This window comes from Homo sapiens, chromosome 18 (assembly GCF_000001405.40).
Source record: "Homo sapiens chromosome 18, GRCh38.p14 Primary Assembly".
In the NCBI taxonomy this organism is placed as follows: domain Eukaryota; kingdom Metazoa; phylum Chordata; class Mammalia; order Primates; family Hominidae; genus Homo; species Homo sapiens.
In genome coordinates this window covers 22156036-22295670 of record NC_000018.10, presented here as the reverse complement: position 1 = coordinate 22295670, position 139635 = coordinate 22156036, and the positions used below count along the sequence as shown (strand labels likewise).

General features: G+C 44.1%; 1 protein-coding gene, 3 long non-coding RNA genes, 1 other non-coding gene and 1 pseudogene across 7 annotated transcripts, besides 8 other annotated features; 3 read left to right on the top strand and 3 right to left on the bottom strand.

The window, feature by feature from the left end:
* The first annotated feature begins 27867 nt into the window (after positions 1-27867).
* On the top strand, positions 27868-52739 carry LOC105372018 (uncharacterized). Of its 2 annotated transcripts, none has more exons than XR_001753369.2 (3): positions 27868-28208; positions 51487-51701; positions 52639-52739. It is a non-coding gene; the product is annotated as an uncharacterized LOC105372018 (long non-coding RNA). The 2 variants fall into 2 exon arrangements; XR_001753368.2 differs by having other exon boundaries at positions 52437-52739.
* LOC124904367 (small nucleolar RNA U13) lies at positions 34994-35095 on the bottom strand. The gene has a single exon (XR_007066485.1). It is a non-coding gene; the product is annotated as a small nucleolar RNA U13 (small nucleolar RNA).
* A 6577-nt stretch (positions 52740-59316) lies between the features above and the next one.
* LOC105372017 (uncharacterized) lies at positions 59317-79772 on the bottom strand. Its single transcript, XR_935279.3, has 3 exons — positions 79640-79772; positions 78802-78992; positions 59317-59672 (listed from the first exon to the last, which is right to left on the bottom strand). It is a non-coding gene; the product is annotated as an uncharacterized LOC105372017 (long non-coding RNA).
* Positions 76785-77392: an enhancer, noted in NCBI's record as "NANOG hESC enhancer chr18:19798242-19798849 (GRCh37/hg19 assembly coordinates)". NCBI's record gives its function as "activates a minimal SCP1, AML or CMV promoter by ChIP-STARR-seq in naive H9 embryonic stem cells {active_cell/tissue: H9 hESC(naive)}" and the evidence as "EXISTENCE:reporter gene assay evidence [ECO:0000049][PMID:30033119]".
* Positions 79188-79837: an enhancer, noted in NCBI's record as "NANOG hESC enhancer chr18:19795797-19796446 (GRCh37/hg19 assembly coordinates)". NCBI's record gives its function as "activates a minimal SCP1, AML or CMV promoter by ChIP-STARR-seq in naive H9 embryonic stem cells {active_cell/tissue: H9 hESC(naive)}" and the evidence as "EXISTENCE:reporter gene assay evidence [ECO:0000049][PMID:30033119]".
* Positions 93143-126082, bottom strand: GATA6 (GATA binding protein 6). 2 transcript variants are annotated; one of them, NM_005257.6, is made up of 7 exons: positions 125989-126082; positions 123392-124563; positions 118550-118716; positions 114093-114218; positions 112827-112914; positions 112628-112731; positions 93143-95015 (listed from the first exon to the last, which is right to left on the bottom strand). In NM_005257.6, the coding sequence occupies exons 2-7, from the start codon at positions 124524-124526 to the stop codon at positions 94848-94850; spliced, it is 1788 nt and encodes a 595-aa protein (NP_005248.2). In that variant the 5' UTR covers positions 124527-124563; positions 125989-126082; the 3' UTR covers positions 93143-94847. The 2 variants fall into 2 exon arrangements, with proteins under 2 accessions (NP_005248.2, XP_047293439.1); XM_047437483.1 differs by lacking the exon at positions 125989-126082 and adding an exon at positions 125314-125454.
* Positions 101101-101649: an enhancer, noted in NCBI's record as "VISTA enhancer hs502". NCBI's record gives its function as "enhancer in: heart[8/11]" and the evidence as "EXISTENCE:transgenic organism evidence [ECO:0001131][PMID:17130149]".
* On the top strand, positions 115453-115559 carry RNU6-702P (RNA, U6 small nuclear 702, pseudogene; annotated as a pseudogene).
* Positions 116744-117369: an enhancer, noted in NCBI's record as "OCT4-NANOG-H3K27ac-H3K4me1 hESC enhancer chr18:19758263-19758888 (GRCh37/hg19 assembly coordinates)". NCBI's record gives its function as "activates a minimal SCP1, AML or CMV promoter by ChIP-STARR-seq in naive H9 embryonic stem cells {active_cell/tissue: H9 hESC(naive)}" and the evidence as "EXISTENCE:reporter gene assay evidence [ECO:0000049][PMID:30033119]".
* Positions 122942-123826: an enhancer, noted in NCBI's record as "H3K27ac-H3K4me1 hESC enhancer chr18:19751806-19752690 (GRCh37/hg19 assembly coordinates)". NCBI's record gives its function as "activates a minimal SCP1, AML or CMV promoter by ChIP-STARR-seq in naive H9 embryonic stem cells {active_cell/tissue: H9 hESC(naive)}" and the evidence as "EXISTENCE:reporter gene assay evidence [ECO:0000049][PMID:30033119]".
* Positions 123827-124712: an enhancer, noted in NCBI's record as "H3K27ac-H3K4me1 hESC enhancer chr18:19750920-19751805 (GRCh37/hg19 assembly coordinates)". NCBI's record gives its function as "activates a minimal SCP1, AML or CMV promoter by ChIP-STARR-seq in primed H9 embryonic stem cells {active_cell/tissue: H9 hESC(primed)}" and the evidence as "EXISTENCE:reporter gene assay evidence [ECO:0000049][PMID:30033119]".
* GATA6-AS1 (GATA6 antisense RNA 1 (head to head)) lies at positions 126703-128773 on the top strand. Its single transcript, NR_102763.1, has 2 exons — positions 126703-127004; positions 127288-128773. It is a non-coding gene; the product is annotated as a GATA6 antisense RNA 1 (head to head) (long non-coding RNA).
* Positions 127934-128437: an enhancer, noted in NCBI's record as "H3K4me1 hESC enhancer chr18:19747195-19747698 (GRCh37/hg19 assembly coordinates)". NCBI's record gives its function as "activates a minimal SCP1, AML or CMV promoter by ChIP-STARR-seq in naive and primed H9 embryonic stem cells {active_cell/tissue: H9 hESC(naive and primed)}" and the evidence as "EXISTENCE:reporter gene assay evidence [ECO:0000049][PMID:30033119]".
* Positions 130057-130635: an enhancer, noted in NCBI's record as "H3K4me1 hESC enhancer chr18:19744997-19745575 (GRCh37/hg19 assembly coordinates)". NCBI's record gives its function as "activates a minimal SCP1, AML or CMV promoter by ChIP-STARR-seq in primed H9 embryonic stem cells {active_cell/tissue: H9 hESC(primed)}" and the evidence as "EXISTENCE:reporter gene assay evidence [ECO:0000049][PMID:30033119]".

Here is a 139635-nt window from a genome sequence, read left to right as displayed (position 1 = left end):
GCCACAGAAGAAAGTGGGGAAAGTATAGCGTATTTTCAAAAGAAAAAGTATTCCAGGAGGGAATACCGATTGGTTCAAATGCTGCTGAGAGGTCAAGTAAGCTAAGAATGTAAAAGTGTCCATTGGATTCAGTACTGGAAAGTATTTAGAATTTGAAAGTCACTAGTGAGTTTATTAAAAGCAGTTCCTTAGAAGAGGAAGTTCAACCACAGTAAGGTGAAGAATGAATGGGAGGTGATGCAGAGGCAGCATATGCAGAGAGTTCTTTCATGGGGAATGGAAAACTAGAGTATTCTGGAGAGACACGGTGCGTTAGGGGAGGTTGATGTTTATTTTTAAGATGCAAGACACAGAGAGTATTTGGATGATAAAGCCAAGAGGTTAAGAATGCAGAGAGAGAGAGACTAAGAGGCAGAGCAAGGCTCTTGAAAAGGTTCCTGAAAGGTCTGGGATCCAGAACATACTTTCTAATGGCCATTGCCACACTCTCCTGTTAGCTCTAGCAGATCTCCCTTAATGGATTACGACTTTTCTCAAAGCAGGGATCCACCCCCCACCCTCAGTTCTTTTCTGAGCCCACGTATGGCATAACAAAAACAAGTGTTTGAAATATTAATACTTCTTCAATAAATTAATATGTACACAATGCAAATGAATGAATAAATGAATGAATAAAATTTATCTGATAAAATCTGCCCTGTAAAGAGAAGTAAAGATATCTATGTATTTAATTACTTCTAGACCAGAAAATATTTTCTATGGCGTTTGGTGACTGTCCCCAGAATAGAAAATAAGCACAATAAGAGCAAAATTATTATTATTAATATTTTAGAGACAAAGAATGTGCTTTTTTTCCCCAAACTAATCACAACTGATGAATAGCTACTTCCTGTGTAGATCCAAAGGCTTCTTTCATATTCTAGGGCAAAGAGTAATTGCTATATTGTACATCTAAAATCCATTCTCATTTATCAAAAAAAAAAAAAACCTTAGTTTGGAAAGTGCTACATAAATTATTACCGTTATTTCCATAATGTCTCTATATGTTGACATAGTATTATTATGTCATTAATTCTCAATCATTAGGCAAGTAATAGAATCAAATCCGGGGTCATTCAATGAATAATAAGTGGAGTGGAAGACAGCAGGTTTGTCAGCCTAATTTGGGCTCATTTGGACTAATAGTCCACATCAGAACACTGATGACAGAGGTTCAGCTCCAAAGTATTTTGTGTGTCAAGGGGTCAGCTCAGGAATTTTTAATTCCTGAGATTTATTTACAAAGTGCATTAAGAACTGGCTGGAAAGATAGTCCCCTATACAGGAAGAAGGTTACATAGTTCAGGGACATGGCAAAAGGCAAAATTAGAGCATAGCATATACATCTAGAACTGAGAAATTACCCAGTCCTTCCCCTTCATGTTACAGATGAATATAAAACCCAGAGCAATTACATGACTTGCGCAAGGTCACATAACGAGTTTAATGAGACATCCCCACAGGTAGTGGTATCTGGTGATATCCTAGTTCAGTGCTCTACACCATTTTACTTCCCCAGTGAGTTTTTGTTTCTGATGTCTTCTACAGCAAAAAGAATTGTCTTCAAATTCTAAAGTATATTTTAAAATATAAAGAATAAACTGAAACCCAACATAGATAAGGCATTAAGGGAAATCGGGATTTTTGAAGCTCATTTTACTCCAGACACTTCACAGCTGTTAACTCATTTAATCCTTTCAATTCCCTTTCAGGTTTTATTCTCATTTACAGATAAGGAAACAGAGGCTACAGAGACTAAGTAATTTGCTGCAGGTCACACAATTAACAAGTGATGCATCAAGACATGAATTCAAGTCTATAATTCTAGGTACACTTCTCTTTCTACTATATCACACTTCAAATGAGATCACATCTCCCAGCCCATACAGATCATAGCCCAAAGTACTGAAAGACTCTGAGATGTAATTATGCAACCACTGTTGGCAATCTTTGGGGGAGGGGGGAACGTGAAGAACAAAGAGGTGCCAGGAGACTAGAAAACATTTTTTGATTGTGAAATTCAAGAAAGCCTAGATTCTGGGAACTGCAGCCTGGTCAAAGCAAATTCTTGATGTCAACTGTTGGCAAAATTCAAGGATAAATGACTAAATAGATGGTTTGTGAACCACTTAGAAAAGAATGTTATGATCACATGGAACCAACCTGGGTTCACTAAGGCCATGTCATGCCAAACCATCAAACATATTCACTAGAAAATAAAGCTGTCAGTCGGAATGTCATTGTGGTCGATTTGAAAATATGTGATTTAGATAATAGGACAGTTGATATGTTTACAACTGCTTGAAGTTACCAGTAACCTGTCATATTGCCCTGTCTGATATTATTCCATTAAAAAGTTTAAGATGTCTTTTTAAGCATTAAAAATTGTCAAATTTGTAGATAACTCAAAGTTTAAAGAGATGCATTAAGTAATAAAAACCAATAATTATTTTGACAGACTAAAATGATGGCCAAGCCCCCAGTTGTAGATTTAACAGGGAAAAATATAGTTATACATTTAAGTAAAAATAAATAGATGGTACATATCAGATAAATAGACATGTAGGTAGGTAGATTGATTGATAAACTCTTTGATGATAAGATAGAATCACACAAGTTTCAAATGGAGAAAATGTGACTTGACCAAAATTTATAGGAGAAAAGACTGAAGGTTAATTGACCACAAGTTTAGTATAAACCCACAACTGTGCTAGAGGACACAAATGCCCCATAACATAATATGTTAAGAGCTTGAGCTTTAGCACCTGCAAAGCCAGGCCCACCACTTAATAGCTGTGTGATCTTGAGCAATTTGCTTAACTTTTAAACCTCAATATTCTACCCTATAAAATGAATACAGTTAGCCCTCTACATTTATGGGTTCCACATCCATGAATTCAACCAACTGTGGATAAAAATATTTGAAAGAAAATTGCATCTTGTACTGAGCATGTATAGACTTTTTTGTTATTGTTCCCTAAATAAGACAGTGTAAGAATTATTTACATTGTACTAGGTATTATAAGTAATGTAAAAATGATTTAAAGTATACAGGAGGATATGCATGGGTGATATGCAAATATTACATCATTTTATATCAAGGACTTATATCTGTAGATTTTGGTATCTACAGGAGGTTCTGGAACCAATTCCCCATGGATACCATGGGAAGACTGTGTCTACATTGTCACTGGGAATTACTATAATGGAATTTGGATTACAATTCAAGGTTTCTGATTCTTCATCTGGTGCATTTTACATGGAGGACTACCTTCAAATGTTTGAAAAAGATGTATTAGTTTTAGTCTATGGCCATACCACCCTGAACGTGCCCGATCTCATCTGAAAAAGACATTTTAGGAAAAAGGATTAGAATTATTCCACGAGACCCTAGAGGTCCCAACAACATCAGATCAATAAGGGGACATTATCAAGAAGCCAATTTAGCGATCTGGAAAATAGGTTGGTATAAACACAGAAATTTGAAAAATGAATAGAATTTTTTTAAAAATAGCATAAGAGATATATAAGACATGGGGAAAGATCTAAGACGTATTTAATTAGAATCCCTGAAGGACCAAAGTTTCATGTAACTAGAGACTCAAAAGGGGAGATGACACAAGTGAAGCAGAAGCAATATGTAAAAAGATGACATCTTAGTTCAGGGGTGTTCAATCTTTTCGCTTCCCTGGGCCACACTGGAAGAAGAATTATCTTGGGTCACACATAAAACACACTCACACTAACAATAGCTGATGAGCTAAAAAATATATATATACAAAAAAAAACCTCATAATATTTAAAGAAAGTTTATGAATTTGTGGGGTTGGGCCTCATTCAAGGCTGTCCTGGGCAAAATGCAGCCCATGGGCTATGGGTTGGACAAGCTTGTCCTAGATATTTCAAAAGCTCACAAAGCAATCAAAGAAAACTTCAAAATGTTCTAGAATTTAAGTAGAATAAATGCAAAGGAAACCACATCTGGTTATATCAACATAAAACTACTAAGAGCAAAGACAAAATCTTAAAAGCAGCCAGAGAAAACAGACAGGTTTCTTTCAGAGGAGCCACAATAAGCAAAAGACCAAGAGCTTACTTCTCAGTAGAAACAGTGGAAGCCTGAAAAACAAACAAGCAAACGAACAACAAAAAAAAACAACAGCAAAACACAACAAAAAAATGGCATAAAGTTCTGAAAGAAAACAAATGCTAACCTAAAATTCTATACCTAGTGAAAATATCTTTTAAAAATGAAGAAAAACTAAAGATATTTTCAGGCAAGTAAAAACAGATAATTTACTCCCAGCAGGCTCCTATTAAAGGAAATATTAATGAAAATTCTTATATTTGGACAATAATATCAGATAAAAATAGAAATTCAGAAATGGAAAAGGTAAATGTATTACTGTGATGAATTAACTGTATTAAGCAATAACAAAAAAGTTTTATAGTGTTGGAAATGTATATAGGTTAAAATGCACACTGACAATAACAAAAATAGTGAAGAGGAGGAGTTAAATTCTGTTGTCTAAGAGGCATTGTGGAAATGATAAGAGTATATATTATATTAAATACAAATAAGTAGGTATTATAGAAATGGTAAGAGTGCAAGGAATGGTATTGTAATCTCTAAAGTAACAAAAGAATGGCAAAAGGATATATTGCAAACAAACGAGTAAAAGGAAAAATTGAATAATAAAAAGTACATAAAAGAAAATAAAACAAAAGAGAAAAGGAATCATATAAGGTTAAACATAAAGAAATATTAAGAAGATAGATGTAAACCCAATTATTTCAGCAATTACCTTAATATAAACAGAATAAAAGCTTCAATTGAAAGACAAATATCATCAGTCTGTATGATGAACATAACCACAAATCCAAACCAACTATGCAGCTTACAAGATACGTGCCCTAATTTAAGACATGGAGAGATTGAAAGTAAAAGATGGAAAATAATAAACCAAGTAAATGCTAACAAAAACTTTTATAGCTATATTTACATCAAGCAAAGTGAACTTTAAGGCAAGAAACCATACTAAAGATAAAAGGAACATTCATAAAGATAAAAATTTAAGTCTACTGGGAAAATGTAGAAGAAGTACACCCCTAATAACATAGCTTCAAATATTGAAGAACTGAAGGAAGAAATATACAATTATAGGGAGAGATTTTAATAAACCTCCTTTAGCATATGAGAGAAACGAATGGCCAAAAAAAATTAGTAAGGATACAGGAAGTATGAATAACAAATTGAACTTATTTATAAGCAAAGTTGACATTGACAGAATGATCCATCCAACAATGAATAAGCATTCATCCCAAGGGCATATTGAACATTTACAAAATTGACCTTATGCTGTTCAGAAATAAATTATTGAGAAATTTCAAATTATTAAAATCATTCAGAGTATATTTGCTGACCACAGTGAAATGCCTCACAAATGCATTAATGCCAGTATAGAAGGGTTTGTAGGAGTGAGTTTGCTCCCTCCTCCCTTTCCACCTTCCACCCTGTGAGGGCACAGTAAGAAGGACCACACCAAATTCTAGTGCCATGATCTTGGACTTCCCAACCTCCAGAACTGTGAGAGAATAAATTTTTGTTCTTTATAAATCACCGGGTCTCTGGTGTTCTGTTATAGCAGCTGAAAACAGACTAAGACACTTGTACACCCATGTTCATTGCACCATTATTCACAATTGCTAAAAGGTGGAAACAACCCAAATGTTCACAACAGATGAATGGATAAACAAAATGTGGTATATATGTACAATGAAATATTATTCAGCCTTAAAAAAGATGAAGTTCTAATAATGCTACAACATGGATGCACCTTGATGACATTATGCTTAGTGAAATAAACCAGAAAAAAACCCCAAATATTGTATGTCTTCATTTATATGAGATACCTTGTGTAGTCAAATTCTGAGAGAAAGAAATCGCACTACAGGTTACCAGTGGGTAGGGGGAGGGAGGAATAGGCGTTTATTGTTTAATAAGCACAGAATATCTTTTGAAATGATGAAAATGGGCTGGGCACAATGGCTCACGCCTGTAATCCTAACACTTTGGGAGGCTGAGACGGGTGGATCACCTGAGGTCAGGAGTTCAAGACCAGTCTGGCCAACATGGCAAAACCCTGTCTCTACTAAAAATACAAAAATTAGCTGGGTGTGGTGGTGTGCACCTGTAATCCCAGCTACTTGGGAAGCTGAGGCAGAAGAATCACTAGAACCCAGGAGGCAGAGGTTGTAGTGAGCCGAGATCGTGCCACTGCACTCCAGCCTGGGCTACAAAGCGAGACTCCATCTCAAAAAAAAAAAGAAATGATAAAAATGTTCTGGAAATGGATCATGGTGATGGTTGCACAACAATGAGAATGTACTTTATGCCACTAATTTGTACACCTAAAAATGATTACGATGGTAAATTTTTTGTATTAGGTATATTATACCACAACTGAAAAGTTATGCAAAAAATCAATCAAGGTAATTCATATTACAATGAATTATATTCACATGTAATAACAAATTTTTCCTCCAAAAGTTGGGAATAAAATAAGAATGCCCACTATCACTACTTCTAACATTGTTCTGGAATGCCTATAAATTAAAAAATAAATAAATAAAAGTTTTAGTTAATGGAAAAAAGAAATAAAACTATCATTATTTGTAAATCATATGATTGTGTATATGGGTAATCTGAAACACTCCACAATTAGAATTATTAAGTGAAAAGCAAGATCCCTACTTACAAGATCAATAAACTCCTCTATACCATGACAAACAATTAGAAAATGAAAGTTTTCAGATGATAATGATTATAATCTCATTCAAAAAACTGAATACCTAAAATAATTCTAACAACATATGAACAAGACATCTACACAGAAAACTATTAATATAAAACATTATTGGGAGAAGTTAATAAAGACCTAAAATAAACAAAGGGATATACCATGTCCATGGACTCAAAAAAATTAAGATGCCAATTCGTCCCAAATCAATCTATAGATTCAAGGTACTCCCAGTAAAAACTCTCAGCAGGATTATGTGTTCGTTTGTGTGTAAATTGGCAAAATAATTCTAAAATTTTTATGGAAATACAAATGGCCAAGGGCGGTGAAGGCAATCTTGAAAATAAAGAAAAAAGTTGAAAGACTTATACTTCTAGATGTCAAGAAACATGAAACTATAATAATTAAGACAATGCAATTTTGGCACAAAGATAAGCAGAGCAATAGAATAGAACAGAATACAGAATCGAAAACCTGACTCACCTGACAAAGGTGGCACTATAGCCCACTAGGAAAAGAGCAGCAGTTTTCAATAAATGGTGTGCCGTCAATTGGAGACTCACAAGAGAAAAATTAATTTTGACCTTACACCAGACACAAAAATCTACTCCTGATGGTATAGATCTTCATGTACCCTAAAATAATAAAGCTTCTAGAAGAAAAGCACAGGAGAATGACCTTGTAGGGAGAAACAGATTTAAATGGGACACAAAGGTAGAAGTGTATATTCTGGAGTCAAACTGCCAAAGTATGAAATCTAACTCCAAAGTTGGGCAAGTTATTTCACCTTTTCGTGCTTCAGTTCCTTCATCTGTAAAATGAAGATAATAAGCAAAGGACTATTCAAGCATCAAATACAATGAAACATGTAAAGTGCCTAGAACAGTGCCTGACACATGGCAGGCACTTATTACTATTATTATCCTTTCTAAAAATATTGAGACGGCCTCCTTTAAGGGAGAGATACTTGTTTTCTTTTTTCTTTTTTTTTTTTTTTTGGGGGGACACAGTTTCACTCTTTTTGCCCGGGCTGGAGTGCAATGGCACGATCTTGGCTCACTGCAACCACCACCTCCCGGGTTCAAGTGATTCTCCTGCCTCAGCCTCTCAAGCAGCTGTGATTACAGGCGCCTGCCATCATGCCCGGCTTTTTTTGTATTTTTTTAGTAGAGATGGGGTTTCACCACGTCGGCCAGGGTGATCTCGATCTCTCTACCTTGTGATCCGCCCACCTCGGCCTCCCAAAGTGCTGGGATTACAGGCATGAGCCACCGCGCCCGGCCAATACTTGTTTTCATTTTGTGTAGAAACCTTATGTTCTGCACTTTAACATACAATTTTTCTTTTCTTCTTTTTTTATCAGCTGACTTTAAGATTCATGATTTTTTCCCCCTCCCTATTGGAGGCTTTGCAGATGTTCATATCAGAGACACTGCCTCACAATTCACAAGCATTTGTTACACACCTGCCTGCCGTGTGCTGGACTCAGGTTCAGGGGCAGGGAGAGGAAGGTGGAGAAGATGCTTATACGGGGAACAGCTGACAGATTTTTTTCCCATCATCAAAAGCTTCCCATATAGTTGAACAGTACAATATAGGTTTGAGAAACTACTAGAAAATGTGACAGCCAATAAGAAATTGCTACACTGAGGCCCTGTGCAATGGCTCACACCTGTAATCACAACACTTTGGGAAGCCAAGGTGGGAGGATCACTTGAAGCCAGGAGTTTGAGACTAGCCTGATCCCGTCTCTAGAAAAATAAGAAAGAAAGAAAGTGCTACAGTTCACCAAGGAGATCATTAGAAAACATGACGGCATATTATAGGTGCTATTTGCACATATAGATGTACATACAGATATAAGTGTTTAAGAAGCTGGAAGAGGAAGAAATTGAAAGCATAGAAGAAACTGATGAGATTGAGTCATGAGAAGTCATGAGTACTTGCCCTGGAATACAACCTCTAAGAGGTGGCAACCCCTAATGCTGGCATGGTTTACTCTATTTGCTTAAGAAACACCCAGAACTGGAATTGCCTGGGCGGGATTACAGGTTTGGACGGCAGAGCCTTGGCAGAGAGAGGAAAGAGAGGAAGTCAGCCGGGGGACACCCACCCACGGCCCTCTCCCGGCTGACATCAGCACTCTCCCTGGGCACCTCATCAAATGATAACTCTAAGAAGTCCTTTGTATGCTAGGATGGTACTACTGATCCATTTTCAGCAAAGGAAACTGTATGCACCTTCTCCTTCCCACTTTCAATTTCTTATTTAACTAGATTTGGAGCAGAAACCAAACACCGTTTCTCACTACTATCAAAACCCTCCAAAATAAGATGACTAAATCTCAAAGAGATTAAACTCCAAAAACAAGTAAGCATTTTAGGCTGTTTAACCCACGCAAGTAAGCATGAGGATTTGAAGTCCACAGATTCACTAATCTTGTGGACATATCCCCAGATTTGTGCTTAATTTCTCCCACTCTCACTTACTTGATATTCCAAGATCTGTCTGACTTAAGTGGGTGAATTATCAGTTTGTGGACTATCCAATTCCCTATTTCTCCTTCTTTCTTCTACTGGCTTTATTTTTTACTTTTTGCTATTTACCACTTATTCTGGAATCTCCATCTGAGGATAGTGGAAAAAAGAGATTGAAATACAATTAATGAAATGTCAGGGAAGAGGTAGAAACTGGTATCTGAAAGCAGTGGGGTTTTAAACATTGTATTAGCGTTATCATTATTATTTTTGTGTTTTTCCTTTATCCAGTCTCCCTCCTCAATCTTTTAAAATTCTCTTCCTTCCTGTCTTAAATTATAAAGGTAATTTGGGCTCAGATGTTGCTTGGTCCTGGCTGAGAATCTTTGACTGTACAACTTCCAGTTTAGACATGCTTTCTGAGGATTTAGTCATCACAAATAATGTATTTGATTACTGAATTCCAGATGTAATAAAATAGAAGCACATTTGTATCATATTCCTACATTATAAATTCTGTATCTAGCTAAAATTTTTTTTCAAAAGTAGCGTATCATCTTCCACTTTCAAATCCTGCTCTCTTCCTCTTTTATTCTAAAAAAATACCCCAAATTAGTGACACCCCCATCCACTCAGTTGCCTAATCAAGATACCCGGAAGTCATCCTGGACTTCCCCTTCCCCTCACTTCCCACTCCCAGCAGTCACAAGTCCTGCTGAGTTAACCTATAATTCTTTTCTCCTCCAATGAAAATATATATTCAATCAACAGTATCCCATGGCCTCCAGGCTGGAGGTCAAAGTCTCCATGATCAGCCTTTCTTTCTAGGCTATTTGCCCACCATTCCCAGATTTACACATTCCATTCTGGCAAAGTGAATTCCCCATGGTTGCCCAATGACCCTGCTGTTTCTCACTTCCATGCCTTTCTCATGCCAGGAGCCCTCCCCAACCCAGTCACTACTTTTGGCACATAAGTTCTTTCAGGTGCCCATTATCATTCCATTTTCTAGGCTGGCTTGTGACTGTCATTTATGTGTCTGTTTCCTCCCACTCTTCAGGGACTGTGTCTTGCCTCTGCATAACCAGCACCTGGCTTGGCACATAGCAGATGCTCAAGAAATATTCACCAAGTACATGGAATGAATAGTTGCATATGTAATATGTATATCTGAATAGTTCAGAAGTTAGAGATATAAAACACAACAGACAAAAGAGTAAAAACGAGAAACAAATTTGTTTTTAAAACTTTTGCATTGCTTTGGATCCAGAGCACAGAACCAGTCTTTTGTTCTTCCCACAAATCAGTGGCATAGAGCCAATACATCGGATTGCTTTTGCTTCCTGAATAATCAGAGTAAACATCTATTGCATTGCTTATTAAATGCAGGTGCTAAATGCTACAACAGGGATTGTCTCATCTAATCCACAAAATTACCCTATTAGGTAAGAACTATTGTTACATTTGAGGAAACTGAGGCTTAGTAGAATTAATATGTTATCGGTGGAGCTGGGATTTGGAATCTGATATCTGACTCAAAGTTCATGCTCTTAACCATCATAATTTCCATGGGAGTTAGGGTCAGAAGGTAGCCTATTGGTGAAAACATGTAGAGTTGAAATTAGTTTTGGAAATATCTTTTCATCAGGAATCTGTACCTTTTTGGCAGGAAGTTAGAACACATTAAAATTCATAGGCATATACTCATAGTCTGAGTCTTCCAGGCACAAGTCAAAAGCCATTTCAATCTTTTCTAAAATCTTATACATATTTAACTGGGTGTGGTGTCTCATGCCTGTAATCCCAGCACTTTGGGAGGCCGAGGCGGGCAGATCACCTGAGGTTGGGAGTTTGAGACCAGCCTGACTAACATGGTGGAACCCCGTCTCTACTAAAAATACAAAATTAGCCAGGCGTGGTGTCACATGCCTGTAATCCCAGCTACTTGGGAGGCTGAGGCAGGAGAATCTCTTGAACCTGGGAGGTGGAGGTTGCAGTGAGCTGAGATTGTGCCGTTGCACTCCAGCCTGGGCAACAAGAGCGAAACTCAGTCTCAAAAAAAAAAAAAAAAACTTATACATATCTGATGTATCTCCTTAACAATCTTTTTATTATTACTTTATTTATTGTTCTATAACAATAAATGTATTGGGGTACAGGTGGTATTTGGTTACATGAGTAAGTTCTTCAGTGGTGATTTGTGAGATCCTGGTGCACCTATCACCTGAGCAAATCAGTAAGAAAAAAACAAACGATCCTGTCAAAAAGTGGGTTAAGGACATGAATAGACAACTCTCAAAAGAAGATGTACAAATGGCCAACAAACATATGAAAAAATGCTCAACATCACTAATGATTAGGGAAATGCAAATCGAAACCACAATGTGATACCACCTTACTCCTGCAAGAATGGCCATAATCAAAAAATCAAAAAACAGTAGATGTTGGCATGGATGCGGCGATCAGGGGACACTTCTACACTGCTAGTGGGAAGGTAAACTTAGCAACCATTTTAGTACTTAATGCCACAGCTTCACGATTTTTTTTTCTCTCTCAGATCTTTATGACCCCTGTTAGACTGGGCAAACCCATAACTGTGAACCACGTTGGAAATGGACATCTCCTCTCTCAGGAAGCTCAGCATAGCCAGCTCTTACACTGGAATTGAAACTAATCACCGAGCATTACATGAAGATGATGACTCGCATGTAGGAGCCATGCTGTGTGGGGATCAAAACTGTTAGACTCACACTCAGCACAGTGAGATTACACTGAGAGCCTGTGAGAGAGCCCAATTGTGGGGCCAGCAGATTCCTATACCCCCATCCCATCTTCTTGTGGGAACTTGGACTGAGTCATAGGCCTAATTGCCAGGTCCACTTAAATGGCCCCCTCCTCACCCATGTGTGTGCCTATTTGAGTTCATGTAAGTAAATATACAGACAGAATGATACCATTGATCAGGACCCTCTCATTGCCCTGAAGTTCAGGACATCTGATATAGGCAATAATATTCATTTTCATTTTGACATCTCTCTTAGGGAAATGGCCTGACACATAGTCCTTCCTGACCTCTGACCTAAACCCCTTAATCTATGTCATAAAATGGTCTCTATCTGCCTGATTCTTCTCAGTGGTAGAGAACTGAAGCCTCAACCCCAGTGGCTCAAAAGAGGTACTTGCAATTCCTAAAACTTACATGTGCAGTCTGTATCTCTTTCTTTTGCAATAATAAGATTAAATCAGATGCTTGCAAGGTCCCTGAACCATCAATAGGAATATAGATAGACATAGATAGATACTTAGGTAGATAGACAAATAGACAGGCAGATAGACACAGAACTAAAAATCTGAACCAATAAATGCTTTTTAAATTCCTTTGAGAAAGTTTAAGAAAGCCCATTCTTTTCTCATGGGAAATTATGACTCAGGCCTTTTTTTTTTCTGTTTACACTAAGTACGTTATGGCTAAACTCTAATTAACTTTAGGTAAAAGAGGTCAAGAATGAAAGAGCTGAATTAACATAGAGGAATCATTAACTCTCACAGAGCACAAAGAGTACAATGGAATCTACTATATGGTTTTTTTTCTTTTGGTGGACATAGTAGCTTAGCAACACGTATTTACTTCCTGTTATAAGAAAGATGGGTCCTATCAAATGAAGAGTTCCTGCATGATGAATCATACATGAGGCCACAGTTTTTCTTTGTAATTGAATAGCGTTCTAGAAGATCGTCACAAGCTAGAAGATCGTCACAAGTCATTCTCTTACAGGAAAAGTATATGTCAATAACAAGATTGAGTATAGAAACGGAAAGTGCTCCAACAACAAGCTCAAAGACCCAAGCAGAACCATTCCAAAGCTACTCAAGGTGTGGCTGGTGCTGGTTCTCAGTGCCACTGCCACTGGTCCCAGCTCCAGGAGCCTGCCCTGCAGGGGAAGTAGCTGGCTCCCCAGAGACTCATGGCTTTGGGTCAGGCCACAATGCGCCAAGGTGCAATGGGGCTGCGCCTCCTCACTCCACACACTCCCCTGCTGGGCAAGCTGCATTCTTCAGGCTTCATTGTTTTGGGTTTTTTTAATTGTTTTGAGTTGTTTTTGTTGTTTTGAGACAGGGTCTCACTCTGTCTCCCAGGCATGAGTGCAGTGGTGTGATCTCGGCTCACTACAGCCTCAATTTCAGCCTCCCGAGTAGCTGGGACCACATGTGTGAACCACCATGCCCAGCTAATTTTTTGTATTTTTTTGTAGAGACAGTTTTGCCATATTGCTCAGGCTGGTCTCAAAGTCCTGAGCTCAGCAATCTACCTCCCAAAGTGCTGGGATTACAGGCATGAGCCATCATGTCCAGCTCGGCTTTGTTGTTTTAAACTCTTGTATGTGTTATGTCTGTATGTGTTAACTGTGGTTAAATACACATAATATAAAATTTACCATCTTAATCATTTTTAGATATAGAGTTCAGTGACGTTAATTCTATTTAATTGTTGTGCAGCCAATCTCCAGAACCCTTTTTGTCTTGCAAAACTAAAATTCTATACCCCTTAAACATTAATTCCGGAGCTGTTCCTCTCACCCCCTGACAACCATCCTCTACTTTCTATGTCTATGAATTTGACTTCTCTAGGTACCTCATATAAGGAGCATATGGTATTTGTATTCTTGTGACTGGCTTATTTCACTCAGCTTGAGGTTCTCAACTTTCATCCATGTTGTAGCATGTGTCGGAATTTCCTTCCTTTTTCTTGCTGAATAATATTCCATGTGTTATAATTGTTTCGTCTTATCCGTAGAATATTTGTGCAAGGTGAGGGAAGTAAGAGGCTGATTATGTAATTTTCCCACCTCTCCCAACCCCTGTGGGATGTACTTGATACCTGGGATATAACTTTGTTTCTATCGCTAACAAGGCCACAGAAACTCCAGAAGAAAAATCCCTTGTACGAAATGTTGTGAGGACCAGAGGTTAAGCCACAGATTCTAACCTGGGGTCCGTGGATCCTTAATGAGCCCATGGTAGGGCTCTGAGAAGTTTGTGGTCTGCCTGAAACTATATCCAAAACTGTGTGTTTTTGCTTTCTTCTGTGGAAAGAAAGAGTCCTTAGTTTTTATCATATTTTAAGAGAGTTTTTGACCCCCAAATGCTAAACATCATTGGTCTAAACAGTACTTCACTAAGGTTGAACTGAGATATGGGATGAATTGTCATTGTTCCCTTCCATCTCATTACACAGCTCCAGGATGTTGCAGTCCTTAGAAACACCTACCACATAGACGCTGACCCTGTACCTCCAACCCCTAGAGCACCCGCTCTCCAGAGGGTTGTTGAGAGGGTCATGGATGCAGCTGTGCTTGGTCTCATTATTCCTCACAGTCCCTAATAAATTATTTCTGCAATGCCGGAAAAAAATACGACAATCAAAATGTTTTTACCAGATTTAATTTCAAAATACTGCCATAATGAGAGGTAGAAAAGATACACCCAGGTAGAAAAGCATGGTCCCCCATCTTGAGAAACATGCAATCATGGGAGAGAGGCAGGGTTTGGACACCATCAGGAAGCACTACCAGTGAGCAACACAGACACAAGCCAGATGTGTGGCCTAGACCTGAATATTCTAAAGGAACTTTCTTAGGGTCACAGCCTGTTAAAATGACTCTGCCCTGCAGAGAAAATTCCTCTTCATGCTGAGGTCTAGGGAAAGTCTGGTTTCCAATACAAATTGGTATACTTTCACTTCTTTGACAAGGAAAACTATGTAAGTGACCGCATCTTCCTTTAAAACTTGGCCACCAGGAAGCTCAGCATCATATTTCTGGCTCAATAATGGCAACTATGGAAGTCCAAATGATCTCACATTTTTGTTTTATTGTCCAGCCTTCTCCCCTTCTCCCTGCTTGACCTTTAGTTTATGTTTTCTGTGGTCTGGATTGTATTTTTGAATTTACAGTTACCCCTTCGTTGTGTATTTCAGCTGCACGCTGTCACAACTCCTTGTAGCATATTTGTGGTCTGTGATAGAGACGATTAATGGGAGCTGGGGGAGTATGAGGATGTCTACCACGCCAGGAATTTTCTGATCCATCCAGATATACTCTAGATCCTTCCCCATCCTCCTCTGACTCTCCCCACTGGGAAGGGGGCTAGCAGTGACTGTGAGCTTTTACCAAAACCCTACCCGTAGCTCCTACATGCAGCCTCTTCATGTGCAGCTGCAGCTTTTCCTGGATGTTAATAACCGTGCCCTCCCCTGTCCCCTTCAGGGCCAGAGTGGCAGTAGCAACACCCTCCTATCCTTGCTGGCCCCGAGGTGTGTCCCCAGCCCCTCCTGTCTTATTTTAACAGTGTCCACACATGTGTAAGGACTGGCTGTTCTGTCCCAATGTTTCATTTGAGTCTGAGTCAGGGCCATGGCTGACAAGTCTATCAGAATGAGATGTAGTTTTGCCATTTCTCCCCACACAGTATGCTCCAGTCATGCTGCTGTGTGTGTATTTCTTTGAAAGCACCAGTTCCCTCTCGCCTCTGAACCTTTATATGAGCTCCTTCTTCCTCCTAAAACTCCCCTTCCTCCGCTCTCCCTCCTCCCTGCCCTTGTACGCACAGGTTACTCAGTAGATGCAGCCACCCAGACCAGTCCCACTGAATTCTAATTCTTCATTTCTCAGTCTCTCTCCTCTAGTAAACTCCAAGTTCTTCAGAGCAGGGTTGTATCAGATTATTTGTTGTGTTCCCACCACCTGGTATTCAATTTTAAAAACTACTGAATAGATGAAAGAATACAGGAGTGGGTAACAAGCCCATGGCCTTTCCATTGAGCAGTGCTGTGTCCTGAGCCAGCACCAGCCACCATGTTCCTGCCCCAGAACTGCCTCGTCTTTTCCCCCATAGCCTGCTGGACTGGCCACAGTCTAGCATGGGCATGGTGCCAGTGCACATGGGTAGGAGCACAGGTGGGGGTGACCCAAGGGTGTATATTTTAGAGAGACTGAAGGGAGGTGGAAGATGAGGAGGGGAGCAGAGGGCTCTGCACGCACCCTCCCCAGACTGGAGCTTGGCTTCAAGATAACTAGAGCTCATTCAGGCTCAAAGAGCAAGATGACACCCCAAAAGTGAGGCAAGAGATGGTGGGTTTGGAGATTAACATGCACTAAATGGGAGGGAGGTGGTTCCAGGACAGGGCATCTGCTGAGGTTGGTGGCCACTGAGCACTGGGAGACAAGGAGCAAAATGACCATGGCTGTGTCCCACAAAATCAACAGTTCTCGCTCCCCTTGCCATCTCCCCAAAGCCTTCCCCTATGCCCTGTGTAACCATAACAACCTTAACCACCCTGAGATATGAGGTTACAGTAACAATCTGCTTTTGAGTAAACTCAGTGTACTTTAGTGACTAAGAATGTGGTCTCTGCTATCCTAAAGACCTCCATTCACATCTCTGTGTGGCCTTGGCCAGGTGACCCAAACTCTTCCAGATCCAGTGCCCTCATCTTCAAAGTGGGGACAATGACCTAAGGTTGTTTGGAATATTGATTGTTTATACATGTAGAATATGCAGCCCACTTCCTGGCACAGATCACAAATTCTACTATTTTTATTAAGTTTAATTTCTAAGATAACCGCCCCACAAGGGGAAATCAGCTCTGATACCCAGTAAACACAATTACAGAAGTTCAACTGAGTCTGTCCATCATCTTCCATATAAGAAGGGAAAAAATTCTGACAAGAGCTTATAATGCTAAATCCTAAACACCATATGTACTGTTTTACTTTTTTAATAACAAAAGATTCCAGGTAGAATTCTTACCACCACTGGGCCTGGGCTCAGCTATTTTCACACATTATCTTAACTCCTTACAACAACCCTTTAAGTTCAGTATAATTTCTCCCGCTATGAAGATGAGGCGACTGACACCTAGAAGGTTAGGACTTGTTGAGGATAACACAACAAGAAATGCTGGAATGGGGTAGAGGGGTTGGCTCTAAAGTCTAAGCCTGTCCTGCAGGGTCACTGTGTCCTCTCAAAGTGACATTTTCAGTGTTTCCAGCATGATTTAGATGCAGTTCTTTCAAGCACATGAAACTCAATGGCCATGTCTATTAGAAAACCCCTCTATATCTATGAAAAAGTTTGCTGCTTAGTGTAACTGATGAATTTCTAACTGCTAAACAATGGCATCCACCTGCATGTACAGGCTGGTATTCTAAATGCTCCCTTTAAAGTTAAACATCTGCCCTCATAGCCTACCTTTCCTGCACAAGCTGGTGACCCTCAGCATTCAGAGAAGGTCTGCGCCCTCACTGATGTTGCAGCATTGGGCAGTCGGCTTGCCAGGGAAGTCGGGACGCGCGCCCACTCCCTGAAACATCTCTAAAATTCTTGTCTCGATGCGTAATGTTTGGATGGTTTCTGAGCACCGTCACTCGGTCTGCGTTACATCCTCCACACGTCCACAGACACTTTGAGAGTGGTGGAGCTGTGTGAAAAAAATAAGGCCCAGAAACAATTGAGCAGTAATAGTTTCAGTCCTACACAAGTGCTATTTTGGTATCTTGGCCTTGTACCTGACAAATGAAGGAGAATTCTGAGTGGAAACATAGACATCCATTAGTACGAGAAATCGGAGGTGGGGGGCGGCCAATGGGTCTCATGGATCCCAGCTCCTCATGCACTTGACCTTGTTCCCCGACAAGACAGGGTGCCAAGGATCTTTCCACATCCAGACCCAACTGCCTCTTTCATTTAGCTCATCCTTAAAATTACCCACAAGAAAACAAAAGCCAAATTGTGACAGCATGCATTTTAAGGCCTACAAAATACACCCAAGTATTGTGATGTATATACGCTTTTTTTTTTAAGACAGTCTTATTCTGTCGCCATCTCAGCTCACTGCAACCTCCACCTCCCAGATCCAAGCGATTCTCATGTCTCAGCCTCTTGAGTAGCTGGGATTTCAGGTGTGCACCATCACACCCGGCTAATTTTTGTATTTTTAGTAGAGACGGGGTTTTGCCATGTTGGCCAGGCTGGTCTTGAACTCCTAGCCTCAAGTGATCCACCTGCCTCGGCTTCCCAAAGTGCTGGGATTATAGGCATGAGCCACGATGCCTGGCCTGTATGTACACTTCACAGCAAACCAGAGAGCGTGTCAGGGCAGATATTATTATGCCCATTTTAGAGACCAGAACACTGAGGCACAGAAGTTAAGTCAATTAATTAGCCAAGGTCATGGAACTGGTAAAATCAAATCTTAATTTCAGGATCCAGTTGGTCTGATTCCAAGTCCGGTGTTCTTTTAGCTCACTGTTAAAATATAATGTATATTATATATACATTTATATATACATACATATATACATTATATTTTAACAGTGAGATTAAAAAACACTGTTATATTTTTTATCAGAGCCACCAGGACTCAAAGTAAAAATGCACAAATAAAATTTGAGAAAAAGCTGGACGCTAGCCAGGGAAGTCAGAATCTAAGGAGTGTGTAACAACTCACCTGCCAAATCAACAAAAAAAAATAAAGAAGAGAAAAGAAAATGAAAAAAAAAAAAAACAACTGAGGAAAGTACCAGGACAGGGTACTAGAGTTGACTCGCATCCTACTCAAAGACCTCAAAATCCCCAGGTAGCAGCCCTATTAAAGAGCGTTTTCCTCCCAACCGCTGGGCCTGTCCCCCTGCCCAGGGCTGTGGGTGTCACTCCTTTCTGCTCTGGCAGCCACTCTCCTCCACAGGCCTCCTGGTGCCAGGAAACACACAGGCCTGAACACAGGGTCCCCCTGTATTGCCCAGATCCATCAGGAAACAGGAACAGAGCCCAGTGGCTCATCCTTGACACCACAACTGGCCCCTTTCCACTGCTGCCCAGCCCCGCCTCCCCGCCCCACGTCCCTGGGTCATGGGTCACATCCTGCCTGCCCTTGGAGGTTGACCAAGGCTGAAATGCAAAACTTTATATGATATTTGCCGTCGGCTGGCTTCTCACATGACCAGGTACATATCCATTTCCCCAGAGCACAGAAGAGAAACTAAGGCTCAGGGACAAGAATACCGATTGAGCCCAAGGTCACCTGGTGAGATCATGGCAGAGCTGGGATTCCAATGTGACAAACGCTGACCTTTTACTATTTCCACTTATCACATGAGCACACTGAAGCCCAGTGCAGTTTAACGGAGACCTCGAGTCGCTGCAGAGGCGTGGTGCACAGGCCTGGGAAGGGGCCTCCGCTTTCCTGGCATCCGGTCTGGGCCTCCAGCCACAGGCCCATACCAGTCCTCCTAGGCATTCAATCTAGAAGTGGACAGTGGGTCTCACTCCTCTCCAGGCAGTCAAGTGTAGGGGTATTTTCCAGATGAGTATTAAGGGAAAAAAACATAACAGGGAGTTCAGGTTAATGTACAGATCTGTGGACCAAAACACCAAAAGGGAAAGCACAGTAATTCACCGGGGCTTCAAAGGAAAACAAAGGAGGGAAAATTGAAACAAAAGCTATCTCATTGACAATCTGCCATTTCCTTTTTTCCAGTTGTTTTCTTTCCCTCTTGGGAAACTGGCATCAGTCTCTCCCTTCACGAAGTGCATAACATGTAGGGACAACGGCTTGAAAAGTTGGGTCTAGTGAGGCATTAATATGATGTGACTGTGCAGCCGAGAGCCACAGCCTTCTGCAGGTGTCCCAGTGCTCTGTCCTCAGCCCAGCACACGGTGTTCCACCTGCTTTGGAAGCTGTTTATTGACACTTAGTGATTGAGACAAGGCCACAGGTTTGTTTGTTTGTTTGTTTGTTTATTTTGAGACAGAGTCTTGCTCTGTTACCCCAGCTGGAGTGCAGTGGCACAATCTCAGCTCACTGCAACCTCCACTTCCCAGGTTCAAGTGATTCTCCTGCCTCAGCCTCCCGAGTAGCTGGGACTACAGGCACCTGCCACCATGCCTGGCTAATTTTTGTATTTTCAGTAGAAATAGGGTTTCACCACGTTGGCCAGGGTGGTCTCAAACTCCTGACCTCAGGTGATCCGCCCACCTCAGCCTCCCAAAGTGCTGGGATTACAGGCAGGAGCCACCGCATCTGGCCAAGGCCACAGGTATGTGAAATGGGCCTCTTTCCTGAATTTTATTGCCTGGTTTCATTCTGTTTGACTAAAAGGAATTAACTTTCCATAACATTACTTACACTGAGCAAAAACAATATAAAAAATAAAGTTATTTAGCAAAAACAAGGTTAAGAAGAGAGCTGAATGCTTAACATAAAACAAGTCATAAATAAGTAAATAATCCAGGAAGAAGGAATATCCACCTCTGGACCAATCACTCTTTTAAAGTTTGAAAGACGTACCAAGCTTTCCTAAAGTTGCTAAACCAAGCAAGCACTTAAAATGGGGCCCTGTGTTAGGGCAAATGGTTTGACACAGTCACCAAATGAACGCAGATGAGTCTTGTGTTTTCCTTCCAATGGCTGTGGCTCATATGGACATCTCTTCACAGGCAACCCGTTCCATCTGATCCATCACATCCAGTGGTTGCTGTCGTTGGCAGGATTTCTAGGAACAGCCCCCAAGATTCCACACCCTAGTGCCTGAAACTCGGAAATGTGATGAAATATCACAGCATGTGTCCAGGCACGGTGGCTCATGCCTGTAATCACAGTGCTTTGGGAGGCTAAGACAGGAGGATCGCTTGAGGCCAAAAGATCGAGACACATTGCAATGTGTCATGTTATAAGGCACCGTTGACTTTCAAAACGGAAGATCATCCAGGTGAGTCTAGTCTTGTCACATGGGCCCCTAAAGGCTTGGAACTTTCTCCAGCTTGTGGCAGAAGAGGAAGGTGGGAGAAGTCAGAGGGATTGAGGCATGAGAAGGACTTGCTGTGCCATCACTGGCTTGAAGATGAAGGAGACCAGATGAGAAGGAATGCAGGCAGCCCCTGGGAACAGAGAGCTGCAGGGCTGACAGCCGGCAAGGAAACAGGGATCTCAGTCCTACAACCACAAGGCACTGAATTCTGCCAACTTCAGGGAGCCTATAAGCTTATTCCAGCTGGGCGAAGTGGCTCATGCCTGTAATCCCAGCACTTTGGGAGGCTGAAGCAGAAGGATCACTTGAGCCCAGGAGTTGAGACCAGCCTGGGCAACATGGCAAGACCATGTCTCTATTAAAAAGAAGAAGAAGGAGAAGGAGAGGGAGAAGGAGAAGGAGAGGAAGAGGAGGAGGAGGAAGGGGAGGAGGAGGAAGGGAGGGAGGAAAGGGGAAGGGGGGAAGAAGAAGAAGAAGAGGAAGAAGAAAGGAAGAAGAAGAAGAAGGAGGAGGAGGAGGAAGAGGAGGAGGGAGGAGGAGGAGGGAAGAGGAGGAGGGAGGAGGAGGAGGGAGGAGGAGGAGGGAAGAGGAGGAGGGAGGAGGAGGAGGGAAGAGGAGGAGGGAGGAGGAGGGAAGAGGAGGAGGAAGGAGGAGGAGGGAAGAGGAGGAGGGAGGAGGAGGAGGGAAGAGGAGGAGGGAAGAGGGGGAGGAGGGAGGAGGAGGGAGGAGGAAGGAGGAGGATGGAGGAGGAGGAGGGAGGAGGATGGAGGAGGAGGAGGGAGGAGGGGAGGAGGGGGAGGGAGGAGGATGGAGGAGGAGGAGGAGGAGGGGGAGGAGGAGGAGGGAGGAGGAGGGGGAGGAGGAGGAGGAGGAGGAGGAGGAGGAGGGAGGAGGAGGAGGAGAAGGAGAAGAAGATTCCCCAGAGCCTCCAGGTAAGAGCTCAGCCAGCCAACGTCTTGATTTCAGCTTCGTTGAGCCCCTGAGAAGAGGAAGAGGAAGAAGAGGAAGAAGAAGAAGAGGAAGAGGAAGAGGAAGAAGAAGAAGAAGAAGAAGAAGAAGAGGAAGAAGAAAAAGAAGAAAAGGAGGAGGAGGAGGAGGAGGAATCCCCAGAACCTCCAGGTAAGAGCCCAGCCAGCCAACCTCTTGATTTCAGCCTCATGAGCTCCTGAGCAAAGCCCAGCAGAGCCCACTTTGACTCCTGACCCACAGAACCATGAGATCATTAATGGGTATTATTTTAAGCCACCAAGTTAGTGCTCCTTTGTCACAGCAGCAACAGAAAGCCCATACAATTGTCCGAGACGTATTGTGCTATAACACAAAGACAGAAATAGAGAAAAAGAAAAACATCAGAGCAGACTGTGGCGAAGAAAGTGCAAGGAGGGATGAGGTCTCAGGCTGGAACTCTCTGAATTGCCACTTACCACCTCCTCAACTCCTGGTCTGGCCAACTCAGATCATCAGGGAACTAAGATGTAACTAGAGAAGTCTTTTCTGATTCCTGAAAAAGCGTTTTTTTCTTTTTCAAATACTGTAGTGGGTTTTTCTGCTCTGAATCAAAGGGTACTAGATTTTAGTCAGTCTGAAAGGTCTGCCAGCTGTGACATGTGGGTGGCTGGAGCTATGAGACACAGCCACAAGGCACAGGGTCTTAGGAGAATGGAGAATGGAAGATGCCCCCTCCACAGCCTTCTACCTCCAGAACCCTCTCCCCTGGCTCCTGCTCCTCTCAGCCCTCTTAGCTTATGTCAAAACTTATTCCACAAATGTCTCCCTTTCTCTATCTGCTTTCCTCCAGGTCACTATCTTGGCCAGATTCAATTTATATTTTTCTTAGAGGCCATCACAATACCTAGAAAATAAATATTACTTTGGGGGAAAGTTATTCTTGAAGGATTTACTCTCCCTTCTCAAATCCCATCTTTCACTTGATGTTGAATCAATTTGAAGTAAAGCTGAAGTACAGGAGGATTATGGAAGGTTTCAGAGGGCATTGTGAAATGTAAAATTCCATCTTCACTCTTCTATACTTCATCCAAGGGCTCTCACTAGCTGAGGTCAGCCAAGGACTTAAGTCACTCCTCAAGTATATTCAAGCTTTCATTTCAATCCAGCAAACATTTATTGAGGGCCTCCTACATGTGCTAAGCTGGTACTAATGGGATTCACTCACAGCAGGGAATCTTGGCACAAACAGTGAAAGTATAATCACCTAATTGAATTGGGACCTTGGCAAGAATATTACATACAGTGTATCCCCAATATCATTGCCCCAGGCAACTGGGCAGCAAAGCCCCTGTACAGAGGTAGGTACACTGCAGTGGACCCCAGCAAACTGCAGTGCACAAAACCAAGGTGTAAGAGTCTTGGCAACCCATTCTCTCCAACTATCTGCCTTGAGCACTTTATCTAGGCATGAGGCTTTGGGCTGTGAGGGCCCCCACAGTAAAACAAAGAGTCTCTCCTCCAGAAGTTTACAACCCCATGGTGGGCAGAGCTGGCTCACAGAGGTGGCCTTGGAAAATGAAAACCTGCCTGTTTAAAGAGCTAGCCAAATAAAAGAAGGAGCTCTTCATTTAACTAGACTCTTTTAGATACTGATCCAAAAGCAGAAGGAAAGGTTTTGTATTTCCAGCTGTCTCATGTCTCTTCTTCTACCTTTCGTCTCAGGGATACTGTCTCTCAAGACAACCAACTCAATATGGAGACTTACAAATTGTTTTCTTTTGGAGCTCAGCATTCGGTGGTGATGGAAGTACAGTCCTGGCAAAAAAAGAAGTGTCACACCGCGGCCCCCACTGTCTACTGCTCAGACTAACTCCCCACCTGTGATAGTCAGGCCATCACTGATGAGCTTGGAGACTGTTCTTTAATGGTGAATTTTTCCCTAAATCTTCAGAAAAAGAATCTATATGTCCACTGTTTCTGGAGTACCTCTTTCTAGAGTGCCTCTCAATGATTTTGTTGATTTATAAAATGGGGATAATGCTCTATATCTTTCTGTAGAGGCGCTTATAAAGATATTTATATAAAGTACCTAGCATAGTGGCTGATAGACAGTAGGCAGGTTTTGTTGCTGTTCTGATTTGTAATGATTACAATCATTCCCAACTGCTTTCTGAGCATTTGTACCTGGATATCTCAAAGGATTCTCAAACTCAACATCTCTAAAACTAAACTCATGGCCTCTATTCCCAAATCTGTCTGCCTATGCTGTATTCTGCTTTTGTCTAGGATACTACCACCCACCCAATTATCCAAGCTACAATACTGTATGTCTTTCTTCTCCTCCTCTTCCCCCTCATTCCCCTCCTCCCCCACTCCTCCTCCTCCTTCTCCTCCCTCTCCTCCTTCTCCTCCTTTTCCTTCTTCTCACTCAAAAATGATTGGCCATCAGGTCCTAACTATTCTGTCCCCCAAAAATGTTTTCAATCCATTTCACTCTATATTAATCCAAGACTATTATTTTCTACCTGGACCACAACAAAAGCCACATAACTCGCCCCCACTGTAAACCATCATCTTCATTGCCTTCTACAACTTAAACCTGATCATGACACCCTCATCAGTGACTAAAGCCCTACAGTGACTTTCCACTATTGACAAGACATTGACCAACTCCTTGGCACACACAAAATGCCTTTCACAATCCAGCCCCTTCCCTCCCTTTGGCCTCATCTTCTGCCCCTCGCCACCAGTATGCACCTACACTCCAGCCATACCCACCTTCCTGCTCTTCCTCAGATGCACCCTCTTTTTCCTTCCTCCATGCTTCCAGATAGTACTGCGTCTGTTTAGGATGCTTTCCCACACTTTTCACTTGGCAAATTTGCCTCTCAAGAGCTGATTCAAAGCGGGGCATGGTAGCCTGGTACAGTGGCTCACACCTGTAATCCCAGCACTTTGGGAGGCTGAGGTGGGCAGATCCCCTGAGGTCAGGAGTTCAAGACAAGCCTGGACAACATGGTGAAACCCCATCTCTACTAAAAATACAAAAAGTAGCCGGGCATGGTGGCAGGTGCCTGTAATCCCAGCTACTCGAGAGGCTGAGGCAGGAGAATCATTTGAACCCGGAGGCAGAGGCTGCAGTGAGCAGAGATTGTGCCACTGCACTCCAGCCTGGGCAACAGAGCAAGACTCCAACTCAAAAAAAAAAAAATGCTGGCCATGGTGATGCATGTCTATAATCCCAGTACTTTGGGAGGCTGAGGCAAGAGAATCCCTTGAGGCCAGGAGTTGCTGAAAAACACAGCAAATCCCATCTCTACAAAAAAATGTTAAAATTAGCTGGGCATGGCAATGCATGCCTGTAATCCCAACTACTCAGGAAGCTGAGGTGAGAGGGTCACTTAAGCCCAGGAGTTCAAGACTGTAGAGCACTGTGATCACCCCCGTGTTAGCCACTGTACTCCAACCTGGACAACACAGCAAGACCCTGTCTCTTAAAAAATAAATAAATAAAAGAGCAGAGCAGGGGTGAGGTGGCTCACGCCTGTAATCCCAGCACTTTGAGAGGCCAAAGCAGGCGGATCACTTAAGGTCAGGAGTTTGAGACCAGCCTGGGCAACATTGTGAAACCCCATCTCTACTAAAAATACAAAAATTAGCTGGGTGTGGTGGTGGGAGTCTGTAATCCCAGCTACTTGGGAGGCTGAGGCAGGAGAATTGCTTGAACGCGGGAGGTGGAAGTTGCAGTGAGCTGAGAACGTGTCACTGAGTTCCAGCCTGGGTGACAGAGTAAGACTCCGTCTCAAAAAAAAAAGAGCTGATCCAAATATCTCCTCCAATTTGAACTTTTCTGACATATGGATCAAAACTAATCTCTCTTCAATATTCCCACAGCATTTTCTAAAGATTTTAATGAGATCTAATTCACATACAGTAAATTCACCTATTGAAGAGTTCTCAGTGTATTATAGGGTATGTAACTATTACCACAATCTAATTTGAAAATATTTTCATGGCCCCTAAAAAAACCATTTCTCATTAGCAGTAATCACTCTTCCTCTCTCTGCCCCAGCCCCAGGCACCTATTCATCTACTTAATGTCTCTGTGGACTTGCCACATAAAGGGAATTCTGTCAGTATGGACTTGCATAGCTCATATAAAAGGAATCATACAATATGTGGTCTTTCGTGGCTGGCTTCTTTCACTTAGCATGTTTTTAAGATTTATCCATACAATACATGTGTCAGTACTTCATTGATTTTAATTGCTGAGTAATATATTCCATTGTATGGATATAACACATTGTCCATCTGTTCATCCATCAGCTGGTAGACATTTGGGTGGTTTCCATTCTTTTGACTATTATGAATAATGCTGCTATGAACACTGTGTGTAAGTTTTGTGTGTTCTGAAACATTTTGCACACGATTCCATTATAACATTCTCACTTTGTATTACAATTATTTTTACATTCTTCCTTATTGAATTCTAAAATTGTCTAAGACTTTACCACTCTCAAGACCTGCCACTGTCACAAGCAAATCTGATGAATACGTGAATGAATGAATGAATGAATGAATGAACAGAGCAAATAATAAATGGATACTCTTTTGAGCAAGGTAGAGCCAGCAGGGTCATATTTATTTTCTGCAAACAAAAGAAGAGTTTTGGCAATAAGCCAGGAAGGCGTTGGCAACATAGGAAGAGAATAACCCTAAACTCAACTAACTAAATAAATATTAACAGCATCTCCCATGTGCATGTGAATATTGCTATATGGCTTCTCTTGTTCTTTCATAGGCATCATATCATTTGATATGTGAAGTTGGCAGGAAAGGCTGCTATCAAAATTAAGTAAAGTGCCTGGTTGAGCGTCTGCAGCACAGTGGAGAGAACAGAGCACTTCCCAAGGCTGCCCAGAGGAAAGTGGCGGGGCTAGGCTGGCTGTCTCCCCATGCCCACCACTCTTCCTTCCATCATACAGACTCCTGTTTCAATATCAAGACCTACATTAGGCCTGGCATGGTGGCTTATGCCTATAATCCCAGTACTTTGAGATGCCGAGGCGGGTGGATCACCTGAGGTCAGGAGTTTCAGACCAGCCTGGCCAACATGGTGAAACCTCATCTCTACTAAAAGTACAAAATATTAGCCAGGTGTGGTGGCACATGCCTGTAATCCCAGCTACTTGGAAGGCTGGGGCAGGAGAATCACTTGAGCCCAGGAGGCAGAGGTTACAGTGAGCCGAGATTGCGCCATTGCACTCCAGCCTGGGCAACAAGAGAAAAACTTCCTAAAAAAAAAAAAAAACACCACATTATTCTAATCCCATATTTGTAGTTCCCTGAAGGTATGGGACATGGATACCCACAAGAAACTGCTACAGACCATACCTCCTTAGTGCCCACACCAAAAGCCAGCAGTTTGGCAACCAAGGGCAGAACGGCTCTTCCCCAGACACTCAGGGCAAGCCCCATTCTCCTTTTGGATGATTGGACATATCATAAAAACTCCCATGAGCTCACCTCCAGAGTGGCCTGGAGTTCACTCCGTGGAGAATATGTCTCGTTCTCTCTGGAGCTGATTAGAAATGCCGAAGTGCACTAAAGGAAGAGAACACGAGCCTGGCTGCTGCTATTTACAGACCTGATAGGCTGCAGCCCCTGAGTGCCTCCAGCCTCCTGACCTTGTGTACCGAGAGCATGGGATGACGTCGCCTCGCTGGACACCTTCAGTCACCCCAGAAGTTCAGGAGGTTCCTGGTGACAGCTCATGGTGTGTGGACCCTAAAATAACTGAGTGAGAGGTGAATATGCTATTTCTAAAAAGTACAGCCTGTTCTGCTTTGGATGCCAGGGGATTATGTCACTGTATCTGTTCCTATCACAAAGGGATGCTTTTCTGGAGCGCCTACTGCGCTGCATGGATCCTGCATACATCAGGGCCAGGATTACCAACCAGGCGAAAGGTAGGACTTTCGCCTTCATCCCAAGTGAGGGATATTTGCAAGCACATAACCAAGAGAACAGGTATTCCAGTGTAACATGTTTGTGATGTGGGAGGAGGCACTGGAATCCTGAAACTCAAAGGACTCCCAGCCAACCGGGAACAGCCAAGAAAGGAGGTTCACTCCCAGGTAAGGACAGCAGCTACTTTTCCCTCAAGCATGTGATAGGTGCCAGCAGGGAGGGGAAAGTGGCCAAGCTCTTTTGCCATTGTGCCAGGAGTAAGGGCATGGTGTCCATGCTCAGCTTCCCACAAAAGGGGAAGAACACATCTAACTGGAGACCACCAACCACAGGCCTGGAAGGAACTTTGAGACAGCAAAGTGAGGTGATGAAGAGTCAGACTCAAGACTCAGGCTGTCTGGGTTGCCTGCTAATTCTGCCATTTCTTAACAGGATGCCTTGGGCAAGACCCCAAAGCCATTGTTGTCCCTGTACAAGAAGGTTAATATTAATATCTATTGTGTAGAATTTTCTAAGGACTAAACGAAGTAATGTTAACACTTTAAAACTTTTTTTAAATTCCTGGCACATTATAATAGGTGTGTATTTGTAATATCAGTGGAACATTTAGACTGTCACCTTCACTCCAGAAGGATTTTCATCTAGCCATCACACGTCACTGCATTTCTGTGTTAATGCCTGGGGTCTCGACAATCAGAAGTCTCTTCATGCTCCAGCTCTTCTAAGACCAGTGGACTAAAGATGCAGATTTTTTTTTTTTTTGAGATGGAGTCTCACTCTGTCACCCAGGCTGGAGTGCAGTGGCGCAATCTCGGCACACTGCAGCCTCCGCCTCCCAGGTTCAGGTGATTCTCCTGCCTTGGCCTCCTGAGTAGCTGGGATTACAGGCACACACCACCATGCCCGGCTAATTTTTGTATTTTTGATAGAGATGGGGTTTCACCATGTTGTCCAGGCTAGTCTCAAATTCCTGACCTCAAGTGATCCTCCCTCCTTGGCCTCCCAAAGTACTGGGATTACAAGCGTGAGCCAGTGCACCTGGCCTTGAGATGCAGATTTTTAAACGGTCAAAAATGTACAGTAAAGCAAAGGCAGGCCCTTCCCTGCCAATGCAGGTTGGAGCCTTTATGCAGCTCCCGACTCTCTAAAGATGAAAAGGCAAAGAATCCTTGTGACTGGGGGAGCTCCGCTAGAAGGAAGCTTAGGAGGGGAGAAAAGAGCCTTTTTCCTCAATTCCTACATATTTCAAACTAAACAATAGATTTCAGAAGTAATCACAATTATCAGTTTCTGTCTGGAGCAAAAAGAAATTTTCTTTGTGACAATGGAGGGCAGGGACATCCTTGGGTCCTAAGGTCTCCAGGGCCCTACAACCTGTTTCAGGATTTTAGGGGGAGGTTTTTGTTTTTGTTTTTGTTTTTAGTATTCATTACAAAAGAAGCTTAGCTTTATACTCAGGGACATGCTCTAAGCCAAATTTCAACCTTGGGCTGCAGGCTGCACCTGTGAAAACAGACTCTTCCACCTCAACCTGCCAAAGCCTGGAGCATGAGCGGCTGTTGCCATCCCATGGCATGTGGGAGGGAGGGGGTGCGCAGGCCTAGGGGAGCATCTGCCACAGCTGGGGCTGGTGGCAGCCGCAAGGGCACTGAGAAGTGAGCCTCCACCATGGCCGTGCTTCTGGCTACAAATGATGCTAGGTGGCAGGATGTCTTCCTACTCCTCTTTTATTATTTTTTAAACTAATTCTATAGCCACAAGAAGCCCCACCTTCAAATCCTGCATCTGCACCTGCTCTCTAGGATTTGAATGTTATCTCTGCAGGAACATCCCTCCAGTCTCTTCGTTACCATTTTAAGACCTAAAAGAAAAGAAACAGAAATGTGTGTTTTCTCAAGAGGAACATCTCAGCAGCATAAAACCAAACGCATACTCAGGAAATGTCTGTTAGGCTTCAAGGAATAAAAATGAATAAGAATATTTTGATATCATGAAGGAGATGAAAAAATACCTTAGGCAGATAGCAGGTGTAATCAGGCCTTCTTTCCTGATCAATAGGAGCAAAGCAAATATTAAATCAGAGTGGGGGTAGGCAACTCATTCCTTCAATTAACAAACACCTGTGTGGCACCTGCCACGCATCAGGCATGTGCTAAGTGCCAAGGAGCCATCGATGAGCCCCACAGAACTCTGCCATCACAACGCTTCCTTCTCAGGGGAGGCCAATGATAGACATGAAGGATGTAGAATTTTGCACAGTGCCAAGGGCCACAGAGGAGAGTGATGCAGGGAAGTGAATGGGTTACCATTTTAAATAGGCCAGTCAAGGAAGGCCTCAGTGAGGAGGTGATGGGAGCACTCTGCAGGGAGTGAGCTGCAGGCTCTTTTGGCAGTGTTTCAAATAACGTGACAGAAACCACCAGGGCCTGGACACAGGAGCATGACTGCTGGGTTTGGGGAAATACTAGTCGGCCCATGGGTGTCCTGAAGAAGAGACAGTGAGGAGGAAAGTGGTAACAGGGGAGATGAGAGGGGAAGCAGGGCCGAGACCACCTGACGCCTTAAATAACTCACCCTTGCTTCCTGGAATCTGGCGTGAGCTGTGAAAATCCACACGTGGTGCTGGGTGCCGGGCATATAGGGGTGAAAAAACCCGTCGAAGATCAACAAATAATCACATGAATAAATGTGAATAAGTTATACCAATTAATATATTCAGGTATCTGAACAAAAAGTACAGGGCCCCTTGACAGTATATTACAAGGTCACCCAAGCTGGAAGTGGAGGGATGTCTCCCTGAGGTCAAGACATCCAGCTGACGTCTAGCAGGTAAACAGGATGTATCCAGGAGGTCAGGGATGAGGATGCAAAGGAGGAGAGAGGGTTGCAAGCAGAGGAGAAGGCTGTGTGCAGGCTCTGAAGTGTGAGAGGCCAGTGGTTCCAGGAGCTAAAGGAGGGCCAACGTTGTTGGAGAGCAGAGGTTCAGGATGCAGGAGGAAGTAGTACCAAGAAATCTGGAATGGAGGCAGGGCCGGATCCCACGGACCTTGTAAACTGTGTTAAAAGATTTTGCACTTTAGAGCAAGGGATACCAAGAGAATTTTAAGTTAGAGAAGGACATCATTTTTTCATGTGCACTTTTAATGGAAAACAGATTTGTAAGGGCAAATGTAAATCAGACCCCTCACAGGGAAGCTCTTGCAGAAAGTCCGCATGAGAGATCCGGCAGGTGGGTCTGGGGCCGCTGTTAGGATGCATTACCTGAAGTCTACAGCACTCTTATCTCATTCCTAAGTCCCAAGCATAAAATGATGACAGGTAAGATATAAAAATAGAAAGCTAAAAGATACAGCCTATTCTCGCCAGCCGCAGTGGCTCACGCCTGTAATCCCAGCATTTTGGCGGGGCTGAGGGGGGTGGATCACTTAAGGCCAGGAATTCAAGAACAGCCTGGCTAACATGATGAAACCCCGTCTCTACTAAAAATACAAAAATTAGCTGGGTGTGGTGGTTCATGCACCTGTAATCCCAGCTATTCAAAAGGCTGAGGCAGAAGCCAAGCACAGTGGCTCACTACTGTAATCCTAGCATTCTGGGAGGCCGAGGCGAACGGATCACTTGAGGTCAGGAGTTCAAGACCAGCCTGGCCAATATGGTGAAACCCTGCCTCTACTAAAAGTACAAAAATTAGCTGGGCGTGGTGGCACGTGCCTGTGATCCCAGCTACTTGGGAGGCTGTGGCAGGAGAATCGCTTGAACCCAGGAGGCAGAGGTTGCAGTGAGCCGAGATCCTGCACCACTGCCCTCCAGCCTGGGTAACAGAGAAATACTCCATGTCAAGGAAAAAAAAAAAAAAAGAGGCTGAGGTAGGAGAATTGCTTGAACCTGGGAGGTGGAGTTTGCAGTGAGCCGAGATTGTGCCACTGCATTCCAGCCTGGGCAACAGAGCGAGACTCTGTCTCAAAAAACAAACAAACAAACAAACAAAGACATAGCCTATTCTCAAAAACGAATTAAACAACGCTGCAACTGAAAATGGGTCATAAATGCAAAGGAGTGAACAGGGCTGAAGCAACAGGTTCCAGGTCTACAAGACAGGAGGCCAGGCAGGAATCCAACTGCTGTGCTACACAATGTTGAAGACTGGGGCTGGCTAAGGCCACTCTACTACTGAAATGAATAGAGGAGGAAAGGAAAAAAACAAACAAACTGGTGTCTACCACTGCCTGAGGCTAACGTTTTTAGCAAACCACAGGCCCTGGAGGACAAAAGGACACAGATACCAAGAACTGAGCAAAGCTGCCTGGCAGCTCTGTGACTGTATCTGTGATATCACCAAATCTCATCAGTACCAGTGTTCTAAAAGCCATATGAGCCTAGGAACCCAGAGAATTGGTGGAGGAACCCTCAAAACCACTAGAGAGAGGGGCAAGCCAAGGGGAGAAAGACTAATTCAATGAAAGAAAAGTCAACAAAATCAACAATCAGAATCAAATTCATGCCAACTTAAATTTATGTTATAGAACAACATATATGTGATATGTATAGTACATATAGCTCAAATAATGGAATAATTTTCATTTAAAAAGCAGAAGAAATTATGAGGCAAAAATAGGAAACATGAACAAATTAATATAGATAATGAAAAATCTTAGAAATGAAAAATACAGTTATTAGTATAATAACAAATCAATGGGATAAACTCTAGTCTAGACACAACAAAAGAGAGAATACATGAAAAGGTAATAGTCCTAAGGAAGAGAAAGCCTATCCTCTTTAAGACTGTCAAGAGTGGGGAATTACAAAGAGAGAAAGAGTAAGGAATTGTTCAAGACCGGCAAATATGGAAAAAACAGGACAACTAAATGCATCATGCATTTCTGGATGGATTCTGGACCAGAAACAAAAAAGAGACACTGATGGGACAGTTGACCAAAACTGAATGAGATCTGTGGACAGTGCAGTAGTTGATTTCAATGCTGAGTCAGAAATTCATTAGTGAATATGTAGATAGTTGGAAAGTCATTTAGTGAATATATAGAAAAGTTTTGGGGAAACATACTCTGGAATATTTAGGGGTTATGGGGCATTATGTCCACAGCTGATTCTTAAATGGTCAGAAAAAGACTAGGAATAACCATTAGAAATGGGAAGAAAGAGAAAGAGAGAGAGAGAAATAAATGGTAATGGAACATATATAGTGAAATATTAACAGTCAATAGCTGTGAAGGATGTAGAATTCAGTCGGGGAATCTGATTGGGGACATATGTCAGTTCTTTGCACTGTTCTTGTAATTCCTCTGTAAGTTTTAACTTATTTCTAAGTCAACTACTTAAAATATAAATAGGAATTTAATTCTGTTTATTAATATGACCTAGTATCACTTTAAGCAAGAATAACTGATTCTTTTCATTCTTTTCTTCTTTTTGAGATACAGTCATGCTCTGGAATGCAGTGGCATGATCCCGGCTCACTGCAAACTCCGCCTCCCTGGTTCAAGTGATTCTCGTGCCTCAGCCTCCCAAGTAGCTGGGACTACAGGCACGCACCACCACACTCAGCGAATTCTTTTTTATTTTTTATTTTTTTTTATTTTTAGTAGAGATGTGTTTTCACGATGTTGGCCAGGCTGGTCTCAAACTCCTGGCCTCAAGTGATCTGCCCGCCTCAGCCTCCCAAAGTGCTGGGATTACAGGCGTGAGCCACCGTGCCCGGCCATGAATAACTGACTCTTGATACCAGTATTTTTTAGTCAAACAGGAAAACACTTGTCTTACATACAAGCAGCCAACAAACATATAGAAAAATGTTCATCACTAATCATCAGAAGAGATGCAAATCAAAACAACAATGAGATACCATCTCACATCAGCCAGGATAGCTATTTTTAATAAAAAGTCCAGAAATGACAGATGTTGGCAAGGTTGTGGAGAAAAGAGAGAACACTTATACATTGTTGTTAGGGATGTAAATTAGTTCAGCCCCTGTGGAAAACAGTTTGGAGATTTTTTTGAAGAACTAAAAATAGAACTTCCATTCAACTCAGCAATCTCATATCTGAGTATATACCCAGAAGAAAATAAATTGTTCTACCAAATGTTTGTTCATTGCAGCCCTATTCATGATAACAAAGACATGCAATCAATTAGGTGCCCATCAATGACGGATTTTATTTTTTAAATATGGCATAAATACACCATGGAATACTACACAGCCATAAAAAAGAACAAAATCATGTCCTTTGCAGCAACATGGATGCAGCGGGAAGCCATTATCCTGAGCAAATTGACACAGGAACAGAAAACCAAATACTGCATGTTCTCACTTATAAAAGGGAGCTAAACATTGGGTACACATGGACACAAAGATGGGAACAATAGACCCTGGGTACTCCAAAGGGTGGAGGAGAGGGAGTGAGGTTAAAAATCTACCTATTAGATACTATGTTCACTGTTTGGGTGATGAAATCAGTAGAAGCCCAAACCTCAGCATCACACAAAGTACCCATGTAATAAACCTGCACATGCACCCTTAAGTCTAAAATTTAAAAAAATAATCATAAGCTGGGTGCAGTGGCTCACACCTGTAATCCCAGCACTTCAGGAGGCCGAGGCGGGCGGATCACGAGGTCATGAGATTGAGACCATCCTGGCCAACATGATGAAACCCCATCTCTACTAAAATACAAAAAATAAGCCAGGCGTGGTGGTGCACACCTGTAGTCCCAGCTACTCGGGAGGCTGAGGCAGGAGAATCACATGAACGCGAGAGGCAGAGGTTGCGGTGAGCCGAGATTGCAGCATTGCACTCCAGCTTGGGCGATGGAGCAAGACTCTGTCTCAAAAAAATAAAAATAAATCAATAAATAAATAAAAATAAAGAGGCAACACACACAAAGAAAACATTTGTCTTAGTACCTAAAAATTATTTCTTGTTTTTTTCCTTTCTTCTTGTCAGATGGGTAAGTGTCGACGTCATAACAAGGTTTGAAGGTGGCACACCTCACACAACTGTGTGAAAACCCAATCATCACACTTAGAAACCACAGAAGATCATAAAAATTATCACTAAAGTGTAAAAATATAACTTTACTCCTCTTTGTCTTAAAATAACAATAGTTTTAAAACAACGCTCAATTAGGCTTTCATCTCAGGAATGCAAAGAAATAAGATTGTCATGCACGCATGTCAGCAGTGAATTGATTTTGACTATTCACCCCTCGGAGGGCAGAACCTCTTTAGTGAGTCAGGAAAGCTTGATTATGACCTGACTGAAGTTAAGATGTGGGAAGCTGCTTTAGTTTTCTCAGATTTCCTTTTCCGTGTGTCTGTGCCCTCAAATGCCCGGCTTTGCCCCTCTTCCCACTAGAGACATTATCTGTGCTGTTTTTTTTAATGCATAGTATTAGTTGTTTTAAATTAATAATAATAATAAAAGTGAACCTTTATAAAGTGCTTACTATGTGGATGAAGTATTTATATGACCAACTTTTCTTACAGGAACCATAGGGAAAATTAAAAGTAGAGATTTTACATCACAAAAGCAGGATTCTGTTGAAAATGTTTAATGTCCTACGTGTGGTTTATATAGTTAGGTCAGTCAAATTTTGTTGTTGTTTTTCTGTTTGTGATAACAGAGAAAACATGATATCAGATTAAAGGGTGACATGGGGTACTCCAGAGTACATCCTGAGGAAGTGATGGGATGGCAGAGTCTGGGGAATGAGGGCCTGGAGGACCAGTTAAAGGAAACAATGGTGTTTATACTAGAAAGAGAATGCTTCAAGGAAATGCAAGAACTGCTTTCAAATAACCAGCAAGACCGTTTGTGGAAGAAATTTCATTTATCCTGAGTAGATCAAAAGGACAAACCAATAAAGAAAATGTATATGATAGAATATTTTGCATTTTCTTTTTTTTTCTTTTTTTCTCCTCTGTGGGATCCAAATTGGATTTTTAAAAAGGGAACTAGCAAATGATTCAGTCTCTGACATGGAGTGATCCGTGGCCCCACGAGCCATGAACTCCTATCCCCAAACATCCATGAACATCAGTGCTTTGGAGAAGTGATTCCTAAGTAAAGCAAAACCTATACCAGATGATATCTCAAGACAATTTCAAATCTAAGCTGCTATTATGACATCTCCAAAACTACAATCACTTTGACTTGCTATACTTACAATTGAATACTGAAATATCTGGCTTATATATACATTCAGGAATGCATCTATGGTGAGGTCAGTCTGTACATAAGTGATATTTATGAATTTCAAGTACACAATAGACTGAGAGAATGAGAAGTTATTATTGAACAAATGATTCACCATTTGGGAAGGAATGGGCTTTTTAAAAGAAATACGAGAACAATGACGTCTGTAAAATAAATGTGCACTAGGCCACATAATAATTACTTCTTGTGCACCTCTAGCATATGTTAAAATCATCATGTCCATTGCTGACTAACCCCCAGTTTTGTCCTGCCCTGAGGATATGAGAGATCTCATAAAGAAGGTGCTTTAAAGAAAGGCTGCAGCCCAGGCACGAATATCAGCCGCTCTCAGACTCAGGAATAGCAACACATACTGCTTCAGGCCAAAGCACAGAGTCCACCATGACATTCATAACCTCCAGGGGTTAAGCCTGACCCATATGGAGAGAGTGCAAAAAGTCAAAGGTTTCTATGTGCCAAGAAGCATATTTTTCTTCCTTTTGGTGTCAGCAACTGTTTGAACCCCATAGCTTAGCTCATCAGAGTGGATCTTCAGGACAGGGTGGGCGGCAGGGGCGGGGGGTGGGGGAGGGGGTGGTGAAGCTGTGAAGAGCAGTGCAGGAGGTCCCTGGGGGTGATGGCACCATTATGTATCTTGATGAGGGTGGAGGTCACCCGAAGACACATACGTGATAAAATTGCATACAACTACACAGACACACATAGATGCATGTAGAAACATGAAATCTGAGTAGTCTGTAGCCTGCTTAACAGTTTTGTTCCAATGACGGTTTCTTAGTTTTGATACTATACTAAAATTAAGTAAGATGATATTATTGGATGAAGGCTGGGTGAGAGTTAAAGAGGGCTCTGTACCATTTAGGCAACTTCTGGTGAGTCTATAGAGATTATTTCAAAATAAAAAGTACACAACAAAAGAAGAAACAGAAAAAGGAGGAGAGGAAGGATGAGAAGAGGAGGAAAAAGACATAGAGGAGGAGGAGGAGGAGGAAAAGGAGGAAGGGAATGGCCCTTCAGTCACTTGCCTCAAAGCTATGGATGAAGAGGGAAATATACATGAAATGGGAATGAAGGGACACCCCATAAAAATGGATTGTCTATTTTCTAGGGAGTTGCAATTATTCCCTAACTAAACCTCAGACTTCCTTCTCTAGTCTTGACTCCCTCACTCCATTATTTTCTTGGGTGCCAGATACTCTTTTTAAAAACCAGGCCAAGTCCCTCTGGAGCTTACCCACCATTCATAGGGCACCTTGCCTCCCACCGCTCTCCACCACCCTCAAGGACTTGGCCATGGGGATATCCGTGCACACCTGGCTTCTGCATGCTTGCACTCATGCAGCCTACGGTGATGCCACTGCCTGGTATACTCTTTCCCTTCCTCTTCACTTCCTCCTTCCTCCGCTTTCAAGTCATCACTAAGTAAGTCAGAGCTGAGGTACCTATCCTCCCCCATCCCACGGCTGATCTGATTCTTTCTCCTCAGCACTCTGCTTTGTATCTCTCAGGGGATACTCAAAATATTGACACTCCAGCTCTGTCCGGGTACCGTCCAATCAGAACAGCAGCCTAAACCATCAGATCTGGCTGAACCAAACCTTCCGAGTGCATTTCGGGACCCATTTTTTCTACCCCTTAATTTGCCACATTGTTTTGAAATAATGTGTTCGTGAATCACTCTCCCTCCTAGATGGAGAGCTCCCCAAAGCAGAAACCATCCTTCTTCTCTGGGTCCTCGTGCTTAGCAGAGTGCCTGCCACAGGGTTGGGATGCAACAAATCTGTTTGGCTTACCTGACAAACATAGATGGACAGACTTCCTGACCACACTTAGCTTAGAAGCAACAACTTCACATCCAAAACCATGAGTCAGGATAGGCTGCCTTTCCTGAGGTTGTGGAAAGGCATCCAGAGGACTCATTGGCACCAAAGTCAGTGGAGACCAAAGAGAGTGCCGGATAGAGCATGAGAGCCAAATCATAAGGAGGCCATGGAGGCTGCGATGCCAACCCTCATGGTCTGGCCCCTAGGCAGGAGGGTGAGGTGGTCAGCATGGGACGGTGACCAGCCATGCAGACAAGGAGAGGGCTCCTTAGAGACCTAGAGACATGACCAGAGTGTGGCTTTCCTGAACACACACACACACACACACACGTCTCCCATAAAAGAGAAAAATTCACCAAATTTAGAAGTGTGCTGATGCAATCAAGAGTAACAGCAGCAGAAGAGTGGTAGCAATTAAGGTAGAAAGCTGTTTGCATTTCACAACTTGACAAAATTGCCCCTGCTGCTGGCCTGATTCTAATTGTGTGACGGTAATGGAAGAAGATTTAGTTTGGCAAGGTATAAGCCAAGGAGGGGGTGACACAAAGGAGAACTAGGACCAGAAGAGCTGGCCAGCCCCTCACATTCCTGAGTGATGGAGGCACCACAGCTCACTCTTTTGTAGCCTCTTCAAGGTCCAGCAGTTTTGTTTGGGAACTTCTCAATTTGGGTTTCCAGACTTCTGAATGACAGACATTGATGGGGAATTCATCATGATCTCAGCATGATTTTAGAGTCTCCCAGGCTTCCAGTCTCACAGACACTGGTTGCCCAATAGGCCTCTGACTTAGGGGATTCTAGGGGCCCAGCCCTCCTATGACCTTGCAAAGTCTCCATGACGTGGTCCTCAAGGATATGTGACTCAGGGAGGCAATTTATATATATCTACTTTATATATAAATTTCGGGGGAAGAAGGGGACGATCAAGCCAATTGATGCTTTAAGAAGAACCTGGGGGGCCAGGCGTGGTGGCTCATGCCTGTAAGCCAAGCACTTTGGGAGGCCGAGGTGGGCAGATCATGAGGTCAGGAGTTCAAAACCACCCTGGCCAACATGGTGAAACGCTGTCTCTACTAAAAATACAAAAATTAGCTGGGTATGGTGGCGTGTGCCTGTAATCCCAGCTACTCTGGAGGCTGAGGCAGGAGAATTGCTTGAACTGGGACCTGGGAAGCAGAGGTTGCAGTGACCTGAGATGGCGCCACTGCACTCCAGCCTGGGCTACAGAGCAAGACTGCATCTCAAAAAAAAAGAAAAAGAAAAAGAAAAAAGAAGAAGAACCTCGGGGTCTGTACATATATAAAGCCTTTCAGGCCACTAGGCCAAATCAGGCAGATCAATCCATTTCCTTCCAAGATGTCCCGCAAGCTGCCATAGGCATCCATTGACATGTGACTGTTCCATCTGTCCAGTTATTTTATTTTATTTTACTTTATTTTATTTTATTTTATTTTATTTTATTTTATTTTATTTTATTTTATTTTATTTTATTTTATTTTATTTTCGAGACAGAGTCTCACTCTGTCACCCAGGCTGGATTGCAGTGGCGTGATCTTGGCTCACTGCAACCTCCGCCTCCCAGGTTCAAGCGATATTCCTGCCTCAGCCTCCTGAGTAGCTGGGATTACAGGTGCCTGCCACCATGCCGGGCTAATTTTTGTATTTTTAGTAGAAACGGGGTTTTGCCATGTTGGCCAGGCTGGTCTCAAACTCCCGGCCTCAGGTGATCCACCTGCCTCAGCCTCCTGAAGTGCTGGAGTTACAGGCATGAACCACCATGCCTGGTCCCATCTGTCCAGTTCTATTCTGGAGAGAGGAGGGGTCTCAGCCAGCAGGTATGGGTCTTCACCTCTCCTCCCCTCCACCCTCCCAGCCCTTGAGGAGGCTAACTCTGAGCAGGAGTCTCCACCCGTGTTGTGACAAGTGAACAATGCTCACATTAACTGAACACCTATTTTGTGCCAGATACTTCACAGAGACACTCACATAGTCTATCTGATTTAAAGCAAAGACTAAAATTGTTCACTAGTAAGTCAGAAAGGTAAATAATTCCCGAAGTATCAATTTTAGTTTCAGTTTCATGTTCATACTGTCTCTGTTTATGGTCCGTTACTTTCTAAATTTAGGGAGGCTCCATGTTGAAGCAACTCTGCCAAGTATCATCACCTTCAGCTTGGGATCAGAGGAAGCTGAGATTTCTCATCTCACATGGAGATTCTGAACATCCATCTCATACCAAGTCAAAGAGGCGTTGCCCTCAGATCTCCCCTCGTGAGATGGGGAGTGCCTTAGAACCGTCTGCATTTCAAAATTAGTGAAATCCCAAGGTAGTTGATGGGCAGTGTCTGGAAATTCGTCAGGGAAAATGTTATTTTTGATAAATGCCAACCTCCAAATAAAAGAGAGCTCCTTCTTCCTATTACTACCTCAATGGCCAAAGAAGGAAAGGGAGAGGCAGTCTGGGAAGGGCAGGGAGGAGCCCCCCAGGGTATTTTCCGACCGGGCTTGTGCTGTGACCTGACACAGCAAAGACTAGAGAGTACTGAAAAGAAGTCATTGGCAAAGCCAAGTTTTACAACTTTGTCATCTTTGGGCCCCGTTGGTGCATTCTAGGGCTAAAAATAAAAATAAAATAACCACCCTGGTAAAGACATCAGAAGATGGCTGTGTGAAAGCTCAATGTGCCAGATCATGTCTTACGGCAAGTCAGTGGGGATTTGCTGAAGAAAAGTTTAAGGGGTCAGCCCCAGGAGCAAGAAGCCTCCACCTGGAAAGAGGGAAGAAGGAAAATGTAGAGAAGAGGCCTCTGCCAGGGACGGGGGCTCACACCTGCAACCCCAACACTCTGGGAGGCCGAGGCAGGAGGATTGCTTGAGCCCAGGAGTTTGAAACCAGCCTGGGAAACTTAGCGAGACCCTGTCTCTATTTATTTAAAAAATTTATGGAAAAAAAAAAAGAAGACGCCTCAGGAGAAGGGTTCAGAGCACACCTGAGGTCACTGCCCCATAAGACTCCAGGGGGTCTCTGTATGGGGCTGGTCAGGAGCTCACTGACCCAGAGAACATTTGACCTGGGTCACGTCACCATTCCAGCCCCTTCATTTCACAAATGAGGGCACTGAAGACGTGATGTGGTGTGCCCTAAGGTTCAGAACAGCTGGCAGCTGGCCCCTGGTATATGGGGGCATGCTCCCAAATTTAAAGCATCACTCAGGCCAATTAATCTTCGGAACCCTGGGCAGAGGGCTGCCGTAGTAACTCGCCCCGTAGGAGAGAACAGGGAGGGGCCCGACCCAGGCCAGCCACCGTCAAAGGTGTTCCAAACAACCAGGAAGAGAGTTACTGAGAACAACACTCAGCCGTGACTTTTTATTCCCCGCAGCAAAATGAAAAGAAAACAAAATAAATATCCCAGAGTCTTCGTGACTGGCAGCGTCAAACACAACTGTGTAAAGTGTTTGCAGAGAGCCATTAAAAGAACCATTTGGAAAGTTTTGTATTGTTTTCCTAAAGGCCCACGAGCTGCCCGGAGCCGACTGTGAGCTTGAAAGACTCTGCCTGACACTTTCCACTTCCTGCTCATCCTCCAGTTCCAGGATGTGGATGGGGTGAGAGGATGAGAGACTTCCTGCACCCCCAGAGCCCAGGCCCGGCTGACCCACGCGGGAGGAGGCTCTGTCCAGCGGAGCCAGGAGGAGGAAATCTTGCTTCCTCTTCTAAATCACCCAAGAGGTGGTGCAGAGGGATGTGTAGGAAGTCAGTTCATTGTTGTTGAAGTCACAGTCTGTTTCTTAAACATGGGGATAGCAACTCCGATTACATTCAAGCTGGGAAGAGGAGGGAAGTTGAAGGAAAGGTTTCCTCAGTCACTTGGACAAGCGGCTGCACCACAGGCCCTGCTACTGGCTCAAGAAGGCCACTTGAAGCTCTCAGCCACAAAATCCAGAAACCAGGCACCATGAGAGCATTGCCCTCCCATAACCAAAGGCCAAAACCGCCCCATTTCCATTTACTCATTGCCAGAAATAAGCAGGAAAAAAAGGTCTAGTTTTGAAAGCTGTTCCTCTGTAGCTCAAACAGGACCATTCAACGTGTTTGGGAGGGGGCCGAGGGAAGGAAGGCATTTTGGTGCCATTGTTAGCTGAAGAAAAAACACTCACACTATAAACATGTATAAATGGCCTGGGTAACTTCATTGCCCAAGATCCTGTTGAAAACTTTTACTCATTACTCTTGTTATTGTTATTATCGGAGACATTCCCTCCTACACATCCTTCCTTGCTCCTGGCAGGAGACAAATCTTGATCAAAAGCAAAGAATGTTCAATCTCCCCTTCCAATTAGTAAGGATGGGGCTGCCTGGGATGAAGGGGAAGGCAAGGCTGTCAGAGCCGCTTTCCACCGTTAGTAATGAATGGGAATTTTTATAGGCATTAGCTAAGCAGAATAACTTAATCCAAATAGTGACTTCAGAAGTGAGGATCAAGATTACGGTGTCCTCGCACCTCTGCTTCCTAAGGTGCTGGGATTACAGGTGTGGGCACTGTGCCCTGCCTGAGGATTTTGATTGTGAAAACTGGGAGGAAATGGCATCTAGAGCTGGGCCTTGAGGGATAAACCTTGATATTTGATCTCGGATGTTCATTGTTGGCAAAATAAGGTTGGACCAAGCCCTGATTTAATGGGAAAAAAATGCAGACCCCGTTTTCAATTGCCCTACTTATAGTATGACCTCTTTAAAGTAAATTCCAGAGACCATTCAGTATGTTGGTATATATGGTATCCTCTGTCTGTGTGGGTTTGATAGGAAGCAGGTTTTCAGTATTTATTTGATGAAAAAACATTCCTAAATTTCTCTTCATAGCTTTCTTTTCTTCCTTTATTTTTTTCTTTTTTAAAGAAATGGGGTCTTGCTGTGTTGCCCAGGCTGGCCTCAAACTCCTAGGCGCAAGTGATCCTTGTGCCTTAGCTTCCTGAGTAGCTGGGATTCCTGGAGTACACCACTGTGCCCAGCTTGCTTTTCATAGCTTCCTAAATCATGGGGCTTGTATCTCCTTCTCAGAAGTCACTATCTGGATTAAGTTATTCTGCTTAGCTAACGCTTAGTTTGAGACCAGCCTGGGCAACATGGAAAACCCCCATCTCTACAAAAAATACAAAAACTAGCCAGGTGTGATATCATGCACCTGTAGTCCCAGCTACCTGGGAAATGGAGGTAGGAGGATCTCATGAGCCCAGGGAGGTCAAGGCTGCAGTGAGCCATAATCACACCACTGCACTCCAGCCTGGATGACAGAGTGAGACCCTATCTTAAAAAAAAAAAAAAAATCATCTTTTCTTGGTGATCCCACAACATCTCCCTCATCTATTTCAATACATGTTGCCTTTGGAGTCAGATGAAATTACATTCCAACTCTGCCTCTTATAAGCTCTGAAACTTTAAGCAAGCTTTCTTTTTTTAATTTTTATTTTTAAAGTTTTGGGGTACATGTGCAGGTTTGTTACATAGGTAAATGTGTGCCATGATGGTTTGCTGCACCTAGCAATCCATCACCTAGGTATTGAGTCCAGCATGCATTAGCTATTTTTCCTAATTAAGCAAGCTTCTTAATAATCTATGTAAGGCTCTGTTTTATCAACTGTAAAAGGTCCATAATAATATAACTTACCTAATTCATTTTTCAAACACATATTTATGTGCCATGCACAATTTTAGTTACTGAAGACAAACAATGAACGAAAGAAGCAAAAAGTCCCTACTCTCATGCAGCTTTCATTCTAGAGGAATTATAGTGAGATGAAGCTAGATAAGGCATAAAGAGAGCTCAGCCCGGCACATAATAAGCACTAAATAAATGTTTCCTTGATGGATTATTAAACCAATAAATAAGTGGATAAATGAAAAATGTGAGAATTGTGGACAAGCCTTTCAAGGTGAAAGCACAGCCTTTATCCTGTTGATGCTCTGGAAATATTTATCCACTCTGAGAGTATTTCCTGCAACCTTTTTGTAGGGAGTACAGTAATTCACTTCTAAAGACTGGAAATTAAAGAAAGATTGTATTCTGATATTTAAATTAAAAGTCACACCCAAAGCAAGAAAAGGAAGACTTATTCTTCAGGTTGGTAGACATAAATCTTTCACCCTTGAAGCCCAGGGTTTTGGGGAGAAACACAGCACAGTATTTCTGATCTAGTGTTTTTTGAGATGAGTGCTGGAGCCAAGAAATTAGAAAATCCTCTTCCATCTCACGTGCAAGCGGAGAGAATCTAGGACATTTTGTTGATGTTGTTTTTCTCTAGAGACAGGGTCTCACTCTGTTGCCCAGGCTGGTCCCAAACTCCTGAGCTCAAGTGATCCTTGGCCTCCCAAAGTGCTGGGATTACAGTGTCGAGCCCCCGCACCCTGCCAAGGGCGTTTTGATATCTGCAGTGGTCCTTCTACTTCATCCTGGCCTCTCCCACTGGGGCCCGTTTCCATCTCCAGGATCATCCCTCATCAGTGGGTCTCTCTTTTCATTGACGAAGTGGCCAGGGTGTGGAGAGTCGCCTTCCTTTTAACCAACTCCTTTTCTGGTGCCAACTCCCATTTGGAGGAGAGGCACAAGGAACTATTTGTGCAGGGAGTGGCTCGGCCTTCCCTTTCAGCTCCTGCAGCCACCCCCTCTTCCTCTGATCTTTACCACCTAATTCCCAGCAGCTGGCTTTGTTGCCGCAACAAGTGGTAACTCTTTCTTAATGTAGCGCAGAGGTGTCTGTAGGCAGCCAAGCATGGGACACTGCTGGCCACAGCTGGCTAAATGTGGTTTTAGAGACTTGTTTGTGCCCCTGTGTGACTAATACTTACCTACCGGCTGGCTGGGATGAGACCTCTCTCCTACTCATCTGGAACTTGGCACACGATCCACTGGCTTCCCAGCCACTGCCAAACTCAGTCACAGGCGAGGCAGAGGGACGGGGTTTGGGTGGAACCGCACAGCAGAGCCCCCAGAGGACAGCTGGACGATTAAGCCAGGGGCTCAGAGACATTCGAATGTGTTCCTCTTTGGAGGTTTTACACCCTCCCTGCTGATTGGGGTAGCTTATGGGTGGTCCAGGTAAAACATGGCAAATAGGAAGATGCTTAACATTCTCATCTAGCTCAGCACGTCTTTGTCTATTTGCGAAAGGATACTATGGTTTTAAAAGATTCAGTTTAAATTGGTCAAGAGCTTAGAATGATGTGCAACACATAACGGGCTCTGAAATTGATCAAATAAGTAAATAAATCAATGAGTGAGAGAATGGGTGGACTAAGACACGATGAAGGAACAGGGAGGCAGACAGTCTCTGTATTCTAGGAATTTACGCAGCTGATACCCTCCAATCCCATAAAACTGCTCATGAACAGACCATATAAATTACAGTATATCTGTGTTAGGGAATACAACACCATGTGGCTGTTTAAAAAGATAAGGCATCTGTATACATATGGATATGAAAAATAGCTGAGGTCTACTTTGTGTAAAAAACAAAAGCTGGAGAGAGAACAGTATGGATAACATGCTATCATTTTTGTAGGTAAATTTTTAAAAATATATGTTTGTAAATGCGTAAACTATCTAGAAGATAACGGCATAAATGGTAATAGTGGCTGTGTCTGAAAGGAACAATTGGTGGCTGGGGGTTCAGAGATAGATGAAGACGTTCTTCTCACTGTGTACCCTTTTATACCCTGTATAAAATTTTAAATTTTGCACCTTATATGTGTATTATCTATTCAAAAAAAATAGTAAATTAATTTTTATTAATAAAAAATAAAATTGAAAGACTAAGGTAGATCTGTATCTTCAGAAATAAACAGATATCAGTCATATATTTAAAATGAAAAAGAAGGCCGGGCACAGTGGCTCACGCCTGTAATCCCAGCACTTTGGGAGGCCAAGGCGGGCAGATCACCTGAGGTCAGGAGTTCAAGACCAGCCTGGCCAACATGGCGAAACCCCATCTCTACTAAAAATACAAAAATTAGCTGGGCATGGTGGCGGGCACCTGTAGTCCCAGCTACTCGGGAGGCTGAGGCAGGAGAATCGCCTGAACCCAGGAGATGGAGGTTCTGATGAGCCAAGATTGTACCACTGCACTCCAGCCTGGGTAACAGAGCAAGACTCCGTCTCAAAAAAAAAATAAAATGAAAAAGATATCACACAAAAGAAGTATGATACCATTTCTGTTTTTTAAAATACTCTGCATGTGTATGTGTGAATGCATGCATGTGTGTGTATGTTAAGATCTTTAAAAAACAGTTGTGAGAAAGGGATAGTGATGAGGCGCTCACTTTTTGTTCTGTATATTTCTGTATTGTATAAAGGCTTTATAATGTGTGTTTAGGAATTAATAATATAAGTAAACAAATTAGCTTTATATGTACTGATCAGTAATGATCTCTTAAGATACAGTGTTAGGTTAAAAAGCGAGGAACAAAACAGTGTATATATTATGCAACCATTTGTGTAGGAAATCGCCCATGAGTGTAGACATTTTCTGAAAGAGTTTATGTCCATCTGGCATCACTGGTTCCCTTGGTGGAGGGAAAAATTAATTTGGAAAATATAGAGCTTCCTTATTAGACTAGACTATGTCAATGAGATTGAAAGCCTACAAGAAATTGGAAAACCACATTTTATTTTTTTCAACACATGTACACAGGATTCTCACTGTAGAACATTGTTTTCATGGGAGACAGTGCTCAGCCGCACCCACAAAGACACCCCCTCAAAAGATCAGACACAGCTCCTCTCCCAATCTCTCTGCAGTCATCATCCTACCAACACCGAGCCCAGAGGCCCCACCCTGCATAAAATAATATTGAGGCTGGATTAAAATCAAACTACCGCACTATTGGCTCAAATTCTTAACGCTCAAGAATTACTTGTCAACTGCCTACTCTGCAACACTGCCAATACCCATCCCCATTTGTCTCTTAAATATGTCAGGATCATAGACATAGAGGCTCATTTTTTAAAAAATCAGATTAGTATAATGTGATGGATTGCTTATTTTTAACTCTACCTCCTTCAAACCACAGAGAGTGGGTAGAGGGTACATTCTGTCAGAAATTCCCTTCCTCTGGACAAAGTCACAATTTTATGTATAAATAAACAATTTGTCTAGATGTTTAATGGGTAGCTCCTAAAATAACTCTAAAATATCCCTAAAACTGGACCGGGTACAGTGGCTCACACCTGCAATCCCAGCACTTTGGGAGGTCGAGATGGGCAGATCACATGAGGCCAGGAGTTCAAGACCAGCCTGAACAACATGGTGAAACCCTGTCTCTGCTAAAAATACAAAAATTAGCTGGGTATTGTGGCACATGTCTGTAATCCCAGCTACTCCGGAGGCTGAGGCATGAGAATCGCTTGAACCCAGAAGGTGGACGTTGCAGTGAGCCGAGATCATCACCACTGTACTACAGCCTGAGTGACAGAGTGAGACTCCGTCTCAAAAAAATAAAATAATAAATCCCCAAAATTAGCCAAAATTTTCAGAAGTCCCAGAAGAATGTCCTGTCTGTTCACTCCCTGCTACCCCAACCCAGGCTCTGGAGGCCCTGGCTGCGGCTCAGCCCCTCCTCTTCACCAACTCCTCCCTCCCCTCCACATCAGCACCACTGACAAATGGGGCGACTCATGGTTCACCCCAAATACCTGGCACTTCTGCCCATACCATCCCGATTGCTGGAAGGTCTTCCCCCCTCAGCTAACAATCTGAAGCCTGCAATGAAGACCAGCCTAAGCCCAGAGACGTTCTTCTTTTCCTAACCACCCCATCCTAGACAGCGCTCTCGTCTTCTGCATGGTAGGTCTTGCTATGATATCAACTACTTCTTTGGCAATTCACGGTGCCCTGTCCTGGGAGAGATGACTCTTCTCTTGTGATTTCCATGACTCTTTCATTTACTGGTATTAACTAGAACGAGAAAGACCCAGGGCTTACAAAGGAAAAAGAGAAGTCTGGGCTGGCAGGACAGGAGGTGGGTTTTGGGCAGAATCATGTCCAGCTTGACAGAAAAGACAGAAATTGAGTTGGAGATCCCAAGGCCTTGACACTGCCTTCCTGTCAAGGGGTAAGAACTGTGGCGATGAGAGGGAGGGGAGAGAGAGGGGGCAGTGTGTGCCACCAGCTTCACCTGCCATGGTTGCCTCCAGCCTTGTCAAAACTCCAGAACCCTGAGCACTGGTGTGGGGTCTAGTGGCAGAAATGTCAGTGCTTCCCCTCCAACCCCCAACTTCAATGTGCTTTCAGTTCCCACAGCCAGCACCCAAGGCTCTGCTCTGGAGGACTTCCAGGGCTGCTGGAGCCCCTTTGTCCAGAGGGCAGAGAGCCGAAGAGCCTGAGAGTTCTTTCCCCAGGGTAGGTCCAGTGACCGACAGGTGCTAGGAGAATTCTGAATCATCCCTAATAGTTCAGGACTCTTCTGCAAAAATCAAGCTGAAGCTGCCCTCTGTGGGGACTGATGGCGGCGGTATCTCTTTCCCTCCTGCTCCTCCTCCTCCCTTACCTGGCTCCTTAATAAGCTACTGGCATGCGAGTCCTTCTCTGAGGGTCCATTTCTTCGGAACTTCATCTAAGATGGTGAAGTGGGGGCTAGAGAAACATCCTTGGCACATCATGAAGGCAAGTGACGTGGGGGGTGTGTGTGTGTGTGTGTGTTTAATTTCCAAAAATACCCAAGTTCCTTGGTGCCTTGGGAGTGGTGGCAACACTAGGAGATGCAAGCTAACAAGGTGGTGATTTGACTTCTAGAATACTCATAGTTCATAGTTCATTGGCTAAACTGAACCATGAGCAACCTAGGTCAAGGGCCAGGCATTAGGCTTGCCCTGTAATCATCATTAACACATTCTGGATGCTCACTATGTGTCAAGCACTGTGACCATTCTCTCTTTTTTCTCTTTCCTTGAAGTAGCCTCCACATTATAGATTAGGAAGCTGAGACTCTGAGAAATGAAGTACTTTGCCCAAGGAGACACAGGAAAAACCAAGCCTGCTTTTCCCACTGTGTGCATGTCCACGTGATTCCAGACTCTGCGTCGCTCCTGGGCCCACCCCAGGACCTTGGAGATCAGGCTCACTCCAAACTCGCTACTGATTTCTCTGAATGGAAGAATCCTCAAAATAACCAGAAAGTTCTAAGCAGATTGCAAAGCAAAATGACCTATTTCACTAAAATCTTAAGTAATCTAGTAGGGGCCAGGAGAGTGTTAAAAACAGTTTTGTTGTAAGATCATCGATTTCCTCCATCCCTGCCCTCCACCTCACCTAAATAGGCACAGTAGGAAATACGTCTGAGGTCTCTATGGTTGACATGACTTAAACTTTAACTTTAGAACTTCCCCATTTTTCCCTAGTTATGTATGAGTTTTACCTTCTTTCCTTCTGCCCTTCACAATAGGCCAGGTGAGAATTTTTATAGAAATGTTCTTTGTACACTTATAAAAATTGAGGGGGAAAAAAGTGAACACTGAGCTTTTCTGGGTGTCAGGAAATGGTATCTATCTTATAAAACCAAACTCAAAACATATTGTGGGTCTTATTAAGAAACAGTACCCACACCTGTAATCCCAGCACTTTGGTGGCCGAGGCAGGCAGATCACTTGAGGTCAGGAGTTCGAGACCAGCCTGGCCAACATGGTGAAACCCCGTCTCTACTAAAAATAAAAAAAAATAGCCGGGCGTGGTGGTACATACCTGTAATCCCAGCTATTCAGGAGGCTGAAGCAGAAGAATCACTTGAACCTGGGAGGCAGAGGTTGCAGTGGGCCAAGATCGCACCACTGTACTCCAGCCTGGGCAGCAGAGTGAGACTCCATCTCAAACAAACAAACAAAAGAAACAGTACCACACAGATGCATATTAACACCCGTAATCCCAGTACTTTGGGAGGCTGAGGCAGGAGGATCGCTTGAGCTCAGGAGTTTGAGGCTGGAGTCAGCCGTGATCATACTACCACCTGGGTGACATAAACAAGGTGATGGAGGAAGGCTCCCCTAACATCAGTGGTGAGACGGTTGAGGTTGACAACATGGACCTCCTCGGTGCACAACACCATTTCTATAGCATCCCTGCCAAGAATGCCCGACCTGAGTCAGAGCATGAGGAAACGTCAGGCAGACCCAGGCACGGGCCATTCTACAAGGTAGGGGAACACAGGGGGAAGACTAAAGAACCACTCCAGATCAGAAGAGACTATAGAGGCTTCACAACTAAATGTAGCATATGAGCCTGAATTGTATCCTGGACCAGAAAGAAAGAAGTGGCATTCTTGGGGTAGTTGGCAAAGCGTAAATGGGGTCTGTGAAATGATAATGGATGGGGGTGTGGTATGTGCACCTGTAGTCCCAGCTATACGGGAGGCTGAGGCAGGAGGATTGCTTGAGCCCAGGCTGCTATGATCGTGCCACTACACTCCAGCCTGGGCGACCAAGCAAGACTCATCTCTAATAAAACATTTTTTAAAAAGAAACAAATGATCATGTAGGAAGGTGGCTTGGATGGTTGTATGATGGTGGTGTTAGAGAGTGTCCCTGTTTGGAGGAAATACACACTAGAATAATTAGGGCTGATGGAGTAGCATGTCAGCAACTTGTTCTCAGATCGTTCAGAAAAAGACTATGTATTAATTATTTATCTATGTATAATATATATAAATAAACGATATATATGGAGAGAGACAGGGCAAGAGAGACAGCCTGCAAATACAAAATATTAACAATTTGGGAATCTGGGTGAAAGGGAGATAAGGTTTTTCTCATTTCTACAAGTTTAAAATTATTTTTAAATAAATTTTTTTTTAAATTTGGGATTTACACAGGACTTGAGATGATCAAGAGAGGAATTGGAATGGGGTTGAAAAGCTAAGGAGACGAGAGATAAAGAAAAGAAAGTGATAAAGCAATTTATGACCTACCTTCTTCCTCTTGTTCCTTTTTAAAATAAATAAATTGATGTTGGGCACAGTGGTTCATGCCTGTAATCTCTGCACTTTGGGAGGCCAAGGCAGGAGGAACACTTGAGCCCAGGAGTTTGAGATCAGCCCAGGCAACATTGTGGAGACCCCATCTCCACAGAAAAAATAAAAATAAAAAATAGCCAGGCGTGGTGGTGCACAACAGTAGTCCCAGCTACTGGGGAGGCTGAGATCGGAGGATCGCTTAAACCTGGGAGGTCGAGGCTGCAGGGAGCCACGATCGCACCACTGCAATCCAGCCTGGGTGGGCAAGGGAGACTCTGTCTCAAACAAGAAATAATAATAATAAAATAAAATAAGTAAATAGAAAAATATCTGCCATAGAATCTTAGCTGGTTCTCTCACATGCCAAATCCTACTCCATGTGTTCATTATTGTGTAGTGGAAAGAGCACGAGCTTTGCTGTCGAAGGGACCTGGATGCAGACACTGCCGCAGCCTTTGCAGCTTCATGCTCTTGGCACATCGTCTACCCTCTGAGCCTCCGTTCTCTTACATGTAAAATGGAGATAAATACACATATCTCACAGATCATTAGAAAGATTGGGAGAGATCCTTACAGACAACACGTGGGTCATCTGGGAGCAGACCAGGTCGGGTAAGTTATTGAAATGGAGTTCTCATTGAGAACTCACTACTGTTTGGGGCTTACATTGTGCATGAGTGAGTTTTTGGATACTGAAAGCTTAACTTTCACTCCTGAGTCTGTCACTTGACAGTTTGGGTTTAAAGCAATCCAAAAAAATGTTGCAGTTAGGGATCAGGATTGTTATATCCAGAGAATGGTATAAAAGGGACCTCAGATACATTTACGATTCTGACACCCAGTGAGACACCCACTGTTTAAACAAATTCGTAACTTGCTGAGTGTTATTTATTTACCCTGTGCTTGGCGGAATGTGCACAGCAAAATTACCTCCATCTACTTCTGAAAAAAAGTAGTCATCAGTCACAGCCTCTCTATTTATTACACTCTGAAATTTATTACATTTCAAATAAAATGTCTGTCTCTGACATTGGCTGGCCTTGTGGTAGGGTTTCAGTATTGACCAATATTGACCTGGTCAGTTTCCTTGATGGTGAGCCCCTCAGCTCCCATCTTTGCAACCCACAGAGATGTAGCCACTGGTGGAATCAGAATTTCCATATGGGAGAGGATAAGGTTAAAAGGGGAGAGCTGGGGAACTTGTCTTAAAGGAGCGTCTTTATAGCAAGCATACTTTTGAGTTAAGTTTAATAAAAATAATGTTCCTTTCAGACTTCACGTTGAATTGAAAAATAGCAATTGTCCAGATTAAAAGATGTTATTAAGATCATCATTTTTCCTGGGTAGCTTTGCAGGGGCCGATGGAGACTACAGAGGATGATGACTCCACCGGTGGGCTCAGCCACTGTCCTCAGCCCAGCACTGGGCATGGAGTGACTCTCATGCCAGCCCATCCCTTTCTTGTCAGCTGAAATTCAGGGACTTCTAGACTCAAATCTCAATCAATGACAAGGCAAAGTCAGACACTGTGCTTTCACTGTGCTATTAGGTGTGATTCCGTCTGTCCTGAGACTCTTAAAATTCTAAACTTCTGCCATCTACAATCAAGAGCAGGAGACAAGGCAAACACATGCGAGAAATAAAGGCAAGTAGAATCCAAATGAGCTATATAACTAATCACAGCCATGCAGTTATGGGTGGAGAGGGCACTCTGGAGTGAGGGCAGGGATGGGGGCCGCTAGGATCCATGGGGGCTCATCTGGCCAAGGGGGCGGTCAGCAGGCCAAGCTCTCACTCTGCTGCTAATTGAAAACAAAGGGAAAGGTAGATGTTATTTCAGATCCTCTTGCCAAGACAGATGATAGAAGTAGTCATGAGGAGCCATCTTAATATTTTTTTCATTGATGGCCCCACCCCAAGGAGCCTAAATGGCCGAGCCACCCCCAGATTCCCAGGTTCGGCCCTTCATTCTTTCCAGGGACTGCTCATGGCCTCTACTTGCCTATCCCTAGGAAGATCTTTCTGCCAAGCTTGGAAGCAGGAAGAGCAGGCTTTTGGAGGTTTTGGCAAATGGATTTGATAGCTACTCTGCATCCACTTTTCTAGTTTGTGGTTGCAGGACCAGGTGCCTGGTGGGAGTCACGATCCCTGGGGAGACACCTCCCAGGAGCCACCCTCAGTCCTCAGAGGGCCTTTGAGTCCAGGGACAGACTTCCTGACAGAACAAACATATCTGAAGCTCAGAATCTTCTCTCTTGTCCACAGAAGCCATCCTGTAGACCTGAAACACTTAACTAACTGATCATTAATCATGAGGAACAGGTTTTGTGGGCAGCACTCCCATGCAAACACCCAACTGCCATTAACTTGCGTGGCAGATGTCGAGAGGTGAGAACGCTGGGTTCTGAATACAAGGAATGTGTGTCTCCCAGGTTGGGGGCCGATGAGGTGAAAAGAGATTTGTGCGATGCAAGCTATCTCTCCCTTTCCTTTCTTCCTCGGATTTTTCTCTATCTTGAGTAAAGTTCAGTTTTCAGAGATCAAACCTGGTTGTAAACACAGCCTTTAAAACCTTTGCACTGCTTTACTGCAGAATTTATGGTCTGTTTACCTTTGAGGTGAGGAGCAGGCAGGAGAGGTAATCCTGAGCCTTTGGTGGACGCCTCAAAAGAAAAAAGGGATACGGGGCACATGAATAAAAATACTTCCTTGTTCCATCCGTGATTTGTGGGTGCAGAATTCTTCCCCAGAGAGGTCATGCCCTAAGGAAATTGGCCCAACCAGCCTTTTGTAACCATTAAAACAAGTAAGTCCTTGAGATCTTCCCCATTCCAGAAACTTCTGGAAACGCACAGATTTGGGGATTTGGAAAATGCACATGAGAACAACAGAGGCAGGTGCCTCAGTGGTGATGTGAGGTGTCGCTAGCACTAATGCCCTCTGGGAATTAAAGGCCAGGCCCCAGCACGGCATAGGAGCTTCCTTAAGGGGAACCAAGCGCAGCCACCAAGGGCCGGGGTGCTGTTTCCAGCCACACTGCATACACCTTCAGCGACAACCTTCCAAACAGGAACCCAGTCACAAACTGTCCTTTGGGTGAGGACTTTTGAAGGTCAGAGGCCAAAGAGAGTGCCTGGCAGGAATAAATCATCCAAGATTTTTTTCAACATAAATTACAGGAGATTTCAATTCCCCACTCACAGTTGCAGAACTAGCTGTCATCTCAGTCACAGAAGCTGTCACATAAATGAATGGGTCAAGGAGAGGAATTAAAAGACCTGTGTTCCTGAGAGCTCATCCCTCCTGCTTATTCGTACCTGCTGGTTATGTTACCATTAGCAAACACCACACTGGGCTTCAAATTTCTTCCCAGTAGTATGGGAACACCAATACTTGTCACTCAAAGGCACAGCTAGGACACAATAGTGCACTTGAAAGGGCCATGACAAGTTAATCCTATAAAATGTAAAATATATGTACTACTAATAATGATTTTGATGACTGCAATAGATATTTTAGAAATAAACTATCAGTCCCTACTCCGATAATGAATGACTCTTACATTATGGGGAGGAAAGGGAAATGCTCTCCTTTTCTTAACTAAGTTAAGGAAACCACCTCAGACAAGCACCCAGGAGGAGCGCTGTGGCTTCTTTCTGGCCTGGTCCTCACAAACGGTGTGGCCTGAGGCTTCTCTCTTCAGGGGAAGTGTCACAGTCATGACTGGGAGCGGATGTTGCCATGTTAGTGAAGGAGAATCCTCAGGTTGGGGTCAGGAAAGTCGGGGTCCATTCCAGGCTCTGTCGCTTAAGGATCTCTACAATTATGGACAAAATATTGATCCCTTTGGGGCTCCAATATTTAGACCTGAGATAAACCACAGTGTTCCTAAGCCTTTGCTAGTTCTAAGTTCCCATGGTTCCCTATCAGGTAATAGGTAAATAAATTCAAAAACAATAAATAGTTGACTTCAGAATAGTTTTGTATTGTAAGCCATGTGTTAAGTAATGAAAGAGATGAAATTGATAGATCTATTGTGAATCAACCTCAGATAAGAATTAACTCAGTTTTTTTCTTTTTTTAGGCCGAGTGCAGAGGCTCATGCCTGTAATCCCAGCACTTTGGAAGGCTGAGGTAGGTGGATCACCTGAGGTCAGGAGTTGGAGACCAGCTTGGCCAACATGGTGAGACCCCTGTATCACTAAAAAAAAAATGGCTGGGTGTGGTGGTGCAGGCTTGTAATCCCAGCTACTTGGGAGGCTGAGGCAGGAGAATTGTTTGAACCTGGGAGGTGAAGTTTGCAGTGAACCAAGATTGTGCCACGGCACTCCAGCCTGGACAAGAGAGTGAGACTCCATCTCAAAAAAAAAAAAAAAAAAGAATTAACTCAGTTTTGCTGAAAAGACTTTTCTTTTTGTTACCCCACAATTCATGTCTACATGAGGCTTGGCTGCCATTCTTACAGGCTACACTTTCAGTGTGCCATTCCAAAAGACAAGATTAAAAATCTTTAATCATTGATTTAGGGAACTTGAGTAATACTGTTTGGCTTTCTGCCAGGCATCTTCAATATTTAAGAGAGAATCAGCCAAGCGCAGTGGCTCACACCTGTAATCCCAGCACTTTGGGAAGCCAAGGAGGGTGGATCACTTGAGGTCAGGAGTTCAAGACCAGCCTGGCCAACATGGTAAAATCCCGTCTTTACAAAAAACAAAAATTAGCTGGGCGTGGTGGCACACTCCCGTGATCCCAGCTACTCGGGAGGCTGAGACAGGAAAATCGCTTGAAACTGGGAGGGGAAGGTTGCAGTGAGCCGAGATTGCACCACTGCACTCCAGTCTGGGCGACAGAGTAAGACTCCATCTCAAAAAAAAATAAAGAGAGAGAGAGAGAGTCACTATTTGGATCACACAAAAGAAAGATGCAAGGACATATGTGCCCTGTTGGTTACTGAGACAGCTCTCATTTCAGAAAAGACAGAGATTTTGTTTCCAGAATAAAGCTGCCCAGGTGCCAAGCAGGAGAAAATAGAGTAGGAAACAATTTGAATTCATGTATGTTCTATCCGCCTTAAGGCTTCTTTGAATCTGCTAATATAAGGTAAAGGAAATTGAATCAAGTTATGTAAAGTGTGGAGGGAATGATCCCTTACAGTTTAGGTTACATCATATAATTCTAAAACACAACGGATGTAATGTGAGTTAAAATCTGTAAACAATAAAGTCATATAATAAGAGATTGTTCATTTTGTTATTTGATCTACAGCACACCAAACTTCTGGATGGTTGAAATTTCTGAGCAAATCTCAGAAGAGATAAATGACTTCTGAAACATTTTAAGTCTATCAAGTTCAGGATGTGTTTCACCATTGCCTGCTTCCTGGTAAGGCACATCCTTCATTCATGAGTGCATTCATTCATTCATGATCTCACGAATGTGCCCAGTGGTGCAATGTGCCTGCAGTGAGGGGCTACTATCCCTCCTGCCACCTTTCTCTCAATACCCTGGTTCAGAATTTGTTGTCATGAACTTTCTCCAAGGCAAGCAGCACAGCAGGTGAATTCTGCTTCCAGCTCACGTTCTCTGATGTGAGGTGGGGGGATAAGTAAAATGAGGGCAAACAAGGTGTTGACTTTGCTCAAGAACAAGAGAAATCAGTCTGTTAAGGTAGTCCAAGAAAGAATGCTAACTATGGAAAACTCTCTCACTTCCTTGCCCCGAAAGACATTCCTGCATATTTCTTTTGGTAAAATAAGCTACTCAGGATGAATTGAGGGGTTTTGTCTGCCTTGGGCACGTCTGTGGTCTCAGCACCTAGAACAGTGCACGGCACGACGGTGTGCAGATGTTCATTGATGTTGACAGTGGACTTAAAGCACAAAAATGGCTCTTTAATAAGTAAAATTTCACCTTGGTGTTGGAACTTGATTTATTAACACAAGGCCCCAAGCTCACCCCTATTATTAATTCATCACATATTTCAGCTGCCAGGAAACCTCTCTAGAAATACAACACGTGATGTGGTGCCTGGTTAAGACCATGGGCTCAGAGTGAATTTGGGATTCACCCAACTAGTTATGTGGCCTGAATTTCTCCCAGCCTCAGTTTCTCACTGTAAAATGGAAGTAATCCTAGTACCCACCACACAGAACTGTTGTAAGGAGGAAATGAGGGAAGGCGTGTAATCCCACTGTCCCTGTGAAGCCAAGATGAGAACAGTGATTTTTGCATACGGATATGTTGTGTACGCACAGCCCTGGCCAGACCAGGAAACTCTGTCACCCCTGATACACTGTGATGAAACCACAACCCTCATCGAAAACCATCAGCGTGTCTGAGAGGCATCAGAGCCAAGCTCTACTGATGGAAGATGCCCCTCTGCTGGTCATTCCCCCTGGGCCACTGTCTGTCCCTCTGGAGGAGAGAGACCAAGAGGTTTTAGGTTTAGGTCTGGGGAGGATCGACAATATCTCTGTCTCTTAAGGCCTCCCTGGAAAAAGAGCTTATTTGGAAGGGAAAATAATAGCAACAAAAAAGGCAAACTACAGAGGAAGAGCATAACTGCAGAATATTCCTAAACTCCACCACTTGGGTGTGTGCAGAGATGAGACTGTTTAAATTTTTTTGTTTTACCTGCCCCATTTCCAAAACGGGGTATTGTCCTCTCTGATGTGTGTTGACCCACATGTAACACTAAAGAGCTGTTCAGATTTCCCAAGAACCCACTCTCACAAAAGGAATATTGAACAATGTAGACTTTGCATAGCATTTCAAGAGGTCCCACAGGGTTCCACAGGAGGATGAGTTTCCATGGCACTTGCCCACAGCAACTTTCTTTTATTTATTTATTTGAGATGGAGTTTCGCTCTTGTCACCCAGGCTGGAGTGTAATGGTGCGATCTCGGCTCACCGCAACCTCCACCTCCCAGGTTCAAGTGATTCTTCTGCCTCAGCCTCCTGAATAGCTGGGATTACAGGCATGTGCCACCACGCCCAGCTAAGTTTGTATTTTTAGTAGAGACGGGGTTTCTCCATGTTGGTCAGCTGGTCTCAAACTCCCAACCTCAAATGATCCATCTGCCTCAGCCTCCCAAAGTGTTGGGATTGCAGGCATGAGCCACTGCGCCCAGCCCTAGCAACTTTCAAACTCTTTATTAGACATTTCTCTGAAACCTTCTCATCAACCACACCACCTCCACTTCACCAGGCATTTCTGTCTCAGCTCCTGCCCCATGAAATTCCCAGCTCTGCTGGCTCCTCTCTTTCTCATTGGGTTTTTCCTCTTCCAACCCCCACTCTTCAAATTCTTCTGTAGGGCTGTTCAGCTCCTATTACCTCATATTCCAAAACTGGCATGTTTCCCAAGATGGCACCAGCAAGATGTTGTCCATATAACCATGCCCACCATTGTTAGAAGGCAGTTGTGGTTACAGATGGCAAAATTTCCCCAATGACATCTTAATATTTTGCTTGGATCCCATAGTGAGCATAGTTGTTTGTCAATCAGCATCCATTCACCCCTTTTCAATTGTACCCATGTTCCCCTTCTAGTATCTACCCTCCTCCCTTATCCTACCCTTATCCCAGCTCCAGTGGTGAGACCCGATCAATCCGAACCAATCAGAGTACTCCTATTTCCTTTGCCAAAATGCTTCGGTCAGGGATGGATAGGTAACTAATTAGGGCCAATGGAAGGTAACAGATAGTTTGAGAATTTCTGGAAAAGGGATTTCCTTGCTTTTCTGTATGCACTATAGAATGCCCACTCTCGGCCGGGCAGGGTGGCTGATGCCTGTAATCCCAGCACTTTGGGAGGCTGAGATGGGCGGATCTCTTGAGGCCAGGAGTTCAAGACCAGCCTGGCCAACATGGTGAAACCCTGTCTCTACAAAAAATATAAAAATTAGCTAGGCATGGTGGCAGACACCTGTGATCCCAGCTACTCAGGAGGCTGAGGCATGAGAATTGCTTGAACCCAGGAGGCGGAGGTTGCAGTGAGCCGAGATCACGCCACTGCATTCCAGCCCGGGTAACAGAGCAAAACTCCATCTCAAAAAAAAAAAAAAAAAAATACATGCCCACTCTCTCCCGCTGGACCTGAAGAAGGAGTCTTAGTCCTGATGTCTATAGCTGCTGTCTTACGATCTAAGATGAAGCAGCCTTGGGATTGACAGAAGGAAATGAATAAAGGAACCTGGGTCTTCAATAATGTTTTTGAACTTCTGGACCCACTAGATTAAAATCAGTTCTACCTCTGATGTTTAATTACAATATTTGACCAGCTACTTGTTTAAGTGAGTTTCAGTTGAGATTTTTGTTTCTTGCATTCAAAGGCATTCCAACTGATATTGGCCCCATTGTTTCCTGTGTACTGATCTTAATATCCAACTAGACCACAAATTCTTGGAAAACAAAGACTTAGATTTCTTTTGTATTTCCCACAGCAACACTGCAAATATGGCAGACGTTCAATGAGTATTCAACATTGGGCTGGTTTGTTATTATAAGATCCTTGAAGTAAGGAGCTAGGTCTTCCTTGGTTTTTGTGCATTCACTCTGAAGTATTGGCTTGAACCCAGGCATCTATCAATAAATAATTATAAGTTAATGAAAATAATAGCTTTGGATATTCTGAAATTTTAACCACTTGGGAATCATGATTATAAATTACAGCTCTGAGCCTCAGAATTTAAACATACTTTTCCATCTCCATCCTCCAAAATCCTAAGAATCAACTTCCTAGACCAAGCGCGGTGGCTTATGCCTGTAATCCCAGCACTTTGGGAGACTGAGGCAGGTGGATCGCTTGAGCTCATGAATTCAAGACCAGCCTGGGCAACATGGCAAAATCCCATCTCTACAAAACATACAAAACTAGCCAGGCATGGTGGTGCATGCCTGTAGTCCCAGCTACTCAGAAGGCTGAGATAGGAGGATCACTGGAGCCCAGGAGATGGAGGATGCAGTCAGCCAAGATGGCACCACTGCACTTCAGCCCGGGTGATAGAGCCAGAACTTGTCTCAAAATAAGTAAACAAATAAATAAACAAACAAACTTCCTCAAAGGCAGAATCTGGTCAAACCCCCAAATCTGTAGAATCTTGATGGTTTTTAATGTCTTATTGAATTTGGAAATTGTTTTTAATGAACATATTCATGAATTTTAAAGAAATGACCCCCTCAAGGTTAATTCAGCTAAAAATTATTCAAAGTTCAAGAGAAATAAAAACTATCTTACTCAAGCAACCAGCCGGTGAGTGGCAGCTCCTCTCCCACGGGGTGTAAACTGCATGGGTTCAGGAACTATCCTGCAAACAAGATATTCAGAAGGATCCAGAGCCTTTGCCAAAATCACAGCACACAGCAGCACTGTGTCAACTCATACCAGACTTGATGGCTCAGATCTTTAGCAACTACACTTTCACTTGCATGGAAAGCCTGCTCAGAAGGCACATGCTTCCTCCTGAGGCCTTCAGTGAGATTCCAAGTGCACTAAAGGACCTGTCATTTGTGCTGATTTTAGGGAAAGTAGAATATATTTGCTAGGCTTTCTTACAACACATTACTATCCTCCCGTGTTAACACAGAACAGCGTCTTGGTGATGTATGCAAGATTTCCCTATAGATCAGTGATCAACCTACAGATTTCTCTTCCACCCTCCAAGCCCTCTCTTTAGCCTCCCCCTATGCCTGGAATCCCCTGCCCCTCATCTAGACACTTTTGACTGCAAAAGAGTCTTCTGTGCTGTCATTCTGAGGGCTCCTGGAGTCTACTGCGTCCAGGTAACAATTCCTGATTTCCCAGGAAATAGGAAAGTTTTCAGGAACCCTATCCAAATATGAACTTCACAGAGTTCCCCATCACTCAGCACCCCACAGACTGCATTTACCAATATGGAAATACTTAAACATAGGTATTTGTTAATGTCTTCAATATGTTTACCGATACCTTTATTGTATCATTGGTCATATGCTTCTAAAAGGCAATGATCTGGTCAGATTCACTCAAACTGAACAACAGAGAAAATTCATAGAGCAAGTGAGGGCTTCATTCTTCCTTCTCCTTTATTTTGTGTGCTGCGTTTCTGGCATCCAGTGTTGTGGAATACCACTGGCCTGTGTCATCTGCTTCTCTTCCCCACTCCCCTATTTCAAAACACACCTGTCCTGTGCCCCAGTGCCTCAAAGCTCTGCTCTCTGCTAAATTTTCAAATAAGAGACATGATGATTAACATCTTAATAGTTATCCCATCCCAGTTGACATTAAAGTAGGACAGATGATGGGAATTTAGGTAACATGACAGAGAGATTTTGGCTTTGAGGGCCTGCAGAGTTCCATCATCTGGGCATCTATTTACATTTAATTGTGAAAGCCAGCCTTAGAAAGGAATCTGCCACGATGCCTCACAAAAAGCAGAGCTTTAAGAGATGTTTTTAGTAACAGGGCAAAAACAACAATAATCTCATATACCTACTTCTTCTGCTGTTTACAAAGCACTTTCACATATATTATCTAATTTTGATAATGATGATGATACACACACACATACATGAAAATAAAATGGTGGAATCCAAGTGGCTCTTTAAGCGTGCCACTCAGCAAGTTACTAAACAGGACCGCTAAGCCATTTGTATTTTTTAAGGCAATTTTTACAAGTATAGGGAAGGTTGGTAGGTTCACACTTCTACTTCCTCTAAATAGAAAGGGGCTGGAAGCCATTCTCTTCTTATTTTTTGTTGCATAGCTGTATGCTAAGAGCATCTCCACACCTTGGAATGTTTGTGGGAGGGCAGGAGAAGCTATTTCTTCCTGCTATGAAACCTGATAGCAAAGCCAGCAAGGTGTCAGGAAGCAGTGCCCCCTCAGCAGAGGAGACCTTTAAGACTTGTGACCCTCCAGGAACACACAAAGGGACATATCCTTCCTCCTCCCCTCCCCTACCACCCCATCACTCCATTTAGGATGCGATAAGAAAAGTGACTTCATGGAGAGGATGAAAGCTGGGGACCCAGAAAAAAGGAGCTTGATTTCGCCAGGCATTGCCAGCACGCTAAACCTAACCCAGGAGAGGCGCTTCCGGCCAGGACCTTGACACAGGCACACGAACACAAACACCACAGGGGTGTGCCTGCCCAGCCTCCAGGTGGTAGTGCAACTCCTGCCTTCTCCCCAAACATGTGTGTTCACAAATCCCCGGATCCCAGTTGGGAGTAGGAGGCAGAGAGTGGAAAGGCAGGTCAATCAGATACTCAGACATTGCCTGAGATGAAACAGCCCAGGTGTGAGGCCAGAGGCTAGGTGGCTCCGCATGAAAGAAAGGTAGCAGCTTTTGTTTGTCTAGAAAACGCAGAAGGGGAGGGCTGACATACTCAGGATACCTGTTTCTCTAGTCTTTTCATCGAAACTAAAAGTTCAACTCCTCAAATCATTGGAGAAATGTGAGCTTTCAGACATCTCATGGCTATAACAAATTCTAGCCATGGTTTACCAAAATCTCACTCTTTCCAGAATACCCTAGGAGATATAAAGCCTAGTGAGGTGAGGTTTTATGAGAGGGGTCCTAAAAAGAAGGTAAGAGTATTGCACCCCCACATTTTAGTGTTTCTCAAACTTTGTTCCATGGAATACGTGGGGTTCCATAGTTAGACTAGACTGGGAAATGTTACATATGAGTCTCCCCTCATAAACATTCCCAGTGCCTGCAAACGTAGTCAATGCCTGTTGGATGGATGGATGGATAGATGTATGTATGTAGGTATGTATGGATAGATGTATGTATGGATGTATGTATGTATGGATGGATGGATGGATGAGTGGATGGATGGATGGATGGATGGATGGATAGATGTATGTATGTAGGTATGTATGGATAGATGTATGTATGGATGGATGGATGGATGGATGAGTGGATGGATGGATGGATGGATGGATAGATGTATGTATGTAGGTATGTATGGATAGATGTATGTATGTATGGATGGATGGATGAGTGGATGGATGGATAGATGTATGTATGTAGGTATGTATGGATAGATGTATGTATGGATGTATGTATGGATGGATGGATGGATGAGTGGATGGATGGATGGATGGATGGATAGATGTATGTATGTAGGTATGTATGGATAGATGTATGTATGTATGGATGGATGGATGAGTGGATGGATGGATGGATGGATGGATAGATGTATGTATGTAGGTATGTATGGATAGATGTATGTATGGATGTATGTATGGATGGATGGATGGATGAGTGGATGGATGGATGGATGGATAGATGTATGTATGTAGGTATGTATGGATAGATGTATGTATGTATGGATGGATGGATGAGTGGATGGATGGATGGATGGATGCATAGATGTATGTATGTAGGTATGTATGGATAGATGTATGTATGTATGGATGGATGGATGGATGGATGAGTGGATGGATGGATGGATGGATGGATGGATGGATGGATAGATGTATGTATGTAGGTATGTATGGATAGATGTATGTATGGATGTATGTATGGATGGATGGATGAGTGGATGGATGGATGGATGGATGGATAGATGTATGTATGTAGGTATGTATGGATAGATGTATGTATGGATGTATGGATGGATGGATGGATGGATGGATGGATGGATGGATGGATGGACAGATGGCTAAATTAAATCTCTGGCCCCTAAGTGGTTGCATCTAGTTGTGCCCACCAGAAAACCTCCAGGTTGCCAATAGTTTACTTTATGAGCTATAACTTAGAGGTCAGCCAGCCTAGGATCTTTCAGATTTTTATTTATTATTATTATTATTATTATTATTATTATTTTGAGACAGAGTCTCCCTCTGTCGCCCAGGCTGGAGTGCGGTGACATGATCTTAGCTCACTGCAACCTACACCTCCCAGCTTCAAGTGATTCTCGTGCCTCAGCCTCCTAAATAGCTAAGATTACAGGTGCCTCCCAAGAAGCTAGGATTATAGGCATGCACCACCATGCCTGGCTAATGTTTGTATTTTTAGTAGTGACGAAGTTTCACCATGTTGGCCAGGCTAGTCTGAAACTCCTGACCTCAAGCGATCCATTTGCCTCGGCCTTCCAAAGTGTTGGGGTTATAGGTGTGAGCCACTGTGCCTGGCCAGAGCTTTCAGATATTTTAAAAACTTGTGCCTGTTTGATGCCTGCAAGCTGAATAGGTTCAGAGGAATTAAATAATAAAATTCAGAATTAGGGATAAGAGTCATTTGCCTGAGAAGTTGTATATTAGAAACCTCTTATAATAAACCTTCTCTGGGAGAAGATGACATCCTCCAGGGACCACTACAACTCCAGTGACCACCACAATTTCTGGCACACACTCAGTGCATGTTTGTTGAAGGAACAAATGAATGAATACATGAATTTCAAACCATCTCTCTGCAACTGAATTTGCCAACACAGGCACCAGGCTTCAGGCCGGTCACTTTTCCAGCAATTCTCCTGCTTACCAGCTTCATGGTGATGGCACCATAAATGACAAGAGCCACCAGCAGTTTGAAGAAGCAATCTCAGAGAGCTGGGGATACAGACCTCCCATTTCTATTAAAGTCTGTTTGTCCTCCCTACTTACGACTTTCAGAGGCTAACCTTCGAAACTTCTGACCTTACTCATTTGAAGGAATGCATTAAAATCACTGACTTCAGGTTTACACTTAATCCACACGTGCCAGAAGACCTGAGTCATGAACCTCCGATCATGGTACGAAGGACGTCTGAATGGTTCTCTCGGCCACTGATGCGCTCACAGCTCAAAAGAATGACATCAACAAAATGAATAAGAACCCCAGCCTTTGCTTCCCAGGGAAAATGAACTGATGGGGCTAAGAGCCAGTGAAATAAAAACAGAGGAGAGAGATGACACAAATAAATGTCTGAGTCAGTTGCTCACAGAACAGCCAGGCAACAATTGTGTGACTGCGCTCTCACCCCTCCTCACTCATTCCTTGCTCCCTGCACTGTGCAGAGTGCAGGGGGCATCCAGACCTGGAGCCGACCCAAGCCTTGGGGAGACTCACACAGCCCCACACCAGCCCTGCCGCCCTGCCCGGGTCCACTCCCTGCCTAAACACGCATTCAGCGAGACTGTCTGAATGTAATGCCACTAAATTGTACACCTAAAAATGGTTAAAATGGTAAATTTTATATAGGTATATATTACCACAATTTAAAAAGTAGAAAAAAAGTTTTATTACCAATTAAAGAGTAAACCCAGCATCTGTAATACATTAGAGGACAAGTTAGTCTTTACAATAATAATAATAGTTAATATTTATTGAGCTATCACTAGGGCTCCTTTAAATACATTCAGTTCGTGCAATATTGTGTCATTTAATAGAATGACATTAATACATAATATTAATTATATATTAATATGTCATTAATATATTAATATCCATGACATTAATATTAAATGTCATTTAAATATTTCAGTTTGTGCCATAACACTGAGGAAACTGAGGCACAGAGAGAGGATACCACTTTCCCAAAGACACACCGTGGTAATAGGGTAATAGTTAGAGACATTTATGTAGAGTTTTTAGTTTGTTTTATTGTTGTTGTTGTTTTGGGTTTCTTTTTAAAGACAGGGTCCCACTCTGTCACGCAGGTGGAATGCAGTGGTGCAATCACATTTCACTGCAGCCTTGAACTCCTGGGCTCAAGCGATCCTCCTACCTCAGCCTCCACAGTAGCTGGGATTACAGGCACTCACCACCACGCCTGGCTAATTTTTTTACTTTTTATTGTTGTAGAGACAGGGTCTTGCTTTGTTGCCCAAGCTGGTCTCAAATTATCCTCAAGTGATCCTCCTGCCTAGCCCTTGATACATAGTTTAATAAAACACTTGTGTTTACCTACTGGCAATCTACAAAAATGATGAGTGTCTGTCTGTCGCTCTCTCTCTCTCTCTCTCTTTCTCTCTCTCTGCCTCTCTCTCCTGCTAGGGCACCAAAATGTACCAAGAAGAGCCTAAATCTACTGGAGACTCAAATCGGCATTACCACTGCAGTTTTTGAGCATTTCTGGAGCAGATACAGCATTCCAAAACAATCCAGAAGTGTCACCTCTCCTCAGCCCACACGCCAGAACTTCCATGTAAATGCCTCATGTGGGCTTCCCATGGTGTCTAACGGATACTTTCAACTAACTGGGTCTTTCTTCCCTACCCTCTTCCAGATCTATGAAAATACCTGAGGTTTCCATTTCTGTGCCTCATTTATTGACTATTTCAAAGTCCAGTTGTTTCTCTGGAATTTTAACAACACAAGAACGATATCCACAAGACAGAAAGACAATAAGGGACCAACAGGAGACAATTACAGAATACTCATGAAGACTAAAAAAGGCTGAAATCATCATCATTTCCCATATCAGGGAGATAGTTACGACACTGGACAAATATCTAATGCTGCCTTTCAATCCTGACTCAACAACTTACTGAATCACTTAAACTCTTTGGCCTCAGTGTCTTCCTGTGTGAAACAGAAGCAGATCTTTGTCTGCTTCACAAGTTGTGAGAATAAAGAGAAAATGTTTGTTTATTTGCTTGCTTGCTTTTTGAGACAGGATCTAGCTCTGTTGCCCAGACTGAAGTATAGTGGCTTGATGTTGGCTCATTGCAGCCTCCACCTCCTGGGCTCAAGTCAACCTCCCACCTCAGCCTCCTGAGTAGCTGGGACTACAGGTATGTGCCACCATGCCTGGCTAACTTTTGCATTTTTTGTAGAGATAGGGTTTCACCATATTGTCCAGGCTGGTCTTGAACTCCTGGAGCTCAAGTGATCCACCCACCCCTGCCTCCCAAAGTGCTAAGATTACAGGCATAAGCCTCCATGCCCAGTGAGAAAATGTATGTTAAAGCACTTGTCAGCTCATGATTATAGGCTCATGCCTGTAATTCCAGCACTTTGGGAGGCCAAGGCAAGAGGATCACATGAGCCCAGGAGTTTGAGACCAGCCTGGACAACATAGCGAGACCTCGTCTCTTAAAAAATTTAAAAATTAGCTGGACATGATGGTGCATATGCCTATAGTCCCAGCTACTTGGGAGGCTTAGGTAAGGTAGGAGAATCACTTGAGCCTGGGAAGTCCAGGCTACAGTGAGCTGTGATTGCACCACTGCACTCCAGCCTGGGCAAGAGAGTGAGACCCTGCCTCAAAAAAAAAAAAAAAAAACCCACTTGTTAAACTGTAGAACAATATGTAAATAGTTACAGGTATACCTCATAAGCAAATCTGTATAAAAATAGTAGTAAATTAATAAGCATCACCACATTTCAAATGTAAAAACAGATTCTGCATTAGAAATAACCCATTTATAGAAACATCCTACTCACCTAAATTGTTTTAACATTTGATGTGAAAGGCCCTTACCAGACAGGATTTTGGTTTCTAATCTACTTAATGTGATTTCTATTTACTAATGAAGACCTTAGCTAAAGTTATTAAGGGAGGTTATCACTAATATCTTATGATAAAGTCAAAAAGGACAAAATATTTACCCTTTGTTGAAGCCATGGAGAATGAATGGATGGTCCAGCCCACTGGCTTGACCCAATGTTATGTTTTATACTTGAAAAACCGGCTGGGCGCGGTGGCTCACGCCTGTAATCCCAGCACTTTGGAGGCCGAGGCTAGTGGATCACCTGAGGTCCGGAATTCAAGACCAGCCTGACCAACATTGTGAAACCCCATCTCTACTAAATACAAAAAATTAGCCGGGCATGGTGGTGCATGCCTGTAATCCCAGCTACTTGGGAGGCGGAGGCAGGAGAATCACTTGAACCCAGGCGGCGGAGGTTGTAGTGAGCTGAGATCGTGCCATTGTACTCCAGCCTGGGCAACAAGAGCGAAACTCTGTCTCAAAAAAAAAAAAAAGAAAAGAAAGAAAGAAAGAAAAGAAAAATCCTGGACCAGGTGCAGTGGCTCATGCCTGTAATCTCAGCACTTTGGGAGATCAAGGTAGAGGACTGCTTGAGCCCAGGGATTTAAGACCAGCCTGGGCAACAGAGTGAGACCCTGTCTCTAAGAAAATATAAAAATTAAAAATTAAAAAAGAAAAATCCTCTCTAACATTTAACCTCAATTCCCAAACTACAAATTATAAAACGTAGGAATTGATGAGAGTTCCAGTTCCATTACCCAAAGTCACTAAAGGCTTATCCCAGAGGTATTTGCCTGTCACTGTCTTTTCTATGGCCCTGAACTTAACTTGGCAGGGTTCAAAATGCCCCACGAAGTTTTGTTCAAGTGGACAGCCCTCCGTTCAAGCACCCATCCAAATGCCAATATCTCCCAGGAGCAAAAGCCCTGGGCACTTTTCCAAAAACATGGGTGAAAGTTCAGAATCACCCCCTTTTTGTGAAGACTTTCCGTAATGATCTTCCCAGAAAGTCCCCCCTTGTTTCTAGCTCTGATTTTACCTCCCCAGAACATCTACTCACATCTTACAATTATTAACAACTTACAACAACAACACACGTTTGCCAAGAGTCAACTGCATTCTCTGTTCTCTATGACACATGTAAAGGCATGGCCTATGCCTTATGGGCTTGTGATGTAAGTAGGACAAGAAATAATATTTAGATAAGACACCAGATCAAGAGGCTGATAGGATTCAAATATGTGTTGTTCCCCTCCCCGCTTCCTGCATTTCAGGACAGATCTTCAGAAAGGAGCCAGGAGTGAAAAGCTGGATCATTCAGACGAGAGCCTTTGGGGGAGACAGATGTTCAGGAGGAGTCCAAGGGACAGCTTTGGGCTGAGGAAAGGCACTGAGAAGGAGAGTGGGAGGAAATGAAGGCAGAAGCAGAAGGAGCAGAGGAGAGGTATTTAAAGGGCCTGAGAAATCACAACCAGTCGCCCTCTGTGAGATGGCTTGAAAGTGCTGTGTGTCTCCCTCCAGAGAGGACAGAGGTAGAAGAGTGGCCCCTCTTCCTGAAGTCCTGTCTTCATTTGCTACTGCTGAGATTTTCCTAAGAAAACAATTTCAAAGTATCTACATGCAAAAATGTTCCTGGTCCCATCAATAACAGAAAATCCAGAAACAATCAAAATGTCCACCAAAGGGATTGGTTAGACTTAAGTATTCCCATTTCCTGCCTCCTCCTTCCCATATTTAATTTCTTTTCAGACTCCACACATAAGTGGCAGCATGCAGTATTCTTCCTTCTGTGCCTGCCTTATGTTACTTAACATATTGTCCTGTAAGTTCATCCATTTCGTCTCAAATGACAGAATTTCCATCTTCTTTGTAAAGGCTGAATAATATTCCATTATATGTGTATAGAGACAGATAGCTATACTGCAATTTCTTTATCCACTCATCTGTCTATGTACACTTTGGTTGGTTCCCGATCTTGGCTATTGTGAATAATGCTGCAATGAATGAGGGAATGCAGATACCTTTATAAGGTGGTGATTTCATTTCCTTTGGTCAAAAGGTACAAAGTTGCAATTATGTAGGATAAATAAGTTAAAGAGATCTGATGTACAACATGAGGATTATAATTAATAATATTGTATTATATACTGGTAATTTGCCAAGAGAGCAGATTTTAGCTGGGCATGAGGGCACATGCTTGTAGTGATGGCTACTCAGGAGGCTGAAGAGGGATCCTCGAGCCCAGGAGTTCAAGGTTACAGTGAGCTATGATTGTGCCACTGCACTCCAGCCTGGGTGACAGAGGGAGACCCTATCTCAAAAAAAAAAAAAAATTAAATCAAGAGTTTGCTTAGTACATTCAGGGTGTCCACATGATCAATATTATGCAGACATCAAAAATGATCATTATGAAGGCAATGTATAAACATAGGATATAGGTGGGAGGAATGGATAATATTCAGTGAGTATGTTACAATGAGCTTGCCACAATGCCAAATAAATGTGTCTTTATTTGTGGACCAAAACTAGAAAATATGAAAATATATAAATGCTTCTATCATATGAAGATGGTAGTATTATGGGTTTTATGGGTTTTTTACATTTTCTTCAGACCTTTTTTTTCACCTCATTGCTGCCAGTGTGCCTTTTCAAACTTTTTTAGCATTATTTTTATATCCACTTTTTCCATTTAAAATGTCTCTAAGGCTGTGGTAGTTTCATTAGTGGAGACATCCTTCCTGTGTAAATCCAAGTATCTCAGAAGGCAAGAGGATGGGAGAAGTTGTCTTCCTTTTTGAACACCCACCAATAGTCTAGACTGCTTTCACATGGAAGGGGTGCTAATTAGTAATTTTTCACATTTGCTAATGAATAAGTCACCTCGGGGAAAATTGATAGAGGTGTAGAACACAGGTCACTTGTGGGGCCCAGAAGTGAGTTATTGGCTTGGAATGGAAGCTGTGAAAGTTGAAGACGATAAACAGCTACTTGGACCATTTGCCTCAAATTCTGATCACCCATCTCGTCAGCAAAGGCCACAGCTCACTGAGGTTACTGTGGTTTCACCAGGTTTCCTCATTATTTGGAAAAGACCTGAGCTTGCCATTGCTAAGCTAAGTTGAACTATTTCACTTGGCCTAATTTTTCTGGTTATTTTATTTCTTAAAACTTAGCACCAGCTGAGCTTGGTTGCTCACGCCTATAATCCTAGCAACTTGAGAGACTAAGGCTGGCGGATAACTTGAGGCCAGGAGTTCAAGATCAGCCTGGGTGACACAGCAAGACCTCATCTCTAAAAAAAAAAAAAAACAATTAGCCGGCTGTGGTGGTGTGCACCTGTAATCCCAGCTGCTCTGGAGGCTGTAGCGAGCCTGGAAAGTCAAGACTGCAGACGGCAGTGAGTAATGATCACACCACTGCACTCCAGCCTAGGCAACACACCCAAAATCTAAAAAATAAGTAAAATGAAAAACTTAGCACTTATTTTTATTATGGATAAAAACAAGAAGGTGCTTGGCAGAAACAGCACAGCCCAGAGGAAAAAATGGCCCTATTGGTTTCTACCACCCTGATCCTGAATCCCCTGTGACACACAGGGTTAGTGTTCTCTCTTTATGGCTAACAAGTTTTGCTGACCTAGTAGTATTTAGGCAGGACAAGTAAGGCCTCAGGCTTAGGAAGCCAGATGCCTGGGGATTTGTAAGGGAGAGCCCTGGGAGCCTTCCCACGTTGCCCACCTGCACAGAGCTGTGTGCCCTTAAGCAAGTCACTTCACTCACTGAATCCTTCTTTCTGCATTAACTGGAGGATGATTGACACCCAGCCTGTGTTCCTAATACCATCACCCATCCATTGACCAGACACTGTCTTTAGAATCAAATGAGATAGCAGAAAAGGTTTTTTTAAAGCCTTTTACCTATGCTACAGAATAGTATTAAATAAACCAAACACACACACACACACACACACACACACATTTAAGAGGGAGTGGAGGGCGTTTCAGGCATATTAACTGCCCCAGGGACTGACAATGAGGATATAAAGTCCCTATAAGCCAAGGTCCAGGGCTGTCCTGTGTTAGCAGAGCCCTTGAAAGAGCTACCACAGGTCCCAACTAACTATTTAAGAACAAAGGGGAAAACACAACCCAGAAAACCAGAGAGAAGAGAAAAAATAAATAAATAAGAAACCAGGAGTACTGGTGCTTCTGAGGGCAGGTGGAAAGCACAGCCTTAGCCCTGGGGCTTTGATGACATCAGCACTGGCCAGAAAGGAGCTCAGCACATCTCCCTGCCCCTCCCACGGGTTCCAACCCCGCAGTTGCTCACCGCCAGCAGGGCCGGCACCTGAGTCACCCACTTGTCAACGCCCTGGGTTTCCCTTGGACTCCTTGCCCGCCGGGGCTGCCAGATGATGAGATCATAGCACTTGACAAAACCCTGTCTTTCAAAAGCACTTTTATCCAAATGATTTTTTTAAAAAAGAATTTAACAGGCATTATCTTACTAGCTGTCCCATCTTCGGCAAGGCCCACAGCCTGAATACATTAAGGTGTGTTCAGGTTTGAATACACCTTATTTTTTAGGGCAGTCTTAGGTTCATAGCAAAATTGGGCAGAAAGTACGGAGCTCTCACAGACCCCTTGTTCCCCCAGCACGCACAGCCCCACCCACTATCCGCATCCCCACATCCTGCACCAGAGTGCTACGTTGGTTACAATCCAAAGTCCATAGTCCGTGTTAGGGCTCACCCTTGGTGTTGTACATCCTATGACATATTCAGTTTTCAAGGAGAGAAACAGGCAACAAGGGTTCAGAAATGCACACCCTCTCAGTAGAGCAAGGACTCCACCCTCCCCAACCAGGACAGCCTTCTCTCCATCCTTAGTGTGATGCTTTCCTTCTTCAGCCATAAAGCAAGGGAACACTTGATAAGTATTAACGCGTAGGGAAAGTTTTTTCTAAAGCAGAATCATCTAAACTAGTGCTCCTCAAACTTTTACTTGAATACAAATCCCTCGAGAGTCTTGCTAAATCCAGATTTGGCTTGAATAGGTCTGGGACAGAGCCTGAGCTGCTCCAACAAGCTCCCAGGGGATGCCCACGCTGCAGGTGATCAGACCATATTTTGAGGAGCAAGGCTCTGTTTTAAAGGAGTGGCCACAGGGAGTGGGAGCTTTCAAGTGAGTGGATTGGGCCAAATCATACCTCTGCCAATGGCTGGATCTAAAACAATGTGATGATCAAACCTACGTTGCAGGACTCAAGAGGACAATGAATGCAAAGTTCAGTTCCGAGCTGGCACTCAATGACCTGAGCGTAACTACTGTTACTCTCCTTTTTGTTACTATTAGTATTATTATTATTAAGGCAGAGTCTCACTCTGTTGCCCAGGCTGGAGTGCAGTGGTATGATCTTGGCTCACTGCAGCCTCCACCTCCCAGGTTCCAGCAATTCTCCGGCCTCAGCCTCCCCAGTGGCTGGGATTACAGGCATGTGCCACCACGCCCAGCTAATTTTTGTATTTTTAGTAGAGATGGGGTTTTGCCATGTTGGCCAGGCTGGTCTTGAACTCCTGACCTCAAGTGATCCACCCACCTTGGCCTCCCAAAGTGCTGGGATTACAGGCATGAGCCACCACACCTGGCCTGTTACTATTATTATTATCACTCTTCTTCACTCTTCTTCTTCTTGTTTTTGTACTTGCCCAGGTGAGAGTACAGTGGCACAATCAAGGCTCACTGAAGCCTCAACCTCCCAGGCTCAAGTGATCCTCCCACTTCAACCTCCTGAGGAGCTGGGACTACAGGTGTGTGCCACCATGCCTGGCTAGTTTTTTTAAATTTTTTGTGGAGACAGGATCTCCCTATATTGCCCACTCTAGTCTCAAACTCCTGACCTTAAGTGATCCTCCCACCTCAGCCTCCCAAAGTCCTGGGATTACAGGTGTGACCACCATGCCCAGCTTCATTATTCTTTTGGCTGATTTTGATCAGTTTTCCTTTACCCATCTTTGTCTCAAAAAGCATATTATCCACTTTTGGATAATTTTACATTAAATTTTACATTAATTTTACATAATCTTACAAAGAACACCTCATAAAACCAGATTAGCTTGTAAGGTCTAGGCTGTGAAATTAAAAATAAATAAATAAATTAGCATATGAGTTCACTGAATCATGTAGACCAAAATTTTAAATACATCCAAAATCTTTTCTTTTACTCTGCTTTTGAGGAAAATCAAAAGACAGGGTTCTCCCCCTGCCTCTGATCTCCTCCCTCAAGGCCCTGATCTGTACTTCAGCCTTTCCTGTCTGGCCTCACATGCATTCACTTCAATAACATCATGTTAGATCTGGACAGAACCTTCAGAGCTCCCAGCCCATCTTCCTCATTTTAATAAGATAATTGAGGCCCAGGAAGATTAGATTATTTGCCCAAAGTGATAGTTATGTTTTTTGGAGCCAGGAAGAGTTATGTTTATATCATGTTCTTTAAGAAAGGTTTGCACATAATAAAAGACAACCTTCATATACATGGGGGAGTGTGAGGGGAAGAATGGTGTACAACCGCACACCCCTAAATCACGTGCAGATAGAAAGACAACCCTCTAGATTAGTGGTTTCCAGGATGTGGGATTTCACAAGCCAGAAAAAAAGAAAGAACTCTTAGTTGAAGATTTTACCAACTTCCGGCTTTGTCAAGAGAGAAATTTTTTTTTTGTAATTACAATTCACTAGACCATCATCCCATAAAAGAAAACCTAATAGCAAAAAGAGAGAGACAGTGAATGGGCATAATCCCAGAATAAAAGGCATTCTTAGAATTGTAGCTTTATGAGAAGCTGAATTGTATCTCCTTATTTTTCTTATTTTGTTACAAACCAAGCAATCAGAAGTGATCCCTTGTTCTTAACCTACTTTGCATTACATGTGCCTTTGAGAATCTGATGAAAGCAATGAACTTTTCCCCGGAAAAATGTGCAGACCTATATACATACAAAATATTATCTCACACCTATCAGAATGGTTATTATTAAAAAGTCAAAAAATAACAGACACTGGTGAGGTTGCAGAGAAAAGGAAACACTTACACACTGTTGGTGGGAGGTAAATTAGTTCAACCATTGTGGAAAACAGTATGGCAATTCCTGAAAGAGCAAAAAACAGAACTACCATTCAACCCAGTAATCCCATTACTGGGTATATACCCAGAGGAATATAAACCATTCTACCATAAAGACATATGCATGCATATGTTCACTGCAGCACTATTCACAATAGCAAAGACATGGAATCAACCTAAATGCCCATCAGTGACAGATTGGATAAAGGAAGTGTGGTACATATACACCATGGAATACTATGCAGCCATAAAGAAGAACAAAATTATGTCCTTTGCAGGGACATGGATGGAGTTGGAGGCCATTATCCTTAGCAAAATAATGTAGGAAGAGAAAATCAAATACTGCATGTTCTGACTTGCAAGTGGAAGCTAAATGATGAGAACACATGAACATAAACAGGGGAACAGCAGACAATAGGGCCTCTTTGAGGGTGGAGGGTGGGAGGGGGGAGAGGAGCAGAAAAAATAACTATTGGGTACTAGGCCTAGTACCCAAGTGACAAAATAATCTATGCAATGAACCCCCGTGACATGAGTTTACCTATAGAACAAACCTGCACTGTACCCCTGAACCTAAAATAAAACTTTAAAAATGGAATGTAATAAAAATTTTACAAGTAAGTCCACACTTTGGCAGGCCCAAGGTCAAGATCACCTGCTGTTAGCTGATGACTTAGTCTCTGCCTGACTAGTGACTTCACCCTCTGGTCATCCTTAATTGTTCTGAGGTCCTGTGCAAGCTAGAAAAGACTCAGAATCTAGCTGAGCAACAGAGCAAGACCCCATCTCTACATAAAAAAAAACAAGTTAAAAATAAGAAAAATAAGCTAGGCATGGTGGCATGAACCTGTGTCTCAACTACTCTGCAGGCTGAGGTGAGGACAGATCACTTGACTCCAGGAGTTTCAGGCTTCAGTGAGCTATGATTGCGCCACTGTACTCCAGCCTGGGCAACAAAGCAGGACCCTGTCTCTAGGCGGGAAAAAATAACAAGACTCAGAAGAAGGTTCCACATTCAGGGCCTGAAGCTCTCGGGATTAGTCTTCTGTAAAGTGGCATGAATCTTCATAAACGAGAATAAGAAGGAGCTTCTTCTCCTTTGCCCAGACCTTGACCATCAGTGATACTGCCAAATCCAAAAAGATCCCCCAAAGCCCCAAGCCCAGAAGCTCATCTGGGTTCAAGACCAAAAAGCTCCACCTGGTGGTGTCAGATCATGGGAATTCTGGGCAATAAGCCTGGGAAGAGGGAGGGCTGCTCTGAAACCTGGCCAAGGGAGACGGTTCATCGGATCTCACACGGTTCCTCTCCAGGCCCCGCCAAAGAGGCAGGAAAAGGTAGCCGAGATGAAAGTTGGCTCAGGTCCAGCTTAGCGAGCGATGATGTAAAAATGGGGTGGAAGGTACCTAAAAATCCTGGTCCAAAAAAAGGCTGGTGACATCCAGAAAATGAAGAGTTGGCAGGTACACACAAACCATGATATATGTGCATGAAACTTCATCACAGCTTGCTTCTGAGTAACAAGCAAAGATGTAAGATGCTTCTTGACTTTCAGCTGCCGGCAGACACTCAGGACAGCTCAGCAAGGCTTCTCAGCAGCATCTGTCTTAAGACAATCTCAGCCAGGAGAGGTGGCTCACCCCTGTAATCCCAGCATTTTGGGAGGCCGAGGCAGGCAGATCGCTTGAGCTCAGGAGTTTGAGACCAACCTGGGCAACATGGCAAAACCCCATCTCCACAAAAAAATACCAAAAAAAAAAAAAAAATTAGCCGGGGTGGTGGTGCATGCCTGTAGTCCCAACCACTTGGGGGGCTGAAGTGGGAAGATCACTGGAGCCCAGGAAGTCGAGGCCGCAGGGAGCCAAGATCACACCCCTGCTCCCCAGCCTGGGTGACAAAGTGAGACCGTCTCAGGAAAAAAAAAAAAAAAAAAAAAAAAAAAAGGCAATAAAGACAATCTCCATCTACGCCTACCTGCACCATCCAGCTACCCACCCCAGCTGTGGTTCCCAAGGTCATCATGCAGAACACAGGAAATCGTTCTACAATATCCCTCTGGAAGAGGGATATTGGCCTCTCTGGAAGAGAGGCCAGAGAAAGAAGAAGGAAGATCTTCCTTGCCTTCAGTGCCTGTATATTAAAAGGAAGAAAATCAAATTTGCAACCTACCTATCCCTTCCTCACTCCCACCCCATAAAATACTGTAGAGTAGTTTATAGTATACCTTACTGTATATCTTAGCTGTGTTGCAAATGGATTCAGTTGCTCTTTCCTTAAGTCTGTACCGATGCCTGGCTCTAATATCTATAGCATTTAGGAAGAATGGGGTAGGCTAAACAGATGTTATTAACAGGAACAGGTCTCCCTGGGTGCATTAACAACCCTTTTTTTGCAGACAAAAGCTGAGGAAAATCCTTAATGGTTTCAGGGCTGGGAAAAGGCAAATGATAGGGTGTTAGGGAAGTAGGGAATCCTTCAAGTCATTAAAACCAATTCTTTTCTCAAGAATGCCAAAAAAGGTGCTAATTTGCCATATTTAAATGTAGATGAATGGTAAATTCAGACATTTGGCAGTGGATTAGATAGCCATAGGTACCTGAAAATGGCCCCTTCAGCCCCACAGGGGTTTTAAGATCCTGGTAGTGCTCTATTTCTTAAACTGGGTGGTGAGGACCTGAGGATTTGTGTTCTTTTTGAGACAGGGTCTCACTCTATTGCCCAGGCTGGAGTGCAGTGGCACAATCATGGCACACAGCAGCCTTGAACTCCTGGGCTCAAGCGATTCTCCCACCTCAGCCTCCCAAGTAGCAGGTACTACAGGTGTATGCCGCCATGCCCAGCTAATTTTTGTGTTTTTTGTAGAGACAAATTTTTGCCATGTTGGTCAGGCTGCATTATTATTCCTTAAACTGTACATATGTAAGATAAATCTTCTGCTTTTTTGTATGTCTCATTAACATAAAAATATTTAATTTTAAAAGTCTCCATTCCCATTGCCAACTCTACTCCAAGTTAGTAGGACGAGACTTCTGGATCGGATTTGAAAGTGTCACTCTTTTGGCCAGACACGGTGGCTCACGCCTGTAATCCCAGCACTTTTGGAGGCAGAGGTGGGTGGATCACGATGTCAAGAGATAGAGACCATCCTGGCCAACATGGTGAAACCCCGTCTCTACTAAAAATACAAAAATTAGCCAGGCGTAGTGGCGCCCACCTGTAATCCCAGCTACTCTGGAGGCTGAGGCAGGAGAATCGCTTGAACCTGGGAGGCAGAGGTTGCAGTGAGCCGAGATCATGCCACTGCACTCCAGCCTGGGACAGAGCGAGATCCCGTCTCAAAACAAAAAAAAAAAAAGTGCCTCTTCTTGTCTCTGTCCCTTTAGGTCTCTTCCTCTGTGTTTCTTTCCTTTGTTTGGCTTCCTGTTTCCTGACCCTGCTGGAATGTGAGCAGCAAACCTCCAAGAACACAATCTGTGAACAGCTCTCGCCTGCCACAGAACTTAGGCCCGCCTCAGCCTCCGTGTGTTCAGGAGTGAGGCTGGCCAGAGACTCCCTTCCCTCCGTGGCCCAAATGGAGGGATAGACAAGATGAACAGAACAAAGCCATCCCTCCCTGGGACCCACCACCAGAGGTCTGGGTCGCAGACACGAAGCTGTTTGACTCCGTTTCAAGAGCCCAAGGACAGTCAACAAATGACAATCTCTTCCAGCCCTGCCCAGCACTAAAAGGGGTGACAGGGAGCAGGTTCTCCAGAAATAGCCTGCTCGAGTTCTCTGTAGTGCTTGCTCTTTTTTTTTTTTTTTTTTTTTTTTTTTTTTGAGACAGAGCCTCGCTCTGTTGCCCAGGCTGGAGTGCAGTGGCACGATCTCGGCTCAGTGCAACCTCTGCCTCCCGGGTTCAAGCGATTTCCGGCTAATTTTTGTATTTTTAGTAGAGACAGGGTTTCACCATGTTGGCCAGGCTGGTCTTGAACTCCTGACCTGAAGTGATCCACCCGCCTCGGCCTCCCAAAGTACTAGGATTACAGGCGTGAGCCACAACGCGCAGCCCGCTCTTTTTCATTCTCTCTTCTCTCAACACAAATGTCAGCAATCAGTTCTAAAAGCTGCTTGGGCTTGACAGGTAAGGAAGCATCCAGTGCAGGGAAAAGGCCCCGAGTAAGGCAAAAAACAAACTCACCTTCCACTCTGGAAAAGAAGAGCAGGAACCCGAGACCCCCAGCCCTTGGTTAAAATCAGCCCTGCTGGAAACAGCTTTGTTGAGTCCATGAGAAGGTGGAGCTGAGACAAGTGGCTGCGTGAGCCCAGCTGCTGTGGAGGAATCCGCTCAGAGGAGATGGGGCTGAGATCATGCATGCCACCAAGTGCCAGCTGCAGGTATTTGGGGAGTATCAATTAAAATAGCATGTAGAGGCCAGGCACGGTGGCTTATGTCTGTAATCTCAGCATTTTGGGAGGCTAAGGTGGGAGGGTCCCTTGAGTCCAGGAGTTTGAGACCAGCCTGGGCTACATAGCAAGATCCCGTCTCTACAAAAAAATTAAAAATTAGCTGGGCATCATGGTGCACATCTGTAGTCCCAGCTACTTGGGAGGCTGAGATGGGAGGATGGTTTGCGGCAGGCAGGTCAAGGCTGCAGTGAGCCTTAATCACATCACTGCACTCCAGCCTGGATGACAGAACAAGACACTGTTTAACAAAGTAATAATAATAAAACAAAGAGGGGCACACGTACTCAGGACCTCCTGAGGCTATGTCATAGGCAAAAAAGTAAATAGATAAAAAGAAAAAAGAATGTAGATGGTAGTAAAGTAACCTCCAGCCAGCCATAATTGAAGGAAAGAATAAGTTAGAGAACCCATCTTCTTTGAAATGCAAAGCAGTTTAAAGGAACTGGTTAATGGTGATTAACAGCCATTGAGGGTTTGAATGAAACCCAGAGAAATGACAGAGTGAGTACTTTCTGCTCCAGCACAAATGATGTTGTAAAAAGGATGGTCAGACCCTCCCTTGGGCTTACCGCTGCTGGAGGGCAGATGTGGGTCAGTCTCACCTCCTGAGCAACATAGCCACCTCCTCTGCTGTCTTCTCCTCTTTATTTATTCATTCATTCAAATCAGAGATGGGGTCTCTCTCTGATGCCCAGACTAGCCTTGAACTCCTGGGCTCAAACAGTCCTCCTGCCTTAGCCTCCTTGGGATTATAGACGTGAGCCACCACACTCGGCTTGCATTTTTTTTGTTTGTTTTGTTGTGGTGGTGGTGGTGGTTTTTTTGTTTGTTGTTGTTGTTTGTTTGTTTTGTTTTGAGACAGAGTCTCGCTCTGTTGCCAAGGTTGGAGTGCAATGGCGCGATCTCGGCTCACGGCAACCTCCGCCTCCTGGGTTCAAGCAATTCTCCTGCCTCAGCTTCCCGAGTAGCTGGGATTACAGGAGCCTGCCACCACGCCTGGCTAGCTTTTTGTATTTTTAGTAGAGACAGGGTTTCACCATGCTGGCCAGGCTGGTCTCGAACTTTCAACCTCAGGCAATCCGCCAGCCTCTGCCTCCCAAAGTGTTGGGATTACAGGCAAGAGCCACCACGACCGGTCTGCTTTTTTTTTAATTAAAAAATATTTAATTGACAAATAAAGATTGACTAATTCAAGATGTACCACATGATGATTTGATGTACGTATACGTGGTATGATCATGGCCACAATCAAATCAGTGTCTCCGCCAGCACCCACGCTGCCGCACGCTGTCTTCCGCAGCTGGAAGAGCTTTTCTCAGCTACCAATAGAGGCCTATTTTGGTTACTTATTTAGAAGTTACCATTATTTCTATCATTAGTGGTATTCTAAGTCTTTTGAAATCAAGTAGCATTTCAATTAATTTTTTTTCAAGATCCAAGATTTGAGTCCTTGGAGAGACAGTGACAGGGATTAAAACTCCAGATTAACTCACTCAAAGATGTTGACTTCAACCCTAGTAAATTCATCTCCACTCTGACTCCTCCCAAAGTTGTTCTCAACCGAAGCTTCTATTTTTAATAACTTTCATTGGTAAGATACTTGAGGGGAAAAAAAAACACAATATTTCCTGTAATGATTCATCACTTCTTCCTGAAAGGGAAGCACTGTTGATTCCTAGAGTACAGGACTGTCTGTTTTAAAAGCAAAGCACTTCACAGCCTAACCCCGTTCTGTTGGATGGGACACACTCAGATGGTAATCACATCCATCTGATGTGATTAAAAAAAAAAAAAAGCAATAAGTTTCTTGACATCGCTGGAAGAGAGCCTCTTGCCTCAAACTTCCTAGTGGCATTACAGTGCTCCAGGACTCCACACACAGTCCAAGGGAAGAGAACAAAAAATACCTCATTTTTATTTCAAGTTTACTCTATTAAGCCGTATGCTTGGCAGTTCACATACATGTCATTTAACAACTCTGGGAGATATCCCATTACTCCAATTCTACAGATAAATAAACTGAGTCTCAGAGAAATTAAGAATTATGACCACGGTTGCACAGCTGACAAGTAGAAAATTCAGGATTTAAGTCCAGGTCTGTATTATTGCAAAGCCTTGGTTCTTTCCAATATACTCTGGAGTCCTCTAAACTACAAGATAGTTAATGGAGAGGGTGGGTCTACCTATCATCACCCAGGAGCTTCTGTAGTGCAAATGTCTTTTTAATGATATATAAATTTTTAAAATATGTTTTAATCCAAAAAAACATGTATTGAGCGCTCACTAGATGAATGACATCGCAGTGATTAAAAGAAAAAAAAGCATCTAGTCAGTAAACACATGATGTCAATTTCTTTTCTTTTCTTTTTTTTTTTTTTTTTTTTTTTTGAGATGGAGTCTCACTCTGTCTCCCAGGCTGGAGTGCAGTGGCGCAATCTCAGCTCACTGCAACCTCCGCCTCCTGGGTTCATGTGATTCTCCTGCCTTGTCCTCCCCCGTAGCTGGAACTACAGGCATGTGCTACCACGCCCAGCTAATTTTTGTATTTTAGTAGAGATGGGGTTTCACCATGTTGGCCAGGCTGGTCTCGAACTCCTGACCTCCGGTGATCCACCTGCCTCAGCTTCCCAAAGTGCTGGGATTACAGGTGTGAACCACCACGCTCAGCATTGTTAATTTTTTAAAGTTAATGTTGTTTGAAACCATAGAGCCATTTCCAAAAAAGTGAAGCAATCACAAGCTGTAAATTCCTAACAAGTCTCTGCAAAGCTAGTGGTAAAACAAAAGGAGCTGAGAAGCTGTTTAAAAGCAAGAAGGGAACTTCAGGTACATCAAGTCCAAATGTCCCTATTTATAGACAGTAAACTGAGGCCCAGAAGAGCCCATGACTTGCCCAGGGTCATACAGTTCAACCATGACAGAGCTGAGCCCAGAGCCAAGCCGGTGGGAGTGGTCAGCTCCAGGACTTCAGCAGAGGCACCTTCTACATAACTTCCCCAAGAACCCTCAGAGAGGCCTCCAGCAATAACATAGAATTCCGATCCTGAGGGAGTTCTAACAGAGATCCCTATGGCCCCCGGCAAGCTTCATCATCACAATGTCCTCTTCAGTTAAGCTCTCTAACTTTGGACTGAGGCCCAGTTGCTAAGGATCAGTGGCCAAGCGTGTGGAGAGCGATAGTTAATTTTATGTGTCAGCCTAGCTAGGCTCTGGTGCCTAGTTGCTTGATCAAACACCACAGCTTGGTGCAGTGGCTCAAGCCTGTAATCCCAGCACTTTGGGAGGCTGAGGTGGGAGAATGGCTTGAAGAATTAGATACCAGTCTGGGCAACCTAACAAGACTGAGTCTCAAAACAAAACAAATTAGGCCGGATGTGGTGGCTCATGCCTGTAATCCCAGCACTTTGGGACACTGAGGTGGGCAGATCACTTCAGGCCAGGAGTCCGAGACCAGTCTGATCAACATGGTGAAACCCTGTCTCTACTAAAAATTAAAAAAAAAATTAGCCAGGCATGCTAGTGCACACCTGTAGTCCCAGCTACTTGGGAGGCTGAGGCAGGGGAATCACTTGAATCTGGGAGGCAGAGGTTGCAGTGAGCCGAGATCCCACCACTGCACTCCAGCCTGGGTGACAGAGCAAGACTCTGTCTCAACAACAACAAAAAAAAAATTAGCTGAGCATGGCAGCACAGGCCTGTACTTAAGAGCTACTTAAGAGGCTGAAGCAGAAGATCCCTGAGCCCAGGAATTGAAGCTACATTGAATTACGATGGTACCACTGTACTCCGGCCTGGGCAACAGAGCAAGACCTCCACTTTAAACAAAAAAAAAATCAAACACCAGTCTGGATGTCACTGTGAAGGTATTTTTTAGATGGGACTAACACTGAAATCAGTGGACTTGAAGCAGATTGTCCTCCATCATGTATGTGGGCCTCACCCAATCAGTAGAAGGTCCTAAAAGAGTAAAGATTGAAGTTTCCCCCAGAAGAAATTCTTTTCCCTGCCTGGCCAACATGGTGAAACCGCATGCAAAAATCACCCAGGCATGGTGGCAGGTACCTGTAATCCCAGCTACTCGGGAGGCTGAGGCAGGAGGATCACTTGAACCCAGGAGGTGGAGGTTACAGTGAGCCGAGATCAAGCCACTGCACTCCAACCTGGGTGACAGAGTGAGACTCAGTCTCAAAAAAAAAGGGAATTATTTTCAAGACTGCATCATAAAAACCCTGCCTGCATTTCCAGACTCCTGCCCTGTGGAATTCAGACTCAAGACCAACATCAGTTCTCACCTGAGTCACCAGCTTACTGGCCTGCTCTACAGATTTCAGACTTGCCAGCCCTCACAATCACATGAGCCAATTTCTTAAAACAAATCTCTCTCTGTCTCTCTGTCTCTCTCTCTCTGTCTGTCTGTCTCTGTCTCTGTCTCTCTCTCTCTCTCTCTCTCTCTCTCTCTCTATATATGTATATATATATATATATATATATATTCAAGGATATATATAAAATCAAAAATCCAATATATGGATTATATATGTATATATCCTATTGGTTCTGTTTCCCTGGAGAACCCTAACACATGGAGCATGAATGAATGGTGTGACTCTAGGCTGAAAATGGGAAGTGGAAAGCAGATAAATTAGTGAGTGCCCATCTTGTGAAAGGCACTATGCTAGCATCATGTTCCAGGGTACAAACTCTGCCCCTACCCTCAAAAAGCAGAAGTTGAATAAGGCTTCAAGGCTGAAGACTGGCATACGAGGCAGATTATGTCACCCTCCTTTTTGAGATAAGAGCACTGCAGCCTTGAGAGATTCCAGAACTTGTTCAAGCCTCAGAGCTGCTGTGTGGAGCCAAGATTCAAACCCCCATTTGCATGACTCTGAAGGCACAGTGTTTCCATTTCACCACAGCCCTGATTTATCTATGATGTCTCCGGAGTCAAAAGGGGGAGAAGGCTTCAGGTAAGATGGAGAGGGCCACAATGTCAAATGCTTCTAAAAGGTCAAGGAAAGAAGGTTGGATGGTGCTGGGGACAGGGGAGAAAAGCTCCATCTGCTGCCCCAATTCAAGATATAAACAACTGAAGGCTTCCCATGGTCAGTTCCAAAATAAAGGTATCTCTGACCCATTTAGAAAGAAAAGGAGGCACCTTCTGAAATTTCTCCTGGAAGGACTCAACTGGAAATCATGCCTAGTGATATCAAAGAGTCAGAAATTTTTTTTGGAGACTCAAGTGATCGGTAAAATGTAAATGGAAGAATAGGGTAAACAAAGCTACAAAGAAGGAAGTCCTGGTAAAAGTACAAAGAATAATAAGTATATAAGAAACAATGGGCCGGGTGCAGTGGCTCACACCTGTAATCCCAACATTTTGGGAGGCCCAGGCGGGTGAATCACCTGAGGTCAGGAGTTCGAGACCAGCCTGGCCAATGTGATGAACCCCCCATCTCTACTAAAAATACAAAAATTAGCCAGGCGTGGTAGCACACGCCTATAGTCCCAGCTACTCGGAGGCTGAGGCAAGAGAATCACTTGAACCCGGGAGGCGGAGGTTGCAGTGAGCCAAGATAGCGCCAGCCTGGGTGACACAGTGAGACTCCATGGCAAAAAAGAGAAAAAAAAGAATATAAGAAAGAATGAACAGAATGTTGAATTATAGAAATGTTAAATATTATTAAATCTATGCCAATGTATTCCACACAGGCCAATTTGTATTTGGTATGCCATTATAAATTATAAGTAACAAGCAACCGGTGTTCCCAGGATGATTTTCCATGGATAAGAAGCCCTGTGTTCTTAGTATATGGGTCCTCTGAATTAACTATAGTGGGTTCACAAAGTTTATTCAAATGGAGTCATCACTCTTTCCTGCCAGCCCAGCTACTGGTCATTGCCCAGCTGATTAGAGCCAGAGGTCTTCCCTCTGCCAGATTCAACAAGAGGGAGCATGAAGAATGCAGTCTCTTATTTACAAGCTGTGAAGCCTGCAAAAACTTTGCCGAGTGTATCTGTCCATTTGGTGATAACTGATCTCCAGTGGCTCAGAAAGGGCGGTTGTTTGGGTTAGCAAGTATAGGTGTCTGTCCTGATTTTCTGCTCTCGCAATGCTTCCATTTACTTCAGCAAATGTGGCCTGGTGATTCACTGGAGACCAATGGTCATGTGGGCTACTCCCTGGAAGGAACTCAGAGGTGGTGTTTGGAGACACATGCAATCTTTGAAAACCCATACTGGCCCAAGTCTCAGTATCTTGTTAATTCCTAAACCGATTAATGAAGCATTACTCAGAGTAAAAAGAAGTTATAGCCTCTGCCAAAGTCCAAGCTTTTGCTCACAATGTTTGGTTCTTGCATTTCCTTCAGGGACCTCTCAGCCTAGCCCACAGCACCAAGGTCATGGATCCCCGAGCCTGGAAACCTGAGCTCTATACTGACGAACCACAACCCAACCTTTCTGAGACTCAGTTTCCTCAGCTGGACCTCAGTCAAGTCTCTTCCATCTCTAAAGTTATATGAATTGATGATTTAAGTGAATAAATGCAGTGTGAGGTACCTAGATTTCCTTAATCAGACAACACCATGAAAAGTGTTTCCACCAACACCTGAACCACCAGCAGTACAAATAGAAACTGCATATTCTCTCAGAAAACACAAGAGAATCAACCGAAAAAAAATATGAGAATTTTAAATGGTTCTGGGAAAGAGGCTTACTATACTCTTAATGAACATGACAATCCATTAGAATAAACTAACATCAAAAAGTATTGAACACCTAAGAATAAACTTAACCAGAAACATGCACAAGATCTACAGGAAGAAAAGGTTAAAATTCTTATGAGGGACACAGAAAAAAAAATTTTAACAAACAAAAAAGACATACTTCATCTTGGACAGGAAGACTTAATAAAATTAAGATATTAATTCTCCCTAAGATAATCTAAAATTTTAATACTATTCCAATAAAAATACCAACAGGATTTTTTTGAAAAGGAACAAGCTAATTCTAAAGTTTATGTGGAAAAACAAGTAAGCAAGAATAGTGATCAAATTCTTATTTAAAAAATAAGATCAATGAAAAGGAGCTGGCCTTCTAAACAGTAAAATACATGCAAAGTATAGTCATGCACCACACAATGACATTTTGGTCAAAAATGGACTGCATATATATGAAGGTGGTCCCATAAAATGATAATACTGTATTTTTACTGTACATTATCTAAGTTTGGATATGTTTAGATACATAAATACTTACCATTGTGTTACAGTTGCATACAGTATTCAGTAGAGTCACATGCTGTACAAGTTTGTAGCCTAAGAGCCATAGGCTATATCATTATAGCCTAGGTATGTGGTAGGCTAAACCATCTAAATTTATGTAACCACACTCTGTGATGTTCACACAATGATGAAATTGCCTGATGTACTTCTCAGAAAGTATTCTTGTCGCTAAGTGAGGCATGCTTATATAATAATCAAAAAAAAGTATGAGATTGACACATATATAAACATATCATTGGTACAAAATAGATAGAAATAGACCCAAATGTATATGTAAATTTATATTAAATATATATCCACATAAGAATTTATAAAAGAGTACATATACATATGAGAATTTATATAATTTTGACTTTCTATTTTCAATCAGTGGGAGGGAAATGGATTTTTCAGGAAATGATGCTGTGACAATAAGGTTGCCATTTGGACAAATGTTGAATATATATTCTACATGTTACAACAACCAACAACAAAAGTTCCAGATTTAAAAAACAATGCAAACCTCAAAAATAAAACCATAAAAATACTAGAAGAAAACACGGGATTTTAAAAAAATCATCTTAATGGTGGGGAAGGCCTTCCTAATATTATACAAAACTCCAAAGTCATAAAAGAAAAGACCAATAAATTGAATTACTTTATGAAAGAAAAGATCATCATGACTTTTTAAAAAGTATAAACAAAGTAAAACAAAAAGCCAGAATATATGTATATATATTTCAAGTATATTTCAGACAAAGGGCTGCTTTCCTTAACATGCGAAGAACTTCTCAAATCAATGAGACTGATAACCCAATAGAAAAAATAAGTAAAGAAAATGGACAGAGATGGGCAAAAAGTTCACATAAAAGGAATTACACATGGCTCCTAATCATAGGAAAATATGTTCGACTTCGCTCACAATAAGAGAAATGCAAAACAAAACTCAGAGAATCAAGACTGACAAGATCAGAATGTTTGACACCAGACTTGTGTGAAAAAGAAAAAACACTCTTGTCCATTGCTGGTGGGAGTACAAATTGGGGAAACCTCTGTGAGAGCAATTTGGCAATATCTATCAAAATGAAAAGTAGATACCCTTGAGTCAGTAATGCTGCTTCCAGAAATTCATTTTACAGGTATATTTGCACCTGCGTGAAATGACACAGATAAGGGATATTAATTGCAGCATTACTCAAAAAAACCAAAGGCTGGAAACAAATGTACTTAAATATGGCACTGATTAAATAATGACCTACCCAGATATGCTAAGTGAAAAAAGCAAAATGCAAAGCAATGTGTATAGTGCGCTATCCTATATGTCAAAAAACTGGAATATATTGTGTGTCCCTAGTCAATGCATACAATCCATGCAAGAAATAAGAAGTTATGGTTAGGCGCGGTGGCTCACGCCTGTAATCCCAGCACTTCGGGAGGCCTAGCCGACAGATCACTTGCGGTCAGGAGTTCAAGACCAGCCTGACCAACATGGAGAAGCCCCATCTTTACTAAAAATACAAAAATTAGCTGGGTGCAGCGGTGCATGCTTGTAGTCCCAGCTACTGGGGAGGCTGAAGCAGGAGAATCACTTGAACCTGGCAGGTGGAGGTTGCAGTGAGCCAAAATCACGCCACTGCACTCCAGTCTGGGCGACTGAGGGAGACTCTAGCGAAAAAAAAAAAGGGGGGAAGGAAGGAAGGGAAAGAAAGGAAAGAAATGAAAGAAGAAGAAGGAGGAGGAGGAGGAGAAGGAGAAAAAGAAAAGAAAAGAAAGAAGGAAAGGAAAGGAAGAAAGAGAAAAAGAAGGAAGTAACATCTGGGAGAGGAACTGACTGACTGAGGTAGAGGGGTGAAAAGAACAATTTTTTTTAGTGCATTCTAACTTACAACTTTGTGATTTTGTACTAGCCAAGAAATTTTAATTAATGCAAAGGCCAAAATTGCAGCTTCCAAGACAAGACCTGCAGAATCCAGTTCTCTGGGGGAGTTATGGACTCTGCGATTTTCACAAGCCCTGTGTGTGATTCTCGTGCACATGGGAGTTGGAGAACCCCTGACACAGAGCATCCTTGGCAATGCACACTTATCAAAATAATAATAGCAACAATGATGTAAGCAGTAATGAACACTTACTTAAAAAGATAAAGCCCAAGACACCACTGCCAAGATCTTGTGCAAGTTTTCCTGAAAAAAATTCTTTGGCACAGCTAAGCACAGAGATTTTACACCACAAGGTATTCCTTGTTCCCTCTCATGTTCAGTTTTAACCACTGTTCATCATTTCACCAGCTTTTTTACACTTTACAAAATGCTTTACCCTAATCTTTTGAGCTAGATAAGAGCATAATAAGCTGCACTTGAAGTTACAAGAAAAGGGGAAGGGACTCACTCCAAAAATAGAATGATACCTCTAAACTTTCCAGCTAACAGCTAGGCACTCTCTTCTATGTTCTAAAGAAAGAACTAACTGCGAGAAATATGCATGTTTACTCAATTTCTTCAACCTAGGCATACCTGTGTTGCAAATGATACTTGTGTATTTCTGAGATGCGAGCGGAGAAAGAAAAAGCATAGTCTCTGCTCTCAGACAGCGATGGCTTCCTTCTGTGTTCTTCTATTTCTTCACCTTTTTTATTTTATTTTATTTTATTTTATTTTTTGAGACAGAGTCTTACTCTGTTGCCCAGGCTGGAGTCCAGTGGCACGATCTCGGCTCACTGCAACCTCTGCCTCCCAGGTTCAAGTGATTCTCCTGCCCCAGCCTCCCAAATAGCTGGGATTACAGGCATGCACCATAACGCCCGGCTAACTTTTGTATTTTTAGTAGAGACGGGGTTTCACCATGTTGGCCAGGCTGGTCTTGAACTCCTGACCTCAGGTGATCCACCCGCCTAAGCCTCCCAAAATGCTGGGATTACAGATGTGGGCCGCCGTGCCCATCCTATTTTTTTGCCTTTAAATCAAGATGAAAAGACAACATGATGTAGTGATTAGGAGCATGTGCTCTGGAGCCACACTGCAGGGGTTCAAATCCTAGCTCTGCCACAGTGCAAACTTGGGCAAGTGACTTAACTTCTCTGTGCCTCCGTAGACACATCCCTAAGATGGGAATAGTACCACCCCATTTACTTGGTATGAGGATTAGATAAATGGGTATATGTGAGGCATTTTGCATAGAAAATGGCACATAGTGCTATATAAATATGTGTTGTTCCTATCTCCGACCAGTCTTGGAGCATTAAAGAAATAGAATTCACAAAAGTAAGGGTAAAAACCCTGGAAGAGAGTGATGAGACAGAGAGGAAAACTGTGTAGTAGCTAAAGAGAAGACACAGAAGGCAAACAACAATGAAATGTTGATTGCTTCCAAGAAATAGAAAACCAACTATAAGATACTGAAGCAATGGGCCAAGCAAAGCAAAGCTGTTTTTTCCTTGTTCTGCGGACTGCTCCAATGCCAGACTTTTCCATTTTCCGGTCTGGATTCGTATCGCTGTCTCAGTTTCATATGGGGGACACAGACCAAACAGGTTCAGTGTTAGGGAGCAGTGGCAGCCCTTACTAAGCCCCTGGGTTCATGAATATGACTGCAACTCTCACCCTCTATGGCTTAAGGTTATGGGAGGACTTGGCCTCCAGAGACCAGATCTGAGGTGGGGAGGAGACAGGAAGAGAGGAGATTGTAAATCTACCAGCCTCCTTACTCACAGAGGGTCCCTGCGAGCCCCTCAAACTCAGCCACAGACCTGCCATCACCTTGCATACAGTCTGCCCATGGGACTGTGGGATGTAAACACAGATAGAAGGGAACTTCTAGACCCCAACTGCCAGATCTCGCCATTTTTTGGCTACTGAGATCCAGAGAGAGCAAACAACTTGCCCCAAAGCTATAGGATATGTAGATGATTATTTTGACAGACAGACCACTGATAACTGAAATATAAGCACCTCTCCTCATTAAACATTCTTTAATCACTATATTTTAGTCATTTTTAAAAGGTTCTTTCTTTAAAAAAAAAAAAAAAAAAGCCACCAAGCAAAATAAGTATCTCTTGAGCCAAAATAGTGACATCAACTGTGTAATGGTCACTTCCCTGTAACAGCTACCAGGCGGCAAGAGCAGTGAAGCACCCGTCGTCACGCTGGTTCCCTAGTGCAGACTTGGAATATGCTGGAGAATATTCAGAGGAGCATGGGTGCTTGCTCTGACATGAGTCTCAGAGGTGCAGACACGCACCTGCAACGTCCTAACTTTCCTTAGAAGCAATTTGGAACTATCAACCACAATATATTTATCCAAAGTCCCTATAAACTAAGACTTTCTGGCATCCTTTATCTTGAAGTTGAACCAACTGAAAACACCCTTTGACTCCTCTTCTGCCTGTCCTACTGATGTCTATCACCTTCTCCTGCCTGATCCCAGCCCCACCAGAAGGTCATAAGCGAAGTGGCCTTCTCAGAATGCAGCTGCTGAAGGTTCAGCCACACAGAATCCATCCAGGAGCCTCAAGCAGCCAGACCTGTAGGTACCACATTTTTTCCCACAGACCCTATTCTGAAAGATTTGGTCTAGCAAGTTTATTAATATGTTTCCCATTTAAAATAATCAAAGCATATCTGACTGCCAATTAGAGCTCCCAAGCAACAGAAGATAACTAGTATTGCCACACTGACTTGCTAGTATTTCAACCCAGAAACAAAATGCATTTTAGCCAGGTGCAGTGGCTCACGCCTATAATACTAGCACTTTGGGAGGCTGAGGGGGAAGGATCACTTGAGCCCAGAAAGTTGAGGCTGCAAGTGAGCTATGATTGTGCCACTGCTCTCCAGCCTGGGTGACACAGCCAGACTTTGTCTCAAAGAAAGAAAGAAAAAAAGAAAGAAAGAAAGAAGAAAGAAAGAGAGGGGGGGAGGGGAGGAGAGGGGAAGGGAAGGGAAGGGAAGGGAGAAAGAAAGAAAAAGAAAGAAAGAAAGAAGGAAAGAAAGAAAAAGAAAGAGAGAGAAAGAGAGGGAGGGAGGAAGAGAGAGCGAAAGAAAGAAAGAAAGAAAGAGAAAGAAAGGAAGGAAGGAAGGGGAAGGGAAGGGAAGAAGGAAGGGAGGAAGGGAAGGGAAGGAAGGAAGGGAGAAAGAAAGAAAAAGAAAAGAAAGAGAGAGAGAGGGAGGGAGGGAGAGAGAGGGAGGGAGGGAGGGAGGGGGAGAGAGAGAGAGAGGGAGAGAGAGAGGGAGGGAGGGAGAGAGAGAGAGAGAGAGAGAGAGAGAGAGAAGCATCTTAATAAGCCAGCACTGCCTGATTCTGAAAATATTTGCTTCTGCCTGCCACCTTTCTCCCCACTACACTGCTCCAACCTGAACTCACCCTGGAATCTGGCACAGCATTGAAGACTCGCTGGGTTGCCCTCCCAGCAAAGCAGCCAATTTATCTGTGATCTGAAATTACATCAAATTTCCAAGGACTGTGAAAAACATTTCCCATGAGCAAGAAGTTAATTTATTTGCACTGGGAAATGAATGGTTCCCTTTGCTTTCCTGACCCTCCCATAAGCACCAGGAAACAACATTAAGTGACCCTGAAAAGAGACCCCAGACAGAGCCTTCACTTATTTAAGATGGCCTCAAATCAGCCATGTGTGACAGAAGACATAAATTCTCCAGTCCACGATATACGGTCTGGGGATTCTTTAAGCTGAGGTGCAGCATCTATTTGAATGCATTCCCTTTTGAGAAATGATTGGGTCATGTTCAGTTGCACATGTCATACTTTGGGAGAGGAGTGCTGAAATTGTGTATTTGGAGCAAATTTAACAAACTTCTTTATGCAATCATAGGTAAGAAAGTAATCATTTAAAAACAGATAGTGGAGTTCATTGTGTTAGGACAGGCTACAAGAAGCCCCCTCTGTCTTCTGCCCACTGTAATTTGTTTCATAAAAACTAGAATTCTTTTTAGAATTGGAAGGAGCAATATTTGAGATTATCCCAGAAAAAGGGTCATTTGGAAGCCCCAAAAAGAAAAATTCATTTTCCAATCAAACCATATTAACTTTAACAACTCCCAACCCACCAAAAAGCACTCAAAGTAATGAGAACCATAAAAGGAGGGAGGAAAACAGACATCAGTTCGTGGGGATAATAATTTTCTTCTGTTGTCAGAACAGCCTTGTTCTATTATAAAACAATCAGCTCTCATGCATCCTCCCTCCATTTCTGCAACCCCCTGGATTAGAGGGAGTCTTTCATTTCACTCTTCTTGGCCTTGTTGAAGAAGCACAGGTGACCCACAGGACATCACTCTTACAGACCATAAACTTCTGATATTCCAGGTAGTCAGACATTATTCAAAGGATCTATGTTGCAAATCATGCCACTCTCTTTCAAAGTCAAGTTAGTACTTAATATGTGCCAGGTATTGTGCTAAGCACTTGGCATGGACTATCTCACTTAATCCTGTGATTTATATACTATTTGCCTTTATTTTATATTAGAAAGATGAGAGCTGGATAACTTGCCCAAGGTCACAGAGCTTATCCACGGCCAAGCAGGGAATTGAAGCCTAGTGATCTGCCTGCATACCCAACACTCTTAACCATTGTTCTGGCCCACCTTATGATATCAGGGTGCACGTGGGCCTTACTGAATTACCCAGAAACACACACACACACACACACTGGCTATGGACACTGTCCCTCTATAGAGTAGCATTCACCAGGACTAAGGAAGACATTCCTTCTCTTGAAAGATTCAGACTGAACCCCATAGAATGACTGTAATAAGTGCATGAAAAGAAGTAAAAAAATACTGTACACTCAGGGAGCCACAGTTAAAGGCCATCATTCTGTATTGTGAAACACCTCCTGATTTCCTGAAATCTACTCAACAATGAAGAAAATACAAAGAGGCCACTGGAATCATTTCTACCTATCTTCTGTTGGGGGTAACGTCTGCAACCTCAGGTGAGCTTTGAGACTTCAAGGCACGTTGCAAAAGGAAAAAACTGAAAGGAAATCGCCCTGTTCGTGGGCCAGAATATATTTCATTCACAAAGAAAAAAAATCTGAACTTTCTGGAATATTTTTAAGCATTGTTCCCAAACAAAATGCTTATCATCTCAAATATAATAATACTGAGTCCTTCCCACTTATAAAAACTGTCCCCAATGCACATGGAGAGTAGTAACTAACCCCATGTGTCAACTTCAAATAAGCCAAGGTATAAAAGGTACAAAACGGCTCCAAAAGGACTATGCTTTGAAAGGAAGGCCTTAAAGCATTTTGCAAACTTCACGTGCACTTGTTTTATATGAATATCTATAGTCACATACAGCATAAAAAGAAAGCTTTGAAAAGGGAAGGAACTCACTGTACAGAAGACAAAACAATACCCTTTTTATTTTTAAAACTCTGGTGAAATAGGTTTCCATAGGACATCCCATTCAAAAAAAAAAATTAATGTAAACCAACCTGCCTGTGGGTTAGTCACACTATACAGACTTCATCAGAGTGTTTACAGATACCTAGAGTATTTACAAATGCTATCCGTTAGGTAGTAAAGTGTTGTTGCAATTTTTCCAGCACATATTCCACAGTAAAATAAAGGGGGTATATTGGTGTTCTTGTATAAAAATTCTTAACAAATAGAGAAAGGCAATTTTCCTGAGAGAAGATTTGTTCTTGAAATATTTTTCTTTAACAATTGGAAATATAAAATGGGATGTAGTTGTAAAAGAAGCATAAGAATGTCTAAGTTAACATTTTTCTTTTAAATTATTTTAAGTACCATTAAGTTAAAATGTTTACATTCATTATAAAAAATGCTGTTAAATCTTATGCAAATGATTTAACACTGATTGCTGCAACGCAAATTGCACTTTTTAAAAAAATTATTGTATACATGGAAGAAAAATATCTTGTTTGCTACCCTGTTTACAAATTCCGACTGACTTCAGATCAGCCACACAATATGAACTTTGAGAAACGTCAGTCACAGTGTATGTTAAAGTTACAATGCAGTCTTGCAAACTGAGTAATATTTTTGATAAGAGACCTCATGAACCGACTCAGCCTCCAGAGATGTGTACCAAATGGCCTCAAGTGATCTTCTCCATGAACGCACATGAAATCTGGATGTGGAAAAGGTATGAAGAAATTCTGGAACAACCAAAATTGATCAGAAGAAGCACATGATTTTGGACAAAATGCAAAATCTTTTTTAAAAAATCTCTCTCAATATTCCATAGCAGGCAAGGCCCAGGTCCTAGTCCTGGCTTCTGGAAGTGGAGCAGGGTCCGCCCCGGAGGCGGGCTGGCTGGAGTGGCCCAAGCGCCCAGTTGCACTGGCCCTTCCCTTCCATCTTCTCTCACTCTTTCAGCAAGCCTCTTGGGAAAAACATCTCTTTCAAAATAAAGGCACGAGAATCACGTTCTGTCAGCGCAGTCGCCACTGTCTGGACCGCTGCACAAAAGCAGACACGAGTGGAGTGAGGCCCGCGGCGGAGCCCTCCCTGCCTCCTGGCGGCGTGGGCTCAGGCCAGGGCCAGGGCGCACCAGGAATCCGGTCGCACGGAGGACGTGACTTCGGCCGGCGAGGCGAGACTGACGCCTATGTAGAGCCCATCTTGACCCGAATACTTGAGCTCGCTGTTCTCGGGATTGGTGCTCTCTCCCGCACCAGTCATCACCGGGGCACCCGCCTGGCAGAAGAGGGGGACACAGAGGAGAGACGAGAAGGTGAGAAGCGGTTACAATCCTGGTAGTGAAATACATGGGAGCTAATGAACGGGTCTGTGCAGCCAGGGCCAGAGCTGCTCCTGGGCAGACCCAGGGCAGGAGAAATGAAGCCGGCGTTACTATCCCCTGCCCCCAGCAAGTGGGGGCCTTTCCCTGCATTGCACACAGTGCCACTGACCTGACCCTGGCCACTTAAGCCTTCGAAACTTTAGAACTCAGGGCAGGAGCCACTGGCAAGATGCAAAGCTGGACAAAAGGAAGGGGAACTGAAGAAATCCTATTTGTAAAAAGTGCCAAGCTCTAAGATCTCTGACTGTGAAACAAACCTCACTGTGTGGGTGAATAGGCATTAATGATGCACACACAACCTGATCATTTCCAAAGAGAAAATGCAGAGCGCACGCATGCGTGCGCGCGCACACACACACACACACACACACACTCTAACAAGGCTTATCCAGTGATGGCAAAGTCTTTTTAGACTTTTTAGAAAAGCTGCACAGTTCAACATTCCCTGATCAGTGAAATTTTTGAACATTGACTTCATGGAAAATAAACCTATGCATATACAGGCTTTAAAATCTACCTCATTTACCTTAATTCTTTACAAGAACAGTCCATGTCTGAAGCAGACCACGTTATAAAGAAAATGCTAACATCCTCTATCTGCCATGATCATGGCAATGATTTCTTTCTTTTTTTTTTTTTTTTTTTTTTTGAAACAGAGTCTCACTGTCTCCCAGGCTGGAGTACAGTGGCACGATCTCAGCTCAGTGCAACCTCCATCTCCTGAGTTCAAGTGATTCTCCTGCCTCAGCCTCCCGAGTAGCTGGGATTACAGGCATGCACCACCACACCTGGCTAATTTTTGTATTTTTAGTAGAGACGGGGTTTCACCATGTTGGCCAGGCTGGTCTCAAACTCCTGACCTCAGGTGATCTGCTTGCCTGGGCCTCCCAGAGTGCTGGGATTACAGGCGTGAGCCACTGTGCCTGGCCACAATGATTTCTTGAAGCACAAGTTCACCTTTGCCCTGTTCCACCCATTCCTCCCATTCACATGAAAAAGGCCAAATAGGAAACATCATATAATTTAGTAAAATCAAACCAAAATAACTAAAATCTGTTTAGACAACAGTTTGAATAAAGTTGCTTTTGAGAAGCTTTTTGAAAAATTTCGCCATAATCATGTACTTTTTAAAATCACCTTTTTCCTTCTAAAAGTTCAGGAGCTCTTATTCCTTCCAAGCTTTCAGGGCTCCATTCTATAAATTACCAGATACTTGTTATTTGACAGAGGTAGGACATTGTGTACTTTTCACAGAATTTCTTTTTTACATACATAATCCCATTAAATCCTTAAAACAGCATTTCTCTGGCACCAGACACAGGCGGAACAGAAAGGAAGTGTGCCGAGCCTCCACGGCCTGCAAGTGAATGAGGTCCAACTCTACTCGTTTTCCAACAAGATCTGGTTTGCTCTCAACCCTCACCATAAGGGCATGAGGCTGGGAGGCAGGACTTCAGGCGAGCAAGCCCTCTGAGTCTAAGCACCCAAACTTCCTTCCTCCCAACCAGACAGACCAAACCCGACCCCTCCACAGGTAACCACTCCTTCCCTTTCCCAGCAGAAATGAGGTTTTATGAAAATCCAGCAACAACACTGGCCCCACACCCAAACTTTTGTTTATATAACACAAATGTAAAGACTTAAACTGAGGGTTTTAGGTGCATTAAAAAGCAAATTTCACAAAAATCAGTGAGATGTCTAAAGCTTCAGATGGATTCTTGTGGCAATTCTGAAAAAGCTAAAATAATCCTGTCCAACAAACTGAATGCCATAAACTTGGTTATACTTATAAACATAGTGATTAACTTTAGCCCTTAATTCCAGAGACTCCACCAGAAGCAAATCCAGTGTGGATCCAGATTTAACCCTCAAAGAAATAAGCAAAAGGATGATATTCAATTACAAAAGAATTATTTATTTAGAAAGGAACTATTAGAGTGAGCTTCCTTATAATGATACATCTCACGTCCAACTTTGCATTGATTTTCTTATTCGAAAACAGGCACATCAGCATATGCCTCTGACTAAATCTGACTTCACCGCAACAAGTGTTATTTTCTGAAATGGAGAGGGTTCCTGAACTGGCCCAGGAAATAGCCCATCTCAAATGGCAGGGAAGTGCCAAGACAGCAGAGGGATCTGTCACCACCACCACAGCCAGCAACAAGAAGCATAAGCAGGCTGGGCACGGTGGCTCGTGCCTTTAATCCCAACACTTTGGGAAGCCGAGGAGGGAGGATTACTTAAGCCCAGGAATTTGAGACCAGCCTGGGCAACATTGGGAGACCCCGTCTCTACAAAAAATACAAAAGTTAGCTGGGCATGTAGTCCCAGCTATTTGGGGAGCCGAGATGGAAGGATTGCTTGAGTCTAGGTGATGAAGGCTGCAGTGAGCTACGATTGCATCACTGCACTCCAGCCTAAGGGACAGAGCAAGACCCTGTCTCTAAAAAGTAAAAATTAAAAAAAAAAAAAGAAAGAAAGAGAAGAAAAAAAGAAACATTGGCAAAGCAACAACTGACAGCCAGACACTAGATCAGGAGCCTGAAAGATAGTCAACTGCCCCAGGAGCTCCCAGGCTTTGTGGGGAGCCAGGATCCATACACATTAGAAAGTCGACTGTTGGCTGCTTATCATGAACAACAAATGAGTGGCTGAGACAGGAAGGTAGACCAAGAGTCAGAAAAGGAATAGCAGAGGGCAAGGACTCCTGGGCAAGGAACCAAAGGCAGCCCACACAGGAGTATGAGAAGGAGGGGAAGCAGCTTGGACTCTCAAGTCCTGTCCTGATTCAGTCCCCTGCTGAGTGCAGTCCCCCCTGAGCCTCCTCTGTGCCTGGGTCCTCACATTTCCCACCTCAGGGATGGTTGCGACAATTAAATGAGCTAACGTTTGTAAAAGCGAAGGCAAGGTGCCTTGCCATGTTAAACATTCCGTAAAGGGAAGCTATTGTTATTGGCGAGAGAAGGATGTTCAAAATGGGAGGCAGGGCGGATGAAGAGAGGTGGTCACCTGGCCTGTTCAGAAGAAAAGCCAGCTGAAAAACAGAAGGATGAAGCAAAAGAGTGAACAGACCATGTGGGAGAGGTAAACCAGAAGCCTGACATACAGCTTTGTGTGCCTCAGTTTCCACACCTATAAAGTGGGATAAAAAGAGGCACCTATGCCATAAGATTATTGCAAGAATTAAATTGGCTAGGCCAGGCGCGGTGGCCCACGCCTGCAATCCCTGCACTTTAGAGAGGCCGAGGCAGGTGGATCACCTTAGGTCAGGAGTTTGAGACCAGCCTGACCAACATGGTGAAACCTCATCTCTACTGACACAAAAAAATTAGCCGAGCAAGGTGGAGCATGCTTGTAATCCCAGCTACTCAGAAGGCTGAGGCAGGTTGCAGTGAGCCGAGATTGCACCATTGCACTCCAGTCTGGGCAACAAAAGTGAAACTCCATCTCAAAAAAAAAAAAAAAAAGAATTGGCTAATATATGTAAAGCCCTTGTAACAGTGTCTGAGAACAGTAAAGATTATGTCAGTATAAGCTACTCTTGTTATCTAATTATTATTGTTAAGGTTAAGAGGCTTGGATCTAATTTATTCTCCTCATTCTATCCTTCAGCCCAAGCAAGTTACCCCATCACCAGGCAGGGGCAGAAGCAGTCGGAACACAGTTGGAGCTCAAAGAGAACCACCTCCAGAATGACCCTATTCAAACTGTCACTGACAGTTCTTCGCAAAAATAAATCAAAGTGTTCTGTAGCCATTCAAAAGTCTCATGACTCTTTCTCTTTTTTATTTTATTTTTTATTTTTGAGACAGGGTCTTGCTCTGTCATCCAGGCTGGAGTGCACTGGGTGTGATCTTGGCTCACTGCAACCTCCACCTCCTGGGCTGAAGAGATCCTCCCATCTCAGCCTCTCGAATAACTGGGACCACAAGCATGTGCCACCATGCCCAGCTAATTTTTGTATTTTTTGTAAAGATGGGGTTTCACCATGTTGCCTAGGCTGTTCTCAAACTCCTGAGCTCAAGGGATCCACCTGCCTCAGCCTCCCAAAGTGCTGGGATCACAGGCACGAGCTACCACACCTGGTGACTCACTGACTCTTTTTCAACAACCCACATTAAAGAAACGTTAACACCCTGAATGTTATTCTTACACCTGAATAACAATCCCAAAAGCAATTGGCGAAAATAACCTGTCTTTTTTTCAGACAAAATGTTAAGCTATTTGGCAGGCCAAGAGTCCTGCTATCAAAGGGCAGACAGACCTCAAATTCCATGAGTGATGCACTCCTAGAAATAAATCTGCTCATTTGCAATTAAAAGCAATAGCTGAGCCTGTCAGAAAAAAAATGGGGCAAGTATTTGTGCCCAATGCTTGGTAGCCTTATTTTATGTGTACATATAATAATATTTAAACATGAAATACTGCAAAGAAAGGCTGATGTTACTTACATGGTAACACCAGTCCCCTCACTCATGGCTGGCGGAGCTAAATTCTGGTACACCCACCTTACAGAAGGCAGTTAGCTGCAATGTCAAGAGCCATCCAGAAGTTTAGACCCTACTTCGCCCTATAATTTCACTTCTGGAAATGTATTATAAGGAAATAATTCAAAAGAAGGGAAAGGCTCCGCAAAGGAAGCCAACCGTTGCAAGGTTACTTCTAATAGTAGAAACTATAGAAACAATCTAATGTCTAATAATATGGGAACGGTTTAGAAAAGCAGGGCACATCCGCTCAATGAACTATTATGCAATTATTAAAAATAATAAGATCATGGAGCAAAATGGAAAAAATCCTGTAATACCATGTTAAGTGAAAAACAGCAAGATATGAATTACACGTCATAACTGCAATTTATCCATGCACATGTGTAAGTATTACAAAGGTCCCCTGGGAGGAGGGGAGAAACAGGGGACTAGCTGAGAGGGCCAAGTCTATTAGCCATCTATACCTTTCTTTGAATATTTTTCTTTGAATACTTAAATTGAATTGCATAGTAAATCTATTTAGGTTGTTGCCAAAGTAATTGCAGTTTTTGGCATTGAAAGTAATGACAAAACCCACAATTACTTTTGCACCAACCTAATAACTTTGGGGATGAATAGAAGACATGAGTACCAGAAACACAAGGCACTTGAGGGACAAGCCAACCTTCATGGGATCAGAAAGTGGCTTGAAAAAATAGGAGGGAACCAGAGTCGAGGCACTAACAGGAGGGCGGGTCAGAAGGGCCCCCATCCGCCCCTGAAATCATCTCCCTGCCACCTGGCACAGGCCAGGGCCTGGCCAGCCACGCACATGTGAATCTCACAGTTCTATACAAGTTAAAACAATCAACACGTCAGCTCCATGCATCAGCGTAACTTCAGCTCTCAAAACCGATATTCTCTCACTCTGTCGCCCAGGCTGGAGTGCAGTGGTGGTATCTCGGCTCACTACAACCTCCGCCTCCCGAGTTCAAGTGAGTCTCCTGCCTCAGTCTCCAGAGTAGCTGGGATTACAGGCGCCCACCACTACACTCGGCTAATTTTTGTATTTTTAGTAGAGTTAGGGTTTCACCATATTGGCCAGGCTGATCTCGAACTCCTGACCTCAAGTGATCCGCCTGCCTCGACCTCCCAAAGTACTGGGATTACAGGCATGAGCCACCGTGCCTGGCCTCTAAACCAATATTCTAAAAGTAGAAGGCGTTCAGAGTTGGCACAGCTACTCTTCTTAAGAAGCCTGGCTTTGTCCTGTTATTGTTCATCTTTTAAGTCCCTTTCCCTCACTGATGATAGTCAAGAGATGCCTACTGAGAATCAACACGATGTGTGTGTGTTGGGAGGGGGGGGCGGAGGGGGGAAATCAGAGAAAAATATACTATGATCCTGGACCTAATACACACACATACAAACACACGTATAAATTTCAATTGGTTGATATATTTTCCCACAAATAATTCAACCCTTCAAAGGACTTTAGTTCAGATCGCAGACATCACAACCCTGCAAAAGCAGGCACTTCACTAACCTAGACCAACCTAAACAAACGTTCCTGAACAAAAGGGAGGGAGAGCTCCGGAATGCCCACAGCTCAACCATCCTCCCTCCTTTCGGCAGGCAGCACAGGCCAGGCGGAGGTCCCTGCTCTCTCCCTGATCAAAGTGCAAGGAGGGTGGAGCAGAAATCGGCTCTGTGTTTCCATTCAAGGCTTATCTGCCCTCCACCCTCCCACAGACAACTGAAAATGGAGGCACTTCCTGTTGAAAGAATGTGTTATCAGGGCCAGACCCAGCCTGGGCTTAGCACTGAAAGCTGGCCGGGTTAGGTGGGAGACAGGCAGAGCAGCTGGGCTGGAAAACTCCCTCTTAAAGGAGTAAATGACTTCAGGGAGAGCTTGGGCTGCTACAGATTGGGACATGGAAAATATCCGCTAGCCTGAGAAGTAGCCACAGTTCATCTTTAGATCACCTAGAATTTTTTTTTTTTTTTCCTGTGAGGAGCCTTCACTCATTTTTGGACACATATCTGAAAAGTCAAAGATTTCTGATTGGATCAACTCATGGAGACAAATGCCCAGCAGTGTCTCTGTTTTCCTTCATTTCGCACATCCCATAATGGGGAGGGCAAGAGACAGCTTCTGATGGGAAGGCAACACAGCCGAGAAAAGGAAACCCTGAAAGGGCGTAGCCTTTTCCAAAGAAAAACATGGGTTCTTCGGCTTGTGGATTACATGCATAAATTTCCTTTGAGGAAGAAAACCAGAGAGGAGTGTACGGGGCATGCTCTATCTTCCTTGCTGGAATCTCTCTTCATGCAGTTTCGGTCTGAGGAAAGAAAACACTGCGCCCCAGGCAGGCTGAAGGACGACTGTGTGATCCTTCCCAGAGCAGAAGACTTTGATGGTGATCACATGCCTCCTTCACTGCAAGGCAGACTGTCGGCTCCCCCAGCCTCTGATCCGTCCTTCCTACACATCTGAGTGAGACTGTGCTTACGGCTTTTTCTTGTGTGAGGGGAAGCCAGCCGTCCCTCACTGCCAAAGCTCTTCTCTGCTTTTGTAACCTCTAGGTTAGACTCCTGTGGTGCTTTATAGCTGCCTTCCTCCAAAGAGGAATTAAAAACTTTGTATAAATTCCAACAAAGGGGAAATGCTTTCCTGCAAATCGTAACTTCCACTATATAAACTACGATCATTTCAGTTTGGCTGGAGGTAACAGAGGACCAGATACAAAGTGACAGTAATAGTTTAGAAGGTGACACATGAAAGACACATGAACACACACAAATTCTGTCTCCACCAGGACATGTGAAAACCAATCACAATGAAACTCTCGAATTCTTAACAGCTTAATAAAACAAAGGAACATGGACACCTTTTCTCTAGAGAGAGAGTCACCGTCACCTCAACTGATGACCTAACTATTCAGCAGAATAGTTTTGTATATTTAATTCGGCAAACAAATTCCTTACTGGAAATTTCACCGGCTGCTCCCCCACTCTGCCCCAACCCATACCCCTCTCGCCCCTTCTAGGCCTGAGTAGGCAAGGTTATAGCCACACCAAGGGATGCTGCCCTTTTCAAGAAGACGAAAGCAATTCTATGCACATAATCTATTCTGGACAAAAGAGCAAATTGCTTTATGTATCTGTGCACACTCAACAGCAAGCATGTTGTGGTGAAGAAAGGCGCCAAACTTTATAAGTACTCTGGGATTATCACCAAAATACTCATGTACAAATATAAATTGCAAGGGAGAGGGTTTGTCCCACAACTTGAAGTCAATGAGGACCCTAAAGAAAAAGCTTATCTTCTAAATGAATCAGAATGAATTACACTATTCTAATCTTCAAATTAAGTGGGACAGAATCCTGAGGCAAGATTTAAAACCTGGTGAATTATGATCTTAATTTTTATAACAAAACTGACTTTTCAGGAGATGGATGAGCATCTTAATCTCTCCATCTTAATTACAGAAAACATACCAAGAAGCATTTACAATGCACTTAAACCACAAAAAGCATTAGGAAAGTACTAAGTATCAGAAGGAATAAAAAATTTGCTATCAGTGAAATACAAATCTCTAAAATGTGGTTACTTTCTTAACACAATAACTCTACGTCTCTAAATTTCCCCATTAAGAAAGTGAGGATCTTATTCTAATATCTTGGGATGAAAAAAAATGCCACGCAAATAAAGCTGATTACTATTAACTTCCAAGACCCGTATTTAAGTAGTGCTATTCTTCTTAAACTTCAAAGAGGTCTCCAGGCATCTCCCACTCACTCTACACAATACTCCTAAGGACCAGATGGTAGGAATTACTTTTCCCCTTTAGTAGAAGGAGGAAAACAGAGGCTTTACAGAACCTTGGCAGCTTGCTATACTCACACAGACAGAGCTGGAGCTAGCGCCTGGCTGCTGGAATCTGTTTCCTCCCAGCTGCTAATCCGTGAACCCCCAGAATAAACTTTTGACCATATTCAGGCTTCACCACGAATCAAGCAACTAAATTTAATGAGAGCTTTAAATGTAAAATACTTGTGTTTAATAAAATAAAAATATGGTTCTGCAGCATGTGGCCCAGCTCTGGTGAAACCGTGCCAGGCCAACAACCAAAACAGGCAGCACACCATCAAGTCGGATCATGATTTAAGCATCGTCAGATGTTGACTTGGAACCGTTTACTCGTAAGACCCCAACAGGACATTAGAATCAATGCCTAGTTATGTATTTGTCCAAATCATTCTTAAAATATGAGGTCAATAAAATAATGTCTTTGTGCTCAGTCTCACAAATTCTGAGTACTGGGCCTTTAAAAAAGCCTGATGTGATGGGTAGCTGAGTGGTGAATTGTCACATTGCCAACACCTGTCTATGGAGATGCTTTTTTAAATTATTAAAATTTCAGAGAAAATTAACAGGTAGGTCTAAACATGAACAGAACTAACAGATTGTACTTAATTCATATCCACTGGATCTTCATACTGCTAGTAACTCTTCTGGCAGACACCCATGAAATGCATAATAAATTACTTTTGTTCCAGTAAAGGAATTCGTTTTCTTCGAAGATTCATTTAGCAATAACCTTTCAGAGCAATCTAAGCCAGATTTCTTAAATTTGGCCATGTTTTCCCGTAACATTATTTCATGTTTTCTGACAATTTTGTATATTCTTATAGAGGCGTTGGGGGGGCGGGTGGGAGAAAACTGCAAAGAATCTGTAATTTGCAAAGAAGAGCTGTATTCTGGGATGAGGCTATAAGAAATGGTGAATAACTTCTGCCCACACTTATTCTTTATCCAGTATTCTGGCTATCAGATAGTGATAATGAGTCACTTATTAAATAAACCACAATTCTGTGATAAATTATGTGGACATATGTTACAAACTATTTAAAGCTTTACTGTTTCCTAATGTACAAAGCCATTGGATATTGATGTAGCACACAATGCATTTTTAAACTACTTCTTACCATCCTCCCTGTCACACACACACACACACACACACACACACACACACACACACGAGATTTAAAAAAAAAAAAAAAGGAAGTCTAGAAAAAGCCTTGAGATCAGAATGAAAGTATGCAAATCCGCATGCTTGAACATTCCCTGCCGGGGTGACGTGTGACTTTCACGCAAAGGCCAATGTGGTCAGACAAGAACGTGAGTTATTAGAAGGGGCTGTGAACATAGAAAGAAAGGGAGCCTGGCACATAGGGAGCATGAAGATAAAATGCCAACAAAATATTTATGTTCATGGCTTGTAGCATGTGGCAAGTGGGATATTAATAACTGTGATGATTGGTCAACTCCCTGGGAGTGGTAACAGCCCTGGACTGGGAGGCAGGAGACGTCGGTTCCAGTCCCGGCTTCAATACTGGCTTGTTTTGTGACCTTAAGGAGTCACTCCGGATCTTGGTTTATAAATGAGGCAATAATAATACCTAACCACATAACTCTCTCACAGACCCTTTGGGAGATTAATGATTTTTTAACCCCTTTGCTACTCATTTAGAAAAGAGTGTTTTGGACGATAGACTGAAAAAAAAAACAGGCACTTCACTATTAAGAAATGCTTTTTCAGTAATTTCTTCATAAACATTCATTGAAGACAATTTTAACATTCTGAAAAGTTCCAAAACAGCATTTGTTTGTGTATGGATTTAAATCGCAGCATTAGAAGGATTTCAGTATGGCAATCTTGTGTTTCTCTTAAAAGAACCTTGTTATAACCACATTAGGTATGTCAACAAAAGTAATTTTTACTACTTTTTTTTTAACTTAATGTTACCCAACTGCCATATTCTTAGTACCATTACACATTTGATTTCTAAGTATAACATTGATAAGAAAATTTGCATTAACTGTCTTAAATACATTCTTGGTCAAGAGCAAATAACTTCTCACAGTTTTCCCACCTGTTTCAGTGGGAGGATATGTGATGCTAAAATTATTAATCAAACTAGTCCAATTTCTTTAAGAAAACATTCTTTCTTCTCTCTGAAGATTTCAAAGAAATGAACTAATATCGCATATTAATCTAACACGCTGTAGTGGCAACAACACTGACCGCATCAGCCAGACCTGCGGCCAACGTGAAACCACGCGTCTCAATTTGACACGTGACCTTGGAACTGTTCTTTACCTTCTGCATCTCACTTAGAAGGAGGAGTAAAAAATAAAATGTATCTAAAACACCTGGCACATAAAAGGTACCTGATAGAAACTAATTTCCTGCCTCCCTATGTTCACTATCTTATAAGTGAGTGAGTATTAGGAAAGGGAAAAACTTCCTCAAAGCAAGATCACTATGAGAAAATCGAAGACCAATCCACCACTGTTTGGCTCTCGAGTCCTCTAGAAGCTCTGTGGCATATTCAAGTTAAAAATGAAGCACTAATTTTCTGCTCCAGCCCCAGCAGGCTCTTGCATCAGAGCTCGCCTTCATACTTTCCTCTGAGCAACTTAACAGTATAAGCACAGCATAAGTCCTTCACAAATGTTCCTTTCAGCTCTTTCACAGGAACTATAATTTTGTGACCAACCATAGTGCACAGTAAATCAAAAAAAAATTCCATTACTTGAAGAAAAAGACAGTGGAGTGTAAATCTGCTAATAAAGAACCCCCCTGCACTGGAAAATGCATAGTAAGCTACAGGACCTACTAAGGTGTTTTTCTATTTCCACCACAGGATGCAAATATTATATATGAAATAAAATCCATGAAAACAATTTAAAATATTTACCTGCCTAAGCTTTCTTCAGAGGCCTTATAGAGCACATCAAATAATCTTAACTTGAGTCAGTCTCTAGATCACTGCTGTTGGCCACAAGCACTTATGGGTGCTTAACTCCTTCAAACGACCACGCAGCTCAGGAGTGACTACAGTAGGGAAATAGGTCTAGCTAAGCACACAGTGTCCCAGAAGCACACAGGGGACGGGAACGATGACGCCTATTTACTAGCAAGAAACAGACCAAAAGAGTGGTTAAGGCCCACCCATCCAGGCCCAGATGCAGCTGGCGAGGAACCTAAGTCTCTATCTCTCAGCCTATTGTCCACCTCTCTTTGTGGAAGTTATATATCACCAGCAATGCCCCACAAAGGTGAGGAAACACATTTCCTATCCCTAATACACCATGTCTAATATGTTTCCATTAGAAGAGGTAGCCAGGCAGCCACTCCAACCATCCTGCCCCCAGGATCCCTGGAGGCAGAGAAATTACAGTACAGGCCTAAAGAAGGTCAGCGCATAGAATCAGCTGGCAGATGTTTTTCCTCCCTAATTGTGAGGAGGAAACTCTGCTTGTAAACTTGACAAGCAGGAGCATGCTACATTTGTTTACATCAATTATCAAAATACAGAACGCTCCAGTAAGAAGGTCCTAATTGTTGGACTCCAGTGTACAGACAGAAAACACATTTGTCACCGAAGCAGGATTTAAATAAAGTCCATCGTTGATTTGAAATATTTTCAAGTATCTACTTTCCACCCGTTCTACCAGCCTCACTTCCTGCCTTTGGCTTCTTACCCCCTACACTCCAGTCACAATGAACTAACTATTTCCCTTCAGCTCCAAAGATTCCTATGCCTTCTTCTTTCCTGGATACCTCTATCCCAATTTTTCCCCTGCAAAAATCCTAACTAATTTTAATTTCCTCTACTCTGCGGAGCCATCTCCAACTCTAGTTATCACTCCTTTAAAGCACGTCCAAATCTGACCAGTAGTAAGATCTACATCTATACCTGTCTCTCTCTACCCACCCCTACCACCTCCATGTTTTAAACAATTCCAGATGTGGCACTTTGTTTTACTCAAATGGAACAAAGACCAGTAAAGCAAGGGCTGGTCATATATATTTCTCTCTCCATTTAACTTCAACACTTTATGTTTAATGATGATTTCAATATTATATTGGTAGTTTTAATATTAACTTAAATAGGGTTTACTTTTTTTTCATTTTTTTTTTAAACTAGAAATAGAGACAGAAATCTTGCTATGTTGCCCAGGCTGATCTCAAACTCCTAGTCTCAAGTGATCCTCCAGCCTCAGTCTCCCAAAGAACTGGGATTACAGGCGTGAGCCACTGCACCTGGCCTAATTTTTAAAGTAATTATTTATAGAAACTATTTTTAGGCAGGCAAAATATGTTCAGTGACTCCTTGTTCTCAGACATTGTCTTATTGCTAATTTTTTTTTCTTTTTTTCTGTAGCTGCCATTTTCAGATATTATTGCTAATTTCATCTCCAAGTTAATCCCTCCTATTACAAAAGAAATTAAGAAAAAAACTTTTTATCTATAAAATTTGGGGATTGAGCTATAAAGTATCCTCCAGTTTTACAAATTTTGAGTTATAGGAGGAGAAATAGGAGGAGTAGGACCATTTGTGGACTACTTATTAAATCTTATTGCAGAAACAGAACATTACCATGTTTCTCTCCTAAATAACAACCAAAAAAAACTATAAAATACAATTCAGTCAATAAACGGAATTCAAGAAAAAAAAGATTTTAGTATTCTTACAATCCATAGAGAATAAAAGCCAAAGAAAAAAAATTTTTTTTTTTTTCTGAGACAGAGTTTTGCTCTTGTTGCCCAGGCTGGGGTGCAATGGTGCAATCTCAGCTCACTGCAACCTGCAACTCCCAGGTTCAAGAGATTCTCTTGCCTCAGCCTCCAGAGTAGCTGGGATTACAGGCATGCGCCACCGTGCCTGGCTAAGTTTGTATTTTTAGTAGAGACGGGGTTTCTCCATGTTGGTCAGGCTGGTCTCAAACTCCTGACCTCAGGTGATCAACCCACCTCAGCCTCCCAAAGTGCTGGGATTAAAGGGGTGAGCCACCGCACCCAGCCCAAAGAAAAACTGATATCTATTTAGATCAACTAAATATACATTTTTTAGTAAATCTGCATGGATAAGAAAATTCTTAGCCAGAAAGAAAGACTATTTTTGCCACAGAAAGCAACCATTTATCAAAAATTTAAGTTTAACATACATTTTTAATAAACAAAAATAATTTCAAAAGAAAAAAATAGGCAATATTTTAAGCAGGGCTGTATGACCGTGAGTCCTCCTGATTTCAGACAGAAACACACTGCCCTCCCTGTGCCTCCAGCACATGCACAGCCTATAACCAAGAGAAACTGAGTCATAAGGTGGCAAGGTCATCGACTTGCTGACTCTTATCTGAAGGAATGTCTCCTTTTTGCCCAGACACAGGTCTCATGAAGGCACAGATTAACAAGTATATAAAGCTAAGACATGAGGCTTCAGAGCAGCACAAAAATTTTCGTGGCATTAGGACAACTTATCCTGGAAGAATGCCGTGCACTAGGAATTATGCCCACACCTTCATTCCTGCTAGGGGAGGGGAGCCCTGGAGCCCCCTCTCCCAGAAGCAGACAACCACGATAGACCCCTTCCACAATACTCAGCTCCTGTGGCTCCTTTCGTCCTGGCCAAGAGAGCTCAGGACTCTGTGTCATGCTAAGGTCCTGGTGCCATCACTTAAATGGCCACGTGAAAGGCAGGTCAGAACCCTGTTCCTGTCATGTCCCAGGACTTACAATAAGCCTGCTGGGAATGCCTACCGGTGATCTCCTACAACTGATTTTTCAGTGGGGAATTAAAGTAAACAGCATGTTTCATGTGGGCCTCTGGAACAGTTTTTTACTTCCTTGCTATAACTCACAGTCATTAAAGAAAGGCAGTGATACTGCTACTTACATCTCTAAATGGAGGGATATGTGGCCCCCAGTTCCACCTTCTGCTGGGAGGGTGCCTAAGATCGCCCTTTGCTTTGTAGTTCCGTGGCCCCATCAAACGAGGGTCACCCTGCACTACTAATTTCTACCAGTCAGTCACAGGGAGCACTGGAGATCCGTGGGGTGGACGCATTACCTTAGGAGGCTTAAACTCCAAGCCAACCTCGGTGCTGTGTATGTAATACATATACTTTGTAAACACCAGATACAACCTTGCTATGTGGATCTGATATTTTCTTCACCCACAGCATTTCACAAAATCCTACAGGCAATCAGTCACAAAGCCAGCTGCCCTCTAACATTATGCACTGTGACCAAAATGGGAAAATGACACACCTTTGTCAACACAGGCACCTTTTAGAAATGCTTCTACCAGCTGCTCACAGATGGCTCCTCCAGCAGACTCTTCACAGCTACTCGGCAGCCACATGGGCCATGCCATACACATGAAGGCTCAGCCCACCCAGAGAGGACATCAAAAAGTGCGAAGGGATCCACAGTTATACGCAGGCACGCCATGAAAACAACCTGGGGACACCACTCAAGCCTACTACAGGTATTCTTACAGGGGGACAGCTTCCAAAGGCAGCCAGCAGACGAGTAGCTGTTTCCCCACAATGGCCACAGCAGGTAGAGGCTTTTGGAGACATCCATGAAATAAAACCCTGCAAGCCCAGGCACCAGCCGTGTGTGCCCTCGGAACAAGGCCAAGAGTCAGTCCCTGGGGAACTGGGGAGGTTGGTAGGCAGGCCAGCAACCCTACCCCCTGCCCTGGTAATGGCAGTCAGTGTTTCTGCTGCGCAGCCCAGAGGCTGGAGAGCTCGGAGAGATGCCCCCTGGCTGCAGCTCACACCAGCCACTCCCAGCTTCTCAGTCCCCGTGGAGGCTGCCTAGACTACCGCAGGGATGGAAGCTTGCAGCTGAAGACCTGGTGTGAAACTAGTACTCTCCAACCCCATCCTTAACATCCTTGTTGCTTTGCCTCCTGGCCTCTGGTGGGGAACTGATCTTTCCTCTGAAGGGCATTGACCAGCAAGCCACCTCCATCTGCTCTGTCCCTGGTGAGAGTTCCTGGGACAATAAGCCTAGGACCAGAGATGGAACTCCCAAGGCCCTTCTTCTAGCCAGACCATGGCCCTTTTCACTGGCTTTTCACTCCTTTCGCTGGACAGCAACCGATAGGACTTGCTAATAGCAAATTTTGAAATTTTACGTCACAAAATCACAAGACTCCACCCACAATGGTTCCAAGTCCCCGAAGCCCATTGTTGGGTATATATCGACCTCAGTGCAATTTATCATTCAAATTAGTCTTTTTGCCACATTTAAGCTGGACTGTACCACCAACAAAAGTGACTTGGAGCTGGCAGCAGTCCTCATTTCAGCTAGGAGAGAGGCGGCTCCCTCCCTGCTTTAGAAAACCAAATTGTTTTGCCTCTAGCTACATAATTGCTCCTGAGGACTACGGCATAATAAAGGATATTTTTAGGCCAGGCGCGGTGACTCATGCCTGTAATCCTAGCACTTTGGGAGGCTGAGGTAGGTGGATCACTTGAGGACAGGAGTTCGAGACCACCCTGGCCAACATGGTGAAACCCCGTCTCTACTAACTATACAAAAAAAAATTAGCCAGGTGAGTTGGTGTATGCCTGTAATTCTAGCTTCTCGGGAGGCTGAAGTGGGAGGATTGCTTGAATCCGGGAAGTGGAGGTTGCAGTGAGCCGAGATTGCGCCACTGCACACTCCAGCCTCGGTGACAGCAAGACTCAGCCTCAAAAAAAAAATAATTATTATTAAATAATCTTTTCATTTCCCAAGAAACATGTTCTATTTACCACTTTCAATCCTCAGTTACATCTAACCTGCCTGTAAAACACAACACCATAGCATGGAGTCCACCTTTATAAAGCCTAGAAACATTCTTTACCATGAGTCTGCAAAAAAAAAAACAACTAAAAGGCTTCTTCCCTTGTGAAACTCTAAAAAGACGTTTTGTTTCCTTACAGAAAAGGCTCAAAAGAATTTGGGTAGGAGGACAAAGAAAAATATCAAATATAATTTTAAGCACAGTTTAAACATTTTGTTTTAAATATTTAATTTTTGTTTGTTAAAGCCAGTAAAAATACAGTGGAAAGAAACCAGGTCTGTGGTTCCCAAACACCTCCGGGGCAGTAGTTCCAATTTCACCTGGGGCACTTGTTCAACAACAGATAGATATCCAAGTCCCACACCCAGAGACTCTGACTTGGAAAATCCAGGGTGGGGCCCAGGAATCTGTAGTATTTTAAAGTACCCCAAATAATTTCAGGAGAAAACTAAATGTAGAAAACAATTACTAAGTAAATAGGCATTTAAATGCTGGTGTTTAGTCCTAATCTTGTCTCAGTGTAGTCCCAAGGGTCACAAGGACACATTTTAAAGTCCTGCTTGCCGCAGGCCCTGCCTTGGAGCTCACTGACGTCTGAGGGAAGGCCCAGTATTTTTTAGAAGGGCATTCCAGGTAAATTTGGGAAACATTAGGGTGGGAAAATGCTCTCTACTAGAGGCAAACTGAGTTTTGGTCACAGCTTTATAAGAAACTAAGTCTGTGATCCTCACGAAGACCCAGGCATCTCCTGTCCACAGTGGCACAAATCACTCCTAGGTTTTGTCATAGCTGAAATAAACGCCAGTACAATTAAGGTACATTAGAAGAAGGCAAGCTCTCCCAGCAAGAACACAATTGGGCAAAGGAAATAGTGAATACAGCAGCATATAACACTTTATGATGAGCTTTGCTTTGGGTGGATGATAAAAAAAGAAAAAAAGGCTGGAATTGATAGGATAAACAAAAGCTACTTAACTGTTATGGGCACTGTAATCTATGAAACCACTGGCCTCATAGTTCTTATGATCTACATCGGAAATACATAAATATACACATATAATATATATAGCAACTCTGATAAAAACCTGGAAATAAAACAATTTAAAACACTTTAAACCAAAACTTCTTGCTTTTACTTGGGTTAATTTAACCATAAAAAAATGATACCGATCTTAATTAAGAGGTTTGTAAAGTACTTAAGTTTGTCATTTTGTTGACATTTAAATGTAATTTCCTCTAAAAACTATTCTTAGGTATCAACTAACTAAACTGAACTGTTGGTTTAGATTATTGTACTACCAGATAAGATAAAATTTGAGATAATTTACTAGAGAGCAGCCCAGTAATTTAGGAGTCTATGCTGTTTTAATACTTACCCCTGAGGCTGTAGGTTGTGTTGTGGGGGAAGTATTTTTGCTGCAATCATCTGAGTTAGAAGAGGTGGAAGTTGGAGTCATGGGAATGGAATTATTGCTATTACCTGCAACAGTCAAAATAAACCTTATAAATATACATATGCTCTACTGTTAAGGTTGGCAAATACTTTACAGTCAAACGTCATTTTAGTATATTTACCAGAGCAAGTCTTTGATTTATTTATGTTCTTAGGTTTTCGTTTCCTGGTTTGAATTCCCTCTTTTTTCATAGCAAGTGGTCTGGGCACCTAAAAAATTTTCACATAGGCCATAAATTTAATATTATATTGAAGAAAAACCAAAGACCCAACATTGGCACTAAAAGCTCTCATTTAAAAGAATTTGGCGGCCGAGTGCAGTGGCTCACGCCTCTAATCCCAGCACTTTCAGAGGCCGAGGCAGGCAGATCACCTGAGGTCAGGAGTTCGAAACCAGCCTGGCCAACATGACGAAACCCCGTCTCTACTAAATATACAAAAATTAGCCAGACTTGTTGGCGCATGCCTGTAATCCCAGCTACTTGGGAGGCTAAGGCAGGAGAATCGCTTGAACCCAGGAGGTGGAGGTTGCAGTGAGCCGAGATAGCACCACTGCACTCCAGCCTGGGCAACAAGAGTTAGACTCCATCTCAAAACAAGAAAAAAAAAAAAAAAAAGAACTTGGCATAAATTTCAATCCAATTTTTATACACACTCAAGATCCCAAGTGCACAAAGACTACACTTTCCTCATCAAATGCAGAGATTCCTTCAGAAAGAATGAGATGATTTGCCAAGGAGAATTTAATTCCTTCAACTTAACGTTTATTGTTTGAAATGAGTAGCTATTCATTGAAGAAGTATTATTTCAAAGAGATCATGTATTTCCTTCCTCCTACAGATGCAAGGTTATTTTTCTTTTTAAGATTGAGTTGTTTATTATATTTTGTGCAATCCTTTAAAATGAACTATGAAATATTTCAAACTATAACTATTAAATGCATTACTCTTTTGCACAAATGTCTGATTACATTCAAAATTTTTAAGAGATATAGACTAGTGATTGTGCATTTTTTATTGATTTCCTTAATTGTGCATTTTTAAAAACAGTTACTACCATATTACCAATTCTAAAATACACACTTTTCACATTTTCACATTTCTAAAACTGGAATGTGTCTTAAATGAACGTTTGCAATAGTTCAACTGGTAGCATTTTTTGTTTCCTACTGGTGCATAAGGTAATATTTCATATTATAATTAAAAGCACCTTCAATTCAATAAATATATTCAGTATGTACACTGAATATATTAAACATATTCAGTAATAAATTATATGCATTCAAATTTTTCACTTGAGTATCTTTCATTTGCTGATTCTTTGTAACTGATATCACATACAAACCAGATACTAAATGTATATACAAGTGAGCAGAATACATGGCATACCCCATGGAGTTTCATGTAGAGTCCACAAGCATTGCACACGGGTTCACCCTCGGCGTTTCTGCGCCATAAGGTGGTAGTTGTGGTGTGACAGTTGGCACAGGACAATCCAAGCCGCCGTGATGAAGGCTAGAAACAGTACAAGAACATAAGTGGAAAAATATAAGTGACATATATATATATTACATACATACATTAAGGTATTTTGTCCCTGTCATCAACAAGTATGTATCTGTTTTATTATAAATGAAATGGTCCTTGAGAAAAAAAATTGCAGTGTACTTATACTGACTTTTCTGGGCCAAGAAATTTGAGGTTTGCATAGTATGCTGGACCCTATAGATTTGATTTACTTCTCCAGCTAGCCTGTCTCCGTGAATTCAAGAATACCCGGGAGCAGTCATATAGTTGGCCAATAACTTCATGCAAAGCTTTTACCAGCATCATATCAAGGAGAGTTTCATCCCTGGTTTCTTCTCCAATTTAGAGTTTCCCAGATACTACTGGTATCTTTTTTAGGGGAATTAAAAGATTTTCTAAAAGTTGGCCAAATAGAGTTATACTCAAAACACACCAGAAGTAACAACACAAGTAGACATTAACATGAAAGTGCCCCACCTCCCTGCCGCCCACCCCCCACCGTGGACAGCAATTGGCCGTGCACTATAGTCACAGGTCTAAGATTTAGGTCGTGAAATGCAATCACAAGCCACTTGCTAATGTGCTAAATGGCTCTGGGCAGTCTCCACTTCCCCTGAAAACCGGAGATCACCAGGTCTATTTCTCAGATATATGTAAAGGAGTAAACCAGAAACTTTGAAAGTACGTTAATGGAAACTTTGAAAGTACATTATTAGAAATGGCTTTCAGAAGAGGGGTAAAAGTTTTTTTTAAAAAAAAAAAAGAAATATATTTGAATACATTCCATAATTACCATCATGATTGCCTGCTGCCTGCATTTTTGTTTTATCTATTTTACAAAGGATACGAGCAAATTTTATGGCATAATCTTAATGCTGCCACTGTCTTAGATGCAGTGATACTAATATCAGTATTTGCCCTATCAGTATTATTCTCAACTTTCGTTCATGCAAAGGGTTAATTGGTATTACCAGGAAAGGTAAAAGGCCACCTGTCTGCCACTGTCACTCCCATTTCCATGTTTTCTTTATGCCCATAACAGCCTTAAAGGGAATTTATTACCTCTAGATTACTACATGTTAATTATAATAAGCTAACATAACTTCTTACCCAGAATGGCAAAATATAAAACTCGTTTTTAAGTTGCCAAGCTTAAATTTCCTTTCAAATGCTGTAAATTACTTTAAAAATTGTGACATAGCTTCAGTTAAAAAAAAAATGGATGCTTGCTTCAGCAACACATATACTAAAATTGGAAGGATACAGAGAAGATTAGCATGGCCCCAGCGCAAGAATGACACCCAAATTCGTGAAGCCTTCCATAGTTAAAAAAAAAAATCAGAGAAAGATTCAGGACCAAACCAAGTTGAAAATTACAAAATTTGGGAAGTTAAGATCAATTGTAAAGAATGAAGAAGAGAGAAATGTAAATTGAGTATGTATCGAATATTCACAGATTACAGGACAGAGACTTCCAAAACCTTTGCTGGGAAATTTAAAAGATGAAATTAAAATCTGCATTTATGGTTTACATCCTGTTGCATTACTTAGCATCACTCTACAGAGAAGTTATAAACAGAGACACTGGCAAACCTTTTAGCACTACAACATTTCTAGGAAGTCAGTGCTAAGAATCAATTTGCCTTTAGTTGAAATGAGTATGCTTGGCTCACAGGAGAGCTACCTGGGAAACTGCTTTGCTAAAATGATGACAACATATTAACAAAACTTTACACATCCAGGCTTTTCTTTTTTCTTTCTTTGTGGTTAAAAGAAAATAATTTTTTAGGAAAGGATTCCTTTCTCTTCATAAATGTGAAATCAGTAAACAAGGGACAGGAAGGTTCACTTTATAAACCAGCCATTTATGACAGTTTCCAGTGGAATTTGGAGCCAATGTGAAGCAAACTTGTTATCAGAATTTGCCATTATAACAAAGGACTTTATGACTGTCAACTGCAGATCATAAGTGAAGCCAGTCCTCATAAACATGTGAAATGCAGGTGAATGGGTTATAAAAGTTCCTTGTAACAAGTGATCTCAGTCATATTCCTCACTGACAAGGAATTCAAGTTACACCATAAATCTCTTATTTTGCAATGTATTGCAAGTTCAAATTCACAGTGATTGGTTCTATAGTGCTGGCTAAACAAACTTGAGTTCAACATTCTGCTTCTGAGAACTAAGCCAGATCCATCAAAACCATAAATAAGAAGCCCACAAGGAGACCTAATTGATAGTGACACACCCTTCAATTGGTATCATTTATAACCCATTTACAAAGCATATTTGCTGACCTTGGTTATGGCCAAGACACCTGCTAAGCACAAAGAAAGCTAACGATTCAGAAATGCTAAAAACTGTTCTTTTTTTTCCTTCTAAGTTATTTTTACTGGTACATGCACAAAACAAATGGCACTATCTAAATGTTACTAGATCAAATTTATAATGCAACTGGAACCTAAATGACTACTATTCCACCAAATTTTTGCTCAATCTCTAGAAAATGTTACCTTTGAAAGTTCAGTTAGTACTCAGCTCAATGTGCCTTTCCAGAAAAATAAATCGGTTTCATTGTTCATGTGTTGTCTATTATATGAAAACAAGGAACTTCTGTGGGATATTTTCCAGTTACTACTTTTTCTTCTTTAATATGATGCATTTAAGAAAACATGAAACCCACAGTCACACACTGCAGTTAAGGGTACCCTTTAAAGAAAATTTTAAGCTGTGGGAGGTTGTAACGAGTTTAAGGCACATACACTCATTAAATTAACCTCGGCCACTTTATTTTAAATGCATTAAAACAAAACCAACCATAAAACTAATTGCTTCTCTTTAAGGTGTCAGACTTACATTGTGATGCAATTTCACTCTAATCTATTTAACACAAACAACATGTGTAGCATTTGTTCCTGCTAATTAGAGTATAACAAATAAATTACTGGGATACTTAAGACGTCTGGCATCTAACTGTAACATATTTAGCTTTAAAGGGTTATTAGATTATGAGTACTTCGCTAAACAAATGTTAACCTTAGAGTGGGACTGGTGAAAGCTTTCCTTTATTTTCTCTATTACAGCGGTAAATACTCTCTCCGGCTAGGAAGCACACATAACAATGACAATACGAGATTAATCCCTGAAATCAGGATTCCCTTACTTTAAAACATGGTGGCCGGGCGCGGTGGCTCACGCCTGTAATCCTAGCACTTCGGGAGGCCGAGGCGGGCGGGATCACATGAGATCGGGAGTTCGAGACCAGCCTGACCTACATGGAGAAACCCTGTCTCTACTAAAAATACAAAAAAATGAGCCGGGCGTGGTGGCACATGCCTGTAATCCCAGCTACTCGGGAGGCTGAGGCAGGAGAATCGCTTGAACCCTGGAGGCGGAGGCTGCGGTGAGCCGAGATCGCGCCATTGCACTCCAGCCTGGGCAACAAGAGTGAAACTCCGTCTCAAAAAAAAAAAAAAAAAAAAAAAAAACAAAAAAACAGTAAAACGTGTGCGAATTGGGGAAAATGCTCAACTTAAGAACATACAAACCACACTTTTACTCAAGTTCTACAAAGTTCTCTGATTTTGAAATAACAAAAGTTAGAGCAAATAAATTTTCACCAGGCTCAAGGGCAATCCAAGATATGGTATTTGGGGATACACCTGAGGATAAGAGGTAGAAGTGACCAAGAAGGTGGAAAGGACAAAGTAAACGGCACCCAAAAGAATGTGGCTGTGAGGAGGCGTGAGTGGGTGGATTTCTGGCATATTCTATTTGGGGGACGAATGGTATAAGTGAGCATGGTTTTTCAAGCATAAAATCTAAACCATACACAGTGAAAAAAGTCTTCCTTCGCCCGGCCTCGGTAGGTCTACTGTTTTTCTCCTCGGGTTACCATCACCAATTTCTTGCCTATCTTACCAGAATTATTACGGTGCTTTGGCAAGTACACCTAGAGATATATAGATTATTTTTTCTTTTTTTGCTTAAAACATGGTAACATTTTGCACCTTCCTTTTTTGTTTGTTTTTGTTTTTGTCATTTACGGACGTCATCCCCTGCGCGTAAACATGGGGAAAGGCTATCTTGGCTTCCCAGAGGCCAGTTTCGGGGTAACTTCTACTTGGGCGCCAGCGGGTGGGCGTTGGAACAGCCGGGACAGGATGGTACCGCTGGGTCCCCGCTAGGGTGGGACCGCAGCGGCCGCACCTGTCCCCTGGGAGGGGGACGCCCAAGGCAGGCCGAGCCAGGGCGGGGCCGGCCGGGCCAGGAGAGCCCGGGGCCGGCCGCGAGCCAGGGGCAGGGCGGGTCACACTCACCACGCGCTTCTGCGGCTTGATGAGGGGCCGGCTGAGGCCGTTCATCTTGCTGTAGAGCCCGCAGGCGTTGCACAGGTAGTGGCCGGTGCCGTCCCGCCGCCACAGCGGCGTCTGGATGGAGCCGCAGTTCACGCACTCGCGGCTCTCGGACAGGTCCTCCAGCAGGTCTGCGGCGACAGCGGTGCGTGAGGGCGGGAGTGGGCGCGCCGGACCCGTCCCTCCCCGCGTCACCCCGGGGACCCCGGCCCCCAGCCCCGGTGCCCGGCTTCCCTGCCCGTGCCCTTCCCGGCTGAGCTTTTCTCCTTGGCCGCAAAGCCAGGAGCAGGGTTATTTCGTCACTATTGCTCCACTGACCATTTGTCCAATACTTCTGCACACCCGGAGCGCCCCAGTAGAGACTCCGGGAAAGAGACAGTGCTGGAAGCAGAGGACGTCAGAGTCCGAGATGAGCGGTGGGGAGGTCGGCTTGAGTCCCCTGACCCCTACTCTCAGGCTGTCCCGGAGCTTTTAAAGACTGAAATCCATCATCATTACAGTACGTCGTTGCCAAACCCGAGCAAGCCACACAGAAATACTGACCACTGAGCCCCGCTGCAACCCACAAATATCCGGGGACACAGCGAGGCTGCCTCATTAACTTTTATCTCAAGTAATTTTAAAAAGTATTTTCTACATCTGCCACCCGTCCATATGTGCCTCTTCTCCAATTAAAGATACACAAGTGAAATTAAAAGTACTATTCTTAGGCACCTACGTTAGTTAGAAACTAGAAATGAGAAGATTACTCTCATCTTTTCAGGGGAAAAATGCACTAACGTTAAGCACAGAGTTTTATTTTCATGCCACAAAGATCAAATGCTAAAATCCCGATTTAGAAGTGGGTCCAACTGCTTCTATCTGCAAAATTTTTATAAAAGGTTGATACCTTACTGATTGAGAAAATTACCAAGACCTTCCCAGTGATCATTTTGAGTTAGCAATCGATTTAAAATGTGTTTATTTTACATAATTTTATTATTATTATTCTTTGGTTAGTTTTCAGAATTCACAATAACCTAAACCTGCTAATAAAAACAAATCCTAATTAAGAGTAAATGTAACATTTATTACTTCTCAAGAAGGTTAAATATGGAAGAATAAATGTCTCTAAAAATGAGAAAGGTACTTATTGTAAGTATAGACCAAAAAAAAGTATAGACCGCCATTTAAGGTTCTTTAGATTATAGAAGGTTTAAATGTCCTAGTTCTGCATTATTGAAGAAGCATTCCTGAATCACTTTTTAAAGTAAATAAACATTACACTTCAGAGTTTTAGCTTAAGATTATGTGCTGGTGAACCTTTTGGTTCTTTCTCATCCCCTTGCAGTTTATTGCTTGTGTCTACTATCAACTGTGTGGTAACGATATTTAAATATGACTTTAGCATAAAAACTTTAATTCCATTAATACTATTTACAAAACAAGTCTCTTTTCTCATTTCTTATTAAGTTTTAAAGAAACTGGCATCCTACACAACCCGAGTTCAAAGTTGTCATGGGGATACTGCAACTTACAACACATCACAAAGGTTTATTCTTCTCCGCCCTAAAAGCCACTATTGACTACGGTAATCAGTAAAATGCTCAGGTCTTCAAGGACACTGAAGTTAAACAAGGTATTTGTCTTTGTTGTTGACTTTAAAATGTTACCTATCAGAGCCCCTCTGGATAGAGGAGTGGGGCATTCCCTGGAAAACCCAGTCCTATGACTGGGAACAATAAGAATCCTATTAGAAGACAGTGTGAACTCCCCAGGTAGAACTATTTAGTCATCTGAAAACCCAAAGACAAAATTTAATTAAAAGTCCACTTTGGATAAATACAACCTAGGAAGCTTGCTTATTTTTAGTTGAATAAAATCTCTCTCATTCCCTCCCTACCTCTTTCCCAAACCCACCAGGCAGCTATAATCCTGTAAGTGACTAAAAAGGAAAAAAAAATGCTGTCTTTATAAAAGCTGTAAGATATAAAAGCTGGGGGCTTGCTCACCAAGTTCCCCCTTTTCAACTCACCATTTCTCTCCTAACATGGCTGTTTGCGGTGCCCTTGGGGAGTGATAGATTCAGGGGAGAAGGGCACCACCACCTGTCTTTCTGTGTGTGGTACCAAGACACAGGGACTCACAGTTCTGCAGGCGCTTAGGAGGGTGTAGGACCCAGGAAATAAAGGAGTGTGAGGACTCTGAGCTCACCCCAAAGTAAGCTCACCCCATCTACCCAGTCAGCGAGAGGTGCATAGTGTGGGTTTCCAGAAGCCTCCAAATTGTGCGGGTTGATCAAGTTCAGCACTCAGGTTTTAGCTCTGGTGTTTAAAGTGTCTGCCTCCAAAAACGGTTTGTTTAAAAAAAAAAAAAAATCTAAGAAACAGGAAATCTAGCTAGGAAGCTGGCCTCAGAATACCTGTGAGGACAAGCAAAGTTAGGGTCACTCGCTCCCCACCCTTCACCCCAATACTGGCTTGGTCCCAGTCACTTCCTGATTTCCTAACAGACTCTATGCAAAAGCTGGGTGTTCCCAAATCCCTTCCCATTTTTTTAAACATACTTAAAAAAATACTTAAAAAAATAACAAATCTTCTGGGTCTACAGAAAATTCCTCTAACTGTGGTGTGCCCAGAAGATGAAAAAATTAGGAAAAGTGTAGGCTAAATTTAAAACAAAAAGAAACATATTAACTTGCCCACAACTGCCCCATACTGCCTCTAAAAGGATTTCTCATACAGGACCAGTTACTGTAAACATCAAAAGACTCTCTCAGCCATATGAAATGCTGGAAGATTGGAGGAAAGGAACCTGGAGATCAGGCTAAGGTGTGTCAAGAAATAGGCAGAGCTGCAGGCGCTGGCTCAATCTGCAGATACTACCCCTCACCCAACTCACAACACCCTTGCACATTCCCTACGGAACTCCCCGACTGACAAAATAAGCTTCACACCCAACCATTACCTCCTTAGAGATTCCCAGCCTCTCCATCTCTCTGCTCCTGGGAGCCAAACACGGGTCCCTATGCAGAGGTAAGGATGAGAGCCCTGACTCTCAAGTCCCAAGCCAACAGTGCAAATCTCAACAGGGTCCCCCGATCCCATTCCACACACAGGGGAAAAATGGTCTCCAGGGCCAGCTTTGCAGCAGAAGCAAAAAGAGGGAATTTCGCTGGGCGCGGTGGCTCACGCCTATAATCCCAGTACTTTGGGAGGCTGAGGCGAATGGATCGCCTGAAGTCAAGAGTTCAAAAACAGCCTGACCAACGTGGCAAAAACTACTAAAAATACAAAAATTAGCTAGGTGTGGCGGCGCGCGCCTGTAATCCCAGCTACACGGGAGGCTGAGGCAGGAGAATCGCTTGAACCCGGGAGACAGAGATTACAGTGAGCCACTGCACTCCAGACTGGGCGACAGAGCAAAACTAAAAAGAGGGAATTTTGAGACCAAGTCTTGCAGCGCTTGGAAGAAGACAGAAAGAACTCAGGCTATCAGAGAGCTGTTCAAATTGGTTCCCTCTCTTTCAGACCACTTGCATTTCCAGCGTGTCTTTTGCGGACAAGGTTGGGAATGTCCCATTTTATCCTAAGGAATCCTGGCCCCTAGGACTGACTTGCTGTCCTAAAGGTAGCGTCGAGGCTCCCACGAGAAGCACAGACCTGGGATACACAAGACACCGGGGTAGGACTGTTTGGAGTAATGTGCCTTCCTCCACTCTGCCACCTCTGTGACTCAAGGGGCCTCCCCCACACCTCCCCTCAAACAAACTACAATAAAAAAAGATGTTGTTTCCTTAGAAAGATTATCAAACAGGTGAAATATAAGGTAAGATAAGCCAGTTGAAAGCACCAAGGACGCAGAATGTTGCATCTGAGAAAAACAGCCTAACAGGGCTCCCACACTCCTGTGCTGGAGTAAACAAAACACTTTTCAAAACGAGGTATTTCCAGGTATTTTTGACAATAGCGTTTTCACGGTTTACCCCCTAATGGCTCCCAGATACAGGAAAAAATGAGTCAAATTGGAAACTGAAAAATTGGCGGGCTAAACTTCGAAGGGAGAATAGGTGCCCCAGCTCCAGGATCCCTGAGTTGCAGCCTGGCCATGTGAGCAGCAGCCCCAGACCAAGGCCCAGCTGATGCCAAGCCCAAGGGCCTATCCACCAGCTCTCCTTCACCATGAAGTCACAAGTCTGACCACTCCAGGTGCCCTCTCTTCTTTCCCTCTCTCCCTTGTGGGAGAGGAGACGCCAACTAGCTTCCCTAGGAACATCTAGGTTCTTCTGTTGTGCTCTTCTAAATACCCTTCTCTAGGAAAACACAAACACGCACCCTTTGGAGAGTTAAACTGGGTGAGCCTGCATGTGCTTGTGTGTCTGTTTGGGGGTGGATCAAGTGCCCGCCACTCTCCCAAACTTACTCCCATCGTGGAATTTCTTCCACTCACCCAAAGTAGGGTCTGCGATGGGGCTCAAGCGCTGTTAGTTCCCTCCCAGCCTCGTTTTTCCCCAATAGCAGATGCCATTCACTACTCATCAAGGCCCTGAGCTTCCCCAAGGCACGAAGGTACAGATGTGCATTTAGTCTCATCCGTGGAAAGGAACTTGGCACAACAGACTCAAGTCTTGGCACAACTCGCCTCAGCGCTACCGGACTCTGGGTTACCCAGCCACAGGCCTGCAAATCCTTCCTGGGACCAGGCCGACCTCCGCGCACCCGGACGAGAAAGTCCTGAAAACAGGGCCCGAGTGGAGCAGCTGCTCCACGTCCCCCGTGCGCCCCAGCGCTTTGGACCCGCACCCCGAACCTGAGGCGCGACCCTTACCTGCACTGGGACCCCGGGGCACCGGGAGCGGGGCTCCGGCGCGGCTCTGCAGGCTGTGCAGCACCGGGGTCTCGAAGGGTCCGGCGGGCCAGGCAGGCGTCAGTGGCGCCCCCACGTAGGGCGAGTAGGGGCTCGGATGGTGGTGGTGGTGGTGGTGGTGGTGGTGGTACGTCCCGTTCAGCGGCCGCGCGGCCGACAGCGAGCTGTACTGGGGCTCGCGGCCGCCCATGGCCGCCAGGCTACTGCCGCCGCCGCTCACGCCTCCCGCGCCCCCACTGCCCGCCGCCGCGTAGCCTCCCGGCTCCCGCGCGGCGCCGTTGGCCATGGGCGGGCTGGGAGAGTAGGGGAAGCGCGCCGAGACGTGCGCCGCGGCTGAGCCAGCGCCGCCAGGCCCCGCGGCCCCGCCGCCAGCCGCGCCGCCTCCGCTGCCGTATGGAGGGCTGTCGGCCGAGGCCTGAGGCCAGCCGGGGTGCGCGCCCGCGCCGCCCGCGTGGTTGGCTGGCCCACTGCCCGACCCCTGCAGGTGGTACGGTAGGCCGGGCAGCATGGAACCCACGCGGGTGGTGGGCACGTAGACCGGGGAGCTGGCCGCCGCCGCGGCTGCTGCCGCCGCGGCCGCAGAGTGCACGAAGCCGCCGGGCGCGCCGTCGTAGGCGGCCGGACCCTGGCTGGAGAGAGCGGCGAGGGTCTGGTACATCTCCTCCGGCTGCTCGGGTGCGAAGGGGCTCAGCTTGGCGCCGCGGCTGGACCACAGCAGCTTGCTGGCGGTCGCGGCTTGGTCGAGGTCAGTGAACAGCAGCAAGTCCTCCCAGCTCGACAGGTTGCCCCCGGGGCCCGCGACCCCAGGCGCCGAAGGTCCGTGGGGAGCCCCGAAGGGATGCGAAGCGTAGGAACTGAGCAGCAGCGAGCGGGCCGGGGGTCCGGCCGCCGCCTCCGTGTCGAGCTGAGGCGTCCCGCAGTTGCTGGCGCCGCCGGGGCCCCGCTCTCCGCCCCGGGAGCAGGAGGAGGACGAGGAAGAGATGGGGGAAGGCGGCGTGGAGGGCTCCCGCGCTGGAAAGGCTCTGGAGTCGCTGGCGTCCGCACCCGCGGCCCCGAAGCGCTTCGGCAAGCACCAGCCGCCGTCAGTCAAGGCCATCCACGGTCCGGCGCCGCTCCAAGCTGACGTCTAGCTCCTGAGGTGGGGTGGGGGAGACGGGTATGGTAGGAGATCGACGGGTTAACAAGAGCGTAGGCTGCACGCTACCTCGCCTCCACTCCTTTTTCTAGTTCAAATGGGATCTGACTTCTCAAAGATCCCATTTGAGACTTCTCAAAGATCCTATTTCTGCCCCGGGCGTGGAGATCAATAAGGGAGGGGAAGGGAGCCTGCGCAGCCGCCACAGGGCCCTGGAAGGGCTGGGATACCAGCCCTCCCTCAAAGGCACCGCTCCGGTCCCCGCGTCCTCCCCGCCCACCCCCTCGGCCGCATCCTTTCTCCGTGCGCGCGCCAGATCCCAGGGGTGATCTGCAGAAGCTGGCTGAGGCTTTCCTTCCGCCCTAAAGTGTCTCCCCCGGGCTGATGACACACAAAAGAATTTAAGTAGCTGTGCGTGTCGGCACCGCCGCATCCCGCCTCTCTGCGGATGCCCCTCTCCCGAAATGCCTCGGGGTGAGGGTTCCCCACGGGAAAACCCTTCGCGTAAGGAAGGCAACCTGTCCCCGAAAACGAAACCGCCGCGTTCTCCTATATTGGCTCTCCCAGAGCTTCCCGGACTGCGCTGACCAGCCCGAACGCGAGCCCCAGAGAGAAATGCAACTCGGCCCAGGGAAAGTGGGACGCCAGGGCGGGGGCAGCAGTCTGGGTCCTTCCCAGCAGAGGCAATGCGGAGAGCTTGTGGGGCGGGAATCGCCAGCCCCACCGGCGTCCCCGCGGCGCCGCACACCTTAGACACGGCCCGCGCCTGCAGCCACCAGCGTGCGCGCTCACGCCGGCCGGGCCACCCGGCCCACCCCGCGGTCATCTCCAGCAGCAGAAACGCCGGACCGTTCCGGAATCGGACGTAGCGGGGTGGAGCGGAGAGCAGAGAAAAGGAGGGGGAACGCAACGGGCTGGGGAGGGGGGAGCGTGAGACCGCCCCAGAGCCGAGGCGACCCCAAATGGGAGAGCAGGAAGAATGACAGGGAGACTCGGAGCGAGTGGGGGAGGGAGGTGAAATGCAGCCGGGCTGGCCTCCTCCAGGCTGCTCTTCCAAATCGCCTCGGCTCATCGGAGATTACCACACTAAAATTAATGCCCACACACAGACCTGGCTAGATAGCAAGAAAGAAGTTTCTCTGCCTGCCTAACTACCGGCTCCCGCCCCTTTGCGCCGAGATAACTCGGAGATAAGGCTGCGCGCAGATAAGCGCTTCGAGGAGAGAAAAAGAGACTAGAAGTTGGTCCGCGGTGTCCCGGGAGCCTGGGAGCCGCCTCAGCCCGCCCGGAGGGAAGGAGGGAAACACCGTCGGAGCCGACCGCGGCCTGGAGAGGGCCGGAGAGCCGGAGGCCAGGGGCCCGCGACGAGTAGGGGTGGAGGGGAGGAAAGCGGGGAGATCGCGCGAGGAGGAAGCAGCCGAACCTCGGGCGGGCGCTGCGCATGGAGAACGGCCGCGGCGGAGGGTGCTCCCAGGCGCGGAGAGAAGCCGAGGGCGCCAGCGGGCGAGCGCGAGTCCGGGGTCTGCGCCGCGCTGCTGGTGAATAAAAAGGAGAGAGGAGGCGCCTCTTACTGCTCTGCCGGAAAACTGCAGCCTGGGCTCCTGATTGGACTCACCGAGCCCTAAACAAACAGCGCTCGCCGAAGGGTGCCAGGCTGTGGGTCGGAACTGCGCTCAGCGAGCAGCTGGGCGCTGGAGGTGAAGAGGAGGAGGAGGGATCGAGGGGAGGAGAGAAAAGAGGGTGGGGAGGGGACGGCGAGGGGGGAGGGGAGCGCGCCGCCCAGGCAGACAATGAGAGCCGCGCTGCCTGCGGGCGTGGGCTGAGCCGCAAGCCCTGTCCCCGGAGTGGGGGCGAGTCCACCCGGGGGGCACCGAGCCCAGGGACCCCGGGGGAGGGGCGGAGGCCACAGAACGCCTGACCTGGCTAGCGACCCGCACCCATCCAGCGGCGGTGCACCCTCCCGCTCCCGCAGTCGCACACACACACCCACACGAGGGAGGGGGAGGGAGCCTTGGCACGGGAGGAGTTGGCAGTGCACAGTCCCGCGCCGCCGCCGCGGCGGGAGGGGCGCTCCAGACCTTGGGTCAGCACGCCCCCAGAAGGAAGGGGGAACGTGCTCTGCGCCCCCCCGCCCCCCAACCCCCGCCTAGCCCCTTCACAGCAAATGCGCTTTTTGCCCTGAAGTTGTGTGAGACCGACCTTAAACTTTCTCCGACCCTATCTCGGGATGCTACGGCTCAGGTCGTGGTGGTTTCGGGAACCTCAAGACAACATTCCCCAGCTGACCTTTGGGAACTTTAACTCGGGTCGTCATGTACGGAAAGGTAGTCTATGGGGTACGCAGAATGGAAAAGGGCTTCCACATCAGTCGTGTCCGAGGACGCTCTCCAACTTTTGATGTCCCTGGAGAGTTTCTGATATTTCCCTGGAGAGTTTCAGGTAAGTCACAGATAAGTCACTGCGAAGAGGGGGTGTCACCTTCCCTGGACCCAGCGCTAAATGCTGCTTCCCCACCCCCACGTTCATATACACACCCCCTCTTCGCTCCCTCCAAACAGTTATCACAACTCTGTACAAACTGATACGGTCCCTAGCGGGCAAAAGGGACTGGAAATGAACGTCGCGGGGTTATCAGCGCCGATCTGTCAGCGGCAACTCGCGCGGCCGCAGGCTCGTCCGCTGCAGGAGCCGTGATATATGTCTCGCTCCCTTTCGCTTACAGAAAGGATTTCTTCCGACAGACGTGACCCCAGAAGGCTGCCGAGGGAGACTTTAGGACAAGAGGCGTTGTTTTTGTGAGAATGAATTTTTATACTTTACCCCGACCCCACCCCCTACCCCCCGCCCAGGTAAATCCAAGTAAATGATTTTCTGAAGGTCGGTCTCCTAGAAAGCGTTTAGGCTCTGGTTTTTTGTTTTGTTTCTATTTTCGTGTTTTCCCAGTTAGGGAAGGAAGAGGAGCCTGTGCAGAGTTGAACTGGGGTGGAGAGGTGCCTTGTAAAGTATGGTTTCCAGAGATGGTGAGACCTCGTAGCTAAGCGTTGTTTCCTCTGCACGTAACTGTGAGTTGTGAACTTGTGGCTCCTGGGGGAGCGGGACAGGGCCTGGCAGTGCGGGGGAGGGGGCAAGGAATTCAGGAAGTTGGCGAGAATTCTTCGTTTTTCATTCTTCGTTGTAAATTGCTTCTAAACACTTCTGAATTTTAAATTGCTACCGAGAAGGTCCAGAAACCGTTCTCATCCAATTTAGTCACTTTTATTACGTTCCACTTTGCCTCCCCCAATCACTGCGGCGGCTCCCAGTTTCAGCGTGGCCGCATTTGGAAAAGGCTGAAGGTAGAAAACTCTGGAATGGAGAGGCTGGCGACTGGAGCAGGATCCAGGGGCTTTAAATTTTAACCTGAATGCGATCGAATGCGCGACTCCCAGAAGAGATAGCCAGGCGTCCGCCCGGCCGCTCAACCCCCGCCAGGACTCGGAATGCCTTGCTTTTGGTTCTTTTCGTGAGTTCCGACCAAATGTTTAAGTGGACTGGGTTTTGCAGAAGCTCATTTGTAAGCACTGACGGAAATGGGTTGTGGGCATTTGATTTCCTTTGATTCCAACGTTTTGAAATAATGTTTCTCGGATTTGCTATTCGAAGCAATTTTCTAAAAACTCATATCTTATTTGCTAAAAATAAACTCTTTGGCTCAGTTTGTGTCCAGGCTGTGTACGGCCTCCAACCCTGAGCCCCGAGGAGATCGAGCCCTGGCGCGAGCCTGATCTCTGTCCTGTGTGTTTCTTTGTATTTGCAAGTACAAGGATGTCTGCGTGGATATCCCTGGACACTCGATACCCCCCGGGGACCTGCTTTTCCCGCAGCTCCGCAGACGCGGCGGGAGGGCGCGCTGGCCCCGGCGCTGCTGGGACAGAGGTGAGCAGCGGGGTGGACATTGACCGATTCGACAACGTTCGGGCTCTAAGGGCTCGGGAAGGGACCCGGCATTTTACCCTCCAGATTCCCAATCTATTTTTAAAAATAATGTTCAAAACATATGGGAAAAATAAGTGATTGCTCCTTTTCATGGTCACAGATTGTATTTATTTTTTCAGACTGGTTTTCCAACCTAACGAGGGAATGGGTAGTGAATGTTGTTGTTGTTGTTGTTGTTTATGTTGGTTAATTTCGAAATAAAACTGTTTAACTCGTACAGTTGATTCAGACAGAAAACCAGGCTGCCTGACGTCTCCAATGTGCCTTTTCCCCAATGCATCTTTGGCGCTAGGGACCGCTCTGGGGAAGACAAGCATGTTTTCAAAGCCACTCCCATGAGCCCCAGACCCGCGCGTGGAGCTTCCTGGGCGCGCCCCAGCTGGTCTGGAAGGCCGGCAAATTAGGAAGTTTGGAGGGAAGAGGTGCACCCCAAACTAGGGAGAAACCCAAGAGCTGGGGAGAAGGCCCCCACTAGTGTCCAAAGTACGCGGACAGCTCTTAAAAGTTATTGTTTTCTTCGTGGGGATATATATTTTTTCTTTTCCTTCCTTTCCTTTTTTTTTTTCTTTCACCCTCGCATGTCTCCTCTTTCGGGATTTGCTAATCTTGAACGAAACTGTTCTCTCCGGACTGTTTCGACCCAATGAGCGGCCCCTCCTGGGCAAGTCGTCCCCCTTACCCTCACAGAGGGCTGGCTCCCGGGCGCGGCCTGTCCCCAGGGTTGATTTATTTCGGCCGCGCCACACCACTATTCGCGATTCGAATCCACCCAGAACACTGCAGCCAATTGGGCAGGGGGCGGGGGCTTGGCTGCCAAACGGGAAGGGTGTTTGGGGACCCAGTCTTGCGCCGCTTCCGGAGGAGCGGCGAGACCCAGCAAGGACCCGCGTCCCCGTGCACCTCCACCCCCGCAAACTCACGCTCATTTTACGATCCTGTCACAAAACTGGCTGCTTCGGCGATGTTTCATAAGGAAAAAGAATGCATTTCTGACTTAAAACATATTTTTAACTTAGATTTTTAACAGCCCAGATTTATGAGGCCTTCTCGCTTATACCATATTTCTTCCCGTCTCTGGGACGCTTTTACCCAAGGACCCGGGGTCACCTCAGAGCCCCCCACCCCTGCCAGCGTCTGGGGCCAGTGGTGGGTTCCGGGCGGCGTGTCCCCCACTCAGCGGCCGCACTGCACGGTAGGCCGTCGACCAGAGTCCTGGCGGTGATTTTCTTTAAGTTTAAATCTCGGGAAACCAAAAACACTCTTTAGAAACGTCAGGTGGTGGCGGCGGAAACTTGCAGGTCGCCCCCACCCCCAGCGCCGGCTCCCGCCGGCGGCCACTTCGGGGAAGGACCGCGCGGAGCCAGCGCCGGGGTCCCCGGGCGGTCGGAATCGAGGCCCGGCGCGTTGCGCAGGCCAGGCCCGGCCCGGAGGCCCCTTGCCCGGCGCAGCCCCCGGCCGACCCCCGTGCGCCGCCGGCGGCCGCCAGCACGGCGCGGAGGTGGGCTAGCGGCGGCGGCGCACGAAAGGTCACCGCGGTGGCATTCCTCTCCGCGCTGTTTACGTGACTTAATGTACTCGCTGCGCCGCGGGTAAGTTCGGGCTGCGATAAGGGGGCGGCCGGGGGAGGGTCGCCGTAAAAGCCCCACGCCGGGCGCCTCCAGCCCTCCCCTCATCCATTAACCTTTTTACTTTCTTCTCCGCTCTCTCTCCAAGCCTGTTATCTAGGCCACCCAATGACCGACGAAAGATTTTCCCTCCCTGCTTCTCCCGTGGCCGCTTTAAACCAAATAAATTTAGCTATTAAGGGCCAAGATGTCTGACAAAAGATCGAAAGGTGTCTTTCCGTGATCGCTTAAAGAAGCGAAGGAGAAGCTTGCGGCTCTCAAATCCCGATAAAGAAATTCCGCGCCGGCGCCGGCCTCCCTCCCCGCGGCCTGGTTGCTCCCTGACGCCCTGAGACCCCGACTTCGGCGGCCGCAGACCTCGGACGGGCCCGGCGGGACCTGTGGCTGCCGCCTGGGGAAGGTGGAGGTCCCCGGGCTGCGGGGCCAGGGAGTGCCAGGCCCTAGGAGACGGGCGGACAAGGGGGTCCCCGGGAGCTCTGGAGCTCCAGGTGGGAGCTGGGTATCCTAAAACGGCCCCCGTGCACTTCGCGGAAAAACTAAGCCAAGCTCAGGGGGCCGAAATTACCACTCCGTTTTGATTATTTTCTGATACTAAATAATAAAGATAAAACCAAACTGCCCCCACCTACCATCCCACTCCCTGTAGGTCTGCTAAGGGGCAGTGTGCTGGTCCACGTCGCTGGTCCTGGGGCAGCGCTCCCTTTGAACCCCAGGCTGAAGGTGGTGGGTGGAACTGAGGCTGCCAGGGAAGGTGTGGACTCGCAGAGTAACCGCACGCAGGTGGGAGGCAGAGGTCCAGTCATTCAGTCATCCCTCGGCTTGGGTTTGGTTTGAAGTGTGGTATTTATTATCATTATTAATTGCTACTGGCACCACTACATAAAGCCTAGGGCTGCCAGCTGGGCTGAGGCTCTGCCCCTGGAGTGATCCCTTCCCTTTCACCAACGGGTGACGGCAGGGAAGATCCAGTTTCCTGATCCTGGATACTAAAAAGTGGGCTTGGGGAGTCAGTTGTGATGTTTTTGAAGTTTTCTCCTCCCCTTAAGTAAAAAGAGTCCATATTCCAGACCAGCATAAACCTTTTCTACCTTTTTGAAATAGGACAAGGAGGTGATGGGGTGGGGGTAAGTTTCAGATGAGACCCCTTGTCTTCCCTGCAGAGGGCTTTCCCAAGTCTTCTGCCTCCCCCAGTGTGTTCTCTGGCAGATGCTGGGAGCAGGACTCTCAATTCCAAAAGGCAGCCCAGGGTCTGCTGTCTGTCCCCTCACACTAGGCTGGGAAGTGGAAGATGCCTCTCTTTTTTTGTTATCCCTTCCAAATAAGGTGAATGCCAAAAATCATACGTCCTATCTGATCCGTACCCCACCAGCCTCTGGGGAGGGGAAAAATTAGAGCATCAGAGGAAAAGGGAATATTTCTGCTCCCAAGAAGGTGAAAGAGATGGAGAAATGCCCAACCCACTAGGCAGGGAGGACCTAGGCTCTTCCTGGATTTTGCTGGTATCACAAGGTGTGCAGGCCATGCCAGTTCTAGGGCCAGGGTCCAAATACGACCGTCCCTGGGCTGTCTCAGCTCAAAGACCTTCCTGACTGTTCAGTAGTTTTTTGGTTTTGTTTTTTCAAAACCAAAAAGCGTGGGACAGGGATGGCTAAAGGGAAGCAAGAAAAAGAAGAAATCAGCTTTTGGAGACTTGCTGAATTACAAATGCCCCACTTTGAGTCAATTAAAGGGGCAGAAAGTGCCCAAGAAACAAACAAAAAAATAACCCAGAAATATGACCTCTCCATACAGCTATGTTGCAAATATGCAGAGAATTAGGACCAAAGGCTTGTCTACCAGGATGCAGTCCTCCAGTTCCCTGCCACTTGCCCAAGGCATACTGAGTATGCACTGCACGAGGAAGAAAGAGAAGAGTTAGCTCCTAGTTTTGAAGTGTTTACAGTCTAGAAGGTTGGCACCTCTGTAAAGCCGGTTAGGCAAAATCCCACTTTCCAAGATGGAAGGAGATGACCGAGTCTTTTTCCCTTCTCTAGAAAAGTCTAGATTGCCCTCTAGGCAACCCAGCGGGTTTGAAAAGAAAGGAGTGGCTCATACACTGAGAGAATTTCCAGAAGCCATTGGGCCTGCGCAGGACCCTGGGCCAGGCTGCCTGGGTTTCAATCCTGATGCCACCATTTACTAGCTATGTGATCATGGCAAATAGCCCAACCTCTCTGTGCCACAGTTTCTTCATCTGCAAAATGGGGATAATAAAAGTACTCCCATTACGGGATTGCTAAGAGGATGAAAAGATTTCTTACATGTAAACTGCTAATAGTACCTGGCACATAGTAAGTGCTATATAAATGTTATTACTAATATCTATTGTAGTAGACTTTCATATACTACACCAAATTTCGATTTCTTGTTTGGCCCAACTGTCCCCAGGAGCAAGATTAATTCCCAGTAAATAACTTCTTTGAGCACTCATTCAGTTGGGACCTGTGATTCACCAGAGGTCTCAAGCCTTTTCTATGTACCAGCAGTGAGGACTTTATTTATTGCATTATGGTAGGAAAGGAGGTGAAGGGTGAGACAAACATAGGTTCTTTACTTGTCTTTGGTTCCTTTGAAGAGGAGACATCCCTTGTTCCCCTTGCAAATGCCAGCAACAGATCTTCTGCAATATCTTCTACAGGACAAAGACAGTAATCTTGAGGCTCCTCCTCTGCTCCAACAAAAGAATCCCTGTCCCAGCAGCACCCCTTCCTGGGAACCTCTTTCTGGCAGTAGACAGGAGTGAATTAAGAGACCACTAAGAAGGGCAACCTTGAGGACTGGCATTAGATATTAGCAGGGGCGGGGGGTGGGGGAAGAACTAATTAAAGTGACCTGATCATCTAACTTCAGACTTCTCTTATGCCTTTTACTCTTCAATTTGGTTTTGTTATATATGCAGATTTATTATACTTTAATCATATTTTTTTGGAAGGAAGAAAAAAAGAAAGATCTCTGAGAAGCTAGGGAACACATTATTGATAGGGAAAAAATCTAGGCCATTCCAGTCATTTTTCAACTGATTTTCTGTTTTGTTTTGTTTTTTTTCTTATAGCACCCTATCTTCTAAAAGAAGATCTAAACCTTCATAATGAAAACTTTAAAAAGGAATTTATGGGATGTAACAAAGAATACTCTTCTCTAGATAAAATGACAGGGAAATAGATTTGTCTTTCAGAAGGCAAAGTCTGGAGGGAACATAAAAGTCTTCCCGTCCCTGCAGTTTTTCTGCCCGATTTGTGCCCAGAGCCTGTTTTTCTCTTGTCTTTGACAGTTCTGATCTTCTCTACGTTTGATTTACTGAGTGCTGTCATTTCTCTGCTCTTTACTTTCACAATCACACATTCAAACCTGATAAAGTTCAAGACCCTGAATACTTGCAGCTCTCCCAGATTTACAGCCCTCCTGCCCCCCAGCCCAGCCAGCCGTCCCGAGGCTGATTGAATCCTCATGGACAGAAGCCTTTGGGGGTCAGTGGAGAGCCAGAGGGTCCAAGAGGGCCAGGCCCAGGGGGAACATCAGCCCCTGTGTCAACTCTGTTATCCATAGCAAGCCTGGGTAGGTCCCTTCCCCTTGAAAGCGATTGTCAACATCCTCTTGTTTCAGTTCTCACTTCTAGCCTGTAACCTGCCTGTGGGCAAGTACAGGAACTGTAACTCACAAAATAGAATTGGTGAGGATTCAAGAGGCTGAGATGGAAGTATCGCTTGAGCCCAGGAGTTCGGGGCAGCAGTGAGCTATGATTACACCACTGCACCACTGCACTCCAGCCTGGGCAACAGAGCAAAGCCCACAGTCAAAAAAAAAAAAAAAAAAAAGGCCAGGTGCAGTGGCTCATGCCTATAATCCCAACACTTTGGTAGGCTGAGGCAGGAAGATCACCTGAGGTCAGGAGTTCGAGTTCGAGACCAGCCTGGCCAACATGGTGAAACCCTGTCTCTATAAAAACAGCAAAAATTAGCCAGGCATGGTGGCGTGTGCCTTTAGTCCCAGCTATTCGGGAGGCTGAGGTGGAAGAATCACTTGAACCCAGGAGGTGGAGGTTGCAGTGAGCCGAGATCACTGCACTCCAGCCTGGGTGACAGAGTGAGACCTTGTCTCAATTAAAAAAACAAAACAAAACAAAAAAAAAAACAGAGAGAGAGAATTGGATGCAAAATTGTGGTCAATGTGCATGCATAAGTGCTAGATTTTCCTGGACTACTAAACAGCCTTGTAATCAAGGGCAAGACACTTAACCTCTTCGTGTCTCAGTTGCTCCATACATAAAATGGTAAAAATATTACTTTCTACAAACATTAATCACGAACTAATGACTTGGGTCCCCTTTCCTGCATGTACGTCCATCAGGGCCCCAGAAAGACCACTAGCATGTGGCTGATCTGGCTCTTTGGTTTCTGTCAGGTTAAATACAAACTTACACATTAATCTAAATACTACACCAGTGGGCTAAACAAAAGGGATGATCCATTTCCAAAGGCTGAACAGTTAACTTAGAGTCAAATTTTCAAACCACTGAAATGTCTTCTGATAGAAGATGCTATCTAAATTGTTTATTCTTTGCCTGCGAATATAAGCCCACTCAACCATAGAACGCTGACCAAAAGCAATCACTGAGGATGGACGCCCTTATTCTCAATGATTACTCTAAAGGGACTTCATACTTACCAAATAAGCAATTCTTTTGCATGAGCTAATGTTTTCATTTATCTTGAACTATCAGAGTTTTCTGACTAAGGTACACATTTTAGGTGGCAGCAGTTTAAGTAGGTATTTTTTTTTAATCACTATTCTAAGTCTATGGACTAAGAAAGGTATGATTCCCCTCCCCCCCCTTTAATGTTCATGTCCTACAGAGAGCCAAATTGTCATAATACCTAAGGGGAAAATTGTATTAACCTATTAGGGAAGGAAGCAGAGTAGTTGCCTACCTTCTTCAGAAGGGATTTTTATTTTTAATCTATCCACTCAAGAGACACCCTTTAGAGTATATTACAATGTTGCTTTTTCCTGGCCATAATAATATTCACCCCTACAGAGGTGGATAAAGATAGAAACCTGACTTAATGGATATCAAATAACTTTTTCTGGCTACTCTTAAGCTAGATTACTGCTGTTTATAATACCACAAATTAAAGATATGCAATTATCCAACAAAAAAAGTGTGACTATTATACCATTTTTAAAGATTGACTACCAGTGCCCAGCAAACTCTAGCCAAAAACCACAGTGTGGATCCACAAAGCTGTCAACCTTTACATTTCAGTCATCTTTCTGTCCAGAGCTCAGCATGCTTTGGGCAGAAGTGCAAAAGGCTAGGTGCATGGGGAAAAGTCTATCCAGTGTAACTGCTGCAGCAGCTGGCTGCACCTCTGCACCTGGAGCTAGATTAAGCACCAGTTATGGAGGCATGGGTTCAAATCCCAGATATGCATCTTGCTGTTTCTCTTTAGTTGTGTGATCTTGGGCATGTTCCTTAATATCTCTACTCCTGGTCAGGCACGGTGGCTCACGCCTGTAATGCCAGCACTTTCGGAGGCCAAGGCAGGTGGATCACCTGAGGTCAGGAGTTCGAGACCTCTGTGGCCAACATGGTGAAACCCCGTCTGTACTAAAAATTCAAAAATTAGCCGGAGGAGGCTAATTCTTATCTCTCAGGAGGCTGAGACATAAGAATCACTTGAACCCGGGAGGTGGAGGTTGCAGTGAGCTGAGATTGCGCCACTGCACTCCAGCCTGGGCAACAGAGCAAGACCCTTCTCAAAAAAAATATATATATATGATTTTCATGAAGATTAAATGAATTAATATTTATAAAATGCTTAGAAGAGTGTTTGGCTCACCATACAGGGTTTTTGAGATGTTTGATAAATAAGCAAAAACACAAACTTCTATTTCAGGCCACTTTTTAAGGGGAAGAGAGGAGGTACCAAGGCCTCAAAGAAGTGAGGTAGGAGGGTGATCAAAACTAAAAAGAAAAGACGAGAAAAAGCTTTCAAGAATATCAGACATTTCCTATAGGGAATTATTTGCAATCATCAACTCACCCTGTCTGTCCCTAGGTGATAGTGCAAGTAAGTTTGTGTTTGTTTTATTTGGTCAAACTCCTTGATCCTGCTGAGACAAACACTATGGTGGGTACTAGGGAAGCAAAGATGCTTGACAATGCCCTGCCCTCAAGCTGCTCCCAGATAAGCAGGAGAGACAGACAAGATTACAGAAAATCGTCACACCAGGTGGCAAGTGCCACTGTAGAGAGAAATCAGGGGACTGTTGGAGTGCAACCAGAGAAGGCTTCCTGGAGCAGTCGTAAAACTCACCTGACTGAGTTTTGAGAAATGACTTAATCAGACAAGGTTTAGGAAGTGAGAAGCAGCAAAGATAATTAACTGGAGCCTTAGTGTGAAGTGCCAGCAAGAAAGCAGAGAGGTTGGCAGGATTCTAATGCAGCCAAAGATCTTTTAACTATAAAATTATACTAAAAATGTAGATGCAAAAATATGCCTTTTAGAACAAAAGATAAGGAGTGTCAATGAGAAAGAAATGATCAAACCTCCAAGTGTATTCACTGGAAAATTGACCTCAAGGATGAAAACCTCTTCAGACAGAGAGATCACTGTTGCATGCTATGAGGGCCAAGTCATGACTGAATCTGCTAAAGTAAATTGTAATTAGATTTGGGGCATTAAAGTGGAACCCAAAATAATAAAATTAGGCTGGAACACTAGAATGTCAGCTCAAAACGGCCGGGCACGGTGGCTCACGCCTGTAATCCCAGCACTCTGGGAGGCCGAGGCAGGCTGATCATGAGGTCAGGAGATCGAGACCATCCTGGCTAGCATGGTGAAACCCCATCTCTACTAAAAATACAAAAAATTAGTCAGGCGTGGTGACAGGCACCTGTGGTCCCAGCTGCTCGGGAGGCTGAGGCAGGAGAATGGCGTGAACCCGGGAGGCGGAGGTTGCAGTGAGCCGAGATCGTGCCACTGCACTCCAGCCTGGGCGACAGAGCGAGACTCCGTCTCTAAAAAAAATAAAAATAAAAAAGAATGTAAGCTCAAGAAAACTGGAATTTTTGTCTGTTCTGTTCATCACAGTTTCCCCAGAGCCCAGAACAGAGCCTGGCCCATAGCAGGCATGTCATACGTATTTGTTGAATGAATGGTACATGAAAATATATAGCACACTCCCCATAACCTTGCCACTCACTTCTCTGATGTTGAGACATGATATCACCAGCCTCGTTGATATGCCATCAAATAGTAATTCCCACTCACCAGCATCACAACCTATTGCCACATCCCAGGGCATTGTTGATTGCTTTCACTTACAATAATACCCTCACTGTCTTTGGGCCTGTGGCACACTCTCCCCAGGCCCTGGCAACCTTTTACTTAGACTGCTGTAGGTCTCTTGGGAAGCAGGTGCTTGAGGGCTGTCCCCTCACATTGGAACTGTAAATGAATTCTCTAACTGGCATCAGACTTTCTACTCACTATTTAATAGTCTTCATTCTCTACTTTCAAAATCCTGGCACCTGCACCTCACTTGACCCTCCTTCCTGTCCCACCTATGGCTTCTCTTCTCCCTCAAGCCTTCTCTCACGCACTGCTCTAGGGCTGAATAGAAATTCAAGCTCCCAGCTGGGCACAATGGCTCACGCCTGTAATCCCAGCACTTTGGGAGGCCGAGGCAGGTGGATCCCCTGAGGTCAGGAGTTCAAGACCAGCCTGGCAAACATGGCGAAACCCTCTCTTTCTAAAAATGTAAAAATTAGCAGGGCGTGGTGGCACACGCCTGTAATCCCAGCTACTCAGGAGGCTGAGGCAGGAGAATCGCTTGAACCCAGGGGTGGAGGTTGCAGTGAGCCGAGATCGCACCACTTCACTCCAGCCTGGGTGAAAGAGCAAAACTCCATCTCAAAAAAAAAAAAAAAGAAAAAGAAAGAAATTCAGCCTTCCTCCTTTCCTATTCCACCAGTCCCTGAGATTCTACCTCCTCCACGAGATCTCGCCTGACAATTTAGAAGAGGAACAGTGGGTTTTGTTCGTACATAATCACCTCATGTCCCTGGCACCAATACTCATGAATAGTCCAGAACCAATTTAACTTCGACATACAAGAGGTCTCCCAGCTTTAAGTGCTAGTTATGTTTCTGAAGAGTTGTGGGCATGTAGCATTTTTGAAATCCAAATTATTCAAGGCCACCCTGAGTGAAGAAAAAAAAATCAAATCACTTTCTGGTTGATTTACACTACAGCTTTTAATTCTTCATTTCAAACTAGTTATAAATTAGCAGTAACTTCCAATGTTTATAGTTTGCTTCTCTGTTCTCTATTGACTCTCCTTTAAGACTATAATTTTTTTTTTTTTTTTTTTGAGATGGGGTCTTGCTCTGTCACCCAGGCTGGAGTGCAATGGTGGGATCTCGGCTCAATGAAACCCCTGCCTCCCGGGTTCAAACGATTCTCATGCCTCAGTCTCCAGAGTAGCTGGGATTACAAGCATGCACCTCCCTGCCTGGCTAATTTTTTTTTGTATTTTTAGTAGAAACGAGGTTTCACCATGTTGCCCAAGTTGGTCTTGAATTCCTGACCTCAGGTGATCCGTCCGCCTTGGCCTCCCAAACTGCTGGGATTACAGGTGTGAGCCACTGTGCCAGGGCAAGCCTATAATGATTTTTAAATAAATAAGTTCATAGTTAATGCACTGGGAAGTATAGTTTTTACTTTCAGCTCTTTAAATTAATCACCTATATATTTTTATATATTTGTAGCAGAGGCTGCTCTCTGCCCTCTAATATTTGCTCTCCTTTTTATTTTATTTTTTGGGATGGAGTCTCGCTCTGTCACAGACCTGAGTACTGTGGCATGATGTCAGCTCAGTGCAACCTCTGCCTCCTGGGTTGAAGCGATTCTTCTGCCTCAGCCTCCTGAGTAGCTGGGATTCAAGGTGCCCACCACCACGCCCAGCTAATTTTTGTATTTTTAGTAGAGACAGGGTTTCACCATGTTGACCATGGCTGGTCTCGATCTCCTGACCTTGTGATTCACCCGCCTCGGCCTCTCAAAGTGCTGGGATTACAGGCATAAGCCACCATGCCCGGCCCCTCCTTTTTATACAGGAAAAGATGTTTTAGCTCTATCAGTTGTTGCCCAGCTAAAAACTACATTTCTCAGATTTTTTTGCAATTAAGGGGGGCTAAGAGACCAGGTTCTAGACAGTGGGATGTGAGATAGAATTGTAACTTCTGGGCCAGGTGCGGTGGCTCACGACTGCAATCCCAGCACTTTGGGAGGCCGAGGCCAGTGGATCACTTGAAGCCAGGAGTTCGATATCAGCCTGGCCAACATGAAGAAACCTGTCTCTACTAAAAATACAAAAATTAGCTGCGCATGGTGGCATGCACCTGTAATCCCAGCTACTCCAGAGGC

Excerpts from the sequence above, each read along its gene's own strand:
- GATA6 (NM_005257.6), bottom strand. The coding sequence starts at position 124,526 with ATGGCCTTGACTGACGGCGGCTGGTGCTTGCCGAAGCGCTTCGGGGCC. Across the intron at positions 112,915-114,092 it reads TCTACATGAAACTCCATGGG|GTGCCCAGACCACTTGCTAT; the intron begins GTATGCCATGTA and ends AAAATTTTTTAG. Across the intron at positions 112,732-112,826 it reads TAAATCAAAGACTTGCTCTG|GTAATAGCAATAATTCCATT; the intron begins GTAAATATACTA and ends TGACTGTTGCAG.